Below are 134818 nucleotides of genomic sequence, written 5' to 3' on the forward strand. Positions count from 1 at the left end.
AAAATACAAAAAATTAGCCAGGCGTGGTGGCACGCACCTGTAGTCCCAGCTACTCAGGAGGCTGAGGCAGGAGAATCGTTTGAATCCAGGAGGCAGAGGTTGCAGTGAGCCGAGATCACGCCACTGCACTCCAGCCTGGGCGACAGAGTAAGACTCTGTCTCTAAATAAATAAATAAATAAAAATAAAATAAAAACCCAAACAATACACTGGTTGTAGTTGCCAACGCCTGGCCTAGATTCTACAATTAACATTTTGTTCTATTTGCTCAATCACATAGCTGTTAATATATCCGTACTTTCATCTCGTCATCACTCCATCTTATTTTAGCACCCGCCACCACGCCTGGCTAATTTTTGTATTTTAGTTGAGACGGGGTTTCACCATATTGGTCAGGCTGGTCTCGAACTCCTGACCTCAGGTGATCCACTGGCCTCTGCCACCCAAAGTGTTGGGATTACAGGCGTGAGCCACCGTGCCCGGCCTCCGTGTGTTGTTTGTAAATGAAGTTATGTGGATAAATTTTTATTGGCACACAGCCACACCTATTTGTTTGTAAGTTGTCTATGGCTACTTTTATGCTATAATGCAGCAATCTGCAAGCTTTTTGTCACCCGGGACCAGTTTTGTGCAAGACAGTTTTATCACGGAGGTGTGGAATGGTTTCAGGATGGTTCAAGCACGTTACATTTATTGTTCACTATTTCTATTAGTGTTACACTGTAATATATAATGACCTAATTATACAGCTCACATAATGTAGAATCAGGGAAAGCCCTCCCCTTGTTTTCCTGAAACTAGACTGTTCCAGCTGGGGGTGATGGGAGACAGTGACAGATCATCAGGTATTAGATTCTTCTTATTTTTTTTTTTTTGAAATGGAGTCTCACTCTGTCACCCAGGCTGGAGTGCAGTGGTACGATCTCAGCTCACTGCAATCTCGGCCTCTTGGGTTCAAGCGATTCTCTTGCCTCAGCCTCCTGAGTAGCTGGGATTACAGGTATGCACCACCATGCCTAGCTAATTTTTGTATTTTTTGTAAAGACAGGGTTTTACCATGTTGCCCAGACTGGTCTCCAACTCCTGACCTCAGGTGATCCACCTGCCTTGGCCTCCCAAAGTCCTGGGATTACAGGCATGAGCCATCATGCCCGGCATCATCCAGCTAATTTTATAATAATAATAATAATAATAATTATTATTATTATTATTGGAAACGGGGTCTCCCTATATTGCCCAGGCTGCTTTCAAACTCCCAGGCTCAAGTGATCCACCCACCTCAGCCTCCCAAGCTGCTGGGATTCCAGGCGTGAGCCACTGTGCCTGGCCATCACATCATCTTCCAAGGTGGGTTCATTCCATGACTTACTAGAAGAAGGGTTGCCAGATAAAATACAGGACACTCAGTTATATCAGAATTTCAGATTAACGATGGATAAGTTTTTAGCATAAATATGTTCCAAATATTGCATAGGATCGGATTATCCTAAAAATTATTCTTCATGTATCTGAAATTCAAATTTAAATGAGCCTCCTGTATTTTTATGTGCTAAATCTGGAAACTCTAATCTGGAAGTATCTCTTCAGCTGAGCCTGTCTCATTCCTTCCTCCAAAAAAAAGTTCAAGAAAAGTTTTCATTAAGTGGCATTATGTCATTTCTACTGCCTCCTCTACCAAAATCCAATAACCTCAAATGGGTATTCTGAGGTTATTGGTTATTAACCTTTTATTTCACTCATTCTTTTCTCCTCCTCCTCCTCCCCCTCTTCCTCCTCCTTCTTCTTCTCCTTCTCCTTCTTCTTCTTCTTCTTTTTTTTTTTTTTTTTTGAAACAGGGTCTTGCTCTGTCACCCAGGCTGGAGTGCAGTGCTGCAATCATAGCTCACTGCAGACTCAACCTCCTGGCTGAAGCAATCATCACACTTTGGCTTCCCAAAATGCTAGGATAATCCTGGGGCCTCTCTCCTCGGCTTCTAGAGTCCACCAGCCGTCTACATCTGGTGGTCAGCCACCACTCCCAACCCCTTTTTTTCCATCAGTCATCTGCAGGGGAATGTTAACAGTTTGCCCCCAAATGCATTGCTGCTAGGATTTCTGCCAGATTCTAAGGTTCAAAGGTTTAAAATCTGTCCGTCTAGCTCAGAACTCAGATGTATTTTCTTCAACATCACAGCGGAGCTTACTCTGGTCCAGCGGGGAGGAGGTTCTCTGCCCGCCCCCTTCTTTCCTTCCTTCTTGAAGGCTGAGACCGAGGAGAGAAAAAAGGAAAGATAAAGAGGGATCTTACTGTTATGGCTTGAATTGTATCCTCTAAAAAGATATGTCGTAGGCAGGGCATGGTGGCTCACATCTACAATCTCCGCACTTTGGGAGGCCAAGGAGGGAGTATCGCTTGAGGTCAGGAGTTCAAGACCACCCTGGCCAGCACCACAAGTCCCTGTCTCTACAAAAAAAAAATAATAATTAAAAAAAAAAATAAGTGACCCCCTCGTCCCTCAGAATGTGACCTTGCTTGGAAATAGGCTCTTTTTCTTTTTCTTTTCTTCTTCTTTTTTTTTTTTTGAAAGAGAATCTCACTTTGTCACCCAGACTGGAGTGCAGTGGTGCAGTCATAGCTCACTGCAGCCTCAACCTCCTGGGTTCAAGCCATCGTCCCACCTCAGCCTCGTTAGTGGTGACTACAGGTGTGTACCACCACACTCGGCTAATCTTTCTGAATTGTTTGTAGAGATGAGGTTTCGCCATGTTACCCAAGCTGGTCTTGAACTCCTGGGCTCAAGTGATCTGCCCACCATGGCCTCCCAAAGTGCTGGGATTATAGGCGTGAGCCACTGTGTGGAAACACGGTCTTTAGAAAGATAATCAACTTAAAATGATGGCTGGGTGCGGTGGTTCACGCCTGTTATCCCAGCACTTTGGGAGGCTGAGGTGGGTGGATTACCTGGCCTCAGGAGTTCAAGACCAGCCTGACCAACATGGCAAAACCCTGTCTCTACTAAAAATACAAAAATTAGCTGGGTCTGGTGGCAGGTGCCTGTAATTCCGGCTACTTGGGAGGCTGAGGCAGCAGAATCGCTTAAACCCAGGAGGTGGAGGCTGCAGTGAGTCCAGATCACGCCATTGCACTCCAGCCTGGATAAGAAGAACGAATCTAAACAACAACAACAACAACAAATAAGTTATTAGGGCAGGTCCTTGTCCTCCATGACTAGTGTCCTTATAAAAAGGGAAAATGGCCGGGCACAATGGCTCATGCCTGTAATCCCAGCACTTTGGGAGGCCGAGGTGGGGGGCGGATGACCTGAGGTCGGGAGTTTGAGACCAGCCTGGCCTCCCAAAGTGGTGGGATTGCAGGCGTGAGCCATGGTGCCTGACTAGAAGTGTTAATTTTGAGGACTGAGACATCTAGGTGGTTAAGACAAAGCTGGGAGGCATCCAGGTACCTACACACGTATTTAAAGCCATGCAGCTGGATGACATTTCTGAGGGGCTGTGGATAAAGAAGAACAGGCTGGGCGCAATGGCTCACATCTGTAATCCCAGCACTTTGGGAGGCCGAGACAGGTGGATCACCTAAGGTCAGGAGTTTGAGACCAGCCTGGCCAACATGGTGAAACCCTGTCTCTACTAAAAATACAAAAATTAGCTAGGTGTGGTGGTGGGCGCCTGTAATCTCAGCTACTCCGGAGGCTGAGACAGGAGAATCGCTTGAACCCGGCAAGCGGAGGTTGCAGTGAGCCGAGATCACGCCATTGCACTCCAGCCTGGGTGGTAGAGCGAGACTCCATCTGAAAAAAAAAAAAGAAGATTAAAGACTGAGCCCTGGGGCTCTCTAAGACAGAAGGGTCTCTTAAAGGACCAATCTGATGATGAGAAGGAAAAAAATCTTTCATCACAAAGAAAACATCCATTTACAGGGGACTAGTTAACTAAATTATGGGTTTTGATTTTGATATCATGGACGTGGAATGCTCCACAGGCATTAAAAAAAAAAAAAGATAACAAAAGCTCTGAGGCACCATCTGGATTCTCCAGAACAGATCCTGAGAAATAATTTGGGGCGTGAGATTTTTATTGGGAATTCACAGTTGTCAAAGAAAGAAGCATGGCAGGCTGGGCACGGTGGCTCAAGCCTGTAATCCCAGCACTTTGGGAAACCGAGGCAGGTGGATCATGAGATCAGGAGTTCGAGACCAGCCTGGCCAATATGGTGAAAACCTGTCTCTACTAAAAATACAAAAATTAGCTGGGTACGGTGGCGGGCGCCTGTAGTCCCAGCTACTCCAGAGGCTGAGGCAGAAAAATCGCTTGAACCCGGGAGGCACAGGTTGCAGTGAGCTGAGATAGCACCACTGCACTCCAGCCTGGGCAGCAGAGCGAGACTCCATCAAGAAGAAGGAGAAGGAGGAGGAAGAAAGAAGAAGAGGAAGAAGAGGAGGAGGAGGAGGAAGACGAAGAGGAAGAAGAAGAAAGAAAGAAGAAAGAAGAAGGAGGAGGAGGAGGAGGAGGGCTAGGCTTGGTGGCTCATGCCTGTAATCCCAGCGCTTTGGGAAGCAGAGGCAGGTGGATGGCTTCAGCCTAGAGTTTGAGATCAGCCTGGGCAACATAGGGAGCCTCCATCTCTACAAAATAAAAGAAAGAAAGAGAGAGAGAAAGAAGAAAGGGAAAGAGGGAGGGACAGAAGGAGGGAGGGGGAGGGAAGGAAGGAAGGAGGGAAGGAAGGAAGGAATGGCAGACAGAACTGGGCAAAGGGAGAAGTTAGACTGGTATTGAGCATGGACAAAGCCTTGGCTAATCGGCGAGGGACTCTGGAGCCAGTGAGCCCCATCAGAGCATCCCACATGAAGTCAGAATACCCAGACCTTTATTCCTCTGCCTCACCCAGTCACTGGCTGTGGGCTGCACTGGGACAGATGAGACTTTGAGGGAGGTGGCTCTCTGCACCTGAAGGTGATCCTAAACATGGAAGCTGGAGGTTTCTGCTCACCATACATCCCTTGGCTGGGCAGTAAGTCCCTTCTTGAAAGGGGATCTGGGGGCCGGGCGTGGTGGTTGGGGCCTGTAATCCCAATGCTTTGGGAAGCCGAGATGGAACAATCACTTGACCCCAGGAGTTCAAGACCAGCTCAGGCAACATAGCGAGACCTCGTCTCTACCAAAAATACAAAAAGTAGCCCAGTGCGGTAGTGCATGCCTGTGGTCCCAGCTATTCTGGAGGCTAAGGCAGGAGGATCGCTTGAGCCCAGGAGTTTGAGGCTGCAGTGAGCCATGACTGCACTACTGCACTCCAGCCTGGGTGACAAAGTGAGACCCTGCCCTGTGTCAAAAGAAAAAGGAAAGAAGGGAAGGGAAGGAGAGGGGAGGGGAGGGAAGGGTCCGGGCGTGGTGGCTCATGCCTGTAATCCCAGCACTTTGGGAGGCCGAGGCAGGTGGATCACAAGGTCAAGAGATCGAGACCATCCTGGCCAACATGGTGAAACCCCGTCTCAACTAAAAATATAAAAAATTAGCTGGCACCAATATGGCACATATATACATATGTAAGAAACCTGCACGTTGGGCACACGTACCCTAAAACTTAAAGTATAATAATAATAAAATTTAACAAAAAATTAGCTGGGCATGGTGGCACATGCCTGTCATCCCAGGTACTTGGGAGGCTGAGGCAGGAGAATCGCTTGAACCTGGGAGGCGGAGGTTGCAGTGAGCCGAGATTGTGCCACTGCACTCCAGCCTGGGTGACAGAGCAAGACTCCGTCTCAACAAAGAAGAAATAAAAGAAAAGAAAAGAAGAGAAAAGGAAGGAAGGAAGGAGGGAGGGAAGGAAGGAAGGGAGGGAGGGAGGGAAGGAGGAAAAGAAAATAGAGGATGTGGGTGCTGCAGAAGGAACACTCCATGAAAGCGGGGATTGTTCTCTGTTTTTCTTTGCATTTGTTTGCTTTGTTTTATAGGAATAAAAACAACAGGAGCTGTACCCCAATGCTGTGTACATAGTAAATGCTCAGTAAATATCAATGGAATAAATAGGCAAATTTCCCAGCTCCTCTGCATCCAGGTGTGGCCATGTGAGCAGATCCTAGCCAATAGAGACTTCGTGTGACAGAATCACCCTACCAACTCTGGATGCCAACCTCCAGACTGTGACTGGGAGAGAAAGACATGTCTATCTTGTCAGTCATTGGTATTTCTCTCCCTCACAGTCACACCTAACTATATAATTAAACCAGTGAAAGCACTCAATAAATATGAGTCATAGGCTGGGCGCGGTGGCTCATGCCTGTAATCCCAGCACTTTGGCAGGCTGAGGCGGGCGGATCATGAGGTCAGGAGATCGAGACCATCCTGGCCAACATGATGAAGCCCCGTCTCTACTAAAAATACAAAAAAATTAGCCGGGCATGATGGCGGGCACCTGTTGTCCCAGCTACACAGGAGTCTAAGGCAGGAGAATCACTTGAACCCGGGAGGTGGGGGTTGCAGTGAGCTGAGATCGCGCCATTGCATTCCAGCCTGGGCAAAAAGAGTGAAACTCTGTCTCAAAAAATAAAAATAATAATAATAATAAATAAATAAGAGTTATATTCCATAATACGGATACTTGATAATTTGGTTTAAAATTTGGCCAGGCGTGGTGGCTCATGCCTGTAATCCCAGCACTTTGAGAGGCTGAGGCAGGAGGATCGTTTGAGACCAGGAGTTTGAGTTCTGCCTGGACAACATAGCAAGACCCGGCCCTTGCCAAAAAAAAAAAAAGTAGCCAGATGTATTGCATGCACATGTGGTCCCAGCTACTTAGGAGGCTAACGCAGGAAGATCACTTGAGCCTGGGAAGTCAAGACTGCAGTGAGCTGTGATTGGGCTACTGCACTCCAGCCTGGGTGACAGAGTGAGATGCTGTCTCCAAAAATTAAATAATAAAATTATTTTAAAATTTAAGCCATTAGGCCAGGCACGGTGGCTCACGCCTGTAATCCCAGCACTTTGGGAGGCTGAGGAGGGTGGATCACGATGTCAGGAGATCGAAACCATCCTGCCTAACACGGTGAAACCCCGTCTCTACTAAACATACAAAAAATTAGCCGGGCCTGGTGGCGGACGCCCATAGTCCCAGCTACTCGGGAGGCTGAGGCAGGAGAATGGGGTGAACCCGGGAGGCGGAGCTTGCAGTGAGCCTAGATCGCGCCACTGCACTCCAGCTTGGGCCACAGGGCAAGACTCCATCTCACAAAAAAAAAAAAAAAAAAAAAAATTCAAGCCATTTAAGTAGTCCCCCCTTACAAGGCATTTATTTGCAATTCTTTGCTAACGTGGGCATGATAGACTATCTCCAGAGACAGCCGCCATTACTTTCCATCCTGCTATGCCCCTGCCACTCCTCCGCCGAGTCTATTTCATCTCCTCTTCCCCTTGAATTTGGGTTGGGCCATGTGACTTGCTCTGACCAATGGAATGTGGCAGAAGAGCTACCATGTGACTTCCAAGCCAAGCATTTAAGAAGATAAGTAGCTTTTGCTAACTCTCTCTGAATATGGGGAATAAAGACCACCATACCGTGAGGGAGCCCAAGCAGCCATGTGGAGAGAGAGATGACTCACTGGGGTTCCAGATATGTGAGTGGAGAATGTTCCACTTGTGGATATTCCAGCCCCAGAAGATCCTAGCTGAGCCCAGTCCAGATTCTCAAATTATGAGAAATGATAAGCTGTGGTTGTTTCAAACTCCTAAGTTTAGGGGTGGTTTGTTACACAGCATTAACTAACTGAAACACAGGTGTATGAACAACTCTCCCATAAGCTACTTTGGGGTCAAACCTTAGTGCACAGGTGCACACCTTTGATCATTTCCTAAAAACAAATAACTGGAAGTGGGTTCTGTGAATTTGAAATTTGGTGTCAACTTTGTTCCCAGAGAAGCTGTAGCAATGTCCATGAGCCATTTATTGGCGCATCCAGCATTTCATCCACAGCCTCTTCAGCACTGAGAGTTTCCTTTTCTTTTCCTAATTTTCAATTTCTATCATTTCAATAGGCCCATTTGCATTCATTCCAGAGAAGGTAACGGTGATGACAGCTTCTCTCTGATCATAGAGTGATAACCAAAAACCAGCAGGGCAGGTTGATTTGGAGCCAAGAGCCAAAATACTCATTCATTCAGAACTTACTGAGCGAGGTTTGGAGGAATGAAAGCAACACATTAAATATTTATGGAGTCCTGGAGTGGTGGCTCACACCTGTAATCCCAGCACCAAGAGGTCGAGGCAGGCGTGAGGATCATTTGAGGCCATGAGTTCGACACCAGCTTGGACAACGTAAGAGAAATTCTGTCTCTATAAAAACAAAAACAAACATTAGCTGGGTTGGTGGCTTGTGCCTGTAGTCTCAGCTGCTTGGCAAACTAAGGTGGGAGGACTGCTTGAGTCCAGGAGTTCAAGGCTGCAGTGAGCCATGTTCTTCACACCACCGTACTCTAGTCTGAGTGACAAAGCAAGACTCTACTTCAAAAAAAAAAAAAAAAAAAAAGGAGACAAACTCTCACCTTCAACTCCTTCCCTCTGTCGACATCTCAGCGCTTTGGGAGGCCGAGGTAAGAGAGTTGCTTGAGTCCAGGAATTTGAAACCAGCCTGGACAGCATAGCAGCGAGACTCTGCCTCTACAAAATAAAAATAAATAAATAAAGTTGCTTTTTTCCCTTCTATTTCAGATCACTATCCACTTTAATTTAAGTCGTGGTTCTTGGCTGGGCACGGTGGCTCACACCTGTAATCCCAGCACTTTGGGAGGCAGAGGCAGGTGGGTCACCTGAGGTCAGGAGTTCGAGACCAGCTTGACCAACATGGTGAAACACCGTCTCTACTAAAAATACAAAATTAGCCTGGTGTGGTGGTGCGTGCATGTAATCCCAGCTACTTGGGAGGCTGAGGCAGGAGAATTGCTTGAACCTGCCAGGGAGAGGTGGCAGTGAGCTCAGATCACACCATTGCACTCCGGCCTAGGCAACAAGAGTGAAATCCCATCTCATAAAATAAAATAATAAAATAAAATAAATTAAAATAAAATAAAATAGTGGTTCTCAGGCCAGCTGTGATGGCTCACACCTGTAATCTCAGCACTTTGGGAGGCCGAGGTGGGCAAATCACCTGAGGTCAGGAGTTTGAGACCAGCCTGGCCAACACGGTGAAACCCCATCTCTACTAAAAATACAAAAATTAGCCAGGCATGGTGGTGCATGCCTGTAGTCCCAGCTACTCCGGAGTTTGAGGCAGGAGAATCACTTGAACCCAGGAGGTGGAGGCTACAGTGAGCTAAGATCACACCACTGCACCCTAGCCTGGACAACAGAGTGACAGACCATCTCAAAAAAATAATAATAATAAAATAAAATAAAATAAATAAGTAAATAAATAAATAAATTGTGATTCTCAGCTGGGAGCGACTCTGCCCCCTGGAGGATACTTGGCAATGTCTGAGACACTTTTTATTGTCGGGGGGCATTTTTTCTAATTGATGAGGGTAGGGGTGGGGGTGCTCCTGTTATCCAGTGGGTGGAGGCCAGAGATGCTGCTCAGCACCCTACAGTGGCCTGGGTGGCCTTTTGTACTTTCAAAGAATTCTCCAACTCAGATTTTCAATCGTGCCAAAGTTGAAAAACCCTACTTTAAGTGAAATGCAATAGAATAGGATCAAATAGAATAGAAAATATCAAAGGACATTGCTCAAATAATAAGTTTCATTTTATAAGACTTTGTATTTTTGTGTACTCAGACACTATATTAGATATGTTTCTCCTTGTGAGCCCTAATCAAAAGGTCTAATGGGCTGAGTGCAGTGGCTCACGCCTGTAATCCCAGCACTTTGGGAGGCCAAGGCAGGAGGATTGCTCAAGCTGAGGAATTTGAGACCAGCCTCAGCAACATATCGATACCTTGTCTCTGCAACAAAAACTTTAAAAACATTAGCAGGCCCTGTTGGTGTGTGCCTGTGGTCCCAGCTACTTGGTAGACTGAGGTTGGGGGGATTCACCTGAGTCCAGAAGTTTGAGGCTGTAGTGAGCTATGCACCAGAGCCAAACAAGATAGCAGAATGTTCTGCAGACAATACAAAAAGAAACAAATGAATTAATGCAATTGTTTATGATGAAAGTCACACCAAGATGAAAATTAAACAAGGTAAATGTTCTAGAGTGCCTGGGATATTAGCAAAGGTGCTCAGGGAAGGCTTCTCTCAGGGATGACATTTGAGCTGAGACTTTTTTTTTTTTTTTTTTTTTGAGATGGAGTTTCGCTCTGTCGCCCAGGCTGGAGTGCAACGGTGTAATCTTGGCTCACTGCAACTTCTGCCTCCCGGGTTCAAGCGATTCTCCTGCCTCGGTCTCCCAAGTAGCTGGGACTACAGGTGCAGGCCACCATGCCTGGCTAATTTTTGTATTTTTAGTTCAGATGGGGTTTCACCATGTTGGTCAGGCTGGTCTTGAACTCCTGACCTCAGGTGAGCTGCCCGCCTCCGCCTCCCAAAGTACTGGGGTTACAGCCGTGAGCCACTCTGCCCGGCATGACTCCAAGCAGAGTAAAGCAAAGGCTTTGTGGCTGGATTGAGCTTGGTGTGTTTGGGGTATGAAAAGCAGACCAGGGTAGGGAAGGAGATAAGGGGGGTCAGCAGGGGGGATGGGGAACCATGGTTCAATTTAGCCATCTCAGCCGAGCGTGGTGGCTCACACCTGTAATCTGAGGACTTTGGGAGGCCGAGGCAGGTGGATCACTTGAGGTCAGGAGTTCGAGACCAGCCTGGCCAACATGGTGAAACCCCATCTCTACTAAAAATACGAAACTTAGCTGGGCGTGGTGGTGGGTGCCAGCTACTCGGGAGGTCGAGGCCCGAGAACCGCTTGAACCGGAGAGGCAGAGGCTGCAGTGAGCCGAGATCGCTTCACTGCACTCCAGCCTGGATGACAGAGTGAGACCCCGTCTCAAAAAAAAAAATGAGCTTTTTTGGGGATCTCTTAGAGTGAAGAGTGAACAATAGTGAAGAAGAGACAGTAGGTCACAGTGACATGGGTGATACTGGAGCACCTGTTAGGGAGCTATTAACAATGAAGAAGGTGAAAAGCAGTTGCAATGCGGAGAAGTGAAGCTGATTAAACAAAGGGAGACAGGGAGGGCATCTAAGAGGACCCCACCACCCCACGTCAGAGGCAGGGCGGGCAGGGGGTGCAGGGCAGCGTCTGGAGGAGTGAAGGAGTGGAGGAGTGGAGGAGCGGAGGAGTGGCTGCAGGGATGGTGGCAGCTGCTGTCCTGGCCCTTCTCCCCAGGGCGGGGGCAGGAGCTGCGGCCCTGGGGCAACCGGCCGGGCAGGGCCACCCACCTGACTCACAGCAGAAACTGGGACAGCAGCTGCTCTCCTACCTCCTCAATCCCAGCTGGAAATAAAAGTAAGATTCCAGACCTCTGGCCAACACCCTCTGAGCCCAAATGCTGGCTCTCCACCGTAAGGCCCTGCCTGCCAGCGCTGGCTGCCATGTGGGCTTTCTGCTTTGTGGACCTGCAAGGTATTCTAATTCTGTCACCTTCAACTCCCTCCCTCTGTCTTACTCCTGATTCTACAAAACTGGGAGTGTCTGTGTCCCGTTCTATCTCCCCATTGGACTGCAGTCCCCTCGAGGTTACAGAGGGCACAAAATTATTCTTATCTAGGGTAACCAGCATCAAGTTTAAGAGTCCAGTGTCCCAGCTACTTGGGAGGCCGAGGCAGGAGAATGGCGTGAACCTGGGAGGCGGAGCTTGCAGTGAGCCGAGACCGCGCCACTGCGCTCCAGGCTGGGTGACAGAGCGAGACTCCGTCTCAAAAAAAAAAAAAAAAAGAGTCCAGTGGCTGGGCGCAGTGGCTCACACCTGTAATCCCAGCACTTTGGGAGGCTGAGGCGGGTGGATCACCTGCGGCCGCGAGTTCGAGACTAGCCTGACCAACATGGAGAAACCCTGTCTCTACTTAAAATACAAAATTAGCCGGGCGTGGTGGTGGGCACCTGTAATCCCAGCTACTCGGGAGGCTGAGGCAGGAGAATCGCTTGAACCTGGGAGGCAGAGGTTGTGGTGAGCCGAGATTGTGCCATTGCACTCCAGCCTGGGCAACAAGAGCAAAACTCCGTCTCAAAAAAAAAAAAAAAAAAAAAAAGAATCCACCTGGGCATGATGGTTCATGTCTGTAATGCCGGCAGTTTGGAAGGCTGAGGCAGGAGGATCACTTAAGTCCAGGAGTTCAAGACCAGCCTGGGCAACATAGGGAGACCCTGTCTCTACAAAAAATTTTAAAATTAGCCAGATGTGGTGACATGCACCTCTAGTCCTAGCTACTTGGGAGGCTGAGGTGGGAGGATGGCTTGAACCCAGAGGTTCAAGGCTGCAGTGAGCTCTGATCGCACCACTGTGCTCCAGCCTGGGTGACAGAGCCAGACCCTGACTCAAAACAAAAAAAGAGTCTACCACTTACTGCTTGGTAAACTCCTTCTTATACATCAAAATCCACTCCAGGAGTCTCTCTGAATCTACTGTGATTCTTTTCTTTTTTTTTTTTTTTTTTTGAGATAGAGTTTTGCTCTTGTTGCCCAGGCTGGAGTGCAGCAGTGTGATCTCGGCTCGCTGCAACCTCTGCCTCCTGGGTTCAAGTGATTCTCCTGACTCAGCCTCCCAAGTAGCTGGGATTACAGGCATGCACCACCATGCCGAGATAAGTTTGTATTTTTAATAGAGACGGAGTTTCACTGTGTCGGTCAGGCTGGTCTCGAACTCCTGTCCTTAGGTGATCCACATGTCTTGGGCTCCCAAAGTGCTGGGATGGCAGGCATGAGCCACCACAACACCTCGCCTGAATCTGCTGTGATTCGAAGGACTGCCCAGGGAAAAAAAAACAAAACACTTCAAGTAGACCCCCATATGGGAGGACCTGAGGACTTCTCAGACTTCCATGGTCCCTGATCTAACACAGCAATAAATTATTCAAACTGAGCACTTTTTACACATTTTTGGACCCTTTCTGAGGACCTTCTGCACAAATCTAGGAGGTAGGTTATCATTATCCCCACTCTGCAGATGCCTCCAAAGCCCTTTACCTACCTCCTTTATCACCTCTTCATCTCTTGGTTCAATGTGTATTTAATGAGCACCTACCGTGTGTCAGGCACTATTCTAGACTTTGGGGATGAAGCAGTGGGCACCTCTTAGATAGTGACATTGAACTGAATGATGAAAAAGAATCTGGCTTGAGAAGGTGTGGCAAAAAAGAGAAGTCCCAACATTACCAGTAATCTTCCTACTTCCACCCTTTTGCCCATTCTTTTTCCTCTGCTGGAAATGCCTTTCCCCAGCTAACAAACTCCTACTTATCCTGCAAAGCCCAATTCCAATACCCGCTTCTCCTAGGAATGCTTTCCGGTCTGATCTCCAGGCAGAATCCACAACACCCTTCTCTGGGCTCCCACACTCTACTCCACAGGTGGCCAAAAAATGAATGAGGAGATCTCAGTAGAAGTCGGCCACACCAGGCTGGAAGCTCTTCAAGGCCAAGACCCAGGCTAAGTCTTCTCCGGGACCCCGCTTCCAAGATGAGCTGCGGGAACACTGCAGCTTTTTTTTTTTTTTTGAGACGGAGTCTGGCTCTGTCACCCAGGCTGGAGTGCAGTGGTGCCATCTCGGCTCACTGCAAGCTCCACGTCCCGGGTTCACACCATTCTCCTGCCTCAGTCTCCTGAGTAGCTGGGACTACAGGTGCCCGTCACCTCGCCCGGCTAATTTTTTGTATTTTTAGTAGAGACGGGGTTTCACCGTGTTAGCCAGGATGGTTTCGATCTCCTGACCTCGTGATCTGCCCACCTCAGCCTCCCAAAGTGCTAGGATTACAGGCGTGAGCCACTGCGCCTGGCCCTGCAGTTATTTTTAAAATAAAGAATAAGTGGGGTGTGGTGGCTCACGCCTGTAGTCCCAGCACTTTGGGAGGCCAAGGTGGGAGGATCACTTGAGGCCAGGAGTTTGAGACCAGCCTGGGCGACATAGTAAGACCCCATCTCTACAAAATATATACATATATATATTTGCCGGATGTGGTAGCGCACAACTGTAGTCCCAGCTACTCTGGAGAGCAAGGTGGGAGGGACGGTCGCTTGGGCCCAGAAATTTGAGGCTGCATTGATCTAGGATGGCGCCACTGCACTCCAGCCTGGGCCACAGAGTGAGATTCTGTCTCAAAAAAATAAATAAAATAAAGCAGAAACAGTAGAAAACGAAGACGAGGCCGGGTGCGGTGGCTCACGCCTGTAATCCCAGCACTTTGGGAGGCCGAGGTGGGAAGATCACGATGTCAGGAGTTTAAGACCAGCCTGGCCAAGGTGAAACCCCATCTCTACTAAAAATACCAAAATTAGCCGGGTGCAGTGGTGCGCATCTGTAATCCCAGCTACTGGGGCAGCTGAGCCAGGAGAATGGCTTGAACCCAGAAGGCAGAGGTTGCAGTAACCCAAGATCGTGCCACCGCACTCCAGCCTGGGTGACAGAGCAAGACTCAGTCTCAAAAAAAAAAAAGAAAACGAAGACGAAGTGGTCGGTAAGGGGACTCGAACTGGAGACTCTAAAACTTCTCCATCTCCGCCCACTCAATTTCCTTCAATGGCTCCTCCCTTTCAGGCTCCGCCCCTATCCCCGCCCCACCCTTAACGGCGCCCGCCCAGACTCCCGGAAGTGGGCCGCCTAGCGAGCGTGCTCCCAGGCGCAAAGCACGCCTGAAGTTGTAGTTCCGCCATCGGACGGAAGCCGACCGGGGCGTGCGGCGGGATGTGGCCCGGAATATTGGTGGGGGGGGCCCGGGTGGCGTCATGCAGGTACCCCGCGCTGGGGCCTCGCCTCGCCGCTCACTTTCCAGCGCAGCGGCCGCCGCAGCGGACACCCCAGAACGGCCTGGCCCTGCAGCGGAGCCTGCACGCGACGGCGGCCCGGGCTCTCCCGCTCATTCCCATCGTGGTGGAGCAGACGGTACGGCGGCCGGGCGGGGACACGGCTCGGGGGCTCCGGGCTGGGTGGGGATCGGCTGGCAGCCCCCGACCCCTCACCTCCATCTTTCTACCCCCAGGGTCGCGGCGAGCGCGCCTATGACATCTACTCGCGGCTGCTGCGGGAGCGCATCGTGTGCGTCATGGGCCCGGTGAGCGCCCCGCGCCGGGACCCTCCCCGGGACTCTTCCAAGCGCCTGCCCAGACCCCCTGCGCCCCTTCTCCCCTGGCCCCAGACTTTCTTCCCCCAGGCTCCGCTCCCCTTCTAACCCCCTTCCCTCCCCTTCTCACTCCCCTCCCGGCTCCCGGTCCCCCCACCCCGCTCCTCACCCCGTCTCTGCTCCTCGCCTCTTAATTTCCGACTTCCTTCCTGACACCTGGCACCGCTCCGCTCATTCCTAGGCTCAAGACTCTCCCCAACCATTTTCACCCCTTCCTTTCCTGTGTCCTGAGCCCCCTGACTCCCCCCTTCCTGTGCTCCAAACCCCCTGGGTCCTCTGCACTACTCTCTCCCCATCGCCTTCTGGGTCCTAAATTCTTACCCACCCCTTTTACTTGGGCTCTGGTCCCCCTTCCTGGTTCCCTGACCCATCCCCAGCCTCCCTTAAAACTCTCTCCCTACCCCGAATCTGGGGACACTCCTGCCCTCTCCACCTGCAGATCGATGACAGCGTTGCCAGCCTTGTTATCGCACAGCTCCTCTTCTTGCAATCCGAGAGCAACAAGAAGCCCATCCACATGTACATCAACAGCCCTGGTGAGCAGGGTCTTTCCTGGGTGCCAGGGGCACTTGTCAGGGCACACGGGTGACTCAGGGGACCAGAATCCCGGGTCAGGGATGTTCTCTCTCTGGGAAAGGGTGCAGAGCGTCAGAGTTCCAGAAGTGGCTTGAAACCGCCAAAAGGTGCCTGTTGCTGGCTTTTGAGCCTCAGTTCACAAGTCAGGATGTGGCCTCTTTGATCCTGCACATACTGTTCTGCCAACCTGACCCGGCTGACATTTAAAAATTGGTAGATTTTAGGCCGGGCACGGTGGCTCACACCGGTAATCCCAGCACTTTGGGAGGCTGAGGCGGGCGGATTGCTTGAGCCCAGGAGTTCAAGACCAGCCTGGGTAACATAGTGAGACCCCATCTCTACAAAAAAAGTACAAAGATTAGCCGGGCAATGTGGCATGTGCCTGTAGTCCCAGCAACTCGGGAGGCTGAGGGAGAAGGATCACTTGAGCCCAGGAGGTCGAGGCTGTAGTGAGCCCATCTCAAAAATAATAATAATTGGTAGATTTTTTTCCCCCTCCCCAAAAAAAGTAGTCAATTTTGATTGAGTACTTATGATGGAGGCATTTATATTTTTTTTCTTATTGAGATGGAGTCCCGTTCTGTCACCCAGGCCGGAGTGCAGTGTTGCAGTCTCAGCTCACTGCAACCTCTGCCTCCTGGGTTCAAGCGATTCTCCAGCTTCAGCCTCCCAAGTAGCTGGGAATTACAGGCATGTGCCACCATGCCCGTCTAATTTTTTGTATTTAGTAGAGATTATGTTTCACCATGTTAGTCAGGCTGGTCTTGAACTCCTGACCTCAAGTGATCCACCCGCCTCAGCCTCCCAAAGTGCTGGGATTACAGGCATGAGCCACCACGCCTGGCCTGATTTCTAGTTTCTCTTGGAAATTTAGTAGATCTGGTCCCATGGGTCCACTGGCACATGTGGCAAAAGTCAGCTGACTGTAAAGCAGGCGCTCTCCCTTTTGCCTGCACCTGGTCCGTGTCACCTGTTTTTGTCACCTCCCAACCCCTGGAAGCATTTGTGTTTGTGAACCCTGCTTTAAAGAGCTGCTTCTAGGCTGGACACAGTGGCTCACACTTGTAATTCCAGCACTTTGGGAGGCTGAAGTGGGCTGATCACTTGAGGTCAGGAGTTTGAGAGCAGCCTGGCCAACGTGGTGAAATCCCATCTCTACTAAAAATACAAAAATTAGCCAGGTGTGGTGGTGTACTTGTAATCCAGCTACTCGGGAGGCTGAGGCAGGAGAATTGCATGAACCCGGGAGGTGGAGGTTGCAGTGAGCTGAGATCGTGCCACTGCACTCCAGCCTAGGTGACAGGGAGACTCAGTCTCAAAAAAAAAAAAAAAAAGCTGCTTCTGGCTGGGCGTGGTGGCTCACACCTGTAATCCCAACACTTTGGGAGGATTGCTTGAGCCCAGGAGTTCGAGATCAGCCTGGGCAACATAGTGAAACCAGTGAAACCCAGTCTTAATTTTTTTTTTTTTGAGACGGAGTCTTGCTCTGTCACCGAGGCTGGAGTGCAGTGGCGCTATCTCGGCTCGCTGCAACCTCCGCCTCCCGGGTTCACGCCATTCTCCTGCCTCAGCCTCCCGAGTAGCTGGGACTACAGGCACCCGCCACCATGCTCAGCTAATTTTTTGTATATTTAGTAGAGACGGGGTTTCACCATGTTAGCCAGGATGGTCTTGATCTCCTGACCTCATGATCCGCCCGCCTCAGCCTCCCAAAGTGCTGGGATTGCAGGCATGAGCCACCGCACCCAGTCGTCTTAATTTTTAAAAAAGGAAGTGGGGCTGCATCTGTTCCACCCTCCCCAGGGTTAGGAGATGGAATAGGGAAAGGGTCGGGGGGAGCTGGTCCAGCCCCTCACTTGCTCCCCTGCCCACAGGTGGTGTGGTGACTGCGGGCCTGGCCATCTACGACACGATGCAGTACATCCTCAACCCGATCTGCACCTGGTGCGTGGGCCAGGCCGCCAGCATGGGCTCCCTGCTTCTCGCTGCCGGCACCCCGGGCATGCGCCACTCGCTCCCCAACTCCCGTATCATGATCCACCAACCCTCAGGAGGCGCCCGGGTGAGTGCCAGACACACGAGCTGCTATTGGGAATCAGGACAGGGTCTAGACAGAAGGACTGACTGGGCAGAAGTCAAGTGTGGGAGGGGATGTCTTTTTTTTTTTTGAGACAGAGTCTCACTCTGTCGCCCAGGCTGGAGTGCAGTGGTGCGATCTCGGCTCACTGCAAGCTCCACCTCCCAGGTTCATGCCATTCTTCTGCCTGAGCCTCCCAAGTAGCTGGGACTCCAGGCGCCCGCCACCACGCCCAGCTACTTTTTTGTCTTTTTAGTGGAGACAGGGTTTCACCCTGTTAGCCAGGATGGTCTCGATCTTCTGACCTCGTGATCCGCCCGCCTCCCGAAGTGCTGGGATTACAAGCGTGAGCTACCGCGCCCGGCGGGGAGTGGATGTCTTAGAATGTGCAGGCCGGGCTGGGTGTGGTGGCTCAAGCCTGTAATCCTAGCACTTTGGCAGACAGAAGCGGGAGGATCATGTGAGCTCAGGAGTTCGAGGCCAGCCAGGGGAACATAATGAGACCTCGTCTCTATTAAAGAAAAAAAAAAAAAAAAAAAGGCCAAACGTGGTGGCTCACGCCTGTAAATCTCAACACTTTGGGAAGCCGGAGCAGGTGGATCATTTGAGGTCAGGAATTCGAAACCAGCCTGGCCAACATGATGAAACCCCGTCTCTACTAAAAATACAAAAATTAGCCGGGTGTGGTGGCATGCGCCCATAATCCCAGCTCTTTTGGGAGGCTGAGATAGGAGAATCACTTGAACCCAGGAGGTGGAAGTTGCAGTGAGCTGAGATTGCGCCACTGCACTCAAGCCTGGATGACAGAGCAAGACTCTGTCTCAAAACAACAAAGGGAAAAAAAGAAAGTGCACTGAGGAGTTGTTTGCTATCTCTTAAGAATTAGCTTCAGCTGGGCACAGTGGCTCACATCTGTAATCCCAGCACTTTGGGAGACCAAGGCAGGAGGATCACTTGAGGCCAAGAGTTTAAGACCAGCCTGGGCAATGGTGAGATCCCATCTCTACCAAAAATTTAAAAATGACTCAGGCGTGGTTATGCTTGCCTCTGGTCCCAGCTACTCAGGAGGCTGAGGTGGGAGGATTGCTTGAGCCTGAGAGGTCAAGGCTGCAATGAGCTGTCTTGCACCACTGCATTCCAACCCCAGCAACAGAGGAAGACCCTGTCTCAAAAAAAAAAAAAAAAAGGCGGCTGGGCATGGTGGCTCACGCCTGTAATCCCAGCACTTTGGGAGGCCGAGACGGGAGGATCACTTGAGGCCGGGAGTTTGAGACCAGTCTGGGCAACATAGCAAGACCCCATCTCTTAAAAAAAAAAAAAAAATGCTGAGACAGAGAGACACTGTTCCTCCCAGTCTGCAAGGCTTCAGATGCAGAAAATAAGAACATATATTTAATCCAGTCAGAAAGCCTTCCTGGTAGTGGCAAGACTGAAGCAGGATATCGGGGGATTTGCACAAGCCCAGCCCACCAGCCTCAAACCGGAAGCCCAAAGCCCAGGGAGGGCTGCTGAGTGCCACCTCCAGCCTCCCTGTGAGGGGCTGACGCTGATGCCAACCTTTACCCCCTCACTCCCCTTGGACGTCCCTCAGGGCCAAGCCACAGACATTGCCATCCAGGCAGAGGAGATCATGAAGCTCAAGAAGCAGCTCTATAACATCTATGCCAAGCACACCAAACAGACCCTGCAGGTGATCGGTGAGCACCCTCCTTTATTTCATCCTGGTCCGTGCACAGACGGACCAGGCGTTGTTCTAAGCCAGGGCTTGTCCTCCTGGTCCCTGTGGACTTTCAGGGGTGGATAATTCTCTGGGATGGGGGCACCATCCCAGAGGTCAGCCTGGCCAACATGGTGAAATCCCATCTCTACTAAAAATACTAAAAATGGTGTATTTGTAATCCAGCTACTCGGGACGCTGAGGCAGGAGAATTCTATGAACCTGGGAGGCGGAGGTTGCAGTGAGCTGAGATCGCGCCACTGCACTCCTAACCCGGGCGCTGCAGGATGTGTGGCAGCATCCCTGGCCTCCATCTACTCCATGCCAGTACTCTCCTCCAGCTGTGACAACCAGAAATGTCTCCAGACATCACCAAGTGTTCCCTGGTGGGCAGAATTGCCTCCAGCCAAGAAACACTGTTCTAAGCCCTTTAAAAATATCGCTGGGTGTGGTAGCTCACGCCTGTAATCCCAGCACTTTAGGATGCTAAGGCAGGTGGATCACTTGAGGCCAGGAGTTCAACACCAGCCTGGGCAACATAGCAAAACCCCATCTCTACTAAAAATATAAAAATTAGCCAATCATGGTGGTGGGTGCCTGTAATCCCCACTGCTCTGGAGGCTGAGGCATGAGAATCACTTGAACCTGGGAGGTGGAGGTTTCAGTGAGCTGAGATCACACCACTGCATTCCAGCCTGGGTGACAGAGCAAGACTGTCTCAAAAAAAAAAAAAAAAAAAAAAATCAACTTGGCCAGGTGTGGTGGCACACATTTGTAATCCCAGCACTTTGGGAGGCCAAGGTAGGAGGATCACTTGAGCCCAGGAGTTCGAGTCCAGCCTGGGCAACATAGGGATACCCTGTTTCCATAGAAAATTTAAAAATTGGCTGGGTATGGTGGCTCACGCCTGTAATCCCAGCACTTTGGGAGGCCGAGGCAGATGGATCACCTGAGGTCAGGAGTTCTAGACCAGTCTGGCCAACATGGCGAAACCACGTCTCAACTAAAAATACTAAAATTAGCCTGGTCTGGTGGCAGGCGCCTATACTCCCAGCTCCTTGGGGGGCTGAGGCAGGAAAATTGCTTGAACTCGGGAGGCGGAGGTTGCAGTGAGCCAAGATTGCCCCATCGCACCCCAGCCTGGGGGACAAGAGCGAGACTTCGTCTCAAAAAAAAAAGAAAATTTAAAAATTAGCCAGACATAGTTGCTCATGCCTTTAGTCCTCAGCTACTCAGGAGGCTGAGGCAGGAGGATCTGTGGAATATGAGAATTTGAGGTTACAGTGAGCTAACATTTTTTTTTTTTGAGACAAGGTCTGGCTCTGTTGCTCAGGCTGGAATGCAGTAGCATGATCTCGGCTCATTGCAACCTCTGCCTCCTGGGCTCAAGCAATTCTCCTGCCTCAGCCTCCTCAGTAGCTGGGACTACAGGGATGCACTACCATGCCTGGCTAATTTTTTGTATTTTTTGTAGAGACGTGGTTTCACCATGTTGCCCAGGCTGGTCTCAAACTCGTGAGCTCAAGTGATCCAGCTGCCTCAGCCTCCCAAAGTTCTGGGATTACAAGTGTGAGCCACCACGCCCAGCCATAATTTTATTAAAATCAAAAAGTGAGGCCAGGTGCGGTGGCTCACACCTGTAATCCCAGCACTTTGGGAGGCTGAAGTGGGAGGATCACTTGAGTTCAGGAGTTCAAGACCAGCCTGGGCAATATAGTGACACCCCATTTCATAGAAAAGAAAAAAAATTTTAGCCAGGTACCATGGCTCACGCCTGTAATACCAACACTTTGGGAGGCTGAGGTGGGCGAATCACGAGGTCAGGAGTTCAAGACCAGCCTGACCAACATGGTGAAACCCCGTCTCTACTAAAAATACAAAAACTAGCCAGGTGTGGTGGCGCGCACCTGTAATCCCAGCTACTCAGGAGGCTGAGGCATGAGAATCGCTTGAACCTGAGAGGCGGAGGTTGTAGTGAGCTGAGATTGCACCACTGCACTCCAGCCTGGGTGACAAAGTGAGACCCTGTCTCAAAAAAAAAAAAAAAAAGTGAATGTTCCACAGCATCACTAATGAATCTTGCAAATATGTTGCATGAAAGAAGAATAAATACTCCGTGATTCCATTTATTTAAACTATAAAAACAAGCAGAGCTAATTTATGCTGTTAGAGGAGTGGTTGCTTTGGGGCATGGGGAGGGGGTGGCAAGGATTAATGACTGTCATGGGCCCAAGTGGGGTTTCAGGGGTGCTGGCAATATTTCATCTCTTGGTCTGGGTGCTGGTCCTGTAGGGTATGTTCAGTCTGAAAATCCATCCCACCAGACATTTACGAATCGTGCCCTCTCCTGGGTGTATATTATACATCAATAACATTTTTTTTTTTTTTTTTTTTTGAGATGGAGTCTCGCTTTGTTGCCCAGGCTGGAGTGCAGTGGTGCAGTCTCCACCTCCCAGGTTTAAGTGATTCTCATACCTCAGCCTCCCTAGTAGCTGGGATTACAGGCATGTGCCACCACACCTGGCTCATTTTTGTATTTTTAGTAGAGACGGGGTTTCACCATGTTGGCCATGGTGAAACTTTGAAGGCCAGTGGTGAAACATGAGGCCAAACTCCTGGCCTCAAGTGATCCACCCACCTCTGCCTCCCAAAGTGCTGGGATTACAAGTGTGAGCCACCATGCCTGGCCCAATAACAATTCTTTAAAAAACAAAATGGAAATTGGTATTTTACTGATACCTAGGGGAAACTGAGGCACTGCAGAATGAGGACATGTCTCAGTCAGCTTGAGCTGCTTAACAAAACACCACAGACCTCAACAGAGATTTTATTTCTCACAGTTCTGGGGGCTGGAAAGTCCAAGATCAGGGTGCCAGCTGATTTGGTTCTTGGTGAGGGCTCTCTTCCTGGCTTGCAGACGGCCGCCTTCTCGCTGTGTCTTCACATGGTGGAGAGAGAGCAAGTGCAGTGGTGCCTCCTCTTATAAGGCCACTAATCCCATCAGGGGGCCCCTGACCCCATCTCTCCTAATGACCTCCCAAGGACCCCGTCTCCAAATCCCATCCCACTGGGGGTTGGGGCTTCAACATATGAACTTGGGGTGGTGGGCACAAACATTCGGGCCAAAACAGGACCCAGACCTGGCCCTGGGTCTCTGCTCTTACCCTAATGTGTCTCACCTCCTGCTTCCCCACCAGAGTCTGCCATGGAGAGGGACCGCTACATGAGCCCCATGGAGGCCCAGGAGTTCGGCATCTTAGACAAGGTTCTGGTCCACCCTCCCCAGGACGGTGAGGATGAGCCCACGCTGGTGCAGAAGGAGCCTGTAGAAGCAGCACCGGCGGCAGAACCTGTCCCAGCTAGCACCTGACAGCTGGGCCTCCTCTCCAGAATCGTGTGGAGGGGCCAGAGGCCTGCCAGACCCCCAGCTGGCCCTGCTCACCCCTTGTTGCTGGGCCTGGAGGGGCCTCTTGAGGAACTTTTAATTTGCAAGGGTGCCTGCTATGGACGGGGCATTCCAGCTGAGACACTGTGATTTTAAATTAAATCTTTGTGGTCTTTGCTCTGCGTCTGGGACACCCTCCTTTCGGCACCACGACAGCGTGTACACATCTGTGTTTCCCAGGCCCCTTCTGCTTTTGTCCTGACCCCAAGAGGCAAGCCATGTCTTCCTTCAACAGATTCTCCTGATCATATCCTATATTCCAGGCAGTGTTCTTTTGTGAAGAAGACACAAGAAACCCTCCTCAAAAGAGTTCCATTCTTGTGGCAGTAGACAGTTATTTAAAAAATAATAATAAAAAAAGAAAACAACAACAAAAAAAAAACGGGCCAGGCGCGGTGGCTCACGCCTGTAATCCCAGCACTTTGGGAGCCCGAGGCGGGCGGATCACGAGGTCAGGAGATCGAGAACATCTTGGCTAACATGGTGAAACCCCGTTTCTACTAAAAATAGAAAAATTAGCCTGGCATGGTGCACCTGTAATCCCAGCTACTCCGGAGGCTGAGGCAGAAGAATCGCTTGAACTTAGGAGGTGAAGGTTGCAGTGAGCAGGATCACGCCACTGCCCTCCAGCCTGGGCAACAGAGCAAGGCTCTGTCTCAAAAAAAAAACCAAACAGGAAAGGTGGCATGCAAGTGTGAGGGTAAGCGTGTTACAGTTTTCTGTGGGGTAATCAGGGAAGCCCTCACTGAGAAGGTGGTGTTTGAGCAAAGCCTCAAAGGAGGTGAGGGATGGAGCCTGTGTCCAGGCAGAGGGCACAGCCAGTGCAAAGGCCCTGTGGCAGGACTGTACCTGGCATGTGAGGACCTATGAGGAGGCCCGTGGCTGAGGGAAGGTGGAAGAGATGAGATCAAAAAGTAGAGGTGAAAATTAGCCAGGCGTGGTGGTGCACTTGAACCTGGGAGGCAGAGGTTGCAGTGAGCCAAGATCGCGCCACTGCACTCTAGCCTGGGCAACAAAGCGAGATTCTGTCTCAAAACAAAAAAAAGTGGAGGTGATTGAGGAGAATAGATCATAAAAGGCCTGACATCTAAAAGGAGGGAGGTGAACCATGGAGGGTTTTGAGAAGAGGAAGGAAAATAAGGATGACTGTGATTCCTGAGGAGCGCACCATGAGCAGTTAGAAGAGTTGAGTAATCCAGATGAAAGCTGATGGCAGCCCTGGCCGAGTGGTGAGAAAAAGTCAGATTCTAGCCACGTGGGATGTGACAGCAGTTTCCAGAAACTCTGAGCTGATGGCCCAAAGCAGGAGGATGGAGACCTGTCACCTGAGATGGGAAGTGTAGGGAAAGGAACAGGCTTGGGGAGGGATCAGGAGTTGATTTTGGATATATTATACCTGGTGTTTTCATATGTCCCTTGACATCAGGGTCAAGAGGTTGAAATAAAAATGTAGGTGGCATCAGCCGGGTGTGGTGGCTCACGCCTGTAATCCCAGCACTCTGGGAGGCCAAGGCGGGCAGATCACGAGGTCAGGAGATCGAGATCATCCTGGCTAACACAGTGAAACCCCGTCTCTACTAAAAATACAAAAAATTAGCCGGGCGCGGTGGCGGGCGCCTGTAGTCCCAGCTACTCGGGAGGCTGAGGAAGGAGAATGGCGTGAACCCGGGAAGCAGAGCTTGCAGTGAGCGGAGATCGCGCCACTGCACTCCAGCCTGGGTGACAAAGCGAGACTCCATCTCAAAAAAAACCAAATGTAGGCGGCATCAGCATGTAGGCTCATTAACAGTCAGACAGACCTGGCTATTGGATTCGGCGTTGTGGATTTCACTGGTGGCCTTAAATCAGGCCATTTCTGGTGCTGTGGGAGCCAAAAGCCAGGCTGGAGTGGATCCAGAAAGAATAGGAGGAAACATCAGACATAAGTCTTTCGAGGAATTACACTATCAAGGGGAGCAGAGGGCGGGGGGGCAGATGTAGCTGGAGGGAGAAATGGGGTCAATATTTTTCAAAATTCAAGCATTCGGGTGGGGGGTGGGCTATGCTCAGCAGTTACAGTGTTGCAGTTTGCATTATGGACATTTAAAATACATACAAAAGTACCCAGAGCTTTGAGAGGCTGAAGGGAGAGGATCACCTGAGCCCAAGAGTTCCAGGCTGCAGTGAGCTATGATCGTGCCCTTGCACTCCAGCCTGGGCAATAGAGGGAGAAAATAATAAAATATAGGCCGGGCATGGTGGCTCAGGCCTGTAATCCCAGCACTTTGGGAGGCCGAGGCAGGCGGGTCACCTGAGATCAGGAGTTTGAGATCAGCCTGGCCAATGTGGTGAAACCCTGTCTCTACTAAAAATACAAAAAATTAGCTAGGTGTGGTGGCAGGCGCCTGTAGTCCCAGCTACTCGGGAGGCTGAGGCATGAGAATCACTTAAACCCCGGAGGCAGCGGTTGCAAATCTCCAGGGCCTGAGATCGTGCCACTGCGCTCCAGGTTGGGCGACAGAGTGAGACTCTGTCTCAAAAATAAACAAATAAATAAAAATAATCAAATATAAACAAAAGTAGAGAAAACGGTAATGAGATCCCACGTGCTTATCACACCAATTCAACAATTAATTCACGGTCAAATGTGATTCTTCCCTACCCGCCCCCTCCCTGCCCCCACAGCCTGGATTTATGTGGAAGCAAATCCCAGAGATCTTTTTCTGTAAATATATTTTTTTTCAGTTTGCATTTGTAAAATACGATGATTCTTTTTTTTTTTTTTTTTTTTTTTTTTGAGACAATGTTTTGCTGTGTCGCCCAGGCTGGAGTGCAGTGGTGGGGTCTCTGTTCACTGCAACCTCCACCTCCTGGGTTCAAGCAATTCTCCTGCCTCAGCCTCCTGAGTCGCTGGGATAACAGTCGCGCGCGCCATCACGCTCGGCTCATTTTTTGTATTTTCAGTAGAGACGGGTTTTCACCATGTTGGCCAGGCTGGTCTCGAACTCCTGACCTCAGGTGATCCACCCGCCTCGGCCTCCCAAAGTGCTGGGATTACAGGCGTGAGCCACCACGCCCGGCCGAGGAATCAAAAAGACAACCATAATACCAGTTTCGAACCTAAAGTAATAGTAATACGGAGACAGGGAAATGAATGATGCCTCGCTTTGACCTTTGACCATAAGCCCTAACTCTGGATACGCTGGCCCCACCACACATAATCGTGGCCTTGACGTCAGTCCCCTGACCCCGGAACCTTATCTCGGCCTGACTGTACTCTGCCCTTAACCTCTAGCCATAGTCGACTCCATAACCGTGGCCTTGGCCCCAGTCCCCCTGACTTCCGGACTTCAGACCAGATACTGCCCATATCCCCTTACGAAGTCTTGGCCGAGCAACCCCTAGGTTGTACGTTTTCTCTCTAATGATTAAAGAGGCGGTGCTAAGCTGCAGACGGACTTGCGACTCAGCCAATGGTGTAAGCCAGGCGGGAGGTGGCGCCCAATAAGCTCAAGAGGGGAGGCGGGTTCTGGAAGAAGGCCAATAACCTGTGAAGGCGAGTCTAGCAGCAACCAATAGCTATGAGCGAGAGGCGGGACTCTGAGGGAAGTCAGTCGCTGGCGCAGGTACCGCCAGTGGCTTTTGGCGGGGGCGTTCCCCAACCCTGCCCTCTCTCATGACCCCGCTCCGGGGATATGGCCGGGACTGGGCTGCTGGCGCTGCGGACGCTGCCAGGGCCCAGCTGGGTGCGAGGCTCGGGCCCTTCCGTGCTGAGCCGCCTGCGGGACGCGGCCGTGGTGCGGCCTGGCTTCCTGAGCACGGCAGAGGAGGAGACGCTGAGCCGAGAACTGGAGCCCGAGCTGCGCCGCCGCCGCTACGAATACGATCACTGGGACGCGGTGAGACCGGCAGCGCCGGGGGCGGGGGACGGGGGCTCGTCGGGGGCGCGGCCTGGGGACGTGGAGCACCAGATGGGGCGAGAACACGCTGGGGGCGGTTCCTAGAGCGGGAATTTGGAGCGGGGACAGAGGAGACGAGCGCCGGGACCGGCCAGGGCCACACTGGGGGCGGTTACAGTACCGTTTAGCGTGGGGGCGGGGCTACGGTGCGGGGGTTGGGGGGCCAGGGGGTCGGGCGCTCATGGGGCGGGGCCACGCTGGGGCGGGGACAAAGGAGACCAGCGCAGGGATGGGGCGGGGGCACTCTGGGGGCGGGGACAGGAGTCTAGCGTAGGGATGGGGCGTGGCCACGCTGGGGGCGGGGACAGTGGGGGCCAGTGCTGGGGTGGGGCGTGGCCACGCTGGGGGGCGGTTACAGCGCAGGCGAGCGTGGGGGTGGGGCCACGGAGTCGGGTGTAGGGTTGGGGTGCGATTACGCTGGGAGCAGTTACAGTCCAGAAGAGCGTGGTGGCTGGGATTGGGGTGTGGTCAGGTCGTCGAGCGCATGCATGGGGCGGGGTCCGAGGAGTCAAGCGCCGGGATGGATTGGGGCCATGCTGTAGGGGGGACGGGGAAGTCGAGTTTAGAGAGGGCAGAACCACGCTGGGGGCGGAGATAGGGTAGACACATGCTGGGATGGGGCAGGGCCTTTTTGGGGTCGGTAGCTATTGCAGGGATTTGGGAGCCGGGCTTTGGTGGGGGCTGGGCTGAAACTCTGGCTGTGGGAGGGGCGGGACCTGGGGGATGAGCACCTTGGGGTCAGGGAGAGCACTTTTGCGATCTGGGACCAAGGTTAGGGGTGGAAACGGATGTGGAGCCAGATGATGTTGAGAGACAGAGACAGGACATTTGGGTGGGGTCAAGTTGTAGGGAGACTCAGCCAATTGAATACTGGGGCCGGGCCAGCATTGGGGACCTGGAATTGTAGCCTCATGGTGAGTACTAAGGACTGAGGTCACACCTAGGTAGGGCCATAGTTGAGGGGCTAGGGGAGTTTGAGTTGAGGGCAGGGTCAAGAGTCACATAGGGAAACCAGCCCCTTGCCGTTTTCTGCCCCTCCGTGCCTCAGTTTCCTTGTTCCCTCTGGGAGCTCCCAGGCTTAACCGAGCTCTCTGTGCAGGCCATCCACGGCTTCCGAGAGACAGAGAAGTCGCGCTGGTCAGAAGCCAGCCGGGCCATCCTGCAGCGCGTGCAGGCGGCCGCCTTTGGCCCCGGCCAGACCCTGCTCTCCTCCGTGCACGTGCTGGACCTGGAAGCCCGCGGCTACATCAAGCCCCACGTGGACAGCATCAAGGTGGGCAGGGGCGGTTCCTTGGCACTCCCAGCCAGGGTGTAGGCAGGCCCGGCCAGAGCCTGACCCATCCCCACGCCCCTTTTGCAGTTCTGCGGGGCCACCATCGCCGGCCTGTCTCTCCTGTCTCCCAGCGTTATGCGGCTGGTGCACACCCAGGAGCCGGGGGAGTGGCTGGAACTCTTGCTGGAGCCGGGCTCCCTCTACATCCTTAGGTACCTCCAGCCAGGCAGCACCCACCCCTCCAAGAATGTGCCATCCGCCCACCCTGTGCCCTGGGTACTTTCCCTCAATCCAGCCCTCCCCAAAGATGCCTTTACCCCAGGGTCTGTGTGGGAGGCAGCAGGGGGCTGGAATCCAGGAGGCTGGAATCCAGGTCTGCCTGGAGCAGGGGCTGCCCTCCTTGCACCCAGTCACAGCCTGTTTCCTCCTGCAGGGGCTCAGCCCGTTATGACTTCTCCCATGAGATCCTTCGGGATGAAGAGTCCTTCTTTGGGGAGCGCCGGATTCCCCGGGGCCGGCGCATCTCCGTGATCTGCCGCTCCCTCCCTGAGGGCATGGGGCCAGGGAACTCTGGACAGCCGCCCCCAGCCTGCTGACCCCCAGCTTTCTACAGACACCGGATTTGTGAATAAAGTTGGGGAATGGACAGCCTAACTGGGACATTGCAGTGGCTGCTTGCTGGGGCCGGGATCTGCAGGGGAACCCAGGATGGCACTGGCCCATAGGGAGCTCCAGGTGTGGCCGGCTGGATACATGGTCAGGGTCACCAGGCCAGGAGAGTGGTGTCCTTTATTGCACTCACTGCTGGTCACCCCAGCCCACTCCCCTCCTCGTTGTCTCTGCATCCAGGTCTCCAAGAAATAAGTCAGCCGAGCTCCCCCAGCACTGCAGCTCCTGGGCGCCAGGCTGGGCACCCTCAGCCACCACAGCCGCAGGCAGCCGCCGAGAGCTGGGGCAGTCGCTGCCAGCGATGGCGGTCGTCGAGGAAGGCCACGTCGGTGTAGCGAGTGGGCCGGCAGCAGGGACCGCCGTGGGCTCGGCCCTGGCCCTGCAGCCGGGCCAGCGCCAGGCCGTGCTGGGTGCGGGCACCACGGGGGCAGCTGCCGGCGCAGTAGCGGAAGATGACCTTCTCCTCTGAGGCGTAGCCCAGGCCCAGCTCTGCCACCGACAGGGTCAGGCTCCACAGCTGGCATGGACCAGACGGGGCTCGGCGCAGGCGGGCAAGGGGGCGGTGGGTGCCTGTGGGAGGGAAGGGCGCTGACAGTGAGCAGGGCAGGGCTGGGGAAAGTTGGGAAGTCACAGAGGGTCCCTGGGGGTCCTTACCCAGCCAGGTCCCTCCAGCCTTTGCCACCTGCTCAGACGAGAACTCTCCATCGGCCACGGGAACCCCACGGGCATCAGGGCCCCAGCCTTGTCCCAGCTGCAGGGACAGGAGCAGCAGAGAGCCCAGCAGGAACTTCCCTACGGTCATTGTGACGGGCAGGTCCTGTGGGTGGGAGCTGTGCCCCAAATTTATGCCCTGCCTGGGCTGGGAGCTAACCTCTTCACTGCCGGCCCCTGCAGCCAGGAGGCCCCACGTCTGCACCAGCCCATCTCCTGCACCCTCGAATCCAGGCATCTGCTTCTTCTGCCCCACACCCCGCCCTTCTAAGAGTTAAGGGCTCACCCCCAGCCTACCCCACCCCGACATTCCACACAGCCATTTCCGACGCCCCAGACACCCCCTGATTTACGAGTGCTGTGCTGGCGGCCAGGGCAGGCAACTGGTGTTCCCCCGACCTGCTGCCTGGAGCGGAAGTCAGGGGGCTTCATGGGACCCCAGTGGGGTCCCTCCCCACTAAGTCAGGGTGCTGGGGCTCAGGAGCCCCCACGTGTGTCACGTACCAGGTGGGGAGTATGTGAGTGCTGGGAAAGGTGGCTTGGCAGGGGACCGAGTCCACGGGAACCCTCCATGGTGGCTGCCGCCTGGAGGATTAGGACATCATGCCCCTGTCTCCGGGCCTGGCTGAGCCAGCATCAAAACAGGAAAAGGGAGAGGCCTGGGGACAGCCAAGGGTGGGGACACAAGGGGACAGGGACGCCTGTCTCGGGAAGGCCAACCTGAGACCCCTATAACTGCAGCCCCATCCTGGGATCTGAGCATGTCAGAGCCCCTGGGGCGATGGAGGCCGTCCAGGTCATGGTAACGTCTAGCACGATGCAGACAGATAAGGGCTCTCGAGGCTTCCATACCCAGCCCCGTGAGAGCCCAGTCCCCTCACCGGTACAGGGGAGCTCCTCAGAACCCCTCCTACTCGGCTTGGTGAGGAAAGAGATGGGCACTTAGAGTGTAAGGCAGTGCCCGTAGCTTTGAATGCAAAAACAAGCAAACAGCTTGTGATTGTCCGAAGGGGTGCTTGATCCTAAGCACCCACAAGACTGGGGAAAATCAGAAAACCCTCACACACAGCCCGTGTGACCCAGGCGCACCCTGTGCTGTTGGTGGGGGTGTAAATTGCTAGCAGCTCTTTGGATGAGCAGCTGCTACTGGGAAATTGTAAATTACACCCTCTGCCCCAGGAGCCCTGTTTGAGGGGTTCCTACCACATAGGCGAGTGAAACAGCCGGCATAGGGACATCTGATGCCTTCTTCATATTAGGAAAGTCTGGAAGTGACCTCAACTCCATCCACGGGGGATTGCTTCGATGATTATTTTGTGATTTTTCTTACTGAAGTGCTTATTGAGATAATTTTCCGATGGAAAGAAAAGCCTGGGCTTGGTGTGGTGGCTCATGCCTCGGGAGGCTGAGGCGGGTGGATTACCTGAGGTCAGGAGTTTGAGACCAGCTTGACCAACATGGTGAAACCCATCTCTATTAAAAATACAAAAATTAGCCGGGCATGGTGGTGGGCGCCTGTAATCCCAGCTACTCGGGAGGCTGAGGCAGGAGAATTGCTTGAACCTGAGAGGTGGAGGTTGCAGTGAGCTGAGATTGTGCCATTGCACTCAAACCTGGACGACAGAGCGAGACTATCTCAAAAAAGCCTGGCCAGGCCCAGTGGCTCATGCCTATAATCCCAGCACTTTGGGAGGCTGAGGTGGGAGGATCACTTGAGGTCGGGAGTTTGAGACCAGCCAGGCCAACATGGTGAATCCCTGTCTCTAATGAAAATACAAAAATTAGGCCGGGCGCAGTGGCTCACGCCTGTAATCCCAGCACTTTGGGAGGCCGAGGTGGGCAGATCACCTGAGGTCAGGTGTTCAAGACCAGCCTGGTCAACATGGTGAAACCCCATCTCTATTAAAAAATTAGCTGGGCGTAGTCCCAGCTATTCAGGAGGCTGAGGCAGGAGAATCGCACCACTGCACTCCAGCCTGGGCAGCAGAGTGAAACTCTCTCTCAGAAATAAACCCAAAAAACAAATTAGCTGGACGTGGTGGGGCGTGCCTGTCATCCCAGCTACTCAGGAGACTCAAGTAGGAGAATTGCTTGAACGCAGGAGGCAGAGGCTGCAGTGAGCGGAGATCATGTCATTGCACTCCAGCCTGGGCGACAGAGCGAGACTCCATCTCAAAAAAAAAAAAGCCTGAAGTCACCCAGAATTAAGCAACGGTCCTGGCATTTGAACCCAGGTCCTCCATGAATGCAAAACCCCTGCTCCTAACCACGGGGCCACACCACCCACTTCCTCAGACGAAGGTCTGTGCAGTGGGGATGGCTGGGGCGAAACTGCTGAGGCGGCGGCTCCCTCCAGAGCTGCCTCCCTGCTGCCCAAGAAGGCCTGGGGGGAGAAGGGGGAGGGAGGTTGGCCTGAACTGGGACATTCCGAGGAATTAGCCGGACATCTCAGGCATTCCTGCTCGGCAGCCAAGGGCTGCAGAACTGGGTGGGGAAGACTTCCACCTGCAAGTTTCCAACCACTGGCAAGACGGAAGGGATCGCCCAGAAGATGGGTTCAAAAGTAGTGGCTGCAGCCCAATCCCATTTCCAGCCACATTACCGTCCAGGAACTGGAAGAGCCCTCCCTTACAGAACGCCTGGCAACGCCAGATCAAATATATGCACGACCGAGCTTTTAAGAAGGGAGAAGCCCCCCGAAACATCACTGGGAACCTGAAACATAGGGACCTGCAATTGGGGCGGTGGCGGGGGGCTGGCTTTGGTGGCCACCTACAAGCTGAGAACCACACACAAAATGGCCTGGGGCTGGCACTCCTGGGTAGCTAGCGAAAGCCAAGGCGGAACCATCTGGAAGGACGACTGCCTGCAAAGTAGGCCACCCTGGATTCCCACAGAGCCCCCAGCTGGCCATGAGCATCCGATCCCAAATCACAAGAAAATCTATGACTAAGGGGAGTCAGAAAAAACAGAAGGATGCCGGGGAACTTCAGCTTCTGGGTTTGTCAGCCCTCAAAGTCAGGATGCACAAAATAAAAACACCAGCCAGGTGTGGCTGGGCGCAGTGGCTCACGCCTGTAATCCCAGTACTTTCACCTGTGGTCAGGAGTTCGAGACCAGCCTGGCCAACATGGTGAAACACCGTCTCTACTAAAAATACAAAAATTACCCAGGCGCGGTGGCGGGTGCCCGTAATCCCAGCTACGTGGGAGGCTGAGGCAGGAGAACTGCTTGAGCCCAGGAACCGGAGGTCGCAGTGAGCCGAGATTGTACCACTGCACTCTAGCCTGGGCAACAAGAGTGAAACTCCGTCTCAAACAAAAACAAAACAAAACACATTAGCCAGGCATTTAATGGTACACACCTGTGGTCCCAGCTACTCAGGAGGCTGAGGTTGGAGGATTGCTTGAGCCCATGAGTTCAAGACTGACCTGGGCAATACAGTGAGACCTCACCTCTACAAAAAATTTAAAAATTAGCTGGGCGTGGTGGTGTGCACTACTTGAAGGGTTAAGGTGGGAGGATCGCTTCAGCCCAAGAGGTGGAGATTACAGGGAGCCAAGACTGTGGACACTGCAGTCCAGCCTGGGCAACAGAGCAAGACCCTGTCTCAAAACCTAAAAAATAAATAAAAATAAAACCATGAAAGATGGGACCAAAACATAAGGAATAAGACATTATCCAAACAGAGTAGCAGATCTAGAAAGGAAAGAAACAAATCTGAGCAATTTATTATTTTTTTTATTTATTGAGACAGTCTCACTCTGTCACACAGGCTGGAGTGCAGTGGCGTGGTCTCGGCTCACAGCAACCTCCACCTCCCAGGTTCAAGTGATTCTTGTGCCTCAGCCTACGGAATAGCTGGGACAACAGGCGCCCACCACCATGCCTGGCTTTTTTTTGTGTGTGTGTGCTAGGATCTCATTCTGTCACCCAGGCTGGAGTGCAGTGGCACCGGCATAGTTCACTGCAGCCTTGAACTGGGCTTAGCCTCCCAAGTAGCTGGGACTGCAGGCGCTCACCATCATGCCCAACCAAAACTGAAGACTTACTGGGCTATGTGGTGGATAAGTCACAGCTGAAGAGGGACTCAGGGAAGTGGAAGGGAGAACTGTAGAAGTTACCCAGTGGGCAGCACAGGCCCTTGGTCAGTGTGAGGGAGGCTGAGCCAGGAGGAGGAGGACAATAAGAAGGCCTAACAGGCAGCTGAAGATTCCAGAAGGAAGGGCCACAGGAGGAGATGGCTTAACTTTTCCAGAATTGCTAACTACGGGGACCTGGGAGTCAGGGAGCAGGATGGCGAAGGGGCAGTGAGAGCCTGAAGTTCTGGGGGGCAGAGCCATGTATTGGACCAAGCCTCACTCCAGGATGGCGAAGGGGCAGTGAGAGCTGAAGTTCTGGGGGGCAGAGCCGTGTATTGGACCAAGCCTCACTCCAGGATGGCGAAGGGGCAGTGAGAGCCTGAAGTTCTGGGGGGCAGAGCCGTGTATTGGACCAAGCCTCACTCCTTGAGGGAGAAGTGCATTTTGTCGTTGATCATCTTGCGCTCGGGGTTGAGTCGCTTGAGGATCTGGGCCAGCACGTTCACTGTCTGCTCGCTGCTCAGCCCTGTCTTCTTGGTCTGGAACTTTTTCAGCAGGTCCTTAGTGGTCATCGGCTTCCGTGTCAGGTAGCGGCGCACGGCATCCTCAGTCACCTGCACGTCGCTGAGGATGGGAGGGCGGGGAAGGTGGCATCAGTGAGATTGTCCCCAGTAGCCCTTGCCCTGCCCCCCTGCCGTCCTCGTCAACTTACCCGCTGCTGGGTGTTGTCTTGCCCGATGGCGGCTGGGGTGTCGACTTCCCGGACAGGCTCTGGGGTCCCGCGTCCAGCCGCAACCGCTTGGCTGCAGGCATCTCGCTCACCCGCTTCCCTGTGGGAGTGGGGTCAGGGCTGAGTCTTGCGGGCAGGAGGCAGAAGCCCTGGGCAGGACCCCAGGATGGGCAGTGCCAGGATTAGGGTTCAAGGGGATCAGGGAGAGACAGGCCTCCACCCGCACCTCCATCCCCTCTGTCCCGAGCCCCAACACAGATCAGGAGGCTGTGGCTGTGGGGAGTGGAGTGGGGAGTGGGAGTGCGGAGTGGGGAGGGGAGTGGGGAGTGGGAGTGGGGAGTGGGGAGTGGGGAGTGGGGAGTGGGGAGTGGGAGTGGGAGTGGGGAGTGGGGAGTGGGGAGGGGAGTGGGGAGTGGGGAGTGGGAGTGGGGAGGGGCGTGGGGAGGGGGAGTGGGGAGTGGGAGTGGGGAGTGGGGAGTGGGAGTGGGAGTGGGAGTGGGGAGTGGGGAGTGGGAGTGGGGAGTCGGAGTGGGGAGGGGAGTGGGGAGGGGAGTGGGGAGGGGGAGTGGGGAGTGGGAGTGGGGAGGGGAGAGGGGAGTGGGGAGTGGGGAGTGGGGAGTGGGGAGTGGGGAGTGGGAGTGGGGAGTGGGGAGTGGGGAGGGGAGTGGGGAGTGGGAGTGGGGAGTGGGGAGTGGGGAGGGGAGTGGGAGTGGGGAGTGGGGAGTGGGGAGGGGAGTGGGGAGTGGGGAGTGGGGAGTGGGAGTGGGGAGTGGGGAGGGGAGTGGGGAGTGGGGAGTGGGAGTGGGGAGGGGCGTGGGGAGTGGGAGTGGGGAGTGGGAGTGGGAGTGGGGAGTGGGAGTGGGAGTGGGAGTGGGGAGTGGGGAGTGGGAGTGGGGAGTCGGAGTGGGGAGGGGAGTGGGGAGGGGGAGTGGGGAGTGGGAGTGGGGAGTCGGAGTGGGGAGGGGAGTGGGGAGGGGGAGTGGGGAGTGGGAGTGGGGAGGGGGGAGGGGAGTGGGGAGTGGGGAGTGGGAGTGGGGAGGGGAGTGGGGAGGGGGAGTGGGGAGTGGGAGTGGGGAGGGGAGTGGGAGTGGGGAGTGGGAGTGGGGAGTGGAGTGGGGAGGGGGGAGTGGAGTGGGGAGGGGGGAGTGGGAGTGGGGAGTGGGAGTGGGAGTGGGGAGTGGAGTGGGGAGGGGGGAGTGGGGAGCGGGGAGCGGGGAGGGGGAGCGGGGAGGGGGAGCGGGCAGCGGGGAGCGGGGAGCGGGGAGGCCAGGGGCGCTCACCTTGCTCAAGTTTGCTGGCAGCCGCCCGCAGGGTGGAGGAGGTGCTGCCGCCCTCTGCGCTGGGCGTGCCTGGGCGGCTGTTGCCCCTTGAGCTCCCTCCCGACGGCTTCCGCTCTCTCTTGGGTGGTGTCTTCTTCTTCTGCAGAGGTCAGGGTGGGGTGAGGTGGGTGAGTCTGCAAACGGACGCCCAGGCCTCCCCTGCCACTGGGCTGGGCCTTACCGCCATGAAGAGGGCCGAGGAGGCCTCGCTGTCAATGTCGCTCTCCTCTGAGCTGTCCGACTCCTCGCTGCTGTCTGCGGGGCACAGGAAAGGGGTCAGGGCCAGAGCAACCCCGGGACCCGGTGCCCACTGGTGCCTCCACTGCAGATGAGGGAGGGCTGCAGGGCGCCAGGGCCCGACCCGAGCCTCCCATATGGGGGCCACACGTGCCGCACCTTTCCTGCGCTTCTTCTCCTGGGGGGTGGGCGCCTTCTTCTCCTCCTCCTCCTCCTTGTCCTCCTCAGGCGGCTTCTCCTCCTCACTCTCCTCACTACTGTCGCTCTGCTCATCGACACCTGGGGGGGCAGGGTATGAGCAAGAGCAGGGAAGCACCGCCCCCATCTCCCCGGGCCCGCCGAGCCACCGCCTACCCTTGGGTCCCTCCTCCTGCTGCGGCGCCTTGGCCTTGCTCTCAGGCTCGTCTTGGGAGCTGCTGTAAGACAGGGACAGCAGAGGATGAGCGCGTGCCCGCGAGGCCGCATGGGCTCTGGCAGCCGCCTCCCGTCGGCCTCACCTGGAGCCGTCTGACATGTAGTCCACCTCTTGGCCCTCGAAGTCCCCATCATCGCTGTCCTCGAAGGCCTCGTCGTCTGAACCCTTCTTCTTCTTCTTCTTCCTGCCACCCTTGGCCAGCGGCGCCTTCTTCTTGGCCTTGGGGGCTCTGCCACCTGGGAAGGGAGGAAAGGAGGGAAAGCGAGGAGGAAGGCAGCAGGTATTTATTGTGTTTTTCACATTTGGTGCAGTTTTGACATCCTGGGGGGCCTCACTGACTGGGGAGACTGCCTTTCCAGGGCCAGCCCAGGAGCTCAGCTCTCCTAAACAAACTCCCGGCAGACCCCACACCCCACCCACCTTCTCTAACGCTCACAGACCACTCCCCCTCTCCCAGACCACCCGGGCGAGGCACCTGATAACCAGGGACAGCCCCTACAGCCCAGAGCGCACAGGAATTATTGAAACTGGTCAACCTAGAGTTGCAGTTTCTCATAGGAACCCCCGTAAAGGCCACGGCCAGGCCAGGTCATCCCAGCACTTTGGCAGGCTGAGGCGGGAGGATGGCTTGAGCCCAGGAGTTTCACACCATCCTGGGCAACACAGTGAGTGAGACCCCAGTCTCTACAAAAAACACAAAAATTAGGCCGGGTGCAGTGGCTCACGCCTGTAATCCCAGCGCTTTGGGAGGCCGAGACAGGCAGATTACCTGAGGTCGGGAGTTTGAGACCAGCCTGGGCAACATAGTGAAACCCCATCTCTATTAAAAATACAAAAATTAGCCAGCGTGGTGGTGCATGCCTGTAGTCCCAGCTACTCGGGAGGCTGAAGCAGAATCACTTGAACCTGGGAGGCAGAGGTTGCAGTGAGCCGAGATTGCGCCACTGCACTCCAGCCTGGGCGACAGAGCAAGACTCTGTCTCCAAAAAAAAAAAAAAAAAAATTAGCCGGGTGTGGTGGAGCACACCTGTAGTTCCAGCTACTCAGGAGGCTGAGGTGGGAGGATCGCTTGACCCTGGGAGGTCAAGGCTGCAGTGAGCTGTGATTGTACCACTACACTCCAGCCCGTGTGAGAGAGACAGATCCTATCTCAAAAAAATAAAAAAGAAGGGCCATGGCTCAGCTCTACTGGGCTCTCGCCTTGCCTCCTGACTGACATCACTGCTCCTCCAGGCGGCCTCGCCTGACTCTCATTCTTTTTCTCTGAGACGGAGTCTCTCTCTGTTGCCCAGGCTGGAGTCCAATGGCGTGATCTCGGCTCAACACAACCTCCATCTCCCGGGTTCAAGCAATTCTCCTACCTCAGTCTCCCGAGTAGCTGGCACTAGAGGCGTGCACCACCATGCCCAGCTAATTTTTGTGTTTTCAGTAGAGCCAGGGTCTCACTGTGTTGGCCAGGCTGGTTTCGAACTCCTGATCTCAGGTGATCTGCCTGCCTCAGCCTCTCAAAGTGCTGGGATGACAGGCGTGAGCCACCGCGCCTGGCCCCACTTGCCTCTCATTCTAGGGCCACTGTGAGCAACGGTAGACTTTGCCTTCACTGGCACCGCCTGAGCAGGCACCTCTGTGACCTAATGCCCGGGCCCCCGTACTCACCCTCCTCACCGCTAGCATCACTGGCATCGGAAGACATCTCCAGGTCGTCCTCCAGGTCATGGATGCGCAGCTCGCTCGCCTTCCTGCGGCCGCGTTTCTCCTTCTCCTCCTCGTCCTCGTCCTGGTCCTGATCCTTGAGCCGCCGCTGCTGCATGATGCTGAAGTGGTTCAGCACCTTGTTCCTCCTGCGGGCCAGGCACAGTGGGGCTCATGCCTGCACCACCCTGCACCTGTGCTTGCAGGGGGCGAGCCCCAGGGCACCACCCACACAGCCTTCAATGTGATGTGGCCCCCGGGGACTTGGGCTGTGACACAGGACTCCCTGAAACCACGCGGATAGAGCCAGCCCTTCCTGCCTTCCCGTTCTGCCCCAAGTCCCTCAAAGAGCAGGTCCCCATGTGCTGCTGGAGACTCAGCACCTCCCTCGGACTCAGAGTCTGGCCCCAATCCAGTCACACTGGTTTCTTGCTATTTTTTTAATTATTTTTTTATTTTTTGAGACAGAGTATCGCTCTGTCGCCCAGGCTGGAGTGCAATGGTGCAATCTCGGCTCACTGCAACCTCTGCCTCAAGAATTGCTTCAAGCAATTCTCCTGCCTCAGCCTCCCCGATAGCTGGGGTTACAGGCGCCTGCCACCATGCCCAGCTAATTTTTTTTTTTTTTTTTTTGTATTTTTAGTAGAGACAGGGTTTCACCATGTTGGACAGGCTGGTCTCGAACTCCTGACCTTGTGATCCACCCACCTCAGCCTCCCAAAGTGCTGGGATTACAGGCGTGAGCCACCGCGCCTGGCCAGATCTCGTTATCTTAATTTATAGATGTCTTTTTCTTTAATGACAAAACATACTGTTTCCACTGGAACAATGTAACGTTGTCTCATTGCTCATGGAAGCTTTAAAAAACAGGACTGCAGGCCTGGCTGGGCACGGTGACTCACACCTGTAATCCTAGCACTTTGGGAGGCCGAGGCAAGTGGATCACCTGAGGTCAGGAGTTTGAGACCAGCCTGAACAACATGGTGAAACCTCATCTCTACAAAAAATACAAAAATTAGCCGGGCGTGGTGGCATGTGCCTGTAGTCCTGGGCACTCAGGAGGCTGAGGCAGGAGAATCAATTGAACTCAGGAGGCAGAGGTTGCAGTGAGCTAAGACTGCCCCACTGCACTCCAGCCTGGGTGACAGAGTAAGACACTGTCTCTGGAAAAAAAAAAAAAAAAAAAAAAAAAAGACTGCATTTAATGAGAAGTGTTAGGAATGCATCTAACATGGGCAAGGCCCAGGCTGGTGTGAAAGATAATGAAACTGCTGCTTAACAATGTGAGTGGCTTTACCCCACTGAGCCATGCACCAAAAAACAGTGACAGCTAGGTGCAGTGGCTCAAGCCTGTCATCCCAGCACTTTGGGAGGGGAGGCTAAGGCTGGAGGCTCGCTTGAACCCAGGAGTTTGAGACCAGCTTGAGCAACATGGTGAGACCCCATCATCATTTTTTCTTTTTGAGTCGGAGTCTTGATCTGTCACCGTGGCTGGAGTGCAATGGTGTGATCTCGGCTCACTGCAACCTCCGCCTCCTAGGTTCAAGCAATTCTCCTGCCTCAGCCTCCCGAGTAGCTGGGATTACAGGTGCCTGCCACCATGCCCAGCTAATTTCTGTATTTTTAGTAGAGATGGGGTTTCACCAAATTGGCCAGGCTGGTCTCTTGGCCAGGCTGGTCTCAAACTCTTGACCTTGTGATCCGCTCTCCACGCGCCCAGCCTGAACAGTTCTTAGCTAAGTAGATTTAACAACTGATCAAGAGATGGCATTCTGACTGGGCACTGTGGCTCACACCGGTAATCCCCGCCTATTGGGATGCCAAGGCGGGCAGATCACTTGAGGCCAGGAGTTCGAGACCAGCATGGGAAATATGCTGAAACCCCTTCTCTACTAAAAGTACAAAAATTAGCCGGGTGTGGAGATGCACGTTTATAGTCCCAGCTACTCTCGAGGCTGCGACAGGAGAATCGCTTAAACCCGGGAGGTCGAGGTTGCAGTGAGCCAGTGAGCTGAGATGGCGCCACTGCACTCCAGCCCGGGTGACAGCGCGAGACTCTGTCTCAAAAAAAAAAAAGAGATAGCATTTCTCCTTTGGTTAACATCCAGGTTTTACACAATTCTATAAAATGCCAAATTCTTCTCCCTAAAACTTACAAAGCAGTTTCTAAGGAAAATACAGCAAAAGGGAACCCGCCCTCCCAGCAATGATTGATCGACTGATTTTACAGTGGAGCTAGGAACTCAACCAATGTGGAGCAGGCAGGCAGACCAGGGGGATGTTGTTCCAGGGGAGCAGGGGTACAGAAACTGCCCCACAGGTTCAGAGGCTCATGACCTGGTGGGGAGGACGCTCTGACTTTGTGCCATTTACTGGGGTTGCTTTTGGAGCTGAGCCAACCTACGACTCTTCAGAAATTTTAAAACCAAAGAAAATGATTAAAAACTAAAGCAGAGGCTGGGCGCGGTGGCTCATGCCTGTAATCCCAGCACTTTGGGAGGCTGAGGCGGGCAGATCACGAGGTCAGGATATCGAGACCATGGTGAAACCCCATCTGTACTAAAAAGATAGAAAAAAATTAGCAGGGCATGGTGGCGGGCGCCTGTAGTCCCAGCTACCCAGGAGGCTGAGGCCGGAGAATGGTGTGAACCCGGGAGGCGGAGTTTGCAGTGAGCTGAGATCACGCCACTGCACTCCAGCCTGGGTGACAGAGCAAGATTCGGTCTCAAAAAAACAAAACAACAAAACTAAAGCAGGCCGGGCGTGGTGGCTTACGGATGTAATCCCCACACTTAGGGAGGCTGAGGAGGGCAGATCACCTGAGGTCAGGAGTTTGAGACCACCTGGCCAACATGGTGAAATCCCGTCTCTACAAAAAATACAAAGTTAGCCAGGCGTGGTGGTGCATGCCTGTAATCCCATTTCTCTACTCGGGAGGCTGAGGCAGGAGAAATGCTTGAACCTAGGAGTCGGAGGTTGCAGTGAGCTGAGATTGGGCCACTGCAGTCCAGCCTGGGCAAAAAGAGTGAAACTCAGTTCAAAAAAAAAAAAAAACACCAAACAAACAAACAAAAAAACACCAAAGAGGAAAAAAGGTGTTTTATTTGTTTTGTTTTGTTTTGTTTTGAGACGGAGTCTCGCTCTGTCGCCCAGGCTGGAGTGCAATGGCGCCATCTAGGATCACTGCAAGCTCCACCTCCCAGTTTCACACCATTCTCCTGCCTCAGCCTCCTGAGTAGCTGGGACTACAGGCGCCCGCCACTACGCCCGGCTAATTTTTTGTATTTTTAGTAGAGATGGGGTTTCACTGTGTTAGCGAGGATGGTCTCGATCTCCTGACCTCGTGATCCGCCTGCCTCAGCCTCCCAATGTGCTGGGATTACAGGCGTGAGCCACCACACCCGGCCAAAAAAGGTGTTTTTTTAACCCTTTGGGAGCCATCGACTCTTTGAGCATCTGCTCATCTGTGACCTGTGCAAATGCCATTTGTAGATGCGTCCAGAGTGCCCTCCCCACCATCTGCAAGCACCCTAGGGCGGTGGTGGCCCTAAGGTCTCATCCAAAGCCATACATCCAAGACCAAGTGCTATGGGACCCCAGCCTCGTCCGCCTGCCCATAGTCACTCTGCACTGGCCTCATGTACTGTGTCCCTCCACAGCCCTTAACTGTACCTGCCCCATCTCTGAGGCCGATGTCACTGCTAGAGAAACCCTCCTCAGATGCCCTGCCTGGAGCTGCTGCCCTGCAGTGGATCAGGCTGTGTGAAGCTGCGGCCTGTGGAAAGCCAAGGGGGCAGTTAGACCCCACCCTGCTCTGCCAATTTGAGCTCCAGGTCACAGACTCTGGCTCTGGCAGCACCCTCTGGGTGCCCCATTGTGGCCCTAAGGCCTCCTATGTGTTTCCTCCTGAACTGACAGCTCTGAGACGGCCAAGTGGGGTCTGCCCTGGTTACCCCTGAGTCCCCAGCTCCCAACACAGGGCCTGGTGATATACCCACAGCAAGGCACCCCATTTCCCTCACTTCTGTCCCCAGCCACCACCCAGCCCACTCACCTCTCCCACTCCTCCTCGGCCTCCTCAGCAGTGAGCGTGCGGTGCCGGGCCAGTGGCGTGAAATTGTACCAGTTGTGCACGGGGAAGGCCTCGAAGGCCCCGTCGGGGCACTGGGTGAAGATGTAGTAGGACGTGTTCTCTGTCACGCCTCCCTTCTTGATGCCCTTGAACCTGCAGGGAGCCACGGTCATGGCCTGGTCTATAGGGGCCAGCCCCAGCCCCCGCTGTGTCCCCCAGGGCCTGCCTCCTTTATGGCACTTGCCATAGGAGGAAGACCAACGAATGCCCATGAGACCTGGGCAGGCCCTTCAACCACCTGGGCCTCATCAATTTCCACATCCGGGGAACAGGACCGGCGCACCCACCCTGCAAAGTGCTGGGCGTGTGCGCATCGGGATCGTTTCTGGAAAGACCGTGTGAGATTATCTCAGGAGAGCCCAACCCTGCAGTCAGACTGTCTACATTTGCCTCCACCTCTGCTCTCTGTGGGCCACACCCGGGAAACTGAGGAGGCAAGTGAGAAGATGGGGCGGGAAGGCATGGCCAAATATTTTTTTTTGAGATGGAGTCTCGCTCTGTCACCCAGGCTGGAGTGCAGTGGCACAATCTCAGCATTGTGCTGAGCAGTGGCACAATCACTGCAACCTCCACCTCCCGGGTTCAAGCAATTCTCGTGCCTCAGCGTCCCGAGTAGCTGGGATTACGGGTGTCTGCCACCACGCCCAGCTAATTTTTGTAGTTTTAGTAGAGACAGGGTTTCACCATGTTGGCCAGGCTAGTTTCGAACTCCTGACCCCACATAATCCGCCCGCCTCGGCCTCCCAAAGGGCTGGGATTACAGGCGTGAGCCACCACGCCCAGCTATGGCATGGCCAAATCTGAAGTGGACACCTGGCCCAGGCCACCATTCCCTCAAGCCTAAACAACTGCCCAGCCTCCTTGAGGCCTCTACCTCATTCTTTTCTACCCCAAAGTTCTGGACAATCTGGGTGAGCACCCCTTCCCTGCCTACAGCTTTCCAAGGCTCCGCTGGGCCCAGCACATCCTGGCACCCACTGCCCTGTGTGAGCTGCCTGTGTCTGTCACTATCACCCAGCTGCTGTGCCTGGAGCGCCCTTCATCAACCTAACCTGGACCCCTCCTGTTCTGCCCTCAGTCTGCCCCCTCTGAGAGGTCATCTCAAGTGTCATGAGCCCCAGGGCTGGCCACCCAAGCTTCCTGCATTGTGGCACTCAGAGCTGCCTCAGAGCCAGGCACAAGCACCAACTCAGTGAACTATCTTCAAAAACACAACCCCAGGGCCTGGGCGGTGGCTCACACCTGTAATCCCAGCACTTTGGGAGACCAAGGTAGGAGGATCGCTTGACCCCAGGAGTTCAAGACCAGCTTGAGCAACGCAGCAAGACCCCATCTCTACCAAAAATACAACAATTAGCCAGGCATGGTGGGGCGTGCCTGTAGTCCCAGCTACTCAGGAGGCTGAGGTGGGAAGATCTCTTGAGCCCAGGAGTTGGAGCCTGCAGTGAGCTACGATTGCACCACTGCACTCCAGCCTGGGCGACAGAGTGAGACCCTGTCTCAAAATAAATAAATAAGTAGACTGGGCGTGGTGGCTCACACCTGTAATCCCAACACTATGGGAGGCCGAGGCAGGAGGATCACAAGTTCGAGACCAGCCTGACCAATATGGTGAAACCCTGTCTCTACTAAAAATACAAAAATTAGCTGGGTGTGGTGGTGGCAGGCACCTGTAATCCCAGCTACTCAGGAGGCTCAGGCAGGAGAATCGCTTGAACTCGGGAGGTGTAGGTTGCAGTGAGCCGAGATCGTGCCACTGCACTCCAGCCTGGGCGACAGAGCAAGACTCTTGTCTCAAAAAAAATACAAGTAAGTAAAATAAGATAACATAAATAAATAAATAAATAAATAATAAAACTCTACAGGGATGGAAGTGCCAGCACCTCCATTGCAGCAGGGGGAATCTGAGGTTCAGAGAGGGTACCCCACAAAGTATGTAAGTTGAGGCCTGGGGATGTGGACTGGTCACTAAGCCGGCACCACCACCGCCCCACCACTTACTTCCTGCCTGATTTGCCGTTGACCCGGAGCAGCCAGGGCTGGTCCTCGGGCCGGAACTCCTTGAGGACGATGCCATACTTCTTCCTCCGAGCCTCCTCCCGAAGCTTGCGGTTGAACTCGCTGCCCGCGCCGGATTCGGGCATCTCCTCTTCTTGGTAGATTTTCTTGTTGCTCAAGTCCCGCTCCAGCCGAGCCTAGGGGAGCAGGAAGCAAAGCCTCTCAGGGTCCCTGGCTTTGCTTGGGCAGTATCCCCCTCCAAGAACGCCCTTCCTTGCCCTAGGCTGAGCTCTAGATGCTCAAAACCAACTTACCACTTGGCAACAAGGGAGGAGAACGGTAGCCTTTGACGAATCTGGGTAAAGGGAATTTGGGCGAGCCTTGCGCTCTATTTTTGCAACTTAAAAGCTTGAAATTATTTCCAAATTAAAATTAAAGAGAAAAAGACCACCTGGTGACCATCGAGCAGGCCATCGGAGGCAGAATTCCTTATCTGAGGAATCTAGAAGTAATCAGACTTCCCTATTATCTACAGCAGGCATCTGGTTCCAGGATTCTTTTCCAAAAATGTGTAAGTAACTAGAATTTCCACACATCTCCAGAATGCATGCATATCAAAACTCATTGTGCTGTGGCTCACGCCTGTAATCCCAGAACTTTGGGAGGCCGAGGCGGGTGGATCACGAGGTCAGGAGATCGAGACCATCCTGGCTAACATGGTAAAACCCCGTCTCTACTAAAAATACAAAAAATAAGCCGGGCGTGATGGCGGGCACCTGTAGTCCCAGCTACTTAGGAGGCTGAGGCAGGAGAATGGCGTGAACCCGGGAGGCGGAGCTTGCAGTGAGCCGAGATCCCGGCGCTGCCCTCCAGCCTAGGCGACAAAGCGAGACTCAGTCTCAAAAAAAGAAGAAAAAAAAAAAAAGACCAGCCTGGGCAACATAGTGAGATCCTGTATCTATTTCTTAAAAATAAAAAGGCTGGGCATGGTGGAAGGCTGAGGCGGGTGGATCACTTGAGGTCAGGATTTCAAGACCAGCCTGACCAACATGGCGAAACTTCATCTCTACTAAAAATACAAAAATAGCTAGGCGTGGTGGTGGGCGCCTGTAATCCCAGCTACTTGGGAGGCTGAGGCAGGAGAATGGCTTGAACCTGGGAGGTGGAGGTTGCAGTGAGCCCAGGTCGCGCCACTGCACTCCAGCCTGGGCGACAAGAGGCTCCATCACAAAAAATAAAATAAAATAAATAAAAAGAAACTCATTGTGCAACACTTGCTGACATTAAGGCACCAAAATCTCTACAAATGTAACAATTTCTTGTGACCTATACGGCTAACATGATCTGAATCACCCTTAATCTCCTGATTTAAGGTCCATATACACCATTTCCAAAACACTCTAGAATCAGCCACATCTCATAACCTCCACTGCCTCCAGTGCCCTGCCAGGACTCACCTAGACCAGTCCAGTTGCTTCTACCCTGGTCTCCGTTTATTTGCCCTCAAACCCACAGTTTGTCTCCCCACAGCAGCCAGATCACACTACAACTTCCCAGATGAAGACGCTTTAATGGCTCCCAAAGTCCTTTCTAGAGCCCCTGACGACAGGGGCTCTGGGAAAGCCCCCAGCCCAGTCCCCTCCCTTGCCCAGATAAACCTTGGCCAAAAATGTCCAACGGTGGGCACAACTTCTAAATGTTCTCCTTTAAGGAGAGGCCTCTGGTGGGCCTACCAAACCTAACTTACAGGGACACCCAGGAGCTCGGCCTGGGCCTTTGCCATTTCCACTTTTTTTTTTGAGACAGGGCCTTGCTCTGTTATCCAGGCTGGAGTGCAGTGGTACAATCATAGCGCACTGCAGCCTCAAACCCCTGGGCTCAAGCGATCCTCCTACCTCAGCCTCCTATGTAGGACTACAGACCCACACTATCAGCCCCAGCTAACTTTTTAATTTTTTTTGTAGAGTTGGGGTCTTGCTATTATATTGCCCAGGCTGGTCTTGAACTCCTGGCCTTAAGCAAGCTTCCTGCCTCAGCCTCCCAAAGTGCTGGGATTACAGGTGTGAACTACTGCACCCAACCCTTTGTCATCTATCTTTTCTTCACTTGGAGAAAAGTGAGAAAATTAAGACTTAGTTACTATGACAGTTAAGCAACTATCACAATCAGCACAGTCAGGGTCAAGTTCTCTCACCACCCCAGCCCCCGATCCCCAGGACTCAGGGACTTACCTGATTCCACGTAGCAAAGTTGACTTTATCGGCTGCATTAAAAGCCATGATGTTATATTTTTTGGTTGTATTCCTGGAGTGGATTAGAAGAGGTAGTGTCAATCCAATACAGCAATTCAATCATTAATTTAATCAAGCAATGCTATCGAACCATTAATTCAATCAGCCACCCAACTGGATCGTTAATTCAATCAAATCATTAATTTAATTCAATCACTCAATTCAATTGAACCATTAATTCAATTCAATTCACTCAACAAACCCACCCAGCTTCATTCAGCCTGTTTTGCCTGGCAACACTGGATACGGAAGACTCCAAAGATTCCCAGTCTGCCAGAGAAGCTAGACCCATCCTCTCCTGACCCCAGGCAGAAGAAGAGCAGATGGAGGGACAAAGATTTGGGGGAACCCAAGATGTGGAGATTATTGTGAACTCAGCCTTGGGGAGGAGGGAGGACAGGCAGGGAGTATTTCCTGGAGGAGGAAGATACCGGAGCTGAGTTTTGAAGAATCATCAAGAATTCACCCAGCAGAGTCACAGTTTAGGGGTTGAAGGGAGGCACTCATGGCAGAGGGAACAGGATGTACAAAGGCCTGGAAAGGAAAGACAGCCTGACCACTTTGAAACAGGACAAGGAATATGTCCTTACAGCTGGCCTGGACATCATGGGATCATATACTCCTCGAAGGTTAGGCCAGGGGGCTGGATCGCCGTGTATTAATGCACTCATTCATTCATTCGTTCAAAAAAGCAGTGTTGTCCCCAGAGAAGCCTCAGCTTAATCCCAGCCCTGCCCTCCAAGTCTCTCCCGGTCTGGAGGGAGAACCACAGACAGGGCCAGAAACGCCTGGCTAAGAAGATCGTGAAGGTTTTCATTTTTGGGGGGTGGAGAGGAGTGGGAGATGGGGCTGGGGACTTACTTAGGAACTCGAACGACGTATTCAGTGACATTCTGGCTGCTAGGGCCCTGCGGAAAGAGGAAGCGGTGAGTGAGGGGTTGCCGAGGTCGCCGTCGGAACCCCCGAACCCCGCCAAATCCACACTCACTAGGGCCGCCATGGGCAATGGTCAGTGGTTCCGATCTGGTCCGACCCGGGTTCCTTTCGTCTCCTCTGGCGTGCGCGTCCCTCGATCCCGGGGAAGGCGCCGCTCGGTGTCGGGTCTCTGTCCCTGGGCGAGGACCCCAAACCCTAGGCGCCTCTGGCACTGGGAAAAGGTAACCGGAAGAGGCGCTCAGGCTACTCCGTCTACGCTTCTGCGGCCGCCTAACCCGGAAGCGAAACCCTCGAGCGGCCGCGTTGCGATGTCAACCTTCTTAGCGACTGTGGCCACCTCAGTGCGCAGTCACTTATGCTCCTCGGCGGCTATGGTCACCTCAAAAGGGACACCACGGTCCCTTTTTAGACTCAGCAAACCTAGGCCGAGTCTCAGATAAACTAACGGGCCTCTGTCGCTGGCGCTCTTGTATATAACGCGGTTAACTTCATCAAATGGGGGACCGCCCTCTCTCGTGACGTCAGCACCCAAGGACCGTGGGGCATCCTGGGTGGGAAAAAGGAAACGAATCCCTCTTGCGGGCTCCCAGGCACTTTGCGCATGCGCCTTGCTGCTCTGGACCTGGTGGGGCTAAGAAGGCCGCGTCACCATAGCAACCGAGGCCTACTCGGGTCGGGTCGAACCGCCGCTTGGCTCCCCATGGGCCTGTTTGGGGTTCATTTCCTCCCCCTACCCCGAAGGGGTGGACCCCGTCATTCCCGCAAAATGACCGGGGCGGGGACCCTTGTGACGTTGAGCCGAGCCAGGAGGCGTCAGAGCCTAGGCGGGGTCGGGGCGCGACCACCCCAAGAGCTGCTGGCCGGATGGGTCTCTGCAAGTCCAAGCTGCCCGAGATGGGCAGGGCTTTGAGGCCCCAGGAGAAGGGTAACGTCGCGGGGGCGGCTGGCTGGCTTCCTGGGGGGAAGGGAAGGAAGCTGCAGAGAACAGGAGCGAGATGCAGGATCCCCTACCCTGTTCCAGGCATGCACACCACCCCCCACCCGTCATGGCAGTAACACAACTGCGCATGCTCACGGCGCAACCATTCATTGCTCCACTTCGGATACTCCAGCACCTCCTGGGTTCGGGGCCCCGCAAGGTGAATCTGTCAAACCAGCTTCCCACGGAGGATTACAGTGTCCTCTCGAGGGTTACAGTGTCGTGGAGGAGACAGATTCATAACATGGGAATCTACAACCCAGGAAGGAGCAGGAGAAGCACAGCGGGGCTCTGAGGGCTCAGAGAAGAGGGGAGGTTTCAGTTGGGCACTGAAGGATGCATAGAAGTTGGCTAAGCAAAGGGAAGGGGGCAAGACACAAAAGTTGGGCCATGAACTACAGACACCGTCGATGTGTCTGTTTTCATTTATTCCTCATCCACCACTAAATGTCAGGAACCGCAAACTCCTAGGAATATAGGAATGAGGGAGGCAGAAATAGTCCTTGCCCTCATGGAGTCGAGTCTGGCTTGGGGGAGACAAGTAAACGGCCGGGCACGGTGGCTCATGCCTGTAATCCCAGCACTTTGGGAAGCCAAGGCGGGCGGATCACCTGAGGTTGGGAGTTCGAGACCAGCCTGACCAACATGAAGAAACCCCGTCTCTACGAAAAATACAAGATTAGCCGGGCGTGGTAGCACATGCCTGTAATCCCAGCTACTCAGGAGGCTGAGACAGGAGAATCGCTTGAACCTGGGAGGCAGAAGTTGTAGTGAGCCGAGATCGCGCCATTGCCCTCCAGTCTGGGCAACAAGAGCGAAACTCCATCTCAAAAAAAAAAAAAAAGGAAAAGAAGGAAAGAAAAAACGAGTAAACAGAGAAGATCATGACAGACTGTGGCCATTGCTGTGGAGGAAATAGGTGTCTCAGACAAGGAGTGATGGGCGGAAGCTCTAGACGGAGGCTAGAGAAGGCCAGATGGAAGTTGTGGCCAGAAGGAACTGGGACAGGCAGGGATTTTCCAAGCAGAGGAAACAGCAAGGGAGAAGTGAGTTTCAAATTCAAAGAACGGAAGCCCCCTGGGGCTGGGACAGAGAGAAGGGGAGTATGGGATGGGGCTGGGACAGAGGGAAGGGGAGTAGGGGATGGAGCTGGAACAGAGAGAAGGGGAGTATGGGATGAGACTGGGAGCGTGGGCAAGTCCCTGCCTCTCACTGAACCTCGGTTCCCTCCATTGTAAAATGGGATGATAGAATCCTCAGGATGCTTTAAGGAGATGCTCTGTGCGAAGGGCCTGGCCTACTCAAGTTCACATCTTTGTTTTTTATTTATTTATTTTTTTATTTTTTGAGATAGAGTCTCACTCTGTCGCCCAGGCTAGATAGAGTGCAGTGGCACAATCTCGGCTCACTGCAAGCTCCGCTTCTCAGGTTCACGCCATTCTCCTTCCTCAGCCTCCCAAGTAGCTGGGACTACAGGTGCCCGTCACCATGCCCGGCTCATTTTTTGTATTTTTAGTAGAGACGGGTTTTCACCGTGTTACACAGGATGGTCTCGATCTCCTGACCTGAAGTGATCCGCCCGCCTCGGCCTCCCAAAGTGCTAGGATTACAGGCATGAGCCACCGTGCCTGGCCACATCATTTTTTTTTTTTTTTTATGGAGTCTTGCTTTGTTGCCCAGTCTGGAGTGCAGTGGCACAATCTCGGCTCACTGCAACCTTTGGCTCCTGGGTTCAAGCGATTCTCCTGCTTCAGCCTCACGAGTAGCTGGGATCACAGGCGTGCGCCACCACACCCAGCTAATTTTTTTTGTATTTTTAGTAGTGATGGGGTTTCACCATGTTGGCCAGGCTGGTCTCAAACTCCTGACATCAAGGGATCCACTGGCCTCAGCCTCCCAAAATGCAGGGATTATAGGCATGAGCCACCACACCTGGCCTCAAGTTCACATCTTCATCCAAAGTGGCACAAACACACAACGTGCCTGGCTATGCCCTTGAGAACAGAACCATACCCCTAAGATGCCACCCTACAGCAAAAGAGTATGCCAAGAGACTTTGTCCAGTGTCACTCAGGGACACCTGTGCCCCTACAGGCACTAACCCATCTCCCTCCCTCTTCCTGGGCACCACAGACATTCTCAAGTCCCCCCTGATCATCTTCGTGATGGGCGGCCCAGGCTGTGGCAAAGGGACACAGTGCAAGAATATGGCGACCAAGTACGGCTTCTGCCATGTGTGGCTGGGCCAGCTACTGAGACAGGAAGCTCAAAGGAGCACGCAGCGGGGCCGGCAGATCTGTGACATCATGCTGCAGGGACTCCTGGTGCCTGCGGTAGGAGCTCATGGGAGGGGTTAGGGAGGAAGGGGTACCTTGGGACAACCACCCACCAGGAGGTCTCACGGGACCCAGAAGGTTGCAACTTCCCATGTGGCCATTGCCTTGCTGCACTGAACCTTCATTTCCTTATCTGTGAAAAGGGGAGATCCCATCAAAAGGCCGTAGGGGTCCGGCCCAGTGGCTCATGCCTGTAATCCCAGCACTTTGGGAGGCCAAGGCAGGTGGGTCACCTGAGGTCGGGAGTTCGAGACCAGCCTGACCAACATGGAGAAATCCCATCTCTACTAAAAATACAAAATTAGCTGGGCGTGGTGGCGCATACCTGTAATTCCAGCTACTCAGGAGGCTGAGGCAGGAGAATCACTTGAACCCAGGAGGCAGAGGTTGTGGTGAGCTGAGATCATGCCATTGCACTACTCCTGCCTGGGCAACAAGAGCAAAACCCCGTCTAAAAAAAAAAAAAAAAAAAATCACTCACTCACTAGGGAAGCTCTCGCTGTTTGGTGAAATGGAGGGTGCCCCGTTCATGAATTGCAAATAAAGGTCAATTTGAGCTAAAAAAAAAAAAAAATCACTCAAGGACAGGCACAGTGGCTCATGCCTGTATTCCCAACACTTTGGGAGGCCAAGGTCTGAGCACTGCTTGAGCCCAGGAGTTTGAGACCAGACTGGGCAACATAGCAAGCCCTGTCTCTTAAAAAAAAATAAATTTATTTATTTATTTTGAGATGGAGTTTCACTCTTGTTGTCCAGGCTGGAGTGCAATGGCGTGATCTCGGCTCACTGCAACCTCCACCTCCCTGGTTCAAGCGATTCTCCTGCCTCAGCCTCCCAAGTAGCTAGGATTATAGGCACACACCACCATGCCCTGCTAATTTCTGTATTTTTAGTAGAAACAGGGTTTCACCATGTTGCCCAGGCTGGTCTTGAACTCCTGACATCAGGTGATTCACCCGCCTCGGCCTCCTAAAGTGCTGGGATTACAGGCATGAGCCGCTGTGCCTGGACTAAATTATCCATTAACTCATTTATTTATTGACACGAGTCTTACTCTGTTACCCCAGGCTGGACAGCAATGGCATGATTTCGGCTCACTGTAACTTCTGCCTGCCGGGTTTAAGTGATTCTCATGCCTCAGCCTCTTGAGTAGCTGGGACTACATGCGTGCACCACCATGTCCAACTAATTTTTGTATTTTTAGTAGAGATGGGGTTTCCCCATATTGCCCAAGCTGCTCTCGAACTCCTGACGTCAAGTGATCCACCCGCCTTGGCCTCCCAAAGTGCTAGGATGACAGGTGTGAGCCACTGCGCCTGGTCAGAACAATAAATTTTTGTTTGTTTGTTTGTTTGTTTGAGACGGAGTCTCACTGTGTCGCCCAGGCTGGAGTGCAGTGGCCCAATCTTGGCTCACTGCAAGCTCCACCTTCCAGGTTCACACCATTCTCCTGCCTCAGCCTTCTGAGTAGCTGGGACTACAGGCGCCCGCCACCATGCCCGGCTAACTTTTTTGTATTTTTAGTGGAGATGAGGTTTCACCATGTTAGCCAGGATGGTCTCGATCTCCTGACTTTGTGATCCGCCTGCCTTGGCCTCTCAAAGTGCTGGGACTGCGCCCGGCCCAAAACAATACATTTTAAAAAGTTAGCTGGTACTGCAGGAAAAAGGCATATAATAAAAATGAACCAAGAAAAATTTTAAAAAGAAAAAATTTAGCTGGGCATGGTGGCATGAATCTATAGTTCCAGCTACCTGGAGGCTGAAGTGAGAGGATTCCTTGAGCCCAGGAAGTCGAGGCTGCAGTGAGCCGTGACTGCACCACTGCTCTCCAGCCGGGAAGACAGAGCAAGACCCTGTCTCAACCAGGCGCGGTGGCTCATACCTGTAATCCTAGCACTTTAGAGGCCAAGATGGGTGGATCACGAGGTCAGGAGTTCGAGACCAGCCTGGCCAACGTGGTGAAACCTCTTCTCTACTAAAAATACAGAAATTATCCGGGCGTGGTGGTAGGCGCCTATAATCCCAGCTACTCGGGAGGCTGAGGCAGGAGAATCGCTTGAACCTGGGAGGTGAAGGTTGTGGTGAGCTGAGATCGTGCTACTACACTCCAGCCTGGGCGATAGACCCAGACTCAGTCAAAAAAAAAAAAAAGGCCAGGTGCAGTGGCTCATGCCTGTAATCCCAACACTTTAGGAGGCCAAGGCGGGTGAATCACTTGAGGTCAGGAGTTCAAGACCAGCCTGGCCAACATGGTGAAACCCCATTTCTACTAAAAGTACAAACAAAAAAAAAATCAAAATTAGCTGGGCATGGTGGCATGCACCTGTAATCCCCAGCTACTCGGGAGGCTGAGGCAGGAGAATTGCTTGGACCCGGGAGGTGGAGGTTGCAGTGTGTTGAGCTCACACCATTGCACTCCAGCCTGGGCAACAGAGTGAGACTCTGTCTCAAGAAAAAAAAATTGGCTAGGTGTGGTGGCTCATGCCTGTACTCCCAGCACTTTGGGAGGCCGGATCACCTGAGGCCAGGAGTTCGAGACCAGCCTGGCCAACATATAGTGAAACCCTGTCTCTACTAAAAAATACAAAAATTAGCTGGGCATGATGGTGCACACCTGCAATCCCAGCTACTTGGGAAGCTGAGGAAAGAGAATCGCTTCAACCCCAGACGCGGAGGTTGCAGTGAGCTGAGATTGCGCCACTGCACTCCAGCCTGGGCAACAGAGTGAGACTCCATCTCTTTAAAAAACAAAAACAAACAAAAAGAAATCACTCAACAGAATTAGCTAGTATTTATTTCCTTTGTCACCCCGTGAAGCCACTTCCTCACCCGAAAAATGAAGGGGACCCCAGTACCTGCTTCATAACATGGTGATGATTAAGGTACAAGCCCAGCACTGGCATGCCTACTTTTTGGAAGCAGGTTTTTGTTTTGTTTTGTTTTGTTTTGCTTTGTGTGAGGAGTCTCACTCTGTTACCCAGGCTGGAGTGCCATGGCAACATCTTGGCTCACTGCAGCCTCTGCCTCCCGGGTTCAAGTGATTTTTGTGCCTTAGCTTCTCGAGTAGCTGGGATTACAGGCGTGCACCACCACGCCTGGCTAATTTTTGTATTTTTAGTGGAGACAGGGTTTCACCATGTTGGCCGGCTGGTCTCAAACTCCTGACCTCAGGTGATCCGCCCGCCTCAGCCTCTCAGAGTGCTAGGATTACAGGCATGAGCCACTGCGCCCAGCCTAGTTTTTGGATTTTTAGTAGAGACAGGGTTTCACCATGTTGACCAGGCTGGTCTTGAACTCCTGACCTCAGGTGGTCCATCTACTTCGGCCTCCCAAAGTGTTGGGATTAGAGGCGTGAGCCACCGCACCGAGTGAACAAGCAGTTTCTTTAGAGCATTGTAGCAGACTCAGAATCCAGGGCGCCAAGCAGGGCATAGTCACCCTGTCTTCACCTGAAGTCCAGATGGAGGAATAGAACTTGACAGGGAGAGCCGCCTTAGAAACTGATCTCCCAAGGGTGACTTGGTGGGGAAAGAAGGGCTCCCAGGTGCTGAATTCACCCCCTCCCTTCCCAGGGCATCATCCCGGATATGGTCAGTGACAACATGTTGTCCTGCCTGGAGAGCTGGGGCTTCCTAATCGATGGCTTTCCCCGGGAGCTGAAGCAGGCCATGGAGTTTGAGTGCATCGTGAGTGGCCCTGAAGTGTGGGTGTGGGTGTGTGCGTGTCTGTGTGCATGTGTGGAGGTGTGAGGCCATCCCTCTCCGCCACCTTGGATAAGGCTGCACAGACTAGAGATAAGAAAGGCTGAGATACAAGGAGAGAGGAGATGCTGAGAGGGAAATGGAGTTTTTTTTGTTATTTATTTATTTATTTATTTATTTTTTAGGCAGAGTCTCCTTCTGTTGCCCAGGCTGGAGTGCAATGGTGCAATCTTGGATCACCACAACCTCTGCCTCCTGAGTAGCTAGGACTACAGTAGGCACCCGCCACCACGCATGGCTAATTTTTGTATTTTTAGTAGAGATGGTGTTTCATCATGTTGGCCACACTGGTCTTGAACTCCTGACCTCAAGTGATTCGCCTGCCTTGGCCTCCTAAAGTACTGAGATTACAGGCGTGAGCCAGCACGTCGGCCTGTTTTTTTTTGGGTGGTGAGGACAGGGTCTCACTCTGTTGCCCAGTCTGGAATGCTGTGGTGCGATCATAGCTCACTGCAGCAGCGTTGACCTCCTCCCACTTCAGCTCCCCAAGTACCTAATTTCTTTTTTTTTTTTTTTTTTTAAGACAGTCTCTCTCTGTTGCCCAGGCTGGAGTGCAATGGCGTGATCTCGGCTCACTGCAACCTCTGCCTGCCGGGTTCAAGTGATTCTCCTGCCTTAGCCCCCTGAGTAGTTGGGATTACAGGTGCCTGCCACCACAGCCGGCTAATTTTTTTTTTTTTTTTTTTTTTGTATTTTTAGTAGAGACAGGAGTTTCTCCATGTTGGCCAGGCTGGTCTCGAACTCCTGAACTCAGGTGATCCACCCACCTCGGCCTCCCAAAGTGCTGGGATTATAGGCATGAGCCACCGTGCCCAGCCAAGTACCTTTTTTGTTCATTTGTTTGTTTGTAGACATAGGTTTCCTCTATGTTGCTCAGGCTGGTTTCTAACTCCTGGCCTCAAGCAGTCTCCCCACTTCAACCTCCCAATGTACCAGGAGTACTGGCATGAGACCCTGCACCTGCCTGGGAAACAGAGTGTTCTATTATCAAAGGAAAGTCAGGGTGTTGGAAGTTTCTAGAACCCAGATGAGGAGCTAGGGAGCTCTCTGAGGACAGGGAGGAAGTCATTTTAGTATCTTCCTGCCCAGTTCCTGGCATGTGGTGAGTGAAACATTTGCCCACTGAATAGCGTGTGGGTTTAGCATCCTCCCTAGGCCATAGAGAGGGATTCGTGTTGTTCATTCATCTGTTTATGCAACCACCTGTCCCCGAAGTGTTCTTAGAGAAAGCCCTGCCCTTGCGGCTGGGGATACAGAGTTTACAAGATGCCGACATCAGAGTGGGAAAGAGAGGCACGGAGTCATGCAAAACAAAGACATTTCTGGGCTGAGCGCAGTGGCTCACGCCTGTAATCCCAGCACTCTGGGAGGCCGAGGTGGGTGGATCACCTGAGGTCGGGAGTTTGAGACCAGCCTGGCGAACATGGTGAAACCCCCTCTCCACTAAAAATACAAAAAAAAATTAGCCAGGCATGGTGGTGCGCGCCTGTAATCCCAGCTACTTGGGAGGCTGAGGTACGAGGATCGCTTGAACCCGGGAGGTGGAGGTTGCAGTGAGCTGAGATCGTGCCACTGCACTCCAGCTTGGTGACAGATGGAGACTCTGTCTCAAAACAAACAAACAAATAAAACCTACAAAGACATTTATAATAGCAGTTAAGTGCGGCGAAGAATAGAAAACAGAATGACGTTTGGGAGGAACGAGAGTGTGCTCTTTTGGGCTGGGTGGGCTGGATGGTGGCCTCCCTGACGTGGATACATTGGGGCCCTGAGTGGAGGATGAGGAGCTGGTGCTGGGAAGGTTGGAGTGAATTTCTTCAGGTGATTTTCACACTTCAGCGTGGCTTTTGTGCAAGCAGCTGTCTGAACACATGAACAGTGATGATATTGTGGACTGAACAAGGAGAGATCTTTTTGATTCCGTTTGGAAACAGTTGAGCAGGAAAAGAGAGGCCGGGTGCAGTGGCTCACACCTATAATCCCAGGACTTTGGGAGGCCAAGGAGGGCAGATCGCTTGAGCCCAGGAGTTCAAGACCAGCCTGGGCAACATAACAAGACCTCTGTGTCTACAAAAAAAATTTAAAAATTAGCCAGGCGTGGTGGTACATGCCTGTAGTCCCAGCTATTCAGGAGGCTGAGGTGGGAGAATCACTTGAGCTCAGGAAGTCAAGCTACAGTGAGATATAATTACACCACTGCACTCCAGCCTGGGTGACAGAGTGAGACCCTGTCTCTAAACAAACAAACAAATAAACAAAACAAAAACCAGGAAGGAAAAGAGAAGAGAAACTGTCCGTCAGGCTATAGACCTTGAAGCTTCTCTGAGGCTTGCTGGATTCCAGTTAAAATACCTTTCGATTCGAGACCAGCCTGACCAACATGGAGAAATCCTCTCTCTACTAAAAATACAAAATTAGCCAGGCGTGGTGGCACATGCCTGTAATCCCAGCTACTCAGGAGATTGAGGCAGGAGAATGGCTTGAACCCGGGAGGCGGAGGTTGCAGTGAGCCAAGACTGCACCCTTGCACTCCAGCCTGGGCAACAAGAGCGAAACTCCGTCCCCCCCCCAAAAAAAAACCTTTTGAAGAAGCACTTTGATGGAATAAAAGGTCATGGGGGCCAGGGCACCTGTTCCCACATGCAGGTGGGGGCCCTGCCCTGTGTTCACACCTACATCCAAGGAATTCTGTTGGGCTCATAATTCGTTGTGATGGGGTTAAAGGGCAAATCTCAGGCCCCCGCCTGAGGACTGGGAGTTCTCCGAGGGCAAAGGCCGGGCTCATTCATTTCTATGCCTGCCTCAGCCTCAGGCCAGTGCCCGGAAGAAAGCAGGTCCCCAGCTCCACCAGTGGCTTCTAGGTCTCAGAGCAGAGGCTACAGACCGTGGCGTGGGCCCCTTTGGGTCCACCAAAGTGTTCGGTTTGGACCTTACAGCATTTCGCATTTTCCCTTTTGGATTCACGGCCAACATTCGACAACAGGGAGCTTCCACATCAAAACTCCCAGCTTCTCTTGAAAACCGACTGACTTGGCAACGCAGGGCCTGCACGTCCCCATGGCAACAGCTGCGTGAACGCTTCCTGAGCTTTTATTGAGCCCAGCACTGTTCTCAACACTCTGCACGGATGAACTCATCTTCTGGAACGTTCCAGGCATTAGCATCCCGATGTTTTGCAGAGCGATCGGGGAGCTGCAGCAGTCACACAATGTAGGTGGGGAAGGCAGGGCAGAAGCCCAGGCAACCCCACTCCTTGGGTCCATATTTTTTAACTTTTTATTTTAGTATAGAGATGGGGGCCAGGCGTGGTGGCTCACGCCTGTAATCCCAGCACTTTGGGAGGCCCAGGTGGGTGGATCACCTGAGGTCAGGAGTTTGAGACCAGCCTGGTGTGATGGCCAACGTGGTGAAACCTCGTCTCTACCAAAATACAAAAATTAGCTGGGCGTGGTGGTGAGCACCTGTAATCCCAGCTACTCGGGAGGCTAAGGCAGGAGAATCGCTTGAACCTGGGAGGCAGAGGTTGTAGTGAGCCGAGATCGCACCACTGCGCTCCAGCCTGGGCAACAGAGCGAGAGTCCCTCTCAAAAAAAATAAAATAAAAATTAGCTGGGCTTGGTGGCGCAAGCCTGTAATCCCAGCTACTCAGGAGGCTGAAGCAGGAGAATCTCTTGAACCTGGGAGGCGGAGGTTGCAGTGAGCAGAGATCGCACCACTGCACTCCAGCCTGGGTGACAGAGCAAGACTCCGTCTCAAAAAATAAATAAATAAATAAATAAATAAATAGGGTCTTGCTGTGTTGCCCAGGCTGGTCCTGAACTCCTGGCCTCAAGCTCCCACCTCAGCCTCCCAAAGTTCTGGGATTACAGGCGTGAGCCACCACGCCCAGCCTCCAAAACCCCAATTTTAATTCCTTTACTGTGCAACTGACTTTGTCATGGTCACTCCTACAGGCGTTTGAGTCTGCAGTGGCCCTGCCTTAGAATCTGTCCAGAGGTTCCTAGTAGTACAGCATCCCTGGAGCCTGAAACACAGACCATGCCTAGCCCCATCTGGGACCCCAGCTGGCTCACGCATCTTTGGTGCATTTTGGTGAAGCAGGTCTGGCTTGATGATGGATCCCCAGGATGGAAATCTCCATGCACAAGAACACGATGTGCAGGAAGGGTGTGGTGATTCCCGTTACGATTCCCACTGTCCTGTATACTCCAGACACCATGGGGGGGCCGTCCTGGGTCAACACACTGAAATCCATGGGAAGACAAGGTTGGACACAGCCTCAGCATTCCAGGGAGACTCTCGCCCCTATTTTACAGATAGGGAAGCCAAGGCCCAAGGAGGAAGGGTTGCCTCCTCTTAATTTTTAGGGCCAGGTGAGGTAGCTCATGCCTGTAATCCCAGCATTTTGGGAGGCAGAGGCGGGTGGATTGCTTGAGCCCAGGAGTTCCAGACCAGCCTGGGCAACATGACAAAACCCCATCTGTACAAAAAAAAAAAAAAAAAAAAAATTAGACAGGTGCAGTGGCGAGCACCTGTGGTCCCAGCTACTAGGGAGGCTGAGGTGGGAGAATTGCTTGAGAACCAGGAGCATTCAGTGAGCTGAGATTGCACCACAGCACTCCAGCCAGAGCGACAGGAGTGAAACCCTGTTTCAAAATAAATAAATAAATAAAATAAGTGGTTTTTTTTTTTTTTGAGAGAAGTCTCGCTCTTGCCCCCAGGTTTGAGTGCAATGGCTTGATCTCGGCTCACAGCAACCTCCGCCTCCCGGGTTCAAATGATTCTCCTGCCTCTGCCTCCCAAGTAGCTGGGATTAAGGTGCCTGCCACCACGCCTGGCTAATTTTTGTATTTTTTGTAGAGATGGGGCTTCACCATGTTGGGCAGGCTGTTCTCGAACTCCTGACCTCAGGTGATCCGCCCGTCTCGGCCTCCCAAAGTGCTGGGATTACAGGCGTGAGCCACTGTGCCTGGCCATAAAGTATGTATTTTGAAAAAACTTTTTATTAATTACAGACTCACAAGGAAATGCTGAGATAGTAGAGAGGTCTCATATGCCCTCTGCCCGGCTCCCCCACAATGAGGATGTCTTTTTTTTTTTTTTTTTGAGACAGAGTCTCGCCCTGTCGCCCAGGCTGGAGTGCAGTGGTGTGATCTCTGCTCACTGCAAGCTCCTCCCGGGTTCACACCATTCTCCTGCCTCAGCCTCCCCAGCAGCTGGGACTACAGACACCCGCTACCACGCCCGGCTAATTTTTTTGTATTTTTAGTAAAGACGGGGGTTTCACCGTGTTAGCCAGGATGGTCTCGATCTCCTGACCTCGTGATCTGCCCGCCTTGGCCTCCCAAAGTGCTGGGATTACAGGCGTGAGCCACCGCGCCTGGCCTTTTCTTTTTTTTTTTGAAAGGAGTCTCACCCTGTCGCCCAGGTTGGAGTGCAGTGGTGCGATCTCAGCTCACTGCAACCTCCGCCTCCCGAGTTCAAGCGATTCTCCTGCCTCAGTCTCCCGAGTAGCTGGGACTACAGGCACGTGCCACCATGCCTGGCTAATTTTTGTATTTTAGTAGAGAGGAGGTTTTGCCATGTTGGCCAGGATGGTCTCAAACTGACCTCAGGTGATCCACCCGCCTTGGCCTCCCAAAGTGCTGGGATTACAGGCGTGAGCCACCGCTCCCGGCCTTTTCTTTTCTTTTTTTTTTTTGAGATGGGGTCTTGCTCTGTCACCCAGGCTGGAGTACAGTGGTGCAATCTCGGCTCACTGCAACCTCCGCCCCTTGAGCTCAACGGATCCTCCCTCCTCAGCCTGGGATCACAGATGTCTGCCACCGCGCCTGGCTAAGTTGTTGTATTTTTTGATAGAGATGGGGTTTCACCATGTTGCCCAGGCTGACCTGGAACTCCTGAGCTCAAGCGATCCCCCAGTTGTGGCCTCTCAAAGTGCTGGGATTATAGGCGTGAGCCCCCTCACCCAGCCATGATGTCTTAATTGATGGTCATGCAACATCAAAATCAGCTAATTGACATTGATATATATTTGTTCATACAGTTACCTCCATGTGGGGATACCATTGTCTTTAAAAAAAAAAAAAAAGGGCCGGGCGCGGTGGCTCACGCCTGTAATCCCAGCACTTTGGGAGGCCGAGGCGGGCGGATCATGAGGTTAGGAGATGGAGGTCATCCTGGCTAACACGGTGAAACCCTGTCTCTACTAAAAATACAAAAAATTAGCCAGGTGTGGTGGCAGGTGCCTATAGTCCCAGCTACTCGGGAGGCTGAGGCAGGAGAATGGCATGAACCCTGGGAGGTGGAGTTTGCAGTGAGCCGAGATCATGCCACTGCACTCCAGCCTGGGCGACAGAGCGAGACTCTGTCTCAAAAATAAATAAATAAATAAAGGTTGCTAGGCGTAGTGGCTCACACCTATAATCCCAGCATGGAGGATCTCTTGAGCCCAGGAATTCAAGACCAGCCTTGGCAACATAGCAAGACCTCATCTCTACAAAAATAAAAATTAAAAAACCAGCCAGGTGTGGTGGCCCACACCTGTAGTTCTAGATACTTGGGAGGCTAAGGTGGGATGATTGCTTGAGCCCAGGATGTTGAGGCTGCAGTGAGCCGTGATTGAGCCACTGGACTTCAGCCTAAGTAACAGAGTGAGATCCTGTCTCTTAAAAAAAAAAAAAAAACAACAACGCTGGGTGCGGTGGCTCATGCCTGTAATCCCAGCACTTTGGGAGGCCAAGGCGGGAGGATCACTTGAGGTCAGGAGTTCAAGACCAGCTTGGCTAACATGGTGAAACCACATCTCTATGAAAAATACAAAAATCAGCTGGGCGTGGTGGTGAGCGCCTATAACCCCAGCTACTTGGGAAGCTGAGGCAGGAGAATCTCTTGAACCCAGGAGGTGGAGATTGCAGTGAGCCGAGATCACGCCATTGCACTCCAACCAGCCTGGGCGACAATGAGACTCTATCTTAAAAAAAGAAAAAAAAAAAAGAGAGAGAGAGAGAGACAGGGTCTTATGAAAAGAACTGTCACCCAGGCTGGAGTGCGGTAGTGGGGTCATGACTTACTACAGCCTTGAACTCCGTGGCTCAAGCGATCCTTCTGTCTCGGCCTCCTGGGTAGCTGGGACCATAGACGACCTCTGTTTTTCTTTCTGCTGCTAGAGTGGTCACATCTTGGGCTAATAGGAGCACTTTCATGTTGATGCTGGTGTCCTTTTATGTCGAATGCTTTTTTTTTTTTTGAGACAGAGTTTTGCTCTGTTGCCCAGGCTAGAGTACAGTGGTGCAATCTCGGCTCACTGCAAGCTCTGCCTCCCAGGTTCACGCCAGTATGCTGCCTCAGCCTCCTGAGTAGCTGGGACTACAGGCGCCCACCACCGCGCCCGGCTAATTTTTTGTATTTTTAGTAGAGACGGGGTTTCACTGTGTTAGCAAGGATGGTCCAATCTCCTGAACTTCTGATCCACCCGCCTCGGCCTCCCAAAGTGTTGGGATTACAGGCGTGAGCCACCACGCCCGGCCGTGGTCGAATGCTTCTTGTTTTCTGGTACAAGACTTTAAACTCCCACTTTTTTTTAATTTTTTTATTTTTTTTGTCACCCAGGCTGGAGTGCAATGGCGCCATCTCAGCTCACTGCAACTTCTGCCTCCCAGGTTCAAGCAATTCTCCTGCCTCAGCCTCCTGAGTAGCTGAGATTACAGGTGTGCGCCACCACACCTGGCTAAATTTTGTATTTTTAGTAGAGACGGGGTTTCTCCATGTTGGCCAGGCTGGTCTCAAACTCCTGACCTCAGGTGATCCACCCGCCTCGGCCTCCCAAAGTGCTGGGATTACAGGCATGAGCCACTACACCTGGCTGCTCACGTTTCTGATAGAAAATAACACAGTAGTGGCCAGGTACGGTAATCACACCTGTAATCCCAGCACTTTGGGAGGCCAAAGTGGGAGCTCAGGAGTTTGAGGCCGGCCTGGGTAACATAGTGAGACCCCATCTCCAAAAAAATTACATATTCAAAGAGTTAAATAATAAAATAGCATAGTATTTGCACAGAACCTATGATCACTGTCTCATATACTGTAAGTCATCTCTAGATTACTTGTAATACCTAAAACAATGTAAACGTTATGTAAATAGTTGTTATAGTGTATTACTTAGGGAATAATGACAAGGAAAAAATTCTGGGCTGGGCAAGGTGGCCCACGCCTGTGGTCCCAGCTACTCAGGAGAGTGAGGTGAGATTGCTTGAGCCCAGGAGTTCAAGGCTACAGTGAGCTATGATTGCACCACTGTACTTCAGCAAGACCCTGTCTCAAATAAATTAAAAAAAAAATTATTTTGGACATTGTGAGGTATGGGGAAAAAACCAGACCCTGTCTTAAAAAAAAAAAAAAAAAGTCTATACATGTTCAATACAGAGGCAACTTGTTTTCCAAATATTTTTTCTTTTTTTTTCTTTTTTGAGACAGAATTTCCCTTTTGTTGCCCAGGCTGGAGTGCAATTGCGCGATCTCAGCTCACTACAACCTCCGCCTCCAGGGTTCAAGCGATTCTCCTGCCTCAGCCTCCCAAGTAGCTGAGATTACTACCACGCCCGGCTAATTTTTTGTATTTTTAGTAGAGATGGGGTTTCACCATGTTGGCCAGGCTGGTCTTGAACTCCTGGCCTCAAGTGATCTGCCCGCCTCATCCTCCCAAAGTGCTGAGATTACAAGCATGAGCTACTGCGCCCGTCATCCAAATATTTTCAGTCTGAGGTTAGTTGAATTCACAGATGCAGAACTCACGCATGTGGAGGACCAACTCTATCCCACTACAGATGCACCATAATAAAAATACAGGGTTTGCCAGGCAACCCTACATAATGAAACCTAACTGAAACAAATGACCCAACTATGTATCTATTTCATCCCTTAATTACACAAAAAATATATATATGTATCTTTTTATATGGAGTCTTGCTCTGTCACTCAGGCTGGAGTGCAATGGCAAGACCTTGGCTCACTGCAACCTCCGCCTCCTGGGTTCAAGCGATTCTCCTGCCTCAGCCTCCCAAGTAGCTGGGATTAAAGGCACGCACCACCACGTCCAGCTAATTTTGTATTTTTAGTAGAGATGGGGTTTCACCATGTTGGTTAGGCTGGTCTCGAACTCCTGACCTCAAGTGCTCTGCCCGTCTCGGCCTCCCAAAGTGCTGGGATTACAGGCGTGAGCCACCGTGCCCAGCCAGAAAATAATTATTTCAAATGACCTTGTATCCTTTTTTTTTCTCCCCCACTCAGGAGGCTGAGGCGGGAGGATCACTTGAGTTGGGTAGTTCGAGGTCCCAGTGAGCTATAGTCACGCCACTGCACTCTATCTAGCCTGGGTGACAAAAGTAGACCCTGTCTGAAAAACACCCAAAAACCCATAACCAGCATTCACAAGAGGTTTGGGCACAGATACAGCAATGGTTAGACCTGGCTGTCTGGGGATTCCTCATGCTATTCTTCTTCTGTGTGCATTTGCAGTATTTCATCACATCAACTTCTTTTCTCTGTTGCCCAGACTGGAGTGCAGTGGTGTCATCTTGGCTCACTGAAATCTCTGCTTCCTGGGTCAAGCGATTCTCCTGCCTCAGTCTCCTGAGTAGCTGGGTCTACAGGCATGCACCACCATGCCAGGCTAATTTTTATATTTTTAATAGAGATGGGGTTTCACCATGTTGGCCAGGCTGGTCTCAGACTCCTGATCTCAAACGATCTGCCCGCCTCGGCCTCCCTAAGTGCTGGGATTACAGGCCTGAGCCACTGTGCCAGCCCGTTTTTTTGTTTTTTTAACTTTGCCATCCATCCATCCAGAATCTCTCACATCAGTGTCAAGAGATCTTCCTAGTTCCTTTTTTACAGCTGTGTAGTATTCCATTGTGTGGCCATGCCATTGTATATTCAGCTAATCTCCTATGGGCAATAAATTACTTTCAATCCTTTGCTACTACAGACAATGCCACATTAAATAATAACCTTTGCATGTGACTTCACCTTTTTGCTAGTATCCTTGAAATAGATTAGGAGTGGAATTGCTGGATTAAAGAGAAATGCATAATTTTGCTAGCCATCACCAAATTCCTCTTCGTTTTACATTTACAGTGAGCCCTACAGAACACGCTGCCAAGGTTTTGGATTTTTGTCAACCTGTGTAGGTGAGAAGTGGCATTTCAGTGTAGTTGTAATGAGCATTTCTCTGGCTACGATTGAGTTTTAATATCTTTTGCAAAGTTTAAGGGCCAAGCAGGGCACAGGGACACATACCTGTAGTCCTAGCTACTCAGGAGGCTGAAGTGGGAGATCGCTTGAGCCCAGGAGTTCAAGGCTGCAATGAGCTATGATCTTCCCACTACACTCCAGCCCAGGCAACAGAGTGAGACCCTGTCTCTAAAAATACAAAAAGTTTGAAAGGTGTTTTGTTGTCTTCTTCAGTAAACTCTTTTTCTCTCTCTCTCTCTCTCTCTATTTTTTTCCTAACAGGTTGTTGGCTTTTTCCATTTTTCTTTTCTTTTCTTTTTTTTTTTTTTTTTGAGGCAGAGTCTTGCTCTGTTGCCCAGGCTGGAGTGCAGTGGTGTGATCTCTGCTCACTGCAACCTCTGCCTCCCGGGTTCAAGCGATTCTCCTGCTTCAGCCTCCCGAGTTGCTGGGACTATAGGCGTGCACCACCACACCCGGCTAATTTTCGTATTTTTAGTAGAGATGGGGTTTCACTATGTTGGCCAGGTTGGGCTGGAACTCCTCACCTCAAGTGATCCACCCACCTCAGCCTCCCAAAGTGCTGGGATTACAGGCGTAAGCCACTATGCTCGGCCACTGCATCACATTTGGATCACATTACAATTATAAACTAGTTTGGGAAGACTCAGCTCCTTTATAATGTTGAGTCTTTCTATCCAAGAATATATATCTGATCCTTTTGTGCAAGTATCTTTTTGAGTCACTTAAGAATATTTTACTTTTTAGGCCAGGCACGGTGGCTCACGCCTGTAATCCCAGCACTTTGGGAGGCTGAGGTGGGCTGATCACCTGAGGTCAGGAGTTCGAGACTACCCTGGCGAACATGGCGAAACCCCGTTCCTACTAAAAATACAAAAATTAGCTGGGTGTGGTGGTGGCTGCCTGTAATCCCAGCTACTTGGGAGGCTGAGAGGAGGAGGTTGCTGTGAGCGAAGATCATGCTATTGCACTCCAGCCTGTGCGACAGAGTGGGACTCTATCTCAATAAATAAATAAATAAATAAACAAATAAATAAATAAATTTAAAAAACACACCAGAGCAGCCTGATTATTTCTTACCTGCCCATGTAATCCTAGATACCTGGTTTCCGGGGAAGCCGGGGTTCTGGGGCCACTGTGCCTGGTCCCTCCTCACCCAGCCCCCTTGTTCGGGTTCCTAGGTGGGCCGGGCCGCCAGTGTCATCATTGTTTGACTGCTCCATGGAGACGATGCTCCGAGTGCTGCACTGGGGCCAGGTGGAGCACCCGGCAGACGACTGGGATCTGGCCATCTGCCAGCGCTTGGACATGCACTACACCTTGTGTGAGCCGGTCTTGACCTACCAGCAGAATAACCTGCTCCGAAATGGAGGTGCTCCCTGCTTCTGGCTCACTGCACCCCAACCTCTAGGGAACAAGTCTGGCTTTAACAGTCCAGGGTCACCCGGGCCTGGTCCTCGCTTTCCTACCAGGTAACCTGGGGGATTCCCATTCCCCCAGGAAATGCCCTGAGAACCCAGCCTTGGCTCACGTGGGAAGGCGATAGGACACTGGTGGGGCCTCCCTGCACGCCCTCACACAGCAGTCAGCAACACAAGCTTTCCTGACCCTGTCCCCTCTCCCTTCACATGCATGCCTCTGGGATTTTCCCAGGGTCTGAGCGGGAGAGGGTGGTGTCCCTGCAGTGGGGCCCAGACCTGACCCCTGCGGCTCCCCTTTCTCTAGATACCGGCAGAGGAAGCACCAGAGAACATCTCTGCCAAGTGCTGCTCTGTCATTGAGAGTCTGCAGTGAGACAGAGGGGCTGGGGGCAGGCCTTGCCCCTCACCGGAACCCGTGCAGGACGTGGGAAGGATGCGTACCTAGGAGGTGAGACTTCCAGAAAGGGGGGCCGATGCCCCCTGTGATTCCAGAGCAACAGGTTCCCTTTCCCGGGGCCTGTTTCCCCACCAGGCAGGTTGGCCAGGGGCCACCAAGGAACATGCCTCACTGGGCCAGGTGCCTGGCACACCTGCATGGGTCAGGGGACTGTAAACAGCCCCCCCAGAAGCCACAGCTGTTACTGGCTCCTGCCGGGGCTATCACCAGGCCCGTGAGCCCAGGACATCTGAGATGAAGCCAGAGTTTTAAACGCTGGCATTCAGCCACAACCTCAGAGACCCTGCAGCTGCATGCACGGCTGCAAGATGCCTGCCCAGGTCCAAACAGCTTGGGTGGCCCCTCGGTGCCCTCTCCCACCTCACATCCGGTCCCACCACCCACCGAGTATTGGCGTGGGCCTGGCTCCTACCTCAGGGCTCTGAACGTTAACAGGCCAGAGGACCTCCTGTAGCAACAGCCCGTCCATAGGAACGCCGGTCCCTGAGGCCCTCCTGAGCGCCTTGCTCCCCAAGGTGCTGGAGGGAAACTGGGTAGGGGAAGACAGCAGTGCTGGGCTCAGCCAGCCTCCCCTTCCCACATCGGAAGGGGAAAGTCTTGGGGGGCCATACCCCACTGTAATTGGCTGAGACTTGCTCAACTTGTTTCCTCTCACAAACACAACTGCGGCCAGCACGCAGTCTTTTTTTTTAAACAAAAAGCACTTTATTTAACAAAAAAAAAAGGGGGGGGGGCAGGGTTAGGAAAGCACATTGAGCCTGAAGAAAACTATTTTCTCTTATATTTTTCTTAAAAAAAAAAAAAAAAAACAAACACAAAGTTTGTAATTTTTCAATCACCATTATCAGGCTTTTTAAACAACATCTATAAAGAACAAACATCCGCTTCAAAATTACAGGGAGGGAAGGGGGGGGGGGGAGACAGACAGCACCCGCAGACGGGGAAGTTTTGTTATCATTTATTTGTGAAGTTAAAAACGAGCGATAAAAAGTAAAAACTGCCATACAATTTTTGTTGTTGTTCTCATTTTGTTTTCAGTTTCAATCTCCTCTTGAACAGATGAAAAGACAACAGACCAGTCCTGGGAGGGGGGACGGGCGGGGCCGCGGGAGCTGAGCCAGGGCAGGAGAGAAGAGGGGGCTCGGCTGCTGGGGGAAGGGGTCCTGCAATACAACACCTGGTCCAAGGAATGTTCCACCTCTAACTAAAAAAAAGAAATAGCAAGAGTGACTTTTTTTTTTCCTTTTTAAAAGTTTATTTTAAAAACAAGAAGAGGGCTGAGGGTGGGAGAAAATGAATTGCTTTATCCTCAGAGAGGCAGGTTCAGGAAGGCTGGGGGGTGAAGAATAGAGACTTTTTAATATATATATATATAATTTTATAAGTTCTGCTTTGCTCTTTGTGTTTTTAATTTTTAAGTTTTTTTTTTTTTTTTGGCAGAGATTTAGATCTCGCTATCTTCTCTGGCTGGCTCAACATGGAAGGATCCCAATTTTGAAAGAAAAAGCATGTGAGACACAGAACAGGCGAGAGAGTGAGGGCCCGGCATGCCCCCAAGTCCCCCCACCCTGCTTGCCACGAGGGCTCCCCAATACTCCCCATGGCAGCCATCGCTCTCTCGCCAAACAAAACAGAAGCCCCCAAACAGAACAAAATGGAAAAAAAAATAAAGATTTTTCACAGATGAAGAAGTTCACATTCATTCGATTCATTGAGCCTGCGGAGAGGGAAGAGATAGGAATTGGTCACTACGGGGAGGGAAGGGTGGGAGACTAGGGGGCGGAAGAGAGGAGGGGCTCGAACACCATGGGGGGGGCCAGGAAGCCCCCTCCCAAACCTGCGCTGGCTCAGGCTGGAAGGACGTGCTTGTTAACTGTCTAGCCAGGTGCTCGCGGGACGCGCTGAAGTCACGCTGCTCCCTGATGGAGAAGGAGGGACAGAGCAGGAATAGAGGAGCGGGGCCGCAGAGGGCGGAGGCGCTAGGGTCGTAGGGGAGCTGCCCTGTCTCCGGAGGGCGGCAGCTCCCGGCACAGCACAACAACATGAACAATCCAGAGATCATGGTGTCCCCACAACACCCCTGTGAGGTAGGTTGGAAGGTGGCAACGATCTTCACGCCCACTTCACAGACAAGCCCGGGACACAGGCAAGCGCGAGCGCATGGGAGGCTGAGCCCGGCGGGGCAGGGGCCTGGGCCGCTCCCTGCGTCCCCACCAGTCCCTGCCAGAGCCGGGCCGCCTGCAACACAGTCACTTGGACACGGGAAAAAAGATCATGGGTTTAAAAACTAAAAGAATAAAAAGAACAAAAACCAAAAAAGTGATGCAGAGAAGGGGAAAAAATAGACGTTTTCTTCCCAAGTGGCCAGATTGTGAGCGAGGTGGCGGCCGGGCCGGTGCCCACCGTCCGCGCTGTCTGCCTGCCCCCCGACTCCCCAGCAGTTCAGAAGTCCCGCCTGCGAGTCTCAGCGCTCCCCAGCATCATGACAGCGGCACACAGGAACAAGCAGCCGGCGCAGGGAGGCCTCTTCGTTTAACCTCTGGACCCAGCGAATGCTTCCCTGGCGGTGCGTGGGGACTCCCGGAGACCTCCGGCCACACGGCCCCCGCTGCAGGCATCAAGGGCACACCCCGCAGGGGAAGGGGTTTCCGGCGCTACCCACTAAGGCAGGATGGACGGTGGCCGGGGGTTGGAAGGAGAAAGGAGGAGGAGGAGGGTGGCAATTCCCACTTGCCTGCTGCTGTCCCTGCTGCGTGGGCGGCGGCTGGGGGCCGCCAGGACCTGGGGTCTGTCCGTAGTAAGCGGCCTGCTGTCTGTAATATTCCGCCCAGGCGGCACTGTAGTCTGGCTGGGAGCCTGGGGGAGCTCCTGGACCCCCTCCGGTGGCCACTTGCGCTGTGGGTGGACAAAGGCAGGTGAGAGGCTGTGGGTGAGGGCTGCCCCTGCCCCTGTCCCCGCACGGTGGCCACTCACCTTGCTTCTTGTAGTACTCCTCCCAGGCCTTCGTGTAGTCCTGCTGTGGGGGCGCTCCAGGCTGCTGGGGCTGCTGGCCTGTGCGGGCGGCGAGACAGGTCAGAAACCACTCCCCCGGCAGGGCTGGAGCCCCCCCACCACCCTGCAGACTCACCGATCTTTTTGTAATACTCTTCCCAGGCCTTAGTGTAGTCCGACTGGCCGGTGGGTGGGGGCTGAGGGGGCTCACCCTGAGCCGGTGGGGCCGCAGGGGCCGGTGCGGGGCCGGGGACGGGGCCCGGGGGCTGCTGGTAGTAGTGTGAGTAGTAGGCGGCCCACGCGGCGTTGGGGTCCGCGGCCGCTGCAGCTGCTTTGCCTGCAGGAGATACCCTGGGTGAGACGTGGGCACAGAACAGGTCCCGCCCCCCCCAGGTGGCCCATCACTTACTTGGGTCGTGAGGAGCAGGCGGCTGCCACTGGGGGTAGGTATTGCCCCAGCCCTGGGGTGGGTACTGGTGAGGAGGGGGCCCCCCGGCACTGCAGGAGACAAGAAAGGGATGCTTGAGCAGTGGTGCAGGGGTGGCCGCAGCCGGCCCACCTGGGGTGAGGATGTTTTTCAGTGGGGAGGAGCCAGAGACCCAGACCACCAGGCTCAACGGGGCGCCTGGGAAAGGCCTAGACAAGAAGCAACTCGAAAGACGCGCAACGTCAGCTCGAGGACATGAAAGAAGCCCCGAAACTTCCACGTGCGCGGAGGGAGGCTGAAAGGCACATGTGCTCTACCAGTGGACAGGAGAGGGCCTGTTGATGGTATCCATAAAAATGGGCTGGATGAGGCCCCCCACCTGCACTTCTAGGGAAAGGGAAATGGGGTCTGTTATTCTTCTTGCCAGCTCAGTGACCCCCCCGGCCCCAAAGCCCAGGAGGCAGAGGAGGATACTCACTGTGGGGGAGCCCCGGGTGGCCCCTGGTTGAAGGGCCCAGGATTGAAGGGCCCCATTGGGCCAGCAGGGCCTGGGCCGCCTGGGCCTGGTCCAACTGGGCAGAGAGGACCCTGGAAGGAAGAAGAGTAGCCAAGGTGAGTGGGCTGGGATCCGGGCTGTGAGACCAAACCCCCCAGAGCCCGCCCCAACCCACCTCGATCTTTTCCTCGATAAGCTGCTTGGCGTGGTCAATCTGCTGGGGTGAACCCCGGATGATGAACAACTTGAAGTTGGGGTCCCCGTTGGGTGGCAGCTGCCGGGAGATCTCTACGAAGGCTCCCGTCTGCTGGTTTATGGCTTTCACATTCTCGCCACCTGCAGAAATGCAGAATGTGAAGGTGGCCTGCAGTGATGGCACAGGGAAGAGGGGGCAAGGGACAGGGCGCAGGGGGCCACTCACCTCGGCCGATGACCAGCCCACACTTGTGAGTGGGGATGGAGAAGGTCATCTCCCCGCCAGGGGGACCCCAATTGCCTTGGCCTCTTCCCCGGCCTCGGCCCCCCGGGGGCATGCCTGGACCCCCTGGAGGACCTGGAGGACCACTCTGCAAGACAAGAGGAGGAGGAAGATGATGAACCCTGGAAGCCGGTCTGGTCACCGCACTCCCCTGGAGGCCCTGCCAGCCCCTTCAGCACCTGGGGCCACCTACCCTGAGGCTCTGGAGGAGATCGTTGATGATCCGGGCTGCGTGCTCACACCTGTCTGGGGGCCCCATTATATGAGCAATCTTCTCAGGCCCTGTCCCGTCATCTGAGGCCAGCACCAAGAGAGCAGAGAGACAAGTTTAAAAGAAGAGCCCACCCCAGAGCCCTGCAAAGCCGCCTCCAGTGCAGACACCACGCCGGCCTGAGATCTCAGACTCGCTGCGCCGCTCCCAGCCTCCACTTGCTCAGGGATTGAGGGGGAGGCGGCCCACATTCCCAGAGAAGGAAACCCACGGCCAAGCCAGGAGGTGGCTCAAGCTTCTTCCAGCACACAGCACCCCCAGCACTGAGAGATTTTACAGAACAATAAATCTCTAAAAAGCCAGAGGGGCCCTTCTCCCCACGGCAGGCAGCTCAGAGACTGTCTGAGGACTGGCAAGAGCCCAGAGCTGAGGTGGAGTGCCCTGATCCAGCCTGCGGGGCACCCAGGGCTGTCCTGTCAGGATAGGCTTCCATCATAGGAGGAGGAAGAGGAGATCTGATAGGGACAGGAACACACGTTTCCCCTGGATGTGGAATGCCCTCATGCATCACTCCCTCATGCGTCTGTCCCAGAGAAGAGAAGGGACTGGCCATGTTCTGACAGTTGGACTAAGAGCCGTGAGGTGCTATGGAGGCCACTTGGCTGACCATGGTGCCCAGCTCCCTCAGAGCCTGCGTCCCAAAGAGGGTGGGGGTGCGCTGGCCAGGGGCAGGGTGGGCCAGGCCCTGACCTTGCTTGAACTGTATCCGCACGCCAGCGTCATTCTGGATCTTCTTGATCATCTCTCCACTCCGGCCAATGACCACGCCAACAGAATGCCTGGGCACTGGCACCTGGGGAAGGAGGCGGCAGGGTCAGCTCGGCCCGCAGCTCTGCTGCCCTCTGCTGCCCACTGGCCACAAGGAGCCACTCACCCCAGCCCCTCCCTCCACTGGGGGTGGGAGGGGGGGGTGAAGGCAGGGCCCACACTCACATCGATGCCTCCGCCAATCCGAGATCCGTACTCATTCCGGTCCCCAAAGCCGCCTTGGTCACGTTCCCGGAGGATGTCCATCACCATCTCACAGGCTTGCTGCAAACACACAGGAAGCAGCCCCCACGGGTGAGCCCTGCTGCCCCACACACCCCCCACCTCCTCGGGGGTTCGGGCCTCAACTAAGGACCCACGAACCCTGGGTGAGCCCAGCACAGCACCCTACTGAGCTCTCTACCTGCCACTTTAATGGGGAGGCACTGCCAGCAGCCCCATTTCCAGATAAAAAAGCAGAAGGTCAGAGGTGAGGCCGGTGCCTCACACACACAAAGCTGGGAGTCAGTTCAGGGTCGCCCTACGAGCCAGCGCTCTTGCAAGCCTCTCAGTGTTACAACCGACTGTTCACCTATCTCTCCGGCGGAATGCAGACCCTGAGGCCGCAGGCCCTGCCCACCTGCCCATGCCGCTCCAGAACCCCCTCCATCACCCCAGGGCGCGCTCACCTGCACTTTGTAAGGATCCCCAATGATCCGGAGAGGTTTGTCCACGTTCGTATTCTGAGATCCGTCCTGAATTAAGATCATCTTCACTCCAGCGCGTTCCTTTACAACCAAGGTTAACCGTTAGTGCTAGGCTCTCCCAGGACTTCCTGAGCTGCTGTGGTGGTGGCGGTGGGGTGTGGCACACGGATGCAGAGGAAGCTGCCCAGGTGCTGCCCTCACCTGCAGCTGCTTAATGGTCTCCCCGCCCTTGCCGATGACCAGGCCGGCCTTGCCTGCGGGGATCATGATCTCCTGCACGGTGCCGTTCTGGCCCCCGTTGGCATTGTCATGGAACTGTCCTGGGGGGCCCCCACGACCCCGAGACACAATGTCGTCCAGCATCATCTTGGCTTTCCTGGGAAGGGGAGGAGCGGGGGAGGAGCGGGCGCCGCCGCTGGAGAAAGGTACTGGTCTGGTGGCCCACCCAGCTCAAAGGGAAGGCGACCCCAGAGTATGCAAGGATGACAGGGAAGAGGGGCCAGTCACGGGCTGTTCAGGCTCCAGGTTCCCCAGGTCTTGGGCTGCCGGGGAATCAGCCTCGTGTTAACGTGGCTGTCTGGAGAGGGGGGCAACAGTGGAGGACATGGCGTGCAAGCTGCTCCCAACTTTCAATTCAAACGGACGGAACGGGCTTCTGCCTGCCCCCCACATCACAATGAGAGGCCCTGTGGGGACTTACTGGACAGATTCTGGGGCTCCTGTCAAGGACACACTGCGCTCGGGTAGGCCACCGCTGTCTGGAAAGAGGAGATAGGGTCAGTGCCCTCCCTGGCCCACAGGCAGAGAAAGGCCTGCCTTGGACACGAGGAAACTTTCAGAACAACCAAGGGCCACTTCTGTCCCATTCAGTGCCTGACAAATCAGTTTACTTCCCCTAAACACGTAGGAGGCTGCTTGATGCAAGGCCAAGGTTGGGAAGAGATCCCAGAAGGGACGCAGGAGTTTTAGGGAAAAGGATGAGGTGGAGGGAGTTGCAGATTCCAGAAGGTCCAGGACCTGGCCACCCCCACTACCAGTGATGACCACCAGGGCCTCTTCTATAGGCAACACGTGCTACACGCCCAAGTGAAGCCTCAGAACCCCCTACCGAGCAGGCTTTTTGTAGCTCAGGACTCTGAGATTCGAAAAGGTAACTATATTGCCTGAGAGCAGATGTGCAGCCAGAACTGGGATTTGCACCTGGGCTTGACCTCAGAGTGATCCCTCTTTCCAAGGCACCACCCTGCCTCACGCAGTCTTGCCGGGGTGCTTTCACCCACGCGGCAGGTCAGTGCAGTGCTGCGAAGCTCGGTGTCTGGAACCAGGCCCCTGTTCGAAATGCTAGCCCTGCCACCTCAGTCCATACCCACCCACTGAAATAAAAAAAGTCACAGCTGTGCCCCGTGGGCAGTACTAGTGGAGTGAGATACTGCACTGAGCCTGGTCCGTAGTAAGCAGCAACAAGCGCCAGCTCGCTTCCTGTCCACAGTCCCCGTGGAAATTAAGTAATTAAAGGAAAGTGCAAAGGGCCCAACCCCGGCCCCCATTCTGGCAGGAACCTGACGCTCTTGTACCTGGAGAAATCTGTACTTTGCAGCCTGAATCCTGTTGGATTTTGTTAATTTGTTCACCTCCTCTGCCAATGACTGGATGGAGAAAGAAGGAGAAAAGCAAAGCGTGATGAGGGAAGGGAGCCCGGGCCTCAGGAGACTGTGTGGCTGGGGCCCCAGCCCCTCTGACATTCAGGAGGGCAGCAGTCCTCTAGAGAGCTCCTGTCCTCTGCCCAGAGGGGACGAAGGAGGGACAAATGAGAACAGCACATAGAAGCCCTCTCAGACCAGGGCTTCTGGGCTGGCAGGAGCTCACAGGACACCTCCTCCTGGGTAAGACTGGGCCTCCCCACCCAAGGTGACCCACACTTACTCAGGCCCACCATGCCGTCTGGGACCCTGTACTCTTCTGTCATTGAAGTCCTGTAAAGAGACACACCAAAGGTCAGTCCTCGAGTGGGAAGGGAGGAGGACAGCAGCTCTGGAGGGTCTACTTGAAGGCAAGGCCATCATAGGTCTAAGCAGAGTCTGACCACACAGGCCACAAAACTGCCAAGGCCTCAGTTTCCCCATCTGTGCCCTGAGAGGCTTGGTCTGGGCATTGTGGGCCGTGGCCTGGTGCCGTCCCATTGATTCAGGGCGAGAGCGAGCACTGAATAGCAAGCTGACAGTCACTCTATGTCTCTCAGCTCTAAAAAGCCACCTGTATGTCCTTTTCATCTTATTTTCCTAGTATTTTATGAAACTACTGGCCCATTAAAAAACAAACAAACAAAAAATGACCCCTGACAACTGCCCTGTGTCAGGTTCACCTCAGTCCATCTGGTGGGGCAAAGAGGTGGCAAAGAGCCCTGAGCTGCACAGCACTGAGTGGGATGGGCACTTGCAGATGTGTGAGGGAGAGAAGCAAGGCCCTCCTAGCCTCTTCCAGGAAGACGACATTTGTGCTGCTCAGAGTCCCCACCCCAGTGGAGGAAGCCATAGGGTGCGGAGATCACCCTATCACTACAGTGACTGCCACAACCCTCCCCTCCCACAACCCTTCAGAGAAGGGGTACGAGGAACGGACACAGTTCCTCTGCCTCATTCCCATCTGAGCACTCTCTGGTCAACTGGCACTAGGGAATAAAACCTGAGAGATGCGCCCCCAGTCAGAGCCCTCCCAAGTCAGCAGAAAGCCAGTCTGCTGACCAACAAGACAAGAAAGCAGTGTGGGCCCCACCATGGCTTACCTTGGGGGAGGATGGATGGGTCCAAGTTGAGAACTGATTGCTGTAGAGAGAAAACCCAAAGCAAAGACTGGCTTAGCTCCTCCTTGGGCATTTGGCACTGCCTGCCCCGGGGCAGTGGGAGCTGAGCCCGGCACCACGGTCCCCAGCCTGCTCCAGTGCCTGATGGATGCTGTGGATCCCTCCCCATAAAAGCACAGAGTTCATCTGCCGCAATTTCAGGGTTCCTGGGATCCCTCAAATGTATGGGCCCCAGAATGGAAGCACCAGGGGCCTCTGTAAAGAGCTGCCACCTCCTCAGTGCTTCCAGCTCCTGACTCCTGAAAACCTCAACCCTCTGAAGCCATATATCTGCCACCAGACCCCCTGGACTTACAGTCTCCCTGGGAAGCCAGCTTCTTGCTCTCCGGTTGATCTGGGAAAGAGAGAGGATGGCAGATGCAGCACCCACCCACCCACGGCCGCCTCGAACCTGATGCTGGTGCCACATGTCCAAGGTAAACAGTGCCCCTCGGCCCCCACCCTTAACAGGAGCTGAGACAGGAGCCTAGGAGAGACCGGCCCGAGGGAGGCCAGACTCCGCCAATCCCGCCACCAACACTCAAGAGTAAAAAAGCCTTCGGAACACGCAACCACCACCAGGCACCTGAGTCCTCCCGGTTTAGGACAGGACCTGCCTCTAGCAGGGAGGGGTGTCACGGATAACAGTGGAGTTGGTCAGGGTTGATCATCGGCTACTTGGGGTCACACTACGCACCCCAGAGCTGGGCCAACTTCACATCAAGCCTCAGTAACTGCTCCAGGTTGCCTCAGCCTCCCAGAAGGGGAGGAATCATCTTGGGAACTTACAACTTCGACCCAGTCACAATCAATCTGCCCTCCTCTCTGCCACCTGATACCTCAGGATGGCAGACGGAACAAAAAGAATTAACAAAGCCGGGATTGCTGAAGTTTTAAAAGACCAAACAACAGCGACACCCACCCCCTCTGAACCACACTCAAACAAAAGCACCTCTTTAGGCCCCCAGCCCTTCCTCCTAAGCTAAAGGCAGCAGCAGGGAGTTACCTCCATCTTCCAACTGTCTCTTTTGGCCCCCAAAACCAAAATCAGGGGTGCTGTTATTCACTGTCGTGGCGGCATCACCTCCAATTTTAGCTGCAATCTAGAATAAAGTAGTAAGCACAGAAGAATTACCACCAAAAACAACCCTCCATGGCACCCAGGTCAACTCACAACATCTCCTGCACACCAAAGCCCGTCAGGTCTTGGTGTCTGGCCCTCCAACTTAGGGAAGAGTCAGTTGGTTAAGACATCCTAGAAGGAGTTTTGAACCTAGGCCTCAAGGTTCTCACCAGTTATCTGGGAATATCAACATTCCCCTCTTCCCTTCTCCTGGGATTTGTGTCTTAAATGTGGCCAGCCCATAATCCACACTGACTTCGTTCTAGGGGTGACAAGGAACAGAGGCTCAGGTGCCAGGGAGGGTCCCCAGGTCATCTCCAGGAGCTTTCAGACACTTCCTCCTGCCAGTGGCCCCAGCTCAGAGAACCAGAAAGTGTATTTTTTTTTTAGCCCAGTTTTCCTGGGATGCTGAAGAGTTCAACTTTCCCCTATCTCCCCCACTCTCAAAATCCTTTTATCAATTTATTGAATAAATTTGAGCAAAGTGATCACTTCAAGGGATATGAAATCCTCATTTGACCAAAACAGAAGACTCTGGATGGCTGGGCACTGTGGCTTATGCCTGTAATCCCAGCATTTTGGGAGGCCGAGGTGGGCAGATCACTTGAAGTCAGGAGTTCGAGACAGACTGGCTGACATGGTGAAACTCCATCTCTACTAAAAATACAAAAATTAGCTGGGTGTGGTGGTGCACACTTATAATCCCAGCTACTCGGGAGGCTGAGGCAGGAGGAGCACTTCAACTGGAGAGGTGGAGGCTGTGGTGAGCTGAGATCGTGCCACTGCACCCCTGCCTGGGTGATAGTGAGACTGTTTCCAAAAAACAAACAAACAAAAAACCAAGACTCTATGGGACACAAGTTACATCTCAGACACGTGAAGAGCAACTTTAAAGAAACCTCAACCCAGCAAACTTAGGATTAGAGTCCGGGGTTTAGAAACCCAAACCATGTTAAGAATCTCCCTTTCCACCAGTCTTCATTTTTCTATGCTGCCCTAGAGCCAAAACTCCTGGGATGCCCACAGGGAGCCTGTCCCCACCAACTGACAGCACCAGCTCCCTCCCTTCAAGCTGCCCCAGAATCAAGACGGTTCCACGGGCAATAAGACCAAACGCACGCTAAAACCCACCCAACTCCAAGGGTGAGTTAGTCAGAGACCACAGAGGGCCAGAACACAGGCGTTCACCTAACGGGACCTCCCACCTTGGGAGGAGCCAGTCTCTAGCCCCGGAGGCATTGGGACAGCCCAGAAGCCGGTCGGCGGCAAAGTCCTTCCATTCTACAGACCTCCACCCCTCCAGGCCATGGGGAGGCTGCAAATGGAGCTGGAGAGGTCAGTCCTAGCAGCATGTGACACTTCCTTGTTGTCACTACGCCTCAATACACGGTGGTAGGAGACCCTCCCTTCTTTCCCCCAAAGAGACAGACCACGCTTTCAAGCCACCAAAGCATCCAAGAGCCAGTCCCCATGCTCGTCTTCCCCATTTCGCCCAAGTGCTCAGCCCTAGACAGGTCCCCATCCACTTTCCCGACTCAAGAGAAAGGACTGTCCCTCCCACCCCCACAATGTCCCTTTCTCCTAGAGAGGGGACAGAAATGAGACTGGGTTGGGGGCAAACACTGCCCTTTGCCCTGATATAGAGGGCAGAGTAAAAGGCCCTCCGTCCGGGAAGGTGGACCCCTGCCTCCAGGCATGTCCTAAGGTGGGGGGCTAAGGGGGGGGTCCCAAAAGTGCGTCTCCGAGCTCTGGGGCGCCTGCACACCCAGGCGCCGCTCCTGGTGACCCCTGGTGCGCCCCTACCCCCTGCAGGGGGGTCACCCGCTGGGATCCCACTCGAGGCGCAGCGGGAGGGCCAGGCCCCCGCCTACCGCCCACGTGACCCCGCGACGGCCCCGGCCCCCCTCCGCGACCCCGCGCGCGCGCGCGCGCGCACGTGACCCCCGCCCCCTCCCCCGCCTGCGCGCGCGCGCGAGCGCGCCCCTCAGGCCCTCGGCCTCCTCACCTGGCGGGCCCGCTGCACGGCGTCGGCGAAGGCGTCCTTGCGGATTCCCGGGCCGCCTCCGCCAGGTGGCTGAGAGGGGCCCCCGGCCGACCCCCCGCCCGGGCCGCCGCCGCCGGGGCCGCCGCCGCCCCGGTCCCCCGCGCCTGGCGGGCCCGGCGGAGGGCCTCCCCCGGCGCCCCCGGCTCCCCCGCCCCCGCCGGCGGGCGGCGGCGGCCCGGGCGGGGGTCCTCCCGTGCTGTAGTCCGACATGGCGCGGCGGGGCCGGGCCTGGCGCGGAGGCTGAAGCTGAGGAGGCGGCGGCGGCGGCGGCGGCGGCTCAACGCGGGAACAAGGCCTCGCTCCACACGGCCGCGGAGCACTCTGGGAACCCAGCCGCTGGGAGGACGACGAGGGGGGAGAGAGTCGCCCCTCCCGCCGCCGACGTGACGGACGGCTCCGGCGGGCCAATGGGAGGCAGCCGCCGCACCCCGGACACCAATCGCGAGCTCTGAAGGAGGTGGCCAATCGGAGTGCAATGAGGGGCAGTGGGCGGGAGGCTCAGAGTGACTGACAGCTCTCAGAGGCAATAGCTGCGAGCTGCCGGTGCTGGGCGGGCAAATGAAGGAGATCTGAGAAGGCAGGAGGCCCAATGAAACGCGAGTGCCAGATTCGCGGGGCGGCTTCAGAAGTAGATTGACCGTTCTGAAGAGTCACGTGGACTGTAAGGCCGGGCCTAGTGGAAGACTCCTATGGACCGGCTGGGTGGGCGTTAGGTTTGATAGTCGTGGACACAAGCCAATGAATGCACGTGAGAGGTGGTGCTTGTAAAGATGGGCAGTCAATTAATCCAATCCCTGACGAGTTCTGGGTGATGAGGTTGGCTTTGGACTTTAATTGCTTCCCTTGTTAACCAGAACCCTTTTCTATCCGTGACTTCTAAGCCAATGGCTGAGCGACATGGGTGGGTGTTCGGTGACTGACACTGGTCTGGACAAATGGGAATGAAGGAAATCAAAGCGCCCAGTTTTGGTGGGAGCCAGTGGAAGCGCCGCTGCATTGGGGCGGAGTCGGCCACCAGACAGCGAGAGGGGATTAGCGGGAACTGTAGTGAATGGCAGCCGACGTGGGCGGTGGCAACCGGCTGCCCGGACTCAGGCCTGATGTCTGGGTTAGCTCACCGGGAGCCTGGTTGGGTAGGCCCGGCACGTGGCCCGCTTGAAGCCTTAGAGATCGAGCGCTTCCGGAGGTGGGGAGGCCGGAAAGCGGGAAACTCGGGATCCCCTGGGCCTTCTTCCCTCTCGACCCCCCATCTAGAGCGTCCAGTTCTCTTGCAGGACTCAAGGAACCAGCCCCACTCACGAGTCCAGAACCGTTCCAACAACCGGGATCGAGGGATCACAGCCTTGGATCACACCCCTCACTTCGCACCCCTCACTCCCTTCGCATAAGGCCCTGGGATCCAAGCCTCAAGCTCTTATCCTAGGTCCTCACCTCCTCTCCTGGACACAAATTCCCATTCAGGACCCAGAGGCCCAAGGTCCCCAGCTCCCCTACTGGGTCCAGGGATCTCATGCACCCAGTTCCACTCCTAGGCCCAAGTATCCAGACACGTTCCGCAAAAACCATCTCTTTATTCCTTGTTGTGTGACATATTCACCATTTCGCCCTGGAGCCAGGACGACCCGCAAGGGGCCAGACTGGAGTCCACGTTTCTTGTCTCAGGCTGCACCCTGGGGAGGGAGCCCCAGGAGTCTTCTGACCCAGCACCCCCACCCCCACCAACCCCAGCTGCAGGAATCGTGTGACCCAGCGCCCCATCCCCACCCCCAGCCTGCTTTTGCCACCAAAAACTGCTCCAGGGCCTGAGCCTTGGGGCCTCGAGGGCTCCTCCTGTCCTATTTCTGCCTAGGCTGTGTCGTCCAGCTCACAGCCTATATGCCCAGGGTTTTCTTCATGGCTTCGTACACCACAGAGCTGATGCCACCTGCTGGTAAGACCTTCAGTAGTGTGGGGGTCATGCCTCGGTACAGCCCTAGCCAGCCCTGCTGGGCCAGGATCCGCTGGAGGACTCCGCGCATGGTGGGATTTGAGCCCTCCACGGTATCTGCAGGGACACAGGCAAGATCAGGACTAGGCCAGAGATGACCGGGCCTCCTAGGAGTCTGGAATGTTGCGGACAGGTGCTGAAGCCACTAGTAGGGGCCCCAGGGGTCAGTAGGAAAAGAGTTTTGAAGAGTCTTAGAGGAAATTGGTCAGTTTGAGGAGCAGTGGGGGAGTTTCTGAGTAGGAGTTATCAGGATTAATTTTAGGAAATTTTCTTGAGGGGTGGGAGTGGGGATAGGGTCTCTCTCTGTTGCGCAGGAGTGCGGAGGCACGATCATAGCTCACTGCAGCCTCGATCTCCAGAGCTCAAGGGATCCTCCAGCCTCAGCCTCCCAAGTAGCTGGGACCACAGGTCCATACCACCATGCCTGGCTAATTTTTATATATATTTTTTGAGACGGAGTCTCAAAAGCCATCAAAAGTGGGCTGGGATCAGACATGGAGGGTGCCGGACTCAGTTTTGGGGTATGAGAAAATTGAGACAGCCAGGGTGGGGCGGGGAAGGGGCATGCGTGGTGGCCGCTGGGGACAGGCTGACCTTGGGCCTGCATCCTGGTGCGCACCAGAGTCAGTGGGTAGCTGGCCATCTGGCCACAGGTCGTGGATAGCGTCACAGACGACAGACTGACCAGGCCACTGGGGTCCCCCATATCCCTGCCTGACTTCAGCCAGAAGCACTGGAGCATCTGCAAGAGAAGGGGGCCAGGAGAAAGCTCACTAGGAGCCTGGGCTCCGGCCACCCCTGCCACCCCCTCTGCAGGACCCATACCTCATAGACAGCCAGGTCGGTGCAGGCATAGGGGATGATGCCGAGCATATTGGGCAGGTAGCCGCGGTAAAGGGCGCGGGTGCCCTCCCGCTGCAAGATCTGCCTGGCGCAGTCCAGCAGCCCCTTGTACTGGCCCGTCCGACGCAAGGTCAGCCTCGTCTTCAGCACCTGGGGATGGCGGGGAACAAGGCAGCTCATTTGATTGAATCCTGTCAATGACCCTCGGGGTAGCCATTGTCCCCACCCTACAAACAAGGAAAATGAGGCTCAGGAAGGCAAAGAGCTGGGTTTCAGACCCAGATCTGTCAGATTCCATGGGATGCTCTCTGAATTTTGAGTTCTGAAGCACAAAGGCTGGCAAAGGCCAAGAGAGTGAGGGAAGAAGGCGCACGCCTGTAATCCCAGCACTTTGGGAGGCCGAGGCGGGCGGATCACGAGGTCAGGAGATCGAGACCATCCTGGCTAACACGGTGAAACCTCGTCTCTACTAAAAATACAAAAAAATAGCAGTGCGTGATGGCGGGCATCTGTAGACCCAGCTACTTGGGAGGCTGAGGCAGGAGAATGGCATGAACCCAGGAGGCGGAGCTTGCAGTGAGCCGAGATCGTGCCACTGCACTCCAGCCTGGGCGACAGAGCGAGACTCCATCTCAAAAAAAAACAAAAAAAAAACAGGGAAAGGAGGCGAGAAAACATGCCCTCAAGCCTCAAAAATTGAAGACAGCTGGCAAAACTTTATGGCAAAAAGATCAAGCATTGCGGGGAAAGAAAGGGAGTGAATAGGTAGAAAACAGGGCCTTCCTAGGGCAGTGAAACCACTTCGTAAGATACTACAGTGGTGGATACAAGTCATTATACATTCCTCAAAACCCATAGAACTGTTACATTAAGAGTGAACCCTAGGTCGGGTGCGGTGGCTCATGCCTGTAATCCCAGCACTTTGGGAGGCCGAGGTGGGTGGAACTCTTGAGGTCAGGAGTTTGAGACCATCCTGGGCAATATGGCGAAACCCTGTCTCTACTAAAAATACAAAAACTAGCTGGGTGTGGTGGCAGGCAGCTGTAATCCCAGCTCCTCGGGAGGCTGAGGCAGGAGAATCGCTTGAACCCGGAAGGTGGAGGTCGCAGTGAGCAGTGAGTCAAGATCGTGCCACTGCACTCCAGCCTGGGTGACAGAGTGAGACTCTCAAAAAAAAAAAAGAAGAAAAAAAAAGAAAAAAAGGAAGGTTCCTGGTCCACAGATGAGGAATGAAAATATATACGTATACATATATATAGTATATATACATATTATATATGTATTATTATATATCATGCATATATTATATGTAACACACATAGACATATATTTTTATATTACATAGTATATAATAAATGTAATTATATAATTATATACATTAAATTATTTAATTATATATAATATATACATGTTATATGTAGAATATATAATTTTATAATAAGTAATGTATATAATATATGTGTATATTATATATAAAACATATATATATATATATTTTTTGAGACAGGGTCTCCCTCTGTCACCCAGGCTGGAGTGCAGTTGTGTGCCATCATAGCTCACTGCAGCATCGACCTTCTGGGCTCAAGTGATCCTCCCACCTCAGCCTCCTGAGTAGCTGGGACTACAGGCATGTGCCACCACACCTGGCTGATTTTTGTTTTCAGTAAAGATGGGGTCTTGCTATATTGCCCAGGCTGGTGTCAAACTCCTGGGCTCAAGCAAGCAGTCCTCCCGGCTCAGTCTCCCAAAGTGTTGGGATTACAGGTGTGAGCCAAGGTGTCTGGCCTGAAAATGTTTTTTATATATATATATGTGATATATATATATATATATATATATATGTGATATATATATATATATGTGATATATATATATATGTGATATATATATGTTATATATAATATATAAATTTATGAAAATGTTATATATATGTATATATGTTATATATAATATATACATATATAAATTTATAGAAAGGAGGAGATTGGAGAGGAGGAGAAAGAGGTAAAGGGGGAAGAGGAAGAGGGGGGAGAAAGGAGGAGGGAGAAAGGAGGAAGGGAGGTGGAGGGAGAAAAGAGGACAGGAAGAGGAGGAAGGAGAGGAGGAGGAGGAGGAAGAGGTGAAGGGGAAGAAGGGAGAGGAGGAGGAGGGAGAAAAGATGAGGGGAGGGGGAGGGAGAAAGGAGGAGGGGAGGAGGAGGAAAAGGTGAAAGGGAGGAGGGAGAGGAGGGAGAGAAGAGGAGGAGGGAGAAAGGAGGGGAGGAGGAGAAAGAAGTGAAGGGGAGGAGGGAGAAGTGGGAGAAAAGAGGAGAAAGGAGGAGGGAAGGAGGAAGGGAGGAGGAGGGAGGAAGGGAGGAGGAGAGAGAAAGGAGGGGAGAAGGAGGGAGAAAGGAGCAGGGGAGGAGGAAGGAGAAAGGAGCAGGGGAGGAGGAAGGAGAAAGGAGGAGGAGTGAGGAGGAGGAGAGGAGAAGGGAGAAAGGAGGAGGGGGGAGGAGGAGGGAGAAAGGAGGGGAGGAGGAGGGAGGAAGAAGGAGGAGAGGAGGAAGGAGAAAGGAAGAGGGGAGGAGGAGAGAGAAAGGAGGAGAGGAGGAGGAGGGAGAAAGGAGGAGGGGAGGAAAAGGAAGAAAGGAGCAGGGGAGGAGGAGAGAGAGGAAGAGGGGAGGAGAAGGGAGAAAGGAGGAAGGGAGGAGGAGGGAGAAAGGAGGAGGGGAGGAGGAGGAGAGGAAAGAGGAGGGGAGGAGGAGAGAAGAGGAGGGGAGGAGGAGAGGAAGGAAGAGGGGAGGAGGAGGAGAGGAAGGAGGAGGGGAGGAGGAGGCAGAAAGGAGGAAGGAGGAGGGGAGGAGGAGAGGAAAGAGGCGGGGAGGAGGAGGGAGAAAGGAGGGGAGGAGGAGGGAGAAAGGAGGAGGGGAAGAGGAGGGAGAAAGGAGGGGAGGAAAGAGGAGGGGAGGAGAAGGGAGAAAGGAGGAGGGAGAAAGGAGGAGGAGAGGAGGAGGGAGAAAGGAGGAGGGGAGACAGAGGAGGAAGAGGTGAACGGGGAGAAGGGAGAAGTGTGAGAAAAAAGGAGGAGAAAGGAGGAGGGGAGAAAGGAGGAAGAGGAAGTAGCCCCAGCAACGTGGGTAACTAATTTCCACGGCGTTTCCTCACCTGTGGGGCACATGTTCTCTTACCTCCATGGGGTTGATGAGGGTCTGGGAGATGGCCACAGCCAGGGAGCCGGCGAGGAGACGCTCCTGGAAGGGCGGGGACCCTTGTATTCCACAGAAGTAATTCTTGCACTGGGAGAGGAGAGAGGAGGGTGAGAGAGAAGTCAGCCACCCTCCGACACAAAACCCACGCAGGGAAGAGGCCTGGGGTCTGGAGGGTGAGTGTGTGCTTGAACAAGGGCCTGGAATTTTGGGGGTATGGGAGGGGTTTGGGCTTGAGCTGGGGGAAGCAGACCCCTCATTCCCCACCTGCTCGAATACGGAGAACTTGATGGCATACTCAGGAGCGATCTTGAGCACATTGATGCCGTTGCCCCGCCACAGGGAGCGGAAGCCGCCCTCCTGGACCATGCTCTGTAGCCCCCCCAGCAGGTTGGTGAAGTTTGTCTTGGAGGAGTAGACCTGGGTGGAGGGAGGACCCTGGAGGAGCCCCTGCTCGCCTCTGTCTCCGTCCCCATCCCCGCCCCAAGCGCAGCCCCACTGGGACCTCCCAAGCCACCCAACCCCAACCCATCCCCATCCCATCCCCATTCCATCTTCAGCTCCTTCCCCGGCCAGTTCTAGAGTCGCACAAAACACTGACCCAAAGCCAACATCAACCTACATTCCCACCTCACCCTTCCTCTTCATCTCCTCAGTCTTTTTCTCTCTTTCTCTCTTTCTTCCTTCCATCCTTTACTTTCTTTCTCCCTTTCTCTCCCCTCCCTCCCTTCCTTCCTTCTTCCTTCCTTCCTCCCTTCCTTCCTTCCTTTTTTTTTTTTTTTTTGACAGAGTCTCACTCTGTTGCCCAGGCTGGAGTGCAGTCGGGGGATCTCGGCTCACTGCAACCTCCGCCTCCCAGGTTCAAGCGATTCTCCTGCCTCAGCCTCCCGAGTAGCTGGGATTACAGGCTCGCGTCACCATGCCTGGCTTATTTTTGTATTTTTAGTAGAGATGGGGGTTTGCCATGTTGGCCAGGCTGGTCTGGAACTCCTGACCTCAGGTGATCCACCCACCTTGGCCTCCCAAATTGCTGGGATTACAGGCATCAGCCACCGCGCCTAGCCTTCTTTTTCTTTTCTTTCTTGTTTTTTTGTTTGTTTATGTTTTCGAGACAGGATCTTGTTCTGTTGCCCAGGCCAGAATGCAGTGGTGCAATCACAGCTCACTGCAGCCTCAAACTCCTGGGCTCAAGTGATCCTCCCACCTCAGCCTTCTAAGTAGCTGGGACTACAGGTGCATGCTACCGTGGCAGGCTAATTCTGTAAAATTTTTTGTGTAGATGGGGTCTTACTATGTTGCCCAGGCTGGTCTCAAACTCTTGGGCTCAAGCGATTTTCCCACTTTGGCCTCCCAAAGTGCTGGGATTACAGGTGTGAGTCACCATGCCCGACTCCTTTTCAAATATTTAATTAATTAATTAATTAATTATTATTTTGTAGAGATGTGGTCTCACTGTATTGCCCAGCTGGTCTCAAACTCCTAAGCTCAAGTAATCCTCCCTCCTTGGCCTCCCAAATTGAGCCACTGCACCCATTTATTTTTTCAGTCAGGGATCTCACCCTGTCACCCAGGCTGGAGTTTGTGGCAATGATCATGGCTCACTGCAGCCTCCAACTCCTGGGCTCAAGCGATCCTCCTGCCTCAGCCTCCTGAGCAGCTGAGACTATGGGTGTGAGATATCCTGCTTGAGGTAGCTCCAGTCCTGCGTTGCCTTTTTTTTTTTTTTTCTTTTTTGAGACAGAGTCTCAGTCTGTGGCCCAGGCTGGAGTGCAGTGACGCAATCTCAGCTCACTGCAACCTCCATCTCCTGGATTCAAGCAATTCTCCTGCCTCAGCCTCCTATGTAGCTGGGACTACAGGCACGCGCCACCATGCCCGACTAATTTTTTTGTATTTTTAGTAGAGACAGGGTTTCGCCATGTTGGCCAGGCTGGTCTCAAACTCCTGACCCCAGGTGATCTGCCTTCCCTGGGCCTCCCAAAGTGCTGGCATTAGAGGCATGAGCCACTGCGCCTGGACCCTACCTTGTCTTTAAACTCGTCCAAAGACCCCACCCCCAATTCCCTGACCTCCAACCCCACCTTGGCCCAGCGTTGGTCCCTGTCCCTGGCAAGTTCTCTCAACTCCTCAAACTCGACTCCAAGCCGTGTCCACACCAGCTCCATCACCACCCACAACCTCAATCTCAACTAGTCCAGGAGAGCCCAACTCCAGCCAGCACTCCTATCCTGCACTTCATCGCCGTCACCTCCATCTGTCCTCACCCCACGTTCTCCCCAGTGGCTCCAGCGCTGGGTCCCGTCCTCCCCCCAACCTACACAAACCTGCATGTACACCTTGGCTCTGTCCAGAGGTGCCGTGCCCGTGCGAGACACCGCCCCGGCCATAGCTCCTGAGAGCAGAAACTTCCACAAGGCCCCCTTGTTATCCACTTCCAGGACTTCCACGGGGACCATCAGCTGCTCTCCTGTGTCCAGCACCTGCAGGGCAGACCCGGCCCTCCCTCATCCTCGGCCAGGTTGGGGCACCTTCCCCAGACACACATCTAGGGCACCCACCTGGTGAAAGACCCACCCTGTTCCCCCAAGTCTGCATTTTTTTTTTCCGAGACGGAGTCTTGCTTTGCTGCCCAGGTTAGAGTGCAGTGGCGCAATCTCAGCTCGTTGCAACCTCTACCTCCCAGGTTCAAGCAGTTCCTGCCGCAGCCTCCTGAGTAGCTGGGATTATAGGCATGCACCACCACACCTGACTAATTTTTGTATTTTTTTTTTTTTTTTTTTTTTTTTTTTTTTAGTAGAAATGGGTTTCACTAAGTTGGCCAGGCTGGTCTCTAACTCCTGACCCCAAGTGATTCGGCCCTCCCCCCCCCGGTTTGATTTTGTTTTGTTTTTGTTTTTGTTTTTTTTTAGACAGAGTCTCACTCTATTGCCCACGCTGGAGTACAGTGGTGTGATCTTGGCTCACTGCAACCTCTGTCCCCCTGGTTCAAGTGATTCTCGTGTCTCAGCTTCCCAAGAAGGGACTATGTCCAAAGCTTGTCCTTATACTGGGTGATAAATCATGTCTCTACCAAAGGAATGGATATCATATAGACTCTTTTTTTTTGAGATGGAGTTTTGCTCTTGTTGCCCAGGCTGGAGTGCAGTGGTGTGATCTCGGCTCACTGCAACCTCCGCCTCCTGGGTTCAAGTGATTCTCCTGCCTCAGCCTCCCGAGTAGCTGAGATTACAGGGATGTGCCAACATGCCCAGCAAATTTTTGTATTATTTTTAGTAGAGGCAGGGTTTCACCTTGTTGGCCAGGCTGGTCTTGAACTCCTGACCTCAGGTGATCCACCCGCCTCAGCCTCCCAAAGTGCTGGGATTACAGGCGTGAACCACCACACCCAGCCAATATAACATAGACTCTCTAAGTTACTCACGGAAGATCCAAGGAGGAATACAAATGTAATTAGGAATATATCTAGACTCTTAATTTATTCTTATTTGTTGAGACAGAATCTCGCCGTGTTGTCCTGGCTCGAGTGCAGTGATGAGATCTGGGCTTACTGCAACCTCTACCTCCTGAGTTCAAATGATTCTCCTGCCTCAGCCTCCCGAGTAGCTGGTACTACAGGCACCAACCACCATGCCTGGCTAAGTTTTGTAATTTTAGTAGAGATAGGGTTTTGGCATGTTGGCCAGGCTGGTCTTGAACTCCTGTCCTCAAGTGACCCAATCACCTCAACCTCCCAAAGTGCTGGGATTACATGCGTGAGCCGTCGGGCCCTGCCTCCCTGCCCCGCCCTGCTTCAAGGTGGAATTCTAGGTCTGCTAGCAGAGGAGTAGGCCCGTAGAGGGCGTGGGTAGCCTGGCCTCTCTCTGCAGTCCTGACCAGAGGTGCCAGGACACTGGTGTTTCCTAAACTCACCTGCTGTGACGGGAGATGTTCAAGGCTGTTGTCATGCATGTGGCCAAACACGTATCCATACACGTGTGTACAGCCAGGATTCCAGGACGGGGCTGGAGGCGGAGGTGGCGGGGGGGAGGTGGGGCTTTGATGAGTAAGGTCTTGACCCTCCTAAACAGTGTCTGGATCCTAGAGCAAGTGTTCTGAGGTTCCCCAGGCTGAGCGCCCACGGAGGAAGTTAGGACACCTGGCTTCAAATCCCTAAGCAGTTGTTTGCTGCTCCAGCTACCATGCGGGAGTGTCTAGTGGGAGGGTTGTGTGGGGGACCAAGAGGAGGATGAAGTCACAAACGCCCCTGTGACCTCGCTGGGTGTGGTGGGCAGCGTGATGGCCCCTTTCCCCCAAATGTCCACCTCCTGGTCCCCCAAACCAATAAAGATGTTATCGTTATACATTGAATTGTGTCCTGTCAAAATTATTATTATTATCGTTTTTTTGAGATGGTGTCTTGCTCTGTCGCCCAGGCTGGAGTGCAGTGGCGCTATCTCGGTTCACTGCAAGCTCCGCCTCCTGGGTTCACACCATTCTCCGGCCTCAGCCTCCTGAGTAGCTGGGACTACAGACTCCCGCCACCACGCCTGGCTAATTTTTTGTATTTTTTAGTAGAGACGGGGTTTCACCGTGTTAGCCAGGATGGTCTCGATCTCCTGACCTCGTGATCCACCCACCTTGGCCTCCCAAAGTGCTGGGATTACAGGCGTGAGCCACTGCTTCCGGCTGCAAAATTCTTATGTTGAAGCCCTATCTCCCAGTGGGTTGGAATTTGGAGACAGGGCCTTTGGGAGGTCCTCTGGGTTAGATGAACTCATGAGGATGGCCCCTGCAAGATGGAATTAGTTCCCTATAAGAGAAAGACAAACCGTAGCTCTTTCTCTCTCTCTGTCTGCCATGGGAGGACGCAGCAAGAAGGCATGGCAGGAAGAAATCCCTCAGCAGGAACTGAGCTAGCCGGCCACCTTAACCTTGGGTTTCCCAGCCTCCAGAAATAAATGTCTGCAGTTTAAGACCCCACTCTTTAGTGTTTCCTTATAGCAGCCTGGGCTGACTTACATTTGTTACATGGCAAAGGGGAATTAAGTTTGCAGATACAATTAAGGTTGCTAGGCCTGATGCGGTGGCTCATGCCTGTAATCCCAACACTTTGGGAGGCCGAGGTGGGCGGATCATCTGAGGTCAGGAGTTCGAGACCAGCCTGACCAACATGGTGAAACCCAGTCCCTCCTAAAAATACAAAAATTAGCCAGGCTTGGTGGTGTGCCCCTGTAATCTCAGCTACTCTGGAGGCTGAGACAGGAGAATTGCTTGAACCCAGGAGACGGAGGTTGCAGTGAGCCAAGATCGCGCCATTGCACTGCAGCCTGGGCAACAGAGCAAGACTCCATCTCAAACAAACAAACAACAACAACAAAACTTTGCTAGGCTGGGTGCAGTGGCTCACGCCTATAATACCAGCACTTTGGGAGGTCAAGGCAGGTGGATCACTTGAGCCCAGGAGTTCGAGACCAGCCTGGGCAACATGGCTAGACCCCTGTCTCTACAAAAAATACAAAAATTAGCTGGGCATGGTGGTCCATGCCTGTGGTCCCAGCTACTCAGGAGGCTGAGGTGGGAGGATTGCTTGAGCCTGGGAGGTGGAGGCTGCAGTGAGCTGAGATCTTGCCGCTGAACTCCAGCCTGGGTGACAGAGTGAGACCCTGTCTCAAAAAAAAAAGAATTAAGGTTGCTAAACAGCTGATGGGAAGATGGTCTCACTCTGTCACCCAGGCTGGAGTCTAGTGGCACAATTAAGGTCAATCTCCTTGACCTCTCTGTTCTGGTGGCTCTCCCACCTCAGCCACCTGAGTGGCCAGGAACACAGGTGCGGACACCACACCCGGCTAATTTTTAAAAATTATTTTTGGCTGGGCGTGGTGGCTCACACCTGTAATTCTAGCACTTTGGGAGGCCAAGGCAGGCAGATCACCTGAGGTCAGGAGTTTTGAGACCAGCCTGGCCAACACGATAAAACCCCGTGTCTACTAAAAATAACAAAAATTAGCTGGTTGTGGTGGTGCACGCCTATAATCCCAGCTACTCAGGAGGCTGAGGCAGGAGGATCACTTGAGTCCAGGAGTTCAAGACCAGCCTGGGCAGCAAAGCAAGAAATTTTTCTACAAAAAATTTTAAAAATTAGCCAGGTGTGGTCATGTGCACCTGTAGTCCCAGCTACTTGGGAGGCTGAAGTGGGAGGCTCCCTTGAGCACAGGAATTAGAGGCTGCAGTGAGCCATGATTGTGCCACTGCACTCTATCTAGCCTGGGTGACACAGTAAGACCCAGTCTCTAAAAAAAAAAAAATAGTCAGGCATGGTGGTGTGTGCCTGTGGTCCCAGCTACTCCAGAGGTTGAGATGGGAGCACCACCTGAGCCCAGGAGTTTGAAGCTGCAGTGAGCCATGATTGCACCCCTGCACTCCAGCCTGGGGAGGGGACAGAGTGAGACTGTGTTTCAAAAACCAAAACCGAAACCAAAAAAAAAAACCTGACAAAATCATACACATGTAGGTGTATATGTATTAGCCAGCTGTTGCCATGTGACGAATTACCCCCCGCCAAAGGTTGGCAGCTTAACACAACAAACATTTATCATCTCACCCATGTTCTGAGCATTAGGAACTCAGGAGCCGCTGAGCCGGGTGTTCCTGTGATTCAGCGTTTGAAGTATAAGAGTCTAAGATTCAGGATTCAGGTGCTGGGATCCAGTTGTTCCGGTGGAGGGATCCACAAAGCTTGGACTATCCAGGGAATTCAACTGATAGAATTGTAGTGAGATGTTGGCCAGGACAGCAAGATCCTCTTCCAAGCTCAGTTACATGGCTATTGGCTGAATTCCTCACCACATGATCCTCTCCATAAGGCTGCTCATGGCATGACCACCGGCTTCCTTCCAAGCAAATGTTATGAGAAAGGAGGGGAGAGAGAGAGAGAGAGAGAGCATATAACCAATAACCAAGATGGTAGCGACAGTCTCTTTTTTTTTCTTTGAGACGTAGTTTTGTTCTTGTTGCCCAGGCTGGAGTGCAGTGGCGCAATCTCGACTCACTGCAACCTCTGCCACCCAGGTTCAAGCAACTCTCCTGCCTCAGCCTCCTGAGTAGCTGGGATTATAGGTGCCCGCCACCACGTCCGGCTAATTTTTGTACTTTTAGTAGAGACGGGGTTGCCATGTTGGCCAGGCTGGTCTCGAACTCCTGACCTCAGGTGATTCACCCACCTCGGCCTCCCAAAATGCTAGGATTATAGGCGTGAGTCACTGCACCCAGCCTTTTTTTTTTTTATTTTTTGAGATGGAATCTCGCTCTGTCACCCAGGCTGGAGTGCAATGGAGCAATCTTGGCTCACTGCAACCTCTGCCTCCTGGGTTCAAGTGATTGTCCTGCCTCAGCCTCCTGAGTAGCCAGGATCACAGGCATGTGACACCATGCCCAGCTAATTTTTGTATTTTTAGTAGAGATGGGGTTTCACCATGTTGGCCAGGCTGGTCTCAAACTCCTGACCTCAAGTGGTCCGCCTGCCTCGGCCTCCCAATGTGTTGGGATTACAGGCGTGAGTCACCATGCCCGGCCTACAGTGTCTTTTATAACAGAATCTGGGAAGTGATGTAGGATCACTTCTATTGTATTCTCTTAGTCAGAGAAACCCACCCTGGTACAACATGAGAGGGGCTACACAAAAGTGTGAATTCTATTAAAAACGTTTTTTAACACCTCTGCTGGCAGGAAGAGAGTGTGAATTCTTTCTTTCTTTCTTTCTTTTTTTTTAAATTTGAGATGGATGTTGGCTCACTGCAACCTCTGCCTCCTGGGTTCAAGCGATTCTCCTGCCTCAGCCTCCCGAGTAGCTGGGATTACAGGTGTACTCCACCACACTCAGCTAATTTTTATATTTTTAGTAGAAACAGGTTTCGCCATGTTGCCCAGGCTGGTCTCAAACTCCTGGGCTCAAGTGACCTTGAACTCCTGAGCTCAAGTCATCCTCCCATCTCAGCCTCCTGAGCAGCTGGAACTACAGGTATATGCCATCATGCCCAGCTAATTGAAAATTTTTTTGTAGAAATGGGGTCTCACTATGTTGTCCAGGCTGGTCTCAAACTCCTGGCCTCAAGCGATCCTCCCACCCCTACTTCCCAAAGTGCTGGGTTTACAGACATGAGCTACCCCACCCACCCTGAATTTTCTATTTTTTCTACAATGAATTTGAATTACTCATTGTGGGTTGAACTGTGTCCACCAAAAAGATGTGTTCAAGCCCTAACACCTGTAACCTGCGAATGTGACTTTATTTGGAAATACGGTCTTTGTAGATATAATCAAGTTAAACTGAGTTTACACTGGATTGGGGGGGGTGCCCTAACCCGATGACCTGCTGTCCTTACAAGACATGGAATTGGCTGAGCATGGTGGCTCACGCCTGTAATCCCAGTACTTTGGGAGGCCGAGGCGGGCGGATCACGAGGTCAGGAGATCAAGACCACCCTGGCTAACATGGTGAAACCCTGTCTCTATTAAAAATACAAAAAATTAGCCAGGCATGGTGGCGGGTGCCTGTAGTCCCAGCTACTCGGGAGGCTGAGGCAGGAGAATGGCGTGAACCCAGGAGGCGGAGCTTGCAGTGAGCCGAGATCGCACCACTGCACTCCAGCCTGGGCGACAGAGCAAGACTCCATCTCAAAAAAAAAAAAAAAAAAAAAAGGCCGGGCACGGTGGCTCACGCCTATAATCCCAGAACTTTGGGAGGCCGAGGTGGGTGGATCATGAGGTCAGGAGATGGAGACCATCCTGGCTAACATGGTGAAACCCCATCTCTTCTAAAAATACTAAAAAAAAAAAATTAGCTGGGAGGCCGGGTGCGGTGGCTTACGCCTGTAATCCCAGCACTTTGGGAGGCTGAGGCAGGCGGATCACGAGGTCAGGAGATCGAGACCATCCTGGCTAACATGGTGAAACCCCGTCTCTACTAAAAAAATACAAAACAATTAACCGGGCATGGTGGCGGGCACCTGTGGTCCCAGCTACTCGGGAGGCTGAGGCAGGAGAATGGCGTGAACCTGGGAGGCAGAGCTTGCAGTGAGCCGAGATCGCGCCACTGCATTCCAGCCTGGGCAATAGAGCAAGACTCCGTCTAAAAAAAAACAAAACAAAACATTACCTGGGTGTGGTGGCGGGTACCTGTAGTCCCAGCTACGTGGGAGGCTGAGGCAAGAGAATGGCATGAATCCGGGAGGTGGAGCTTGCAGTGAGCTGAGATCGTGCCACTGCACTCCAAAAAAAAAAAAAAAAAAAAAAAAACATGGAATTTGCACTTTGGGAGGCCGAGGCGGGTGGATCACTTGAGGTCAGGAGTTGAAGACCAGGATAGTGAAACCCCGTCTCTACTAAAAATACAAAAATTAGCCAGGTGTGGTGGTGTGCACCTGTAATCCCAGCTATTCTGGTGGCTGAGGCAGGAGGATCACTTGAACCCGGGAAGCGGAGGCTGCACTGAGCCGAGATCACGTCACTGCCCTCTAGCCTGGGAAACAGCAAAACTCCATCTCAAAAAAAGGATGGAAATTTGGGCAGAGAGACACAGACACACATAAGGGCGCATACAGTATGAAGATATGCAGGCAATGGAGTGATGGGTCTATCATAAGCCAAGGAACACCAAGGACCATGTGCGGTGGCTCACACCTGTAATCCTAGCACTTTGGGAGGCTGAAGGCTGATGAATTGCTTGACCCCACGAGTTCAAGATGAGCCTGGGTAACATGATGATATCCTATTTCCACAAAAAAGAAGTAATAATAATCAGGCTAGGCACGGTGGCTCACGCCTGTAATCCCAGCACTTTGGGAGGCTGAAGTGGGCAGATCACCTGAGGTCAGGAGTTCGAGACCAGCCTGGCCAACATGGGAATACCTGGTCTCTAGTAAAAATACAAAAATTAGCCAGGTGTGGTGGTGCGCGCCTGTAATACCAGCTACTCTGGAGGCTGAGGCAGGAGAATCGCTTGAACCTGGGAGGCAGAGGTTGCAGTGATCTGAAATTGAGCCACTGTACTCCAGCCTGGGAAACAAGAGCAAGACTCCAATCTCAAAAAAAAAAAAAAAAAAAAAATTAGCCAGGCATGGTGGCATATGCCTGTGGTTCTAGCTGCTTGGGAGGCTGAGGTGGGAGAATTGCTTGAACCTGGGATGCAGAGGTGGCAGTGAACTGAGATCATGTCACTGCACTCCAGCCTGGGTGACAGAGCGAGACTACATCACAAACAAACAAACAAGCAAAGAAACAAACAAAAAGTTAGTTGGCATGGTGGCGGTTGCCTATAGTCCTAGCTACTTGGGAGGCTGAGGTGGGAGGATCACTTGAGCCCAGGAGGTGTAAGCTGCAGTGAGCTGAGATCGCACCACTGTACTCCAGCCTGGGCAACAGAGCGAGACCCTGTCTCAAAAAAAAAAAAATTAGCTGGACGTAACGGTGCATGTGCCTGCGGTCCCTGTGGTCCCAGATACTCAGGAGGCTGTGGTGGAAGGATCGCTTGAGCACAGGAATTCAAGGCTGCAGTCAGCTACAATTGTACCACTACACTCTAACCTGGGCTGCAGAGTGAGAGCCTATCTCTGTCTCACACATACACATACACACACACACAAATTGTTTTAAGCCATCCTGTTTGTGATAATTTGGTCTGGCAGCCCTAGGAAAAGGATAATTTGAAAAAAAATTGAAATTTGTAATTTGAAAAAAATACAGAGGCCAGGCGTGGTGGTTCATGCCTGTAATCCCAGCATTTTGGGAGGCTGAGGCGGGTGGATCACTTGAGGTCAGGAGTTTGAGACTAGCCTGGCCAACATGGCGAAACCCCGTCTCTCCTAAAAATACAAAAAATTAGCTGGGCGTGGTGGTGGGCGCCTGTAATCCCAGCTACTCAGGAGGCTGAGGTAGGAGAATCGCTTGAACCCGGGAGGCAGAGGTTGCAGTGAGCTGAGACCGTGCCACTGCCCTCTAGCCTGGGCAACAGAGTGAGACTCCGTCTCAAAAATAAATAAATAAATAAAAATAATAAAACCCAGAAAATGTAGAAGGGGTTATAAACAGGGACTCCCTCCCCTGCTCCCATTTTATAGATGTGTAAACTGAGGCTCAAAGAGGGAATTATTTCCTGGCTCTTGGAACTGTGGGTGTTGGGAAGCAGCCCCTTGTCCCTTCCCTAGGGGTAGACTAAGGTGGTCCCATAGCCACCCACCCCCTTTTCAGTAAAAACCACAATAAAAGAGCTTAGAAAATTTATTCCTTTTGTTCTTTTCCTTTGAAATAACACACACAGGCAGGGAGGTGGGGCGCGGTGGAGGTCGAAGGAGGTGGAAGCGTGAGGAAGTCCTCCAGCCCCTCCCCAAATCCCAGTTCCCCTTTCCATGTCCCTCCATGGGGTCTCCGGATGATCCTAAGCTCAGAATCCAACTATGAAGTGCAGAATGTACGGGCATAGGGGAGGAGGACTTTGCTCCTCTCTCTGGTAGAAAAATAGATCTGGAATGAATTTGGGGATTTGGCGGTTTTTTTTGTTTTTGTTTTTTGCATCATTGGGTGCTTGGGTTTAGGGAAGGGTGGTCTTTGCCGATTTTCTCCTGGCTTTCAACTCCGGAAGCCTGGGGAGGCGCTGGTAGTGCTGGGGTGGGGACATCCCTTCATGTGTCCCTGGCCTCAGACTGTCTCCTTGCCAGCCTCCAGGAGTGAGTGATTCCTCGGAGCCCTTGGAGGGACACAGCTCTGGGGACTATTTGCCTAGAAGGTGGGAGGGGGATGGAAGATGCTGTGAAGTGTGGGGATGCAGGGAGTGGAGTGGTTCCAGGGAACAGTTTCCCCACAGGGCTGGGAGGGGGTGGCCATGCAGAGGTGGGGTGAGGGGGAATCCAGCATCCGTGCAGGTTGCAGCCAGGACCTGGGCTTCCTTCCCCACAGGCTCCCTCGACCATGCAATTTCATGTCATGAGAAGCCGGCTCTGGGCACCAGTGAGTGTGGGATACTGTGTGACTGGGCTGCCAGGATCTAGACTTGGGGCCTGAACATTTGGGACCGGGCGCCTGGAAGATTCAGATCAGAAACCAGGGATTAAGGGCTTGGGATTCAGTGCCTTGGAATATCAGGGTCTGCCTTCAAGAGATGAGGTTTCAACATTGAGGGACTGGGCAGAGGGATTGGGGATCCAGAATCTGTAATCCAGCAGCTGCAGTTGCCAGGATCCACTTGCTGTGCCACTGGGGCCCCCACACTTGTTTTAGGAGACAGAATCTGGTGGGTGGGGGCTTGGGAATCTGGGATCCAGTGCCTGGGGGTGGAAGGCATAGTGCTTGAAATGTAGGGATGTGGCAGTCAGAGCAGAAGGATCTGAGACCCAGTGTCAAGGTTAAAAAAAACCAAAAAACAAAAAGCAATGCAGGAATCCAGTGGATGGGGTGAGGGGATCTGGGATCCAGTGATGCGGGCCCCAGGATCCAGGCATTGCGGTTGTCAGGATCCAGTGGTGAGGTTTGTTGACATCCAGAATCCAGCAGCTGAGCTTGGAGATCCAGGGCTCGACACATGGGGATCTGGGGTTGGGGATCTAGGATCCAGCGTTTCACTAGGACACTGGATCTGGTGCCTGAGGGAGGCAGGGTCTGGGTGTTGAGGTACAGGGAATCCGTGCTCCTGTGGTTGGGGTGTCGGGATCCATTCACTGATTTGTGTGGAATCCAGTGGTTAAGACGTGGAGGTCCAGGATCCAGTAGGGGGCACAGGGAAGCGTGGGATCCACCTTGGGATGTGGGGCTGCAGGATCCAGTGATTTGGGGGATGGGGATTAAGGGCTGGGGTGTGGATAATCTTGGATCTTGTGGTTAGGGTAGCAGACTTGAGTTGCTGAAGTAAGGGATCCACAGTTATGGTTACAGGGGGATCTGGGATCTAGTGGCTGGAGGATGGAGATCCCATGACCCAGTGGTTGGGGCATAGGAGTCTAGGATCCAGGATCTGAGTGCTGGGATCCCATGACCCAATGGTTGGGGCATAGGAGTCTAGGATCCAGGATCTGGGTGCTGGGATCCCATGACCCAATGGTTGGGGCATAGGAGTCTAGGATCCAGGATCTGGGTGCTGGGATCTCGTGGCCAAAGAGTAGGGATCCTGTGGTTGGATCATCAGTCTCCAGTGGCTGAGGTGTGGGGGGTGAGGGATCGGGGGGACGGGCTCCGGGTCCCTCACCTGGACGTGACCCCCAAGGCCTGCTTCATGTTCTCGTAGACCACATAGGAGATGCTCACAGCTGGAATAACCTTCATGAAGTTGGGGGCGATCCCCCGGTAGAGGCCCCGCATGCCCTCCTGGGACAGGATGTGACGTAGCAGACCCAGCATGGACAGCTGGGGGCCACCCTCGATGGAGGCTGGGAGGGGGCGGGGGGGGGCACCAGGTAAGGCCAACGTTCCCCTTTCACTTCCCCCTCCTACCCCGCAGGGTCGGGCCAGGTGGTGTCATTGCAGCAGGAGGGAAGGAGGTTAGACTAACAGTGGGACCTACCACTCAGAGTCGAGACTTGTATTGACCTTGGAACTGGCTGCTCACCTTTTCGCCCCAAGTTTGGGGACAATTAGAAATGGAGCAGGTGTGCAAGGTGAGAAAGGACAGAAATGTCCTCCTGGATCCAGGTTCCCTCCCTCCTTTCCCAGCTGACTCCTACTCATATTCCCAACCCCTATCCCAGAGCCAGCTCCCCAGGGGACTCCTTGATGCTCCAGTCTAAGTCAGGCTCCTCCCTGCCCTCCACCCACTTTTTCTTTTTTAGATGGAGTTTCGCTCTTGTTGCCCAGGCTGGAGTGCAGTGGTGCAATCTCGGCTCACTGCAACCTCCGCCTCCCGGGTTCAAGCAATTCTCCTGCCTCAGCCTCCCAAGTAGCTGGGATTACAGGCATAAGCCACCACACCTGGCTAATTTTTTTGTATTTAGTAGAGATGGGGTTTCACCATGTTGGTCAGGCCGGTCTTAAACTGTTTTTTTTGAGACAGAATTTCGCTCTTGTTGCCCAGGCTGGAGTGCAATGGCACGATCTTGGCTCACCGCAACCTCCGCCTCCCGGGTTCAAGCGATTCTCCTGCCTCAGCCTCCCGAGTAGCTGAGATTACAGGCATGCGCCACCTTGCCCGGCTAATTTTTTTGTATTTTTAGTAGAGATGGGGTTTCTCCATGTTGGTCAGGCTGGTCTCCAACTCCCAACCTCAGGTGATCCACCCGCCTCGGCCTCCCAAAGTGCTGGGATTACAGGCGTGTGCCACCATGCCCAGCCCTTTTTTGTTTTTTTTGTTTTTGAGACAGAGTTTTCGCTCCTGTTGCCCAGGCTGGAGTGCGACGGCACGATCTTGGCTCACTGCAACCTATGCTTGCTGGGTTCAAGTGATTCTCCTGCCTCAGCCTCTCGAGTAGCTAAGATTACAGGCGCCTGCTACCACACCCGGCTAATTTTTGTATTTTCAGTAGAGACGGGGTTTAGCCATGTTGGTCAGGCTAGTCTCGAACTCCTGACCTCAGGTGATCCACCCACCTAGGCCTCCCAAGGTGCTGGGATGGCAGGCGTGAGCCACTACCCCTGGCCCCTACCTACTTATTTGAGACAGGGTCTCACTCTGTCACCCAGGCTGGAGTGTGGTGGCATAATCACAGCTCACTGCAGCCTCAAGTGATCCTCTGGCCTCAGCCTCCCAAGTAGTTGGGACTACAGGCACCTACCACCACGCCTGGCTAATTTATTTCTTCGTTTTTTAAAAAAAGATGGGGTCTTGCTATGTTGCCCAGGCTGGTCTCAAACTCCTGGACTCAAATGATCCTTCCTCTTTGGCCTCCTAAAGTGCTGGGATTACAGATGTAAGCCACTGTGCCCGGCCTCCTTCTCCCCTTTATACAACCCTAAATCAATACTTAATTCCAGAATGATTTATTTAGCATCTTCCTTCCTCTCCAGCCTGTGAGCTCTATGAGGGTGGGGACCGTGTCCGTCTTGTACACTGACGTATCTCCAGTGAAGATCACAAAACACAAACACTAAAATTCTCAAGAAAATTCTCAAAACAGATTCAGGGAGAATGGGAGGGTAGTGGTGGAGGGGACATGGGGGAAATAATTCATAAAAGAAAAATACAGACAAAAACAATAACCACTCTGGCCCTGACTGCTCCCTACCCCTGTTCCTAGCCTCCCGCTCACGATAACCCAGGCTTACAAATTAGAGTTCAAGTTACCAGCCTGGAAATGCTAGACATTTGCCAGCAACGTCTGCAAGTCTGCAGCTAAGTCTGCGAGGGATCTCTTCCTGTACCCACTGCACCTGTTATCCTAGTTAATCCTCAGCCCCATGAAAGTAAAGGACTCCCATTTCAACGTCACAAATGGGGAAACAGAGGCCCAGAGAAGCCCATCGAAATCCAGGAGGGTCCCAGCCCAGGGCTCTACCTGGGAGAAGCTGGGGCCCAAGCGATGAGACTCCCCCTGCCCCATCCTCCCGCCCAGGCCTCACCTTGTGCCTGCATGCGGGTCCGGACCAGGGCCAGGGGGTAACTGGCTATCTGGCCGCAGGTGCTGGATATGGTACCGCAGGCCAGGAGCACGAGGATGCCTGGGTCTGCCGAGTCGTGGCTGTACTGCTGAAGCCACCAGTTCTTCAGAGTCTGGAATGGAGAAGGGAGTAGGGAGGGTTGGAGTGGGTGACCCCAGGACCCTGGCTTCAAAGGCCTGCTGGCCGGTTCTGTATCCCATGACAGCTGCTACTAGCTGAGCACTTGGTACCTCCTAGGGGCCGGGCCAGTCCTTTCCCTGCATCCCCTCACCCAGTCCTCATCTGGACCCTCTCTGGTAGGTGGAATAAGGGTCCCCTGTACTGACTATGCTCTGATCTCTGGAACCTCTGCATATGTTACCCAAGATGACACAAAGGACTTTGCAGATGGGATTCAGTTAAGGATCTTGAGATGAGATTATTTTGGATTATCTGAGTGGCCCAATGCCATCACAAGGGTCCTTCTTTTTAAAAAAATTATTATTATTATTATTTTGAGACGAAGTCTTGCTCTGTTGCCCAGGCTGGAGTGCAGTGGTGTGATCTTGGCTCACTGCAATCTCCACCTCCCGGGTTCAAGCGATTCTCTTGCCTCAGCCTCCCGGGTAGCTGGGACTACCAGTGCGTGCCACCACACCTGGCTAATTTTTTATATTTTTAGTAGAGACGGGGTTTCACCGTGTTGGCCAGGATGGTCTCAATCTCCTGACCTCGTGATCCGCCTGGCTCGGCCTCCCAAAGTGCTGGGATTACAGGAATGAGCCACCGTATCCAGGCTAATTATTTTTCTTTTTATAGAGATGGAATCTCACTATGTTGCCCAGGCTGGTCTCGAACTCCTGGGCTCAAGCGATTCTCCCCCCTCAGCCTCCCAAAGTGCTGGGATTACAGGCATGAGCCACCATGCCTGGCACAAGGCCCCTTCTTTTTTTTCAGAGACGGAGTTTCATTCTTGTTGCCCAGGCAGGAGTGCAATGGTGCAATCTCAGCTGACTGCAACCTCCGCCTCCTGGCTTCAAGCGATTCTCCTGCCTCAGTCTCCCAAGTAGCTAGAATTACAAGCGTGTGCCATCATGCCCGGCTAATTTTTGTATTATTAGTAGAGATGGGGTTTCACCATGTTGGCCAGAGTGGTCTCAAACTCCTGACCTCAGGTGATCCACCTGCCTCGGTCTCCCAAAGTGCTGGGATTACAGGCATGAGTCACCATGCCCGGCACAAGGGCCCTTCTAAGAGTTAGAAAAGTAGGTGTAAAGACGGAAGCAGAAGCAAGAGAGAGATTGTAAGATGCTATGCTGCTGGCTTTGAAGATGGAAGAAGGGACCACAAGCCAAGGAGTGCAGGCAGCCTCTAGAAGCTTTTTCAAGGCAAGGAAACAGATTTTCTCCTGGATCCTCCAGAAGGAACGCAGCCCTGCCAACATCTCGATTTTATAAAGCCCAGTAAGACCCCCATTTTGGATTTCTGACCTCCAGAACTGTAAGGATATACATTTGTGTTGTTCTAAGACACTAAGTTTATAACTTGTTTGCTTGCAAGAAGGGTAAAGAATAAATTAAAAACAACAACAGCAACCAAAGGCCAGGCATGGTGACTCACGCCTGTAATCCCAGCATTTTGGGAGGCCGAGGCAAGAGGATCGTTTGAGCCCAGGAGCCTGAGACCAGCCTCGGAAACATAGCAAGACTCTGTCTCTACAAAAACAAACAAACAAACAAAAAAACTGGATGTGATGGTGCATGCCTGTGGTCCCAGCTACTCAGGAGGCTGAAGTGGGAGGACTGCTTGAACCCAGGAATTCAAGGCTGTAGTGAGCTGTGATGCACTCCAGCCTGGGCGACAAGAGTGAGACTCAGTATCAAAAAAAAAAAAAAAAAAAAAGGGTTGGGCCTGGTGTCTCACACCTGTAATCCCAGTGCTTTGGGAGGCTGAGGTGGGCGGATCACTTGAGGTCAGGAGTTTGAGACCAGCCTAGCCAATATGGCAAAACTCCATCTCTACTAAAAATACAAAAATTAGCTGGTATGGTGGCAGGCACCTGTAATCCCAGCTACTCAGGAAGCTGAGGCAGGAGAATCACCTGAACCGGGGAGGCGGAGGTTGCAGCGAGGCAAGATCACACCACTGCACTCCAGCCTGGGCAATAAGATCAAGACTGTCTCAAAAACAAACAAACAAACAAAAAAACACTCTCCAATGACACTGCCTGTGGCAGATGCTGTGAGTACACCACCTTCATCCCTTCCCACTCCAATTCAGACCTGCTGACTTCTTACTGCCAACATCTACCCAAAGACTTTGCTTGTGGACTTTCTCTGAACGCAGGCCAGCCTGCTCTGACCACTTAGGAATGGGCAGGAAGCGCTGGGAAATTAGCATCTCCAGATGCAACCTTCAAAAGACTGACCTGGTGGATTAATACCCCAGCTCCCTAATCTCTCTGGTGCAGCATGTCCTAGGCTGCCTCCCACAGATCTCTAGAGGGCTGGAACTCCATTTGCTAGGAATAGTAACTTGCTTGACAACATACTGTTACGGGTTGAATCATGTCCCTCCTTTGGGGGGGAACATGTTGATGTCCTAACCCCCAGTACCTTAGAAGGTGACATTCTTTGGAAATAGGGTCTTTGCAGATCTAATTAGTTAAGATGAGTAGGGTAACAGGGTAGACCCTTAGTCCAGTATGACTGGTGTCCGTAGAGGAGAAAGACAGAGACACACACAGAGAAAGACAGCCAGGTGACAGCAGAGGCAGAGATTTGAGTGAATGTATCTACAAGCCAAAGAATGTCCAGGGTTGCTGGGAACAAGCAGAAACTGAAAGAAGGAAGGAAGGAAGGATTCTCTCCTACAAGTTTGAGAGGGAGTATGGCTCTGCTGACACCTTGATTTTGCACTTCTGGCCTCCGGAACTGTGAGACAATAACTTTGTGTTGTTTTAAGCCAACCAGTTTGTGATACTTTGTTACAGCAGTCCTAGGAAACTAACATACTCATACTGTATGCATTGACTCCCTGTCTCATTACCTCCCCAATAAATCACTTGCCCTCACATCCCAGTTTCAGGGTCTGTTTTGGAAGGATCTCAAACTAAGACCAAAACTATTATTATTATTATTGAGACAGGGTCTCGCTCTCTCACCCAGGCTGGAGTGCAGTGGTGAAATCTCGGCTCACTGCAACCTCCGCCTCCTGGGCTCAGGTGATCCTCCCTGCCTCAACCTCCCGAGTAGCCAGGATTACAGCTGTGCACCACCACACCCGGCTAATTATCTTTATTTTTATTTTATTATTATTTTTTGAGACACAGTCTCACTCTGTCGCCCAGGTTGGAGTGCAATGGCACCATCTCGGCTCACTGCAATCCCACCTCCCAGGTTCAAGTGATTCTCCTGCATCAGCCTCCCGTGTAGCTGGGATTACAGGCTTATGCCACTGGGATTACAGGCATGTGCCACCAGGCTTGGCTAATTTTTTGCTTTTTTTTGAGACGGAGTCTCGTTCTGTCGCCCAGGCTGGAGTGCAGCGGCACAATCTCAGCTCACTGCAACCTCCACCTCCCGGGTTCAAGAAATTCTCCTGTCTCAGCCTCCCAGGTAGCTGGGACTGCAGGCACACACAACCACGCCTGGCTGATTTTTGTATTTTTAGTAAAGACAGGATTTAACCATGTTGGCCAGGCTGGTCTCCAACTCCTGACCTCAAGTGATCTGCCTGCCTCTCCCTCCCAATGTGCTGGGATTACAGGAGTGAGCCACCGCGCCCGGCCCTAATATCTCTATTTTATAGAAAAGAAACTGAGGCTCAGGGGAAGTTACTTGCCCAAAGCTACAAAATAAAGGTGAGAACCAACATTCACAGCTGCATGTGAATCTAGAACTGTGCACCTGAAGACTTTAGGGTGGCTAATCCTTTCTGAAGCCTTCTGCCAAGGTGACTGTAACAACAAGACCTTCTTTGCTTTGTGGCTGCGAGAGGCTTATAGGTTTCATTTCCTATGCCAATTCTAATCCACCAGAAATTGCTGCCTGAAACTGGAATTGTGTTGAGCGGGACTCAGTGCTGTGATGGATTAGTAATGCCTAGCCCAGGCACAGACTGGGCAAAATAGGCAAGTACTTAACATTATTGCCTTTGCAATTTTAGAAGCCTTCTTTTGGGTCTAGAACAGCACTTGCCAAATAGATGTTTAATGGGTTATTATTAAGATCAATCTGTTGAAAAGAAGTTCCAAAGACGGCCGGGTGTGGCAGCTCATGCCTGTAATCCCAGCTTTTTTTTTTTTTTTTTTTGAGATAAAATCTCGCTCTCTCGCCCAGGCTGGAGGGCAGTGGCACGATCTTGGCTCACAGCAAGCTCAGCCTCCTGGATTCAAGCGATTCTCCTGCCTCAGCCTCCTGAGTAGCTGGGATTACAGGTGCCCACCACCACGCCCAGCTATTTTTTGTATTTTTAGTAGAGATGGGGTTTCACCATGTTGGCCAGGATGGTCTTGATCTCTTGATCTTGTGATCCACCCGCTTCAGCCTCCCAAAGTGCTGGGATTACAGGTGTGAGCCACTGCGCCTGGCAATTCCAGCATTTTGGGAGGCCGAGGTGGGCGGATCACTTGAGGTCAAGAGTTCAAGACCAGCCTGGCCAACATAGTGAAACCCCATCTCTACTAAAAATACAAAAATTAGCCTGGCATGGTGGTGCACACCTGTAATCCCAGCTACTTGGGAGGCTGAGGCAGGGAATTGCTTGAATCTGGGAGGCAGAGGTTGGAGTGAGCTGAGATCGCACCACTGCACTCCAGCCTGGGTGACAGAGTGAGAGTCTGTCTCAAAAAAAAGAAAAAAAAAAAAAGTTCTAAAGACTAGATTAATGTGGCCAGCACTGGGTTAAAAACAAAAAAAGTTAAATCACTTTACTGAGACACTTCTCGGAGCCTTTAAGGGACAAACACAGATTTTGAAACTCCAAGAGGGTAGAAGGTTTCTAGAACCTCTTAGACTTTTAAAGTCCCTTTTTGGCTGAAGAATGCATTAAATACTAAGATTGTGTCTTCTTTCTTTCCGTTTTTTTTTTTTTTTTTTTGAGACAGGTTCTTGCTCTGTTGCTGAAGCTGGAGTTCATTGGCATGATCACAGCTCACTGAAACCTCTGCCTGCTGGGATCAAGCAATTCTCCCATCTCAGCCTCCTGAGTAGCTGGGACTACAGATGTGCACCACCACACCTGGCTAATTTTTTTTTTTTTTTTTTTTTTTTTTTTTTGAGACAGAGTCTCTCACTGTCATCCAGGCTGGAGTGCAATGGCACGATCTCGGCTCACTGCAAGCTCTGCCTCCCGGGTTCATGCCATTCTCCTGCCTCAGCCTCCCGAGCAGCTGGGATTACAGGTGCCCACCACCATGCCTGGCTAATTTTTTGTATTTTTAGTAGAGATGGGGTTTCACCACGTTGGCTAGGATGGTCTCGATCTCCTGACCTTGTGATCCACCCACCTCGGCCTCCCAAAGTGCTGGGATTACAGGCGTGAGCCACCGCACTTGGCCACCTGGCTAATTTTTAAATTGTTTTGTAGAGACTGGTCTCGAACTCCTGGGCTCAAGCAATCCTCCCACCTCGGCCTCCCAAAGTGCTGGGATTATAGGCACAAGCCACTGCTCCTGGCCGCATCTTATTTCTACTCACAACTCTTTTTTTGAGATGGAGTTTCGCTCTGTCACCTGTGCAGTGGCGAGAGCTCGGCTCACTGCAACGCCCATGCCCCGCCCTGGGTTCAAGCGATTCTTCTGCCTCAGCCTCCTGAGTAGCTGGGATTATAGGTGCCCACCACCACGCTTGGCTAATTTTTGTATTTTTAGCAGAGCTGGGGTTTCACCGTGTTGGCCAGGCTGGTCTTGAACTCCTGACCTCAGGTGATCTACTGGCCTCGGCTTCCCAACGTGCTGGGATTATAGGCATGAGCCACCGTGACTGGCCTCTACTCATACCTCTTAATGGCTTCCTATTGCACTTAGAAGACCCTGTCCCCTGTCCTGATCAGTTCCCCACAAACACCTAAGACTTCCACTCCTCCAAAAGGCCATATTTGTTCCTGCTTCCGGACCTGGGTACTAGATGTGTGCACGCTCCCTTGTGATAATACGCCCAACCCATGGCTTCAATGTCACCTTCTTGGAGGCGTTCCTCAACCCCCCTCCCGCCCACTGTTACTGAAGATGACAAATCCTGTCTTGTGATCTTCTGAGAGCTTTTCTAGGAGCTGAAACTATCTTATTTGCTGGTTGATTGCCTGCCTTGTTTATGGGAATGGGCATTCCAGGGTGGCAGGGACCATGCTGGTCTCATTCAACACCACAACTGCCACAATCCGCACAGTGCCTAGCGCAGAGTAGATACTCAGTAAATAGTCACTAAACGAATGAATGAACAACAAAATGAAGGAACAAATGAATGAGTGAGCAACGGTCTTGTCTCATTTGGTTGTCTACATGCCAGGTGCTAGGGAGGGCAGGTAAAGATGGCAGAAACAGAGTCTATTAGATCAGAATCAGCTACATAATTTGCAGGATCCAATGCACAATGTAAAAGGGTGGGGGTCCCTTGTTCAAAAATTATTGGCCGGGCGCAGTGGCTCACACCTGTCATCCCAGCACTATGGGAGGCTGAGGTGGGGGGATCGCCTAAGGTCAGGAGTTTGAGACCAGCCTGGGCAACATGGTGAAACCCTGTCTACTAAACATACAAAAATTAGCCAGGCATGGTGGCAGGTGCCTGTAATCCCAGCTACTCGGGAGGCTGAGGCAGGAGAATTCCTTGAACCTGGGAGGTGGAGGCTGCAGTGGGCCGAGATCGCGCCACTGCTCTCCAGCCTGGGCAACAGAGTGAGACTCTGTCTAGGGAAAAAAAAAAAAAAATTAAGAATTTCAGGCCTGGCGCGGTGGTTCACACCTGTAACCCTAGCACTTTGGGAGGCCAAGGCGGGTGGATCATCTAAGGTCAGGAGTTTGAGACCAGCCTGGCCAACATGGTGAAACCCTGTCTCTACTAAAAATATAAAAATTAGCTGGGCATGGTGATGCATGCCTGTAATCCCAGCTACTCGGGAGAGTGAGGCAGGAGAATTGTTTGAACCCAGGAGATGTAGGTTGCAGTGAGCCGAGATCACGCCATTGTACTCCAGCCTAGGCGACAAAAGCGAGACTCTGTCTCAAAAAAAAAAAAAATAAATAAAAATAATTTCAAGACAGTAGCAGCAGAGCGTTACAGCAAGCACAGGGCCCTTCCGAGCATGGGGCCCTTTGCGACTTCACAGGTCACATGCCCATGAAGCAGGCCCTGTCTTGCATACAAAGATTTTGGGGGGAATGCTTGGGGACATCCAGGACCATGCTAATTGGGGAGACCTGGCGATCCCACTAGGAGAAGATAGAAGCAACAGATGAGGCCCCTGGAAGAGAAACGGCAAGAACTGTCTGCACCTGCTTGTGTTGATAAAGGTCTCAAGATGCTGGTGATTAGATGTGGTTCTTATGATAACAGCAGATGCTCAAATGGGCAGGCCCTGAAGATGACATTGGCTTAGAGACAGAGGCTGGGTCCGATATGTGCTTCGGGGAAGTTGGGTGTCTTTGAGACTCATCTTTGCCTGCCTTTTTTTTTTTTTTTTTTTTGAGGAGTCTCGTTCTGTCGCCCAGGCTGCAGTGCAGTAGCTCTGTCACCCAGGCTGGAGTGCAGTAGCGGGATGTTGGCTCACTGCAACCTCTGCCTCCCAGGCTCAAGCAATTCTCATGCCTCGGCCTTTTGGAGTAGCTGGGATTACAAGCACACGTCACCATGCCTGGCTAATTTTTGTAATCTTTGCCTGATCTTATGGTTCTGTCAGCTAGAGTGGTCCCGAACTTTCAGGTGACCCCGGAAGGCTGAACTGCTAATCAAAAGTAAGTGGAGAAGTGGGAGAGTCCAATACCTGGAAGGGTTCCCCAGGATTCCCAGGGCCAAGGTGCTCCTCACCTCATAACTGCCTTTCTCTAGCTATAGCAGGTCAACTGAGCCAGCCCCAGGGGAAGGGGAAGGGGTGTCCTGTGGGTAAATCCCAGAGGGGAGCAGGGAAAGAGGGGCGGGCTGCCCACAGACCTCATAGACGGCCAGGTCGATGCCCGCATAGGGGATGATGCCCAGCACGTTGGGCAGGTAGCCGCGGTAGAAGGCACGGGGCCCCTCCCTCTCCAGGATCCGCCTGGCACAGTCCAGCAGCCCCTTATACTGGCCCGTCCGGCGCAAGGTCAGCCGCGTCTTCAGCACCTGGGGAGAACCTGGTTATCCCTGGAAAAGCTGCCCCACCAAATCGCTACATCCAGGAATGAAGACACCTAGAAATAGCTACTCCTGAAAACAGATGCCCTGAGAACAACCGAATTTTAAAAACCACCTACTCCAGAATCTTCTGCTATCCCCAAATCTCTATACCTAGAAATAGTTACACCTACCAAAGTGCACGCATGTGGCACCACCAGTAACTGTCTCCTGATATCTTTCTTTTATTTTTTGGTCATTTCTGTAGAGATGGGGACTCGCTACGTTGCCCGTGCTGGTCGCGAACTCCTGGGCTCAAGCAATCCTCCTGCCTCCACCTCCCAAAGGACTGGGGTTACAGGCATGAGCCATCATGCCCAGACCTCCAGTATCTTGTTCCCTTCTGCTTTCATATCAGAAACTGTAACTTTCAGCAAGCACACAGCCACTAGAAAGAAAGATGACATTCCCCAGATGCCCTGGGTATGTGGCTATGTCACTACGTCCTAGCCAAAGAAATAGAAGGAAGAGAAAGAGGTACACATAAGGTTCAGAAAGCATCCTTAGAGGTGGGGAGGTGTTTCCTCTTTTATCGCTTCTTCCTTCTTGGCTGGAGTGTGGAATGTGATGAATGGAGCACAAGCAGCCACATTGGTCCATGAGGTTGTGTAACAACAAGATAGACAGAAAGAACCTGCATCACTGACAGTCTAAAGCTACCATCCCAGCCTGAAATGCTCATCTGTAGACTTTGTTGACGTGATTTAAGTTTTTTTTTTTTTTTGAGATGGAGTCTTGCTCTGTTGCCCAGACTGAGTATAGTGACACGATCTTGGCTCACTGCAACCACCGCCTCCCAGGTTCAAGCCATTCTCCTGCCTCAGCTTCCTGAGTATCTGGGATTACAGGTGCCCACCACCATCCCCAGCTAATTTTTGTATTTTTAGTAGAGACAGTATTTCACCATGTTGGTTAGGCTGGTCTCGAACTCCTGACCTCAGGTGATCCACCTGCCTCGGCCTCCCAAAGTACTGGGATTACAGGCACTAGACATTGCACCCAGCTGACATGATTTAAGTTCTCTGTCACTTTCAGAATCCAAACAATACACTTCATAACCTGAACCTGAAATAATTTATCTGAAAACATGTAGCTAGGACAGTCTATCCTTAGAAGAGGCATATTCATAAACAGCTGGTGACACCTAGACACGATGTCCCTGGGAATGTGCACCCTATCCTTAGAAGATGTATATTTATAAACAGCTGGCTCCTGTGACTACCATCCAAACAAGGATAACCAACACTACCTTCCCCAGAAATTATATCTCAGTTGTAATACCCAGACATGAAATTGCATTACTCTGATGAGCTATACTCCAAATCAGAGAGAGACAAGGGTAAAATCCCAATGGATATCGTGAAATGAGGAGTGAGATGGGTACAGCAGACCCCCACCCTGCCATGGGGCCTCCACCGGGGCCCCTCCTTCTCACCTCCATGGGGTAAATGATGGTTTGGGCTGTGGCACCAGCCAGGGAGCCAGCCACGAAGCGCTCCTGCACATGCAGTGTCTCCTGCTGCCCCAGGATGGCCCTCTTGATCTGAGGTGGGGAGACACAGGGATGGGTAGGACCATGGGGGTTGAACCTTCCTTGCACTCCACTGTTCTCCTGGCTTCCAAAGAACTGGCCTGATGCGGGCATTCATGCAGAGGAGCAGATGCCTGATCCTGGGGACCTGTGTTCACCACCCACCCCCAAGCCAACCCCATAAATCTTTATGTACAGTCCAGTCTTCCCTATGGCAAGCACATTCCTCCCTGTACCTGCCCTCACCTGTTCATAGGCCATGAACTTGATAGCTGACTCCGGGGCAATCTTGAGTACATTAATACCATTGCCGCGCCACAGGGAGCGGACACCTCCCTCAAGGACCATGCTTCGAAGCCCCCCCAGGATGTTCAGCCGGTTGGTCTTTGAGGCATGGACCTGAAATGGGGAGACAACAGCTTGGAGGTCCCCTCCCAGGTGTCAGGCCTGGGGGAGGGGGCAGGTCTCTCCAGGGCCCCTCACCTGCATGAAGACCTTGAGGCGGTCCAGAGGGGCCGTGCCTGTCCGTGACACGGCACCTGCCACTGCGCCGGCCACGAGCTGCTTCCACCACATGCCCGTCAGCTTCTCTTGCTTTGAGAACTCGTCCGGCACTGTCAGGCACTCGCCAATGTCCAGGACCTGAAGATACAGGTGTTGGGGGTGTCATGCCACGGTAGGGACAGGGAGATGTGACTCAGTCCTAAATAGGGGAGTCTCCTCTGTGAATTCTAGGATACTGTAGAGTCTGCCAATGACTCTTGCTTGGAGACCCCAGAAGAGTCCTGTTGGGTCCTACCAGGTGTCACCAAAGCATCTAACCTAGCAGCCTCCTTAGAAGATCCCAATATCCTACTACCAAATCCCACCAAAGGATCTGCCAAATCCCACTAAAGGATCCTATTCAAGTATCTGCCACATAAAGATCCCTCCAGGCTGGATGTGATGCCTCACATCTGTAGTCCCAGCACTTTGGGAGGCCCAAGTGGGAGAATCCCTTGGGGCCAGGAGTTCAAGACCAGCCTGGGCAACATAGCAAGATCCCCTCTCTACAAAAATTGGCCGGGCATGTGCCTGTAGTCCCAGCTACTCAGGAGGCCAAGGCGGGGAGGATTGCTTGAGCCCAGGAGTTTGAGGCTACAATGAGCTATGATCACACCACTGCATTTCAGCCTGGGCAACAGAATAAGACCTTGTCTCTAACAACAAAAAAAGATCCCTCCACGGCAAATGAGATTCTACTGAAGGATCCCACTCAAGCGTTTTCCATATAATGATTCCAGAAGATCCCTTCAGGGCCGTAAAAGATCTTACCAGGCACCTCCCCTATAAGGATCCTAGTAGATCCTTCTCAGGGACCCACGAAATCTCACAGGGATCTCCTCCACATGGAGTCCCCGTGCAGGAATCATTTCCTGTCTAGAATTTCTAACCAAGGTCCCCATGAATCCTCTGGGGAGGGAGTCTCTGGATCTCCAAAGAGGTTCTCATCAGATCCCACAGATGTATCCTCCTCCAGATGCCTCCACATGGAGTCCCCGTGCAGGAATCATTTCCTGTCTAGAATTTCTAACCAAGGTCCCCATGAATCCTCTGGGGAGGGAGTCTCTGGATCTCCAAAGAGGTTCTCACCAGATCCCACAGATGTATCCTCCTCCAGATGCCATCAGATCCTACCAGACACATTGCTCATAGATATTTCACCCAGGAACTAGGGATCTAGAGCAAACCCCCACTACCCTCTCTAGTGGCTCCCATTGGATCTTCTGAAGAATGTTGGTTTTTTTTTTTGTTTTTATTTTTGAGACAGAGTCTGGCTCTGTTGCCCAGGCTGGAGTGCAGTGGCACGATCTCGGCTCACTGCAAGCTCCCACCTCCTGGGTTCACGCCATTCTCCTGCCTCAGCCTCCCTAGTAGCTGGGACTACAGGCGCCTGCCAGTACACCCGGCTAATTTTTTTTATGTTTTTGTAGAAACGGGGTTTCACCATGTTAGCCAGGATGGTCGCGATCTCCTGACCTCGTGATCCGCCCACCTCGGCCTCCCAAAGTGCTGGGATTATAGGCGTGAGCCACTGCGCCTGGCCAAGACCGTGGTTTTTGAATGATTCTGTTCAGCAGTAGAATCTTTTATCCAGGCAGAGAACCCAGCAGAAGGGAGCTGTGTGGGTGGAAGGTGGGAGGCCTTGTACCCCATCTGGTGAGCTCTTTCTTCCCTGCACCCACAACCCCCACATGCTGTCCCCAGAGGCCCCGATGTAAGTCTCAAGGGCTGTGCTTCAATCAGACAGCAGAGATGTCCCAAATGGGACCCTTGAACCCCAAGTGGAGGAAGAGAGGAACAGACCCTCATCCCTCAGCTGCTGCCAGTGCCTTCTCCCTCTGCAAAGTCCTGCCCCAGCCCATCCAAGCCCTGGGGAGATTGGAGCAAGGGCCCCCTGAGGAAGAGGGCACAGCCTTCAGCCGGGGAAAGCCACCCCCACCTCACCGTGGAATGCTTCCAGAAATACAGCACGTCCTCCACATTTTCCAGCGAATGCAACAGGAAGTGGTCACGCCATTCTTGCCAGTCAATGGTCATTGTGCCGTCTCGGTCCATGCTGGGGAGAAGAGTGGGGGTGGGGGAGGACAGGCTCAGTGCCTGGGGGTGGGCTAGGCTGGGGTGAAGTTCTGCTAGGTTTTGCAGTTTGGGAGGTTCAAGTCCTCATATCAACCCTATTGGAGACGTAGCAGTATTACCATCGTTTTCTTTTTTTCTTTTTTTTTTTGAGACGGAGTCTTGCTCTGTGGCCCAGGCTGGAGAGCAATGGTGTGATCTCAGCTCACTGCAACCTCCGCCTCCTGGGTTCAACAGATTCTTCTGCCTCAGCCTTCCATGTAGCTGGGACTACAGGTGCACACCACCATGCCCAGCTAATATTTGTATTTTTAGTAGAGACAGGGTTTCACCATATTGGCCAGGATGGTCTCGATCTCTTGACCTCGTGATCCACCTGCCTCAGCCTTCCAAAGTGCCAGGATTGCAGGCGTGAGCCACCATGCCTGGCCATATTACCCTCATTTTCTAGAGGTGGAAATGGGCTGAGAGAGGCAACTGGTCCCAGATCTGTCCGGCTTCAATTTGAATTTTTCTTTCTTTTTTTTTTTTTTCCAGACGGAGTCTCACTCCGTCACCCTGGTTAGAGTGCCCTGGCATGATCTTGGCTCACTGCAACCTCCGCCTCTTGGGTTTAAGGGATTCCTGTGCCTCAGCCTCCCAAGTAGCTGGAATTACAGGCATGCGCCACCACGCCTGGCCAATGTTTGTATTTTTAGTAAAGATGGGGTTTTATCATGTTGGCCAGGCTGGTCTCCAACTCCTGACCTCAGGTGATCTACCTGCCTCAGCCTCCCAAAGTGCTGGGATTACAGATGTGAGCCACCGCCACTGGCCAGATCTGTCTGACTTCAAAGCCTTAACCTCTCAGCTGTATCCTCCTTGGGAATGGAGCTGGAGCCCAGAAGACAGAGATGGCCAAGGGGTCACTGCGTCCTGAATTAGTTTGGATTCCAGACCCCCAGCGACTCACCTGTGCAGAATTTTCTCAGCCTGCTCCAGTGAGATGGAAATGCCCAGAGCTCGGAAACTCTGTTGGATCTCAGAGACATCGATGTGACCTGGGGAGGGGGACGGAGGTGGGGAAGGATGTGCGTGTGAGGACACCTGGGGAACCCCAGGACCAAGGATCAGAACAGCTTGGAATGGAGGTGGTCTAGCAAGATCAGGGGCTCCAGAAATCTAGGACGAGGTTTGCAGCAGGGCTGTGGGGGGACCCCTGACTCACTGGGGTCAGAGAGGTGGAACTGGGAAATACTGGGGGGGGCTTCTCTGTTCTGTGAATGAATGAAGGAATCCAGGGGTAATTGTAGGGGTCTCTATGCCATGGGGGATTGAGAGTCAATACCCACAATCCAGATGCTGCTATGAGGGGATCTGTGTCCCACAGGGACCCAGGAACAGCATGGGGTATCTTTGCCCCCTAGAAAAATCTAAGGGTAATTTTCGGGTTTCTGCCCCAGAAGGGAAAGGAGGTGGGATGGGCTGGCTGGGCCTCGAACCACCTAGCTAGGGGGTGAGGAGTGCTCCTGAAATAGCCTATGAGTCATCAGGGAGAAGCGGCCCTCCCCCTCTCCTCCTAGCGCTGCCAGTTCTAACCCCATTGGTGTCTCTAGGGCCCCCACAGCCCTATCCCTTGGGGCCTGCAGGCAGGTCGCCCAACCTTACCATCCTGGTTCCGGTCAAGACTGTGAAACATGAGCAGCAGACGCTGTTCCCGCTCCTGCAGATAGCGGGAAAATTCCTCCAGGTCGAGCCCGCCATCTGGGTCAGCGTCACCCTCAGAGGAGATACCCTGGCAGAGGGAAAGGGGACAGAGGTGGCTCCAGGAACCCGCTCCTGATCTGGAGGGGACGCATGTCATCTTATGCCTTAGGAACCCAGAGCCCCCAGCGCCTTGAGGAAGGGGATAGAAGACGTCACCCCACTTCTCCCTCAGTCAGCTAACTTCTCAGCCAGATCCCTACAGCCACCACAGGTCTGTGCGGTGGGTGTAAGTGGTCTAGTTTTCCTGGTGAGCAAACTGAGGCTCTGCAAGGTCAAGTCACCAGTTCAAGGTCACAGAACGAGGAAATGGTAACTTGGAGTTCTCATCTCTAAAGCCTGTCCTTCCAGCTGGCTCTTGTTTTTATTTTTTATTTTTTTTTTAGGTATCTCATTCCTGTTGAACCCAGCTGCCTCTTAAAAAACCCTGTCCACATGGGGGACCCAGGGGTTTCCTTTGGAGGAAGCCCTGGGCGATGTGGGGCAGGAGAGAACCAAGCCGAGTGGCTGAGGCCTTGGTTTTTCCCATTTGGGAAGTGGGAGGTTGGACTGCTCTCAGGGATGCTGTGGTTGTCTTAGGGCGATCGGGGGCTACAGGTGTGGGAAGGGCCTGCAAAGTGGAGGTGGCGGTGGCGGGGGGCAAGTCTTGTTATAGGTGCATTCCCAGCTGCGGGTGACCGCAGACAGGATTGGGTCCCTGGCTGGGGCAGCCCGGGACAGTGAGCCAGGCCCGTGAACGGCCCATGAAAGGGCAGGCCAGGGAATGTAAACACAGGGATCGGGGCAGCTGCAGGCCAGGGCAGTAGGTGCCCAGAGGATGGAGGGTGTGTCTCCTGGAGGTGGGAGTAGGGCACGTCATGGGCTGTGCAGTCCGGAGGAGGGTGTGTCCCGGGCAGTGGGCAGGAAAGCGCCCCCATCTCTTCCCAGGCAGACGCCCCCTGCCCCCCGGCAGGGGGATCGGGTGTTGGCCGCGGAACTGCAGGCTTGGGGCCTCGGCGGCCCTGTCTTGAGCGATCCCGTTAGGCCAAACACGAGTGGGTAGGGGGAAGGAGACAGATACACAGGTCCTGGAGTCCAGCCACAGGTAGTCCTTGGTGGCTCTGGCCGTCCAATTCAGGGGCCTGGGTAACCGGGAGCTGGCGGGGCCGGGAGGGGAGGAGGTCCCCGGGGGTGGGGGTACCTGTTGGGCGCCGGGGTCTGGGTTGCCCCCGCCCAGCCTGGCCAGCCCCTGGCGCAGCTCGTGCACGTCCACGCGGCCATCCTTGTTACTGTCCAGCTCCTCGAACAGGCGACCCCAGCGCTGCCGCCGCTCCGCGTCGCCCGGGCTCCCCCGCATGGCGCCCACCCGGGGGGGAGGGGAGGCCCGGCAGCGGCGGCCTCAGTGGGGGCTTCGCGGCTCCCCCTCCCCCCCCGGGACCCCGCAGGGTCAGCTCCCGCGGCCGCCGGCTCCGCAGTCTCCGCGCAGCCCGCTCGGCTCTGGCACTTGCGGGAGGTGGTGACTGCTAGCCGTCGCCGCCCGCGCCAGAACTTGCGTCTCCTCCCTCGACCCGCACTGGGGGGAGGGGACCGAGGGCGGAGCTGGGGGCGTGGGGAGTGAATGTCTGGGATGGTCTGGTATTGCACAGCCGAGGAACACCAGAGTTCCTTCTGGGAAGACGGGCTAGGGAGCTCAGTGGTCTCAGGTCTGGTTTCAGAGTTCCGCCTCTGCGTGCCTCAGTTTACCCTTTCCCCCTTTGCCCAAGGGGGCAAGGTAGAGCGCTGTCGGAGATTGGGTTTTATAATCCCCTTCCAGTTGACCTCCCCGCCACACCCACTAATCTTCAGGAACTCAAGTTCTCGCTTTTCCCAGACGCACGCAAGAACCCTGCACCATCTCTCTCGCTCTCTGCCCGCCCGCGCCTGACACCTTCCCCGCTCGGCCGCAGAAACAGAAGACCCAGGCGCGATGCTCTCTCACCGTCCCTTCCTCCCGCCCGCGCGCCTCCTTTCTCGGTCCCACTTTGACTGGGAAACAGAAAATCAACGCGCGGCGCGGCTGCAAAGTCGGTTTCCTATTGGTCAGCGCTGCCTGGGCTGAGCCCGCCCGCCCCGCCTCTTCTCCCACCTAGGCGGGGCCTCCCCGCGGATCCCCGGCTGCCTCCTGCCCGCAGTCCCACCGCCTGCCAGGAGATCTTAAAGGGGCCGCGGCCGCAATCAGACGCTGAGCGGCGTGGGGAGGGGGTGGCTCAGTGACTTGGGCGCGGGGTTGAGGATCCCAGTGGTCGAGCGCTGGAGGCGGGGCCCCAGCCTGTCGCACTCGCTGCACCTGCGGAATGTCCCTACTGCTAGTTTCAGGCGTAGTTTCTCCATCCACCATTAGAGGGAAGGGAGCCCAGACCACTTGACAGCGAATAATCATAACAAATCTCACTTTGATTCAGTGCTTTGCACATGCCAGGGCTTTTACTCACCTCTCGCGTCGTCTTTGCCAAAACCCTATAAGGTAGGTGGTACTGGCGTTCGCACTTTGCAGATAAGGAAGCGGAGGTTGTCATTCTCCCCAGTCCTGATGACCACTAAGGGGCAAAATAGGGGCTTAAAGAGATCTGGGATCCTTAACCATCACTCTATACCCTAGAAGAAATTAATTATCTTTTTTTTTTTTTTTTTTTTTTTGAAACGGAGTTTCGCTGTTGTTGCTCAGGCTGGAGTGCAATGGCGCGATCTCGGCTCACTGCAACCTCTGCCTCCCAGATTCAAATGATTCTCCTGCCTCAGCCTCCCGAGTAGCTGGGATTACAGGCGCCTGCCACCAAACCCAGCTAATTTTTGTATTTTTAGTGGAGACGGGGTTTCACCATGTTGGCCAGGCTGGTCTCGAACTCCTGACCTCGTGATCTGCCCGCCTCGGCCTCCCAAAGTGCTGGGATTACAGGCGTGAGCCACCGCACGCAGCCGTGAGTTGTTTTTTTTTTTTTTTTTTTTGAGACAGAGTTTCGCTCTTATTGCCCAGGCTGGAGTGCAATGGCATGATCTCAGCTCACCACAACCTCTGCCTCCCGGGTTCAATCAATGCTCCCGCCTCAGCCTCCCAAGTAGCTGAGATTACAGGCGCACACCATCACGCTCGGCTAATTTTTGTATTTTTAGTAGAGACGGAGTTTCACCATGTTGGTTAGGCTGGTCTTGAACTCCTGACCTCGTGATCCGCCCGCCTCGGCCTCCCAAAGTGCTGGGATTACAGGCATGAGCCACCATGCCCGGCCGCAGCCGTGAGTTTTGTATTTTTATTAGAGACGGAGGTTCCACCTGGGGACCAGGCTGTTCTCAAACTCCTGACCTCAGATTATCCTCCCGCTTCAGCCTCCCAAAGTGCTGGGATTACAGGCGGGAGTCACCGCGCCCGACCTGGCCTAATTATTCTTTAATCATCGTTCGTCACCCAAGGGTCCTCAGGAGGGGGTCTTGTTATTATCATCATCCTTTACCCAAAGATACAGCATTGGCCGGGCTCAGTGGCTTAGACCTCTAATTCTAGCACTTTGAGAGGCCGAGATGGGAGGATCGCTTGGGGTCAGGAGTTTGAGACCGGCCTGGGCAATATAGCAAGACCCCCAATTCTACAAATAATAATAATAATAATAATAAATTTTTTAAAAAAGGAAAGAAAACAAAGATACAGTCGTGAGGGCGTATTTGGTTCATGCCCAGCCTCTGCCTAGACAGGTATGCTGGAACAGGTGTGCCCCAGACAAATGAGTCTCTTCTAAGAGGCTCCCCAGCAGAGGTTTTCATTCACAATTGTTCCTTGCAGGTGCCATACAGCATCGAGTGATACAGAGGTTTTTTTCCATGTAAGTGCCCCCAAATAGGTGTTTTCTCACAGATACATCCTTGACAGGTGGGCCTCAGTATATGTGAGCCCCTGCCCTGATGGTTTTACCCACAGATGTGTGTCAATGTGAGTGTGCCCCGTGCAGATGTTCCAAGTTCTTCCCCTTACTTGAGCTCAATTCCATACAGGTGTTCCTCCTACAAGGCGCTTTCTCTTACCTCACAGGTATGTTTCTGAACAGATTTCCCTCCACCCATGAATGCATTCTACAGTCTCCCGCCCTGTAGGTGTGTTTCAGTTAAGTATACACCCATCTGGGTATGTTTCCATATAACCGAGTCCCATACAGGTCTACGTAAATGCAGGTGTGTCTCATACAGGTATTTACAAGACACTGACACCCAGGAATTCCCCAATACATGTGCTGTACATTTCATAGGTGAGCCATACAGATGTGTTCCCAAAACAGGTCTATTCCACATCAGAGTGCCTTAGTTAGCTGTTTGTGATGATAATGCAGGCGTGTTCTATAGAGATACTGTCGACCCTCGTGGTATGTATCCATTTGGTTATATTTCTTTTCTTTTCTTTTCTTCTTTTTTTTTTTTTGACAGAGTCTTGCTCTGTCATCCAGGCTAGAGTCCAGTGGTGTGATCTCGGCTCACTGCAACCTCCGCCTCCAGGGTTCAAGTGATTCTCCTGCCTCATCCTCCCAAGTAGCTAGGATTACAGGCACCCACCACTACGCCAGCTAATTTTTGTATATTTTTTAGTAGAGACGGGGATTTCACCATCTTGGCTAGGCTGGTCTCGAACTCGTGACCTCACGATCCACCTGCCTCAGCCTCCCAAAGTGCTAGGATTACAGGCGTGGGCCACCATGCCCGGCCTTGGTTATATTTCATATTGCTGTGATTCAATGCAGATTGTTTTTCTTTTTATGAGATGGAGTTTCACTCTTGTCACCCAGGGTGGAGTGCAATGGCGCAATCTCGGCTCACTGCAACCTCTGTCTCCTGAGTTAAAGCAATTCTCCTGCCTCAGCCCCCCCGAGTAGCTGAGATTACAGGCACCTGCCACCACACCCGGCTATTTTTGTATCTTTAGTAGAGACAAGGTTTCACTATGTTGGTCAGGCTGGTCTGGTCTCGAACTCCTGATGTCAGGTGATCCTCCTGTCTAGGCCTCCCAAAGTACTGGGATTACAGGCGTAAGCCGCCACACCGGCCATCTGTTTTCTATATGTTCTCATATGTAAACACCCGTGTAGTTGTCTTCTGTACAGGTTTGGTTCCACACAGGTGTTCACCATACAGGTGTTTTTTTTCTTTTTAAAATTTTTTTTAGAGAGAGGTTCTCACTTTGTCACCCAGGCTGGAGTACAGTGGTACAATCATAGCTCACTCACTGTAACCTCCACTCCTGGGCTCAATCGATCCTCCCACCTCAGCCTCCCAAGTAGCTGGGGCTACAGGTGCGTGCCATCACATCCGGCTAATTTTCTTATTTTTTGTAAATATGGGGCCTCCCTCTGCGGGCCAGGCTGATCTCGAACTCCTGGCCTCAAGTGATTCTCTTACTTCGGCCTTTCAAAGCGCTGGGATTACAGGATCACACCACCGCCCCCGGCTTATTTTCTTCTTCTTATTTATTTATTTATTTATATATTTATTTTTTGTAGAGAATGAGGCCTCGCTGTGTTGCCCAGGCTGGTCTCGGACTCCTGGCCTCAAGCAATCCTCTTGCCTCGGCCTCTCAAAGTGTTGGGATTACAGGCGTGAGCCATTGCGCCTGGGCAGGTATTTTTTCTCATTAAGCGCTCCCCATCCAAGTCTGCCCTAGGCAGGAGTGCCTAGTGCGCGGGTACATACATACCCCGTGCGTCTCCACACCTGTGCGCTCCTACAGATGTGCTCGCAATGCAGGTGTAAGGTCCCCCTCACACCTGCGCGCTTCCGCGGTCTCCCTCCCCGCATCCTCATTAAGGGACTGGGGTCCCGTTACAGGTGCGCCCGCAGCACGGCCCCGCCCCCTTCTTGACTCCGCCCTCTCAGCGAGGCTCAGGTGCACAAGCCGGAAGTGCGCTCTCCTCCCAGGTGAGTGACTAAACTTTCCGGGTCACGTGAGCGGGCGGAGCCGGTGGGGTCGGACCCAAAGAACGACGGACGGACCGAGGGTTCGAGGGAGGGACACGGACCAGGAACCTGAGCTAGGTCAAAGACGCCCGGGCCAGGTAGGAAGGCAGGACGCACCGCTAGGCCTGCCCCCTCACCCTTCCACACTACCCTTCCCGTCCCGTCCCGCCCTGTCTCCTTCCTTTCCCCAGGCCAGGAACGCGCTCCCGGGAGTTAATCTTTAATCGCTGACCTCTGGCGGCTGGGGCGGGGCGGGACTCATGGGTGCCGTGGCGCCAGTTGTCTCTCCTGTGGGCCTGCGCCCGGGTCCCGACCCCGATCCCAACGCCCAGGCCTCTCCTTCTCCTGTCCCCAGGTGCCCCGTCGCAGGTGCCCCTGGCCGGAGATGCGGTAGGAGGGGCGCGCGCGAGAAGCCCCTTCCTCGGCGCTGCCAACCCGCCACCCAGCCCATGGCGAACCCCGGGCTGGGGCTGCTTCTGGCGCTGGGCCTGCCGTTCCTGCTGGCCCGCTGGGGCCGAGCCTGGGGGCAAAGTAGGTACCAGCTGAGAGCGCTGTGGGGAGGGGTCCGGATTCCTGGATCTCTGCTGGGGACGTGGCTTAGAAGCGCTGGGTATCTGGGGCGCAGAGAGGGTCAAGAATTGGGGAGCGGGGAAGAAATACCTTGGGGAGGGGTCTACAGGGTTAGGGCTCGGGGGGATTAAGATTTCTAGTTTCTTCTTTGGACACTGGGAGTTGGTCTAGGAGACCCGAGCTCCCCAGCGAGGTGGAATTGTGTGTTGGAGTGGGGGCTCCTAAGTAGGACTTGGGGGGAGGTAAGGGCTGCATACCTGAGTCTTGGTATAGTGCAGGTGTTTTTGGGTGAACTGGGAGCTGGGAGGAGGCCTGCCGAGCCGGGTCGACCCGGTCGGCTGAAGGTGTAGACCCCAGCCATTCAGTCTTAGATTTGTTTTGGGAGCCTGTGGGGAGGTGTGAGTCAGACACTCCAGGGAAAAGCTAGGCCCGCCCAGATCCTTAAGGGCCCAGGGCCGAGAGGTGAGTAGGGGAGGGCTGGACTCCCTATTGGGAGCCCGGACGCCCTACTGGGCTCTGCGGGACTGGGTGGGGGGATGTCCCGGGGAGCAAACACCCGAGGGACAGGTCCTACCTGCAAGGCACCCACCATCTCTGTGCGAATGAAAGGCAGAGTTTGAATTGGGACCTGCTGGGGGGAGGTGAAGGGGAATGCCCAAAGCAGGTGTAGGTGGGCGGGGATGGCAGAGAAAGATGGAGACTGATTTATTCTCTGCCTTCACCCTCCACAGTACTGACCGCTTCTACAAATGAGAATAGCACTGTTTTGCCTTCATCCACCAGCTCCAGCTCCAGCTCCGATAGCAACCTGGTGAGTTGGAGGTATATGTGGGAAGATGGCAGCAAGGATGTTATCCAGGGGTCACACATATAGCATGTAGAGAGGACTAGACACTCCCTTCCCCCAGAGGTGGCAGGTCAGGGTGGCTTTGGAGAGCTCTAAGTAGGAGAGACCTGAAGTCTTAGACCAAGAAGACTAGGAGACCCTGGAGGGAGTGGGCAGGAATACTGTAGCTGTCAGATGTGTGGGCTCAGGAATTCCATATGCCTCTAAGGGAGGTGGGGGAGCAAGGAGCTCAGACTTGGTAGATGTGATGAAAGCAGGAGTCCCGGCCAGGCACGGTGGCTCACACCTGTAATCCTAACACTTTGGGAGGCCGAGGCAGGCAAATCATGAGGTCAGGAGTTTGAAACCAGCATGGCCAACATGGTGAAATCCTGTCTCTATTAAAAATACAAAAAATTAGCCAGGCGGGGTGGCACACACACCTGTAATCCCAGCTACTTGGGAGGCTGAGGCAGGGAGAATCACTTGAGCCCAGGAGGCGGAGGTTGCAGTGAGCCGAGATTGTGACACTGCACTCCAGCCTGGGCAACAGAGCAAGACTCTGTCTCAAAAAAAAAACACAAAAAACAAAAAACCAGAGTCCCAGACATGGCAGGTGCTTGCAAGGGGTGTCCCGGACATGGCAGGTGGTGGGGAGCCTTGGCACCCCAGACAAGGTAGGTAGGGATCCAGGAAGCCCCAGTGTGGGGATCAGATCACCAAAAGTGGCAGATGTGTGTGTGTGTGTGTGTGTGTGTGGTGTTGTGGGGTAGGGGGTGATGAGGGGGATGCCATTCAGGTGGAGGTGGACAGGCTACCCAGGCTCAGATGATTCACACCTGTCCCCTCTCTGCAGCCTCAGGGAGCCATCACTGCTATCATCGTGGTCTTCTCCATCTTGGCCGCCTTGCTCCTGGCTGTGGGGCTGGCACTGTTGGTGTGGAAGCTTCGGGAGAAGCGGCAGACGGAGGGCACCTACCGGCCCAGTAGTGAGGAGCAGGTGGGTGCCCGCATGCCACCGACCCCCAACCTCAAGTTGCCGCCGGAAGAGCGGCTCATCTGAACGCTGGGGCCTGCTGCAGCCACCAACACTGCCCAGGACTGCGGGTTGCTGGCTTGTATACCACAGCTGCCACCAAGACACCAGCCTCTGATGGCTCAGGAGGACTTGTGGGGAGAGGCTGGGGGCACCCACCTGGTGGGCTCTGTGCAGCATGTTGCCTCTGCTTGGCTGTGCCTGCAGCTCAGGGTGCTGGGGCTCGGGACCCACCCCCCCGCTTGCAGAACCAACTTTTCTCTGTGTGTCCAGCCCCACAACCCCCTTTCCTTTCTTTCAGTTCTCCCACGCAGCCGAGGCCCGGGCCCCTCAGGACTCCAAGGAGACGGTGCGGGGCTGCCTGCCCATCTAGGTCCCCTCTCCTGCATCTGTCTCCCTTCATTGCTGTGTGACCTTGGGGAAGGGCAGTGCCCTCTGTGGGCAGTCAGATCCACCCAGTGCTTAAGAATAGCAGGGAAGAAGGTACTTCAAAGACTCTGCCCCTGAGGTCAAGAGAGGTTGGGGCTATTCACTTTTATATATTTATATAAAATTAGTAGTGAGATGTAACAAAAGCTTTATTGGTGTGTTTGAGCTGGTGGGAGCATTAGCTGAGATGGAAGTGACAAATGCTGAGAGGAATTGTAAGGTTGCCAGGATTCTAGAGGACCAGGAGGCTTCCTGGAAGTCCCTGCGAGGAGCCAGTTGGAGAGGCTGCCCTTAGATGGACAGAGGTGGGTGGGATGGATTTCCCAGCACAGTGAGGGCACCAGAGAAATTCACCAGGAAAAAACCCAGCTTTTCTGGGCTCTTGTGGCTTTATTGAGGGACTGGGGTCTCTCCTGGACCCCTGATTCTTAACCCTCAAAGCACTTCTTAAGATCAGCGACTCTGGGCCGGCTGCTGGGCTGGGGCTTTTGCCAGTTGCTGGTGGGTGTAGCAGGGGAATTCGGGGCTCCTGGTTCCTCGAGTGGCTGGAGGTAAGCGTGCTCTGCCAGCAGGGCTTTGGGAGGCTGGGCTCTGGGGTCCTCCAGAGAACTGGGGTCTGAGGAAGGATCAAGGGGCTGGGACGTCCAGGCTATATCAAAGTTGGGCTTTGTGGGGGCCAGAATTTGGGGGCTTTCTGGAGGGCTGGGCTTGGTGGGTGAGGTGGAGAGCCAGGAAGTGGGGTTTTCCTGGGCTGTAGAATCTTCAGCTGCCTTGTGGGAAGGGGCGAGATGAAGAATTAGGGGCTCTGTGAGAGGAGAGGGTTCGGGGTCCCCCCGGCTGCTTCGGTCTGCAGAAGCTGTTGAGGACTGGGATGGAGAGGTGACTTCTTGGTTGGACTCTGAGGGTATCAGTTGGGACCTGGGGTCCTTTGAAGAGCTGGTGGCATCCAAAGATGAGGCGTTTTGCAGGGATGGCAGGGACAGGGGCTGGGGCTCCGGCTCTGGTAGTTTCTTATCGTCTGGTTGCCATCTTGGTATGTTGGGCTAGGTGAGATGGATAGGGAAGTTGTGGCTTTTAGATGGCAGAGGGGCTGGCAAGTTGGATGGACCATTAGGGGAAGACTTGGGGCGGGGTTGGGGAAGTGAGTGAGGCTCTCACCAGGCTGAAGCAGCTGTCCAGGTCTCCTCTGTGACAGCAGTCTAAACTCTGGCTCGGTCTCAGGCTGCCTGCGCTCTTGGCTCCCACGCTAAGACTGTCCAGAATCTCACTCAACAAATCCAGTTCTTCTCCAGACCCCAAGAAGCTGCTGTCCAGAGCTTCTTCTGCCCACGGGCACCCCTCATCCTCAGGGCTCAGCGGGGGTGTCCTGGGTGAGGATGGGCAGCCTCAGATATTTGCCCAAGACCCCCAGCCCTGGTCAGGCTGCTCTGGAGTTTGGGGACCCTCCTCCCCATCAGTCCTGGCCTCCCACTTTCAACACTGCTATTCCCTTTTTGCCTTACCCCGCCCCTGGAGGCTCAGAAGGTCCCTCTTCCAGCCAGCGTCTCCTGGTGGGGCGAAGGGGCCGGTTCTGCAAAGGATGGGGGTGATAGGACCTCAGGAGACTGCAGAATCGGGGGGCTGAGGCTTGCTGGAGAAGGGTGAGTGTGAAGTGGGTGCCACATATTAGGGGAGTTGAAGAAGGAGGTGAGATGTCTGGATGGGGACTGGGATGGGTGGAGGATTCAGTGATAATTCCAGGTGTGTGCATGGTGGGAGGGGCGCTCTCACCTTTCCAAAGTGCTGAGTGATTGGGAGGCGTTGCTGCAGGCGGTCTGAGCGGCTGGTGAGGGCTGGGGCCCTCAGAGAGCCTCCCCTCTGCAGGACAGAGTCCCCATCCTAGGAAGAGAATGAGTGAACTGGGAACCTCTGCCACAGTCTCCCCACTACCATTGGTCTTTAGTTAGTCTTTTTTTTTTTTTTTGAAATGAAGCTTCACTCATGTTGCCCAGGCTGGAGTGCAGTGGTGCCATCTCGGCTCACTGCAACCTCTGCCTCCCAGGTTCAAGCGATTCTCGTGCCTCAGCTTCCCAAGTAGCTGGGATTACAGGCGTGCGCCACCATACCCAGCTAATTCTGTATTTTTAGTAGAGATGGGGTTTCACCATGTTGGTCAGGCTGGTCTAGAACTCCTGATCTCAAGTGACCCACCTGCCTGGGCCTCCCAAAGTGGTGGGATTACAGGCATGAGTCACCGTGCCCAGCCAGTCTTCTTTTTTTTTTTTTTCTTTTTTGAGACAGAGTCTCCCTCTATCACCCAGGCTGGAGTGCAGTGGCATGATCCCAGCTCAGTGCCCTCCACCTCCTGGGTTCCAGCAATACTCGTGCCTCAGTCTCCCGAGTAGCTAGGATTACAGGTGCCCACCACCACACCTGGCTAATTTTTGTGTTTTTTTTTATTAGAGATGGGGTATCCCCATGTTGGCCAGGCTGGTCTCAAACTCCTGACCTCAAGTGATCCACCCTCCTCGGCCTCCCAAAGTGCTGGAGTTACAGGCGTGAGCCACCGCGCCCAGCCACAGTCTTCTTTTTTGTGAGACAGGGTCTCTCTCTGTCACCCAGGCTGGTGTGCAGTGGCGCTATCTCAGCTTACTGCAACCTCTGCCTTCTGGACTCAAGCAATCCATATTCAGATAATTTTTAAATATTTTGTTGTAGAGACAAGGTCCCACTATATTGCCCAAGCTGGTCTCAAACTCCTGGGCTCAAGCAATCCTTCTGCCTCGGCTTCCCAAAGTGCTGGGATTACAGGAGTGAGCCACTGCACCCGGCCGGTTGATCTTACCTTATACATTAGAAGGCTCTGCACCCCCTTCAAGCCACTCTTGGCCTATAAAGGAGTGGAGAGAGAATTACCCAAGCATGGTGGGATCCTGGGCATTTGAGAGCTCAGCCTTCTGTCCCCTAAGATAGCTTTATTTTGCCATCTGCATGTCTCAAATATGTTCACCATCCCCCATACACAACCTAAGAAGTCAAAGCAAACTTTCACCCCTTTGACTAATATAAAATGAGTATTCCTGGAGTAAGTCATCCCCAAAGAAAATGGGGAGTGGCAAAGCAACAGGGCAAGGTGTTCCTGTTTCAAAGCGGTGAAGAACAAAATCGCATGGACAATTTTGAGCTGCAAAACTTGGCCCCAGGAAACTTCTGAGCTTGGGAGAAAAAAGGCAGAACCTGGAATTGTAGCATCCAAGGACAAAGAATGTTTGCCAGCGAATCTTGGCTGTCAATTTTAAAGGGGCGGCGGGGGGGGGGGGGTAGGGGTAGGATTCCAACAAAAATAAAAGGGGGAAGAGTTGCTAATGGTTTAACTGCTGGTTCAGTTCTGATTAAATCATTTGTGTTTAAAGTGTCTGCCAGGGTCAAAATACTCCATCCTTGGGAGGTCAAAGTGTCCTCTGTCCCCTCCCCCTCGTCACCCCAGCAAGAGTGGCCTGTCCAGCTCAGCCTCACCGAGCGATACATGTTCTTGACAGCTGGTTGGGTCTTGGCCTTGACTGAGTGCAGGAGGGCACCACCACCTTTCTGCGGGAGAGGAGACACCAAAGGGGAGAGGCTAGGGCCAGATCCCACCTCCCCATCCCAGGTTGTGTGATGCCAATCAAGCCCCTTTCCCTCTCTAAGTCTCCATTTTTTCACCTCTATAAATGAACATGATCGTAGTCATGACCCTACCTGGTGACTTGTGGAATTAAATTAATCCAATGAGACACACTTAAGTGTTTTTTTTTTTTTTTTTTTTTTGAGATGGAGTCTCAAAGAACAGAGTTTTTTTTTTTTTTTTTTTCTGAGATGTAGTCTCGCTCTGTCACCCAGGCTGGAGTGTAGTGGTGCTATCTCGGCTCACTGCAACCTCCACCTCCCTGGTTCAAGCGATTCTCCTGCCTCAGCTTCCCGAGTAGCTGGGACTACAGGCGCCCGCCACCACACCCGGCTAATTTTTGTATTTTTAGTAGAGATAAGAGTTTCACCATGTTGGCCAGGATGGTCTCGATCTCCTGACCTTGTGATCCGCCCGCCTCAGCCTCAAACTCCTGACCTCAGGCAATTCATCTGCCTCGGCCTCCCAAAGTGCTGGGATTACAGGCACGAGCCACCGTGCCTAGGCAACAAAGTGGTTTTTGAGACAGGGTCTTGCTCTGTCACCCTGGCTGGAGTGAAGTGGCATGATCTCGGCTCACTACAACCTCCACCTCCTGGGGCTCAAGCCATCCTTCCACCTTAGCCTCCCGAGTAGCTGGGACTACAGCTACACCTAGCGAATTTTTGTATTTTTTTTGTATTTTTTTTTTTTTCAGTGGAGATGGGGTTTCGTCATGTTGCCCTGGCTGGTCTCAAACTTCTGGTCTCAGCAATCCTTCTATCTCCACCTCCTAATGTGTTGGGATTACAGGCCTAAGCCAACGCCCGCGGCCTATTGTTCTGGTGGTCTTACCTTTAGATTGTCGGCCCAGAGCTGATAGGATCGAAGGGCCCCTGGGGTAAGGAGAGAGTGTGGTGGTCACCGAAGGCTGGCTGAGGCTGGGGGTGCTGGTGGCGGGTAGGGGGGGACCCAGGGGCTGGACTCAGGGCTCACCTGAGGAGGCCCCGCAGCCAGTGATCTCCTGCTCGAATTGATCTGAGAAGCCCTCCCCCTTGTTGAGCTTCTCCAGCCGGGCTTCGATGAACTGGGGTGGGGGACAGTAAATCAGAAGCAGCAGGGGACACATCTGAATGCCAGCACTTCGCTGCCTGCCTGCTGTCAAGATGTAGAAGCCATCTCTGGCCTCCAACCTGCCCACCCCCAAGCACCTGGGAAACTAGAGCCCACTTTATTTTTTATTATTTTTTTTGAGATGGAGTCGCTCTGTCGCTCAGGCTGGAGTGCAGTGGCATGATCTCGGCTCACTGCAACCTCTGCCTCCCGGGTTTAAGTGATTCTCCTGCCTCAGCCTCCCAAGTAGCTGGGATTACAGACATGCACCACCATGCCCAGCTAACTTTTATATTGTTTGTAGAGACAGAGTTTCCCCATGTTGGCCAGGCTGGTTTCGAACTCCTGACCTCAGGTGATCCATCTGCCTTGGGCTCCCAAAGTGCTGGGATTACAGGCATGAGCCACTGTCCCTGGCCCGGAGCCCACTTTAGGAACCAGAGATCCTACCTTCTCCTCCCTCCCTGAGTCAGGACCTGTCCCCAGGGACCAAGCCCTGCCCCTTTCAGGGACCCAGAAATTGATTTCTGCACCCTCCAGAACTACCCACCCGCTCTCAGTGAACCAAGAGTAAGTGGACCCCATCTTTAGGGAACTTGTGGTCCAAGCTACCTTCTCCCAGGGGCCTAGAAGTCCAGCCCTATGTGCCACCCCTCCCCCCATATCCCTAGGACTTAGGAAATCCTGGGATTTCACAGTCAGGACCTGTCCCCTCTGAAGTCCAGCTCGGACCGCCACCCCAGTCCAAGAAAGACACCTGCTTAGGGACCTGCGAATTTGGTCCCACCCTGATTTCCCTCAGGGACCTAGGACTAGGTCTTGTCCCCCAGGAACCCAGGAGTTGGGGGCTCCCATGTTTTTGTTTTGTTTGATACGGAGTCTCGCTCTATCATCCAGGCTGGAGTGCAGTGGCGTGATCTCAGCTCACTGCAATGTCTGCCTCCTGGGTTCAAACGCTTCTCCTGCCTCAGCCTCCTGAGTAGCTGGGATTATAGGCGCATGCCACCATGCCCAGCTAATTTTTGTATTTTTAGTAGAGATGGGGTTTCACCATGTTGGTCAGGCTGGTCTCGAACTCCTGACCTTGTGATCCGCCTGCCTCAGCCTCCCAAAGTGCTGGGATTACAGGCATGAGCCACTGTGCCCGGCCAGGGGCTCCTACCTTTAGGAATCTAGGAGTTCAGTCCTTCCCCACTTGGGAACCCTGGAGTAGGGGATCCTGCTGGACTGTCTCCAGCTATACCCTCAGGGACCCAGGAGTCTGCCCTCAACCCTGCCAGTTCAGACAAGCCCTCGGGGACTCAGCAGTCCACCTCCAGTCCCAGCTGGACCCTCAGGGCTCTGGCCTACCTGTTTGAACAGCTGCAGGTGCACAGCCCGCCGGTGGAAGGCCTGCAGGGGTGCCCCAGGCTTCTGGGCTAAGAAGGCTTCCTCACTGAAGGTCACTGGCTGGCCCTGGAAGAAGCATTGGAGTTCTGAGCTCCTGGCCCTCCCTCATTCTACTATATATTTATGTAGCAAACATTGATTAGGTATTTGCTGTGTGTCTGACCCTGTGTGGGGCCTCATGGATGGCAGGGAGGACTTAAGCTGTTTTTTGTTTGTTTGTTTGTTTTGTTTTTTGAGACGGAGTCTCGCTCGCTCTGTCGACAGGCTGGAATGCAGTGGCATGATCTCAGCTCACTGCAACCTCTGCCTCCAGGGTTCAAGCGATTCTCCTGCCTCAGCCTCTTGAGTAGCTGGGACTACAGGCACGTGCCACCATGCCCAGCTAATTTTTGTATTTTTAGTAGAGACGGGGTTTCACCATGTTGGCCAGGTTGATCTCGATCTCTTGACCTCGTGATCCACCCGCCTCAGCCTCCCAAAGTGCTGGGATTACAGGTGTGAGCCACCGCGCCCAGCCCTGGTTTTTTTTTTTTTTTTTCATTTTTTGAGTCAGGGTCTCACTCTGTCACCCTTGCTGGAGTGCAGTGGTGTGATCTTAGTTCACTGCAACCTCTGCCTCCTGAGCTCAAGCGATCCTCCCACCTCAGCCCCTCAAGTAGCTGGGACCACAGGTGCACGCCACTACGCCTGGCTAATTTTTGTAGTTTTTGTAGAGACGGGGTCTCACTATATTTCCCAGGCTGGTCCAAACTCCTGGGCTCAAGCAATCCACCCACCTTGGCCTCTCAAAATGCAGGGATTACAGGTGTGAGTCACCGACCCGGCTGATTTAAGCGTTTATCTCGAGTAAGGTGGAAGCCCTGGAGGGCTGTGGGCAGGGGAGGGAAATGATCTGACTCAGGTGTTCACAGGTGACCTCTGGCCACTGCAAGGAGGACAGACTCTGGGAGATAAAGCAGAAGGCTGCTTGCAGGGTGCCTGGCGCGGTGGATCACACCTGTAATTCCAGCACTCGAGGAGGAGGAGGTGGGTGGATCACCTGAGGTCTGGAGTTTGAGACCAGCCTGGCTAACATGGTGAAACCCCATCTGTACTAAAAATACAAAAATTAGCCAGTGTGGTGGTACATGCCTGTAATCCCAGCTATTCAGGAGGCTGAGGCAGGACAATTGCTTGAACCCGGGAGGTGGAGGTTGCAGTGAGCCGAGATTGTGCCACTGCACTCCAGCCCGGGCAAGAGAGCGAGCCTCTGTCTCAAAAAAAAAAAAAAGAAAAGAAAAAGAAAGAAAGAAGAAGCTTGCTTGCGGGGGAGTCCCAGGGGGAGATCAGTGCATTAATTTTAAGCAAACAATGAGAGGGTCTAGACGGGGGTGGAGACAGAGGAAGTGGGTGGTCTGTGTGCAGATTCAGGATGCAGAGATGACAAAAACGTCAGATGCTCAAGTGATACTGGAACCCCCCAGTGATGTTATAGATTGGTTGTGAAAAACGGGAGGGGGCTTCAGAGATCAAGGCCCTGGCTTCAACATTCACCCACTGTGGGACTTCTCCAGAGCCTTGGTTTCCTCATATGGAAAATGGGACTATCACAGTATCCATCTCAAAATGTTGTGAGCATTAAATGAGATAATAGAAGTAGTAGGAGCAAGCATTTATTGAGTGCTTGCTGTATGCCAGGTACGATTCAAAGTGCTGAGAAGATGCTGATTCACTGATTCTAATATCCTTTTGGGTGGCACTATTGGGGTCCCATTTTACAGAGGGGCAAACAGAGGCACAAAGTAAGCACTCCATTAATGCTACCTATCATTATTATTATTTTTTATTTTTATTTTTTTAAAAAAGAGACGGTGGCCAGGCATGGTGGCTCACACCTGTAATCCTAGAACTTTGGGAGCCCGATGCGGGCAGATCACATGAGGTCAGGAGTTTGAGACCAGCCTGGCCAACATGGAGAAACCTCGTTTTTACTAAAACTACAAAAATTAGCTGGGCGTGGTGGTGCGCACCTGTAGTCCCAGCTACTCGGGGGTCTGAGGCAGGAGAATCGCGTGAACTGGGGAGGCGGAGGTTGCAGTGAGCCGAGATCGCTCCACTGCACTCCAGCCTGGGCAACAGAGTGAAACTCCGTCTCAAAAACAAACAAACAAACAAACAAACAACAACAACAAATGAGGGGGGGTGTCTCATTGTGTTGCCCAGGCTGGTCTTGAACTTCTGGGCTCAAGCAATTCTCCCATCTCGGCCTCCCAAAGTGTTGGGATTACAGGTGTGGGCCACTGCATCCGGCCATCTACTGTACCTATCATCATATTGCGATTCATTCAGGAACCCACGAGACCTCTCCCGCAGCGTCCCCGCTGCTCACCGGGCTGCAGACTAGTGCGTCGCGGTACCCCCCGAAGAGCAGGGCCTGGGCTTTGAGGAAGAGACGGGACACCCCTTCCCCGGGGGCCAGGGCGACCTTCCTGAGCCGGAGCCTCAGCAGGGACACCTGAAGCACAAGGGAGTGGCCCTGAGTGGGCAGGTGTGGGGCCCTCGCCTCCCGGGGCAGGAAGGTGGGAGGGGCGACACTGACCACGTCTGGAGGCAGCGCCTGCACGTCGTTAAAGGTCGTCTCCAGGGTATTGGCGTCCACATTCAGCACCACGACGTCCTCCAGGGCTTTTTCTCGTACTCTCTGCGGAAAAGCGGGGCCGGCCGCTCAGAGCCCGGGAGTTTGGCAGAGGAGGGCATCTGGGGATGCAGAGGGAGGGGGAACCCTCAGGTCCCCGCCGTCTGGGTAGATCCGCGCTCACCTCGGCGAGACTGGCGTGCACTCCAATGAGGTAGGGCATGGGCGCGCTGCGGACCGAGGGGACGGGGTCATGCAGGCACCGCCCCCAGGGCCTGCCCCCAGGCCCTGCCCCTCCCAGCTGCCCTCGCTCACCAGCAGTAGTCCAGCAGGTGTGGGGGCAGCGTAGGGATCAGCACGTGCTCCCAGCGCATGGGGTACAGGAGCGCGCAGGACGCGTGGACGCACGAGGTCAGCTGGGGAGCGATGGCAGGGCGTGGAGTCAGGGCCTGGACCCTCTAGGGCGAGGGTCTCTTCCAGCTGCATTTCCCACGTCCCCAGTCTCCTGTTCCCCCTCCCCATCCACTGCTGGATAATGAGTGACAACTCGAACCCCTTTAGAAATCATGTGGAGACCAGGAATTTGGCCACTTACAGTGCTTTAAGCGGGTGAAGCCAGGACTCATACCGTCCTGATCCCTCTCTGTAAGGGGCGCAGTTAATAGGCAACACCCCTGAGTCTTCCCGCAGCAAGTAGAGCAAGGACTGAGCCTCCACTGAACTCCACCCCGAAAGAGGTGGAGCTATGACGTACACACCCTTGTCCCGCCCCTATGGGGTGGAGCCACGACGTAACCCCACCCAAAGAGGTGGAGCCGGAATGGAATCATTTGGCCCTGCCCCTAGGGGTGGAGCCAGTCTCCACCTCTGCCTTTGACCCTGGGTTTCAGGGTCCCTGGGAGTATGGGTCTCTAGTTTTTTGGGCCCCTTGTTATCTGAGTCCCTGTGTTCCTAGGTCCCTGGGTATTCGGGTCCCTGGGTCCTCAGATCTCTGAGTCCCTGAGTCCCTGGGTCCCTGGATTCCTATGTGTATAAGTCCCTAGTTCTCAGTGTCCCTGAGGGTCCGGAGGGGTGGAGCCAGACCTGTTGTGGCCCATAGTGGGTGGAGCCTGAGCTCAGTACTCCCCAAAAAGGAGGAGCTGCAGCGCAGCCCCCTCCCACGAGGGCGGGGCAAGAATTCAACTCTCCAAGACCTTCGAAGGGGCGGGGCCAGGACTTCGCCCTCACGTCTCGAGCAGTAGGGTTAGAGCCAGGAATCAGCCCCGTTGTCCCGCCCCCCGGGGCGGAGCCAGGCCCTGCTCCCACCCCGGCCCGGCGGACCCCGCCTCACGGTGCTGAGTTTGCTGGCGGTGAGCAGGACTCTTCTCTCGGCCAGGAGGGCCGCGAACAGCCCCACGATGTTCTCGTCAGTCACGGCCACCACCAGCTCCGTTAGGTTTCTCTGAGGATCAGAGAATCGCGCTGGGCGTGGACGGGCTCCTGGATCTTGCATCCCCGGTCCGCGTTTCGGGACCTGTTCTCACCCCCCGAGACCCCTCCCCACTCACGTTCTCAGGGATGGATGGCAGGCGACCGGAGTCCGGGGCCACGAAGCAGGAAAGCTGGTGAGGGTATTGGCAGGGGGATCAATCAGTCAGGAGGCTGGCCTCACCTGGACCCCCGACCTTCCAGGGTCCCCGAGCCCCGCTCACCGGCTTGCTATTCCCCTGGGTAGGGGGTGGGATACCCTGCCCGCTGGAGACCGTCACTCCGCTGCCCTGGGGAAGAGGCACGACTCTGTGGTCATCAGGGCTGGGACGCAGCCTTCCCATCCACCTAAGATCCAGCGCCCAGGGAATGGGGAGCTACTCACCAGCTCAAGCCCCACTGAGGCCTGGGGCCCAGACAGGGACTGCTGAAACAGATTTTGAAGAAGTTCCTCTGCCTCCGTGACCTGGGTGGGACGTGGAGGGGCGGGGGTGGCTGAGCCAGATGTGGGGATTGGGGATTCCGAGGGCTATGACTAAGCTTGAGTGGTCTGGGAGGAGCCAAGGGCTCAGGTCAGTCCTGGGAGTTTTTTTTTCTTTCTTTAAAAGAAATTAAAATAATAATAATAATAATAATAATAATAATAATAATAGAGACGAGGTCTCCCTATGTTGCCCAGGCTGGTCTTGAACTCCTGGGCTCAAGGGATCCTCCTGCTTCGGCCTCCCAAAGGGCTACAATTACAGGCGTGAGCCACCGCGCCCGGCTTTTTTAATTCTTTAATTTAAATTTTTCCTTGTAGGCCGGGCGCAGTGGCTCACGCCTGTAATCCCAACCCCCTGGGAGGCTGAGGCGTGCGGATCACCTGAGGCCAGGAGTCCGTGACCAGCCTGGCCAACATAGTGAAACCACGTCTCTGTTAAAAGTACAAAAAAAAAAAAAATTAGCCGGGCTGGTCGGCCGCGCCTGTAGTCCCAGCTACTTGGGAGACTGAGGCGGAAGAATCGCGTGAACCCGGAAGGCGGAGGTTGCAGTGAGCCGAGATCACACCACTGCACTCCAGCCTGGGCGACAGAGGAAGACTCCATCTAAAAAAAAAGTTTTTTTTCTTGAGACAGGGTCTTGCTCTGTCTCCCAGGCTGGAGTGCAGTGCTGCGATCATAGCTCACTATAGCTTCGAACTCCT

At 53.4% G+C, this 134818-nt stretch overlaps 10 protein-coding genes and 1 long non-coding RNA gene across 34 annotated transcripts in view; 4 read left to right on the forward strand and 7 right to left on the reverse strand.

Annotated features, from left to right (window-relative positions):
* Positions 1-7259: 7259 nt before the first annotated feature.
* LOC134760681 (uncharacterized) lies at positions 7260-15696 on the reverse strand. Its single transcript, XR_010138552.1, has 3 exons — positions 15361-15696; positions 8535-8649; positions 7260-8325 (listed from the first exon to the last, which is right to left on the reverse strand). It is a non-coding gene; the product is annotated as an uncharacterized LOC134760681 (long non-coding RNA).
* On the forward strand, positions 14702-23183 carry CLPP (caseinolytic mitochondrial matrix peptidase proteolytic subunit). The gene is made up of 6 exons (XM_024238099.2): positions 14702-15013; positions 15111-15182; positions 15691-15787; positions 17702-17889; positions 19496-19601; positions 22819-23183. The coding sequence occupies exons 1-6, from the start codon at positions 14816-14818 to the stop codon at positions 22989-22991; spliced, it is 834 nt and encodes a 277-aa protein (XP_024093867.2). The 5' UTR covers positions 14702-14815; the 3' UTR covers positions 22992-23183.
* A 2590-nt stretch (positions 23184-25773) lies between these two features.
* Positions 25774-28931, forward strand: ALKBH7 (alkB homolog 7). Of its 2 annotated transcripts, none has more exons than XM_024238210.2 (4): positions 25774-26944; positions 28104-28277; positions 28365-28489; positions 28711-28931. In XM_024238210.2, exons 1-4 carry the CDS (start codon positions 26741-26743, stop codon positions 28871-28873), a joined length of 666 nt encoding a protein of 221 aa, XP_024093978.1. In that variant the 5' UTR covers positions 25774-26740; the 3' UTR covers positions 28874-28931. The 2 variants fall into 2 exon arrangements, with proteins under 2 accessions (XP_024093978.1, XP_024093979.2); XM_024238211.2 differs by lacking the exon at positions 25774-26944 and adding an exon at positions 27305-27918.
* Positions 28850-32327, reverse strand: PSPN (persephin). Its single transcript, XM_024238212.3, has 2 exons — positions 29601-32327; positions 28850-29516 (listed from the first exon to the last, which is right to left on the reverse strand). Exons 1-2 carry the CDS (start codon positions 29893-29895, stop codon positions 29194-29196), a joined length of 618 nt encoding a protein of 205 aa, XP_024093980.2. The 5' UTR covers positions 29896-32327; the 3' UTR covers positions 28850-29193.
* A 1051-nt stretch (positions 32328-33378) lies between these two features.
* Positions 33379-48083, reverse strand: GTF2F1 (general transcription factor IIF subunit 1). 2 transcript variants are annotated; one of them, XM_054539462.2, is made up of 13 exons: positions 47542-48083; positions 47415-47461; positions 46494-46566; positions 44266-44459; positions 42187-42357; positions 38097-38281; positions 36523-36676; positions 36380-36438; positions 36185-36304; positions 35970-36043; positions 35750-35888; positions 34452-34569; positions 33379-34363 (listed from the first exon to the last, which is right to left on the reverse strand). In XM_054539462.2, exons 1-13 carry the CDS (start codon positions 47551-47553, stop codon positions 34159-34161), a joined length of 1551 nt encoding a protein of 516 aa, XP_054395437.1. In that variant the 5' UTR covers positions 47554-48083; the 3' UTR covers positions 33379-34158. The 2 variants fall into 2 exon arrangements, with proteins under 2 accessions (XP_054395437.1, XP_054395435.1); XM_054539460.2 differs by having other exon boundaries at positions 36380-36441.
* Positions 48084-48132: 49 nt separating this feature from the next.
* Positions 48133-68389, forward strand: LOC134760680 (uncharacterized). Of its 6 annotated transcripts, none has more exons than XR_010138550.1 (5): positions 48133-48414; positions 50602-50801; positions 65997-66287; positions 66541-66684; positions 68134-68389. XR_010138550.1 is itself a non-coding variant. In XM_063719885.1 (5 exons), the coding sequence occupies exons 2-5, from the start codon at positions 57695-57697 to the stop codon at positions 68189-68191; spliced, it is 576 nt and encodes a 191-aa protein (XP_063575955.1). In that variant the 5' UTR covers positions 48310-48414; positions 57551-57694; the 3' UTR covers positions 68192-68389. The 6 variants fall into 6 exon arrangements, 4 of the variants coding, with proteins under 4 accessions (XP_063575955.1, XP_063575954.1, XP_063575953.1 ...); XM_063719885.1 differs by lacking the exon at positions 50602-50801 and adding an exon at positions 57551-57777 and having other exon boundaries at positions 48310-48414; XR_010138551.1 differs by lacking the exon at positions 48133-48414 and adding an exon at positions 49291-49514.
* Positions 67514-79140, reverse strand: KHSRP (KH-type splicing regulatory protein). Of its 6 annotated transcripts, none has more exons than XM_054539459.2 (20): positions 78778-79140; positions 76656-76752; positions 75966-76004; positions 75593-75632; positions 74734-74783; positions 74385-74456; positions 73511-73568; positions 73012-73186; positions 72793-72891; positions 72290-72388; positions 72047-72149; positions 71279-71379; positions 71029-71173; positions 70783-70943; positions 70590-70699; positions 70094-70182; positions 69896-70021; positions 69667-69744; positions 69428-69588; positions 67514-68410 (listed from the first exon to the last, which is right to left on the reverse strand). In XM_054539459.2, exons 1-20 carry the CDS (start codon positions 79024-79026, stop codon positions 68402-68404), a joined length of 2061 nt encoding a protein of 686 aa, XP_054395434.1. In that variant the 5' UTR covers positions 79027-79140; the 3' UTR covers positions 67514-68401. The 6 variants fall into 6 exon arrangements, with proteins under 6 accessions (XP_054395434.1, XP_024092453.1, XP_054395432.1 ...); XM_024236685.3 differs by having other exon boundaries at positions 69821-70021; XM_054539457.2 differs by having other exon boundaries at positions 67514-67897; positions 78778-79134.
* Positions 79141-80351: 1211 nt separating this feature from the next.
* Positions 80352-91545, reverse strand: SLC25A41 (solute carrier family 25 member 41). 3 transcript variants are annotated; one of them, XM_054539467.2, is made up of 7 exons: positions 91411-91545; positions 87155-87310; positions 85098-85250; positions 84813-84920; positions 81629-81796; positions 81398-81545; positions 80354-80860 (listed from the first exon to the last, which is right to left on the reverse strand). In XM_054539467.2, the coding sequence occupies exons 1-7, from the start codon at positions 91423-91425 to the stop codon at positions 80688-80690; spliced, it is 921 nt and encodes a 306-aa protein (XP_054395442.1). In that variant the 5' UTR covers positions 91426-91545; the 3' UTR covers positions 80354-80687. The 3 variants fall into 3 exon arrangements, with proteins under 3 accessions (XP_054395441.1, XP_054395442.1, XP_024092454.1); XM_024236686.3 differs by lacking the exon at positions 91411-91545 and adding an exon at positions 88740-90443; XM_054539466.2 differs by lacking the exon at positions 91411-91545 and adding an exon at positions 88740-90458 and having other exon boundaries at positions 80352-81545.
* Positions 91310-116129, reverse strand: SLC25A23 (solute carrier family 25 member 23). Of its 10 annotated transcripts, none has more exons than XM_054539463.2 (10): positions 115798-116127; positions 114522-114648; positions 113827-113914; positions 112746-112857; positions 110742-110900; positions 110505-110657; positions 110163-110270; positions 108509-108676; positions 100344-100494; positions 91310-91695 (listed from the first exon to the last, which is right to left on the reverse strand). In XM_054539463.2, exons 1-10 carry the CDS (start codon positions 115951-115953, stop codon positions 91649-91651), a joined length of 1269 nt encoding a protein of 422 aa, XP_054395438.1. In that variant the 5' UTR covers positions 115954-116127; the 3' UTR covers positions 91310-91648. The 10 variants fall into 10 exon arrangements, with proteins under 10 accessions (XP_054395438.1, XP_063575949.1, XP_024092456.1 ...); XM_063719879.1 differs by lacking the exon at positions 91310-91695 and adding an exon at positions 96070-98159 and having other exon boundaries at positions 115798-116128; XM_024236688.3 differs by lacking the exon at positions 91310-91695 and adding an exon at positions 96070-98221.
* Positions 116130-120571: 4442 nt separating this feature from the next.
* On the forward strand, positions 120572-123658 carry CRB3 (crumbs cell polarity complex component 3). Its single transcript, XM_024236695.2, has 5 exons — positions 120572-120664; positions 120922-121097; positions 121868-121947; positions 122819-122962; positions 123300-123658. Exons 2-5 carry the CDS (start codon positions 121016-121018, stop codon positions 123369-123371), a joined length of 378 nt encoding a protein of 125 aa, XP_024092463.1. The 5' UTR covers positions 120572-120664; positions 120922-121015; the 3' UTR covers positions 123372-123658.
* The window catches only part of DENND1C (DENN domain containing 1C), a 16371-nt gene continuing 5111 nt past the window's right edge, over positions 123559-134818 (reverse strand). Inside the window, exons 7-23 of the mRNA XM_024236692.3 lie at positions 134018-134098; positions 133857-133922; positions 133713-133766; positions 133496-133606; positions 132481-132581; positions 132350-132395; positions 132130-132231; positions 131920-132045; positions 129513-129617; positions 128046-128136; positions 127905-127945; positions 126923-126994; positions 126252-126296; positions 125198-125305; positions 124930-124997; positions 124586-124793; positions 123559-124470 (exon numbers count right to left, since the gene is read on the reverse strand). Coding sequence (XP_024092460.2) covers positions 123856-124470; positions 124586-124793; positions 124930-124997; positions 125198-125305; positions 126252-126296; positions 126923-126994; positions 127905-127945; positions 128046-128136; positions 129513-129617; positions 131920-132045; positions 132130-132231; positions 132350-132395; positions 132481-132581; positions 133496-133606; positions 133713-133766; positions 133857-133922; positions 134018-134098 — 2040 coding nt within the window. The 3' untranslated portion in view covers positions 123559-123855. The remainder of the gene's footprint in view (positions 124471-124585; positions 124794-124929; positions 124998-125197; positions 125306-126251; positions 126297-126922; positions 126995-127904; positions 127946-128045; positions 128137-129512; positions 129618-131919; positions 132046-132129; positions 132232-132349; positions 132396-132480; positions 132582-133495; positions 133607-133712; positions 133767-133856; positions 133923-134017; positions 134099-134818) is intronic.

The sequence above is a fragment of the Pongo abelii genome, chromosome 20 (assembly GCF_028885655.2).
Source record: "Pongo abelii isolate AG06213 chromosome 20, NHGRI_mPonAbe1-v2.0_pri, whole genome shotgun sequence".
Lineage (NCBI taxonomy): Eukaryota > Metazoa > Chordata > Mammalia > Primates > Hominidae > Pongo > Pongo abelii.

Coding starts and splice junctions, on each gene's coding strand:
- CLPP (XM_024238099.2), top strand. CDS start 14,816: ATGTGGCCCGGAATATTGGTGGGGGGGGCCCGGGTGGCGTCATGCAGG. Junction 15,183..15,690: donor TCGTGTGCGTCATGGGCCCG/GTGAGCGCCCCG, acceptor CTCCACCTGCAG/ATCGATGACAGCGTTGCCAG. Junction 17,890..19,495: donor AACCCTCAGGAGGCGCCCGG/GTGAGTGCCAGA, acceptor GACGTCCCTCAG/GGCCAAGCCACAGACATTGC.
- ALKBH7 (XM_024238210.2), top strand. CDS start 26,741: ATGGCCGGGACTGGGCTGCTGGCGCTGCGGACGCTGCCAGGGCCCAGC. Junction 26,945..28,103: donor AATACGATCACTGGGACGCG/GTGAGACCGGCA, acceptor CTCTCTGTGCAG/GCCATCCACGGCTTCCGAGA. Junction 28,278..28,364: donor CCCACGTGGACAGCATCAAG/GTGGGCAGGGGC, acceptor CCCCTTTTGCAG/TTCTGCGGGGCCACCATCGC.
- PSPN (XM_024238212.3), bottom strand. CDS start 29,895: ATGCCTGGATTCGAGGGTGCAGGAGATGGGCTGGTGCAGACGTGGGGC. Junction 29,517..29,600: donor GGCTGGAGGGACCTGGCTGG/GTAAGGACCCCC, acceptor TCCCTCCCACAG/GCACCCACCGCCCCCTTGCC.
- GTF2F1 (XM_054539460.2), bottom strand. Junction 36,677..38,096: donor TGATGCTAGCGGTGAGGAGG/GTGAGTACGGGG, acceptor CTCCCTTCCCAG/GTGGCAGAGCCCCCAAGGCC. Junction 35,889..35,969: donor CCTCGGCCCTCTTCATGGCG/GTAAGGCCCAGC, acceptor TGACCTCTGCAG/AAGAAGAAGACACCACCCAA.
- LOC134760680 (XM_063719886.1), top strand. CDS start 63,197: ATGGGGTTTCACCATGTTGGCCAGGCTGGTCTTGAACTCCTGGCCTCA. Junction 63,331..65,996: donor CCAAATATTTTCAGTCTGAG/GTTAGTTGAATT, acceptor TCGGGTTCCTAG/GTGGGCCGGGCCGCCAGTGT. Junction 66,288..66,540: donor GGTCCTCGCTTTCCTACCAG/GTAACCTGGGGG, acceptor CCCTTTCTCTAG/ATACCGGCAGAGGAAGCACC.
- KHSRP (XM_054539456.2), bottom strand. CDS start 79,026: ATGTCGGACTACAGCACGGGAGGACCCCCGCCCGGGCCGCCGCCGCCC. Junction 70,183..70,589: donor CCACCCGGGGCTCCCCCACA/GTGAGTATCCTC, acceptor TGTCTCCTGCAG/TGCCGGGGGGCCCCCTCCTC. Junction 70,022..70,093: donor GCCTGCTCCTCACGACCCAA/GTAAGTGATGGG, acceptor TATCTCCTGCAG/GCAAAGCAGCTGCAGCGGCC.
- SLC25A41 (XM_054539466.2), bottom strand. CDS start 88,778: ATGCATGACAACAGCCTTGAACATCTCCCGTCACAGCAG. Junction 85,251..87,154: donor GAGCCAAGGTGTACATGCAG/GTTTGTGTAGGT, acceptor CCCTCCACCCAG/GTCTACTCCTCCAAGACAAA. Junction 81,546..81,628: donor CCGACCTGGCTGTCTATGAG/GTATGGGTCCTG, acceptor CTTCTCTTGCAG/ATGCTCCAGTGCTTCTGGCT.
- SLC25A23 (XM_063719879.1), bottom strand. CDS start 115,953: ATGCGGGGGAGCCCGGGCGACGCGGAGCGGCGGCAGCGCTGGGGTCGC. Junction 110,901..112,745: donor ATTTCTGGAAGCATTCCACG/GTGAGGTGGGGG, acceptor CTGTATCTTCAG/GTCCTGGACATTGGCGAGTG. Junction 108,677..110,162: donor CCATCATTTACCCCATGGAG/GTGAGAAGGAGG, acceptor GGTTCTCCCCAG/GTGCTGAAGACGCGGCTGAC.
- CRB3 (XM_024236695.2), top strand. CDS start 121,016: ATGGCGAACCCCGGGCTGGGGCTGCTTCTGGCGCTGGGCCTGCCGTTC. Junction 121,098..121,867: donor GGGCCGAGCCTGGGGGCAAA/GTAGGTACCAGC, acceptor CACCCTCCACAG/TACTGACCGCTTCTACAAAT. Junction 122,963..123,299: donor GGCCCAGTAGTGAGGAGCAG/GTGGGTGCCCGC, acceptor CCTTTCTTTCAG/TTCTCCCACGCAGCCGAGGC.